The sequence below is a fragment of the Schistocerca gregaria genome, chromosome 11 (assembly GCF_023897955.1).
Source record: "Schistocerca gregaria isolate iqSchGreg1 chromosome 11, iqSchGreg1.2, whole genome shotgun sequence".
Taxonomy (NCBI): Eukaryota; Metazoa; Arthropoda; class Insecta; order Orthoptera; family Acrididae; genus Schistocerca; species Schistocerca gregaria.
The window spans coordinates 101,714,979-101,859,157 of NC_064930.1; the positions used below are offsets into that span (position 1 = coordinate 101,714,979).

Below are 144,179 nucleotides of genomic sequence, written 5' to 3' on the forward strand. Positions count from 1 at the left end.
CTGTACAGTTAAAGGGACTGTGTCTGTGATACAGTCTCCACAGTCAACACCTATTTTCAAGAGTTCTGGGAACCGAGGTGATGCAAAACTTTTTTCGATGTTTGTATTTATACCGCAAGAGTTGCTTCACTCTGTGGTTATAACTGGTAATTTCTGAAACATAAAGAAATGTGACCCAGGATCAGGGTTGACTTGAAAGGGGGTCACTGAATTAAAGAGCAGAGTGTGTGGGCTTTGCTAGCTGCTGTTGCAGAATGTGAGATATCGATATCTTATCGTCTAATGCCACCACTGTCCATAAAGAACAACACTGACACAGCAAAGCACAACTTGCTAGTATGCCAGGCTATGTTTATATTTCTTTATGGGTCACCCAACGAGGAAAGTCGTAGAAAAAGGTCAGAGTCTTTAAATAAAAATCAAGTCTATCATCAACAGAATTTTATTTATTCTTGGGTTCCACAGAATTTAATCAAAAGTTATCAAACAAATAATATCAACTGAACGACTAATGAAGTTAGCAAGAAAGTGAGAGTAACAATATGTGAGGAACACTATGGAACCAGTACCACGCGGCAGCTTTGTTTAAAAAAATATGACAGTATACATGTGATGTGTGAGGACAGTGAAAGGAACCTGTGACCACTGGAGACAGCTCCAGAAGTTCCTCCAAACATCGTAACACAACACACACACACACATATGTCATACTAAGAAACGTAAATTCACCTGACGATGGAGGTTTAAACCTTTGAAACGCGTCTCGGAGATAAATAAACAGTGACTAGTAATATCAACTGAACGACTAATGAAGTTAGCAAGAAAGTGAGAGTAACAATATGTGAGGAACACTATGGAACCAGTACCACACGGCAGCTTTGTTTAAAAAAATATGACAGTATACATGTGATGTGTGAGAACAGTGAAAGGAACCTGTGACCACTGGAGACAGCTCCAGAAGTTCCTCCAAACATCGTAACACAACACACACACACACATATGTCATACTAAGAAACGTAAATTCACCTGACGATGGAGGTTTAAACCTTTGAAACGCGTCTCGGAGATAAATAAACAGTGACTAGTAATAATAATTTGCTTTATTTGATGTCAATAACAGTCACGGTAAAGCCCAACCTATAATGTTCGCAGCGAGATACATTTATCCGCGCAGCTTGCTGATGTAAGATTAAAGAAAGCAAATACGAATTGGGATTAAGTCAACAATTCAGTTTGCACACTATAGCAGGACTTTGAATTTCGCCGCGCTGCACTCGTTCTCTCAGATCTAAATTACACCGTCGCAGCGGTATGAGCGCTCGACGGCAGAGAAAATATTTATATGAAAATAAAGGTACAAAAATTGTAACTCTTTTTGTTTTCTACCCGCTCTTGTCTCTTGAGAGCGGAAGCTTAACTTCACTTATTAGTTAGTCTCGGTATGATTCAGACGTAAAAACTTATTGATGTGCAGACATATTGTATTGTTGAAACTTGTATGAAATTTGGAGGATGGAAGCAGCCGTAAAATACATTGCATTCAATATCAAGATGGTTTTAATTCGTAGACATTAGTAATTCCTGGACGATGAAATTTACTGCAAGATTTGGAGCAGCTACGACTTTTTCGAGCAGAAATAAAGCCGGAGATTGTTGGAGAACAAGACCTGGACGCCGCAAGAGAGAAGACAAATTACCTTCGCAATGAATGAACTCTTACCTACCTCATTTCCCCCTGTTAATCACATTTTGTTGTTCTCTGTTCTCATTCAAATACACTCCTGGAAATTGAAATAAGAACGCCGTGAATTGATTGTCCCAGGAAGGGGAAACTTTATTGACACATTCCTGGGGTCAGATACATCACATGATCACACTGACAGAACCACAGGCACATAGACACTGGCAACAGAGCATGCACAATGTCGGCACTAGTACAGTGTATATCCACCTTTCGCAGCAATGCAGGCTGCTATTCTCCCATGGAGACGATCGTAGAGATGCTGGATGTAGTCCTGTGGAACGGCTTGCCATGCCATTTCCACCTGGCGCCTCAGTTGGACCAGCGTTAGTGCTGGATGTGCAGACCGCGTGAGACGACGCTTCATCCAGTCCCAAACATGCTCAATGGGGGACAGATCCGGAGATCTTGCTGGCCAGGGTAGTTGACTTACATCTTCTAGAGCACGTTGGGTGGCACGGGATACATGCGGACGTGCATTGTCCTGTTGGAACAGCAAGTTCCCTTGCCGGTCTAGGAATGGTAGAACGATGGGTTCGATGACGGTTTGGATGTACCATGCACTATTCAGTGTCCCCTCGACGATCACCAGAGGTGTACGGCCAGTTTAGGAGATCGCTCCCCACACCATGATGCCAGGTGTTGGCCCTGTGTGCCTCGGTCGTATGCAGTCCTGATTGTGGCGCTCACCTGCACGGCGCCAAACACGTATACGACCATCATTGGCACCAAGGCAGAAGCGACTCTCATCGCTGAAGACGACACGTCTCCATTCGTCCCTCCATTCACGCCTGTCGCGACACCACTGGAGGCGGGCTGCACGATGTTGGGGCGTGAGCGGAAGACGGCCTAACGGCGTGCGGGACCGTAGCCCAGTTTCATGGAGACGGTTGCGAATGGTCCTCGCCGATACCCCAGGAGCAACAGTGTCCCTAATTTGCTGGGAAGTGGCGGTGCGGTCCCCTACGGCACTGCATAGGATCCTACGGTCTTGGCGTGCATCCGTGCGTCGCTGCGGTCCGGTACCAGGTCGACGGGCACGTGCACCTTCCGCCGGCCACTGGCGACAACATCGATGTACTGTGGAGACCTCACGCCCCACGTGTTGAGCAATTCGGCGGTACGTCCACCCGGCCTCCCGCATGCCCACTATACGCCCTCGCTCAAAGTCCGTCAACTGCACATACGGTTCACGTCCACGCTGTCGCGGCATGCTACCAGTGTTAAAGACTGCGATGGAGCTCCGTATGCCACGGCAAACTGGCTGACACTGACGGCGGCGGTGCACAAATGCTGCGCAGCTAGCGCCATTCGACGGCCAACACCGCGGTTCCGGGTGTGTCCGCTGTGCCGTGTGTGTGATCATTGCTTGTACAGCCCTCTCGCAGTGTCCGGAGCAAGTATGGTGGGTCTGACACACCGGTGTCAATGTGTTCTTTTTTCCATTTCCAGGAGTGTAATTTTTGTAGTGGAAATGGGTTTGACTTTTGTACAGAAATACCACAAGGACCACCCCAATAGCTTTTGCGAATCACGAAGTCCGATAGCTTTTCTGTAACATGAAGTCCGACTTGCATTTCATTCTTCCCCTTTTATACGGTCGTTAACGATTTTAAATCCCCTTTTTATTCACCATCTCTTCCCTCATTTTCAACCTTTTGTTTTCTTCTCTTTTTCTTTTTTATTAACCACTACAACACTCAAAAAGTATGAGTAGTGAAGTACTCAGACTATGGTTTGCACTACTGCGGACTGTGAATACTTTCCTCTGTTCAAAGTTCGAAGAGGGCAGCGAAAGCGACAGATGGCCATCCATCAGCTCTCACCTCCTCCAGCTGCACCTCCGCCAAATCTCCAATCCAAAATGACTTCCTTCTTCCCAGCTTCTAACCTTTCGAAACCTCAGGGTGGACTAGATGACTCCATTCATGACAGACGAGAAACATCATAAAATTTATGGATAGCCAGATAAAGGACAGCAAACTTTCCCCTCTTTGTATACAGGGCGTTACAAAAAGGTACGGCCAAACTTTCAGGAAACATTCCTCACACACAGAGAAAGAAAATATGTTATGTGGACATGTGTCCGGAAACGCTTAATTTCTAAGTTAGAGCTCTGTTTATTACTTCAAATCACATTAATCATGGTATGGAAACACACAGCAACAGAACGTACCAGCGTGACTTCAAACACTTTGTTAGCGGAAATGTTCAAAATGTCCTCCGTTAGCGAGGACATTTTGCGCAATAGGCGGCGTGATGCGCAACTTCACTCCCGACGTCCACGGCGAGGTCCATTTTTGCAACCACGACACCGTGCAGCGCGGTACAGATGGGCCCAACAACATTCCGAATGGACTGCTCAGGACTGGCATCACGATCTCTTCATCGATGAGTGTCATACGCCTTCAACCAGACAATCGTCGGAGACGTGTTTGGTGGCAACCCGGTCAGGCTGAACGCCTTAAAAAATGGTTCAAATGGCTCTGAGCACTATGGGACTTAACATCTTAGGTCATCAGTCCCCTAGAACTTAGAACTACTTAAATCTAACTAACCCAGCCATCAAGAGGCAGAGGAAATCCCTGACCCCGCCGGGAATCGAACCCGGGGACCCGAACGTGGGAAGCGAGAACGCTACCGCACGAGCACGAGATGCGGGCTGCTGAACGCCTTACACACACTGTCCAGCGAGTGCAGCAAGGTGGAGGTTCCCTGCTGTTTTGGGGTAGCATTATGTGGGGCTGAGGTAGCCGCTGGTGGTCATGGAAGGCGCCGTAACGGCTGTATGATACGTGAGTGCCATTCTCCGACCGATACTGCAGCCATATCGGCAGCATGTTGGCGAGGCATTCGTCTTCGTGGACGACAACACGCGCCCCCATCGTGCACCTATTGTGAATGACTTCCTTCAGGATAATAACATCACTCAACTAGTGTGGCCAGCAAGTTCTCCAGACATGAGCCCTATCGAGCATGCCTGGAACAGATTAAAAAGTCCTGTTTATGGATGATGTGACCCACCAACCACTCTGAGGGATATACGCCTAATCGCCATTGAGGAGTGGGACAATCTGGACCATCAGTGCCTTGATGAACTTGTGGATAGTGTGCCACGAAGAATACAGGCATGCATCAATGCAAGAGGACGTGCTGCTGGATATTAGAGGTACCGGTGTGTAGAGCAGACTGGACCACCACGTCTGAAGGTCTCGCTGTATGGTGGTACAACATGCAATGTGTGGTTTTCATGGGCAATAAAAGGGTGGAAATAATGTTTATATTGATCTCTATTATAATTTTCTGTACAGGTTCCGAATTTCTCGAAACTGAGGTGATGCAAAACTTTTTTTGATGTCTGTATTTCTTACTAGTGGTGACGAAATTTTTTGGACATTGTTATCAGTCGATGCTCGTGGAGCTTCTCCCAAATCAAATTTGTTCAACACTACTAGTACTTTACTTTTCATTTGTAAATTTGCTCGGACGAACAATTTTAAGAAAAGTTTTGAATCACAGAAAGTTAACCAACCGACTCTCTTTCCACCTGCCTCTATTTCCTGAGACGCTGAGTTCTGTCTCTGAAGTAACATGGAATCGATTCTGAGCATCAACAGATGGTTGCTTCTCGACTTTTCGCCTTTTCTCAATAGTTCAAAAAGGTTCAAATAGCTCTGAGCACTATGGGACCGGCCGTACGTTTCTAGGCGCTTCAGTCTGGAATAGCGCGACCGCTACAGTCGCAGGTTCGAATCCTGCCTCGGGCATGGATGTCTGTGATGTCCTTAGGTTAGTTAGGTTTAACTAGTTCTAAGTTCTAGGGGACTGATGACCACAGATGTTAAGTCCCATAGTGCTCAGAGCCATTTGAACCACTATGACACCTAACTCCTGAGTTCATCAGTTCCCTAGAACTTATAACTACTTAAACCTAACTAACCTAAGGACATCACACACATCCATGCCCGAGGCAGGATTCGAACCTGGGACCGTAGCGGTCGCGCGGTTCGAGACTGTAGCGCCTAGAACCGCTCGGTCACTCCGGCCGGCTTCTCAATAGTAATGATATGTGAAGCATTAGCATATGCTGTGTAAAACGTTTCCTTAATTTGTGAACAAAATTTGTATTATTTTTGCTTGTGAAAGTTCGACAACTTTTTGTGCATTTGCCTCAGTTATTGATACAACTCTTGTCATCTTTGCTGTTCAATCTCTCAGCTCGTATGTAAGAACCCGTACTCTTTCTCAATGTATCACCATCACTTCCCATGCAGTTGGTCTGGCACTTTGCTGGAATGTTTATATACACGCCTGCAAATTGTCAAAGAAGAATGTTTAACAATTGTTGGAGATGTGGCAGTGTGCTTCCAATTATTTCATGAAAGTAATACCTGACTAAATAATTTTTTTTCTCTAAACGAATAGAACTGGAAGACGAGGTCGTTGTTGAGACTGTTGCCTTCCCACGAAACTGAGGGACTGCTGAAGTGGTCTGAATTTGGGGGTACAAACGAACAGCAGGGTTCGGTTCGCTCAGCTCTCTCTACGCACCTGTCGTGTCACTTCAGCCAGCGCAGCCCGTGACATGAGAACGCATTCAGTCAAACATGATATAGCAAACATATCTGCTTACAGTGGATAATTAATGAATTTGCTACGAAGAACATTTTGTGAAATCGATGGTTTTATTTTTATGGATTTTCCCATTTGGAACCTGTTCTGTTTATTCTACAAAGCCGAAATTTCATAAACGTCATTTCTACACCGAAAGGATCCTGATTGGGAAATAACCAATGAAGAAATTTTGGATCTTCAAAAGGACGTGAAACAGGAGCCACCGTAATGTGTAAATACACAATAGAAATCGTACTCTAGGAAGGAATGCAAGAGGTAGTGGCCGACACAAACTGTTGTGTACATAGTTCCGCATAGTCAGCGTGTACACAACTTTCCCACTAGAGCACGCCCCGATAAGCACAACAGCACAGGCTCAGCTCTCGTCCATCTCCGCACTACGAGATGGCGCTGCCTTAGAGACGGACCAAATTCTGCTTCTGCCGATCCGCGTATTAATATGTAACGCAGCCAATGAGATTGCTGTTAATGTAGAACCTTTTCTCCTCACGGATCACACACGCGCAGTGATACCTGAATGCTCGAGGTATTATAACGAGTGTACAGACCTCCGATTGGTCAGTCCACATTAGTCTGCATTTGTCTATAGTCAAGTTTCAGTCTGCGCCTAATAACGTTACCATATTCCTGTACATAGCCATGAAGATAAATGAATAGGCACTTTATCAAGTATCAGAGATGTGTGAGAATAAGATTAACGTACCAAGACCAAAGGAACTTCAGATTGTCAATTGTAAACAGCATCCAGAATCTAGTTACGTAATATCTATACTTTTTATTATTTTAATAAATGTGTGTGAAAATTAATCAAGTTCTGTTTAAAGTTGGTCACCGTCAATCTGCTACTCTAAGCGTGCAAGTGGCATTTCTATCATCTGACACAACGTCAGAAGATAAACACGCGACGATAAGACCACGAGACATATTGCTGACACTCGCCTACTTCGTTACAGCGACAAGTCAAATAATCTGATGGTGTGTGTACCAAAGGTCTTACAGTACGCACACCACACAAACGCAAGTAATTCTTTACAGTGTTTTCACAGGTGTAGCAAAGTGAATTTGTCGGTGGACTTACAGTCGGCATCCAGACCCCAGCCGCTGACCAGAGCTCGTTGTCCCTCGAAGGTGTTGTGTAGGTCAGAAAAAGAAGGTAACTCCACCAGACTGATGTAACCTTGAGAACAAAATGTTACAAATCACACTAGTGATTCTCTAAATGATGAAAGTGGTATCTAACTAATGATACAGAAGGAATAATACTTACTACGCCTTTATAATTTGCATTTCGTCTTGACAAGATGTCCTAACCAGTAATACAATGAGGTAGTAATGCGAGGTTGATTATATAAATCTGGTAAAAAAGCAAGAAAAAATGTTTCCTAAACAACTCACCTTAATTGAAACTTCCTGCCAGATTGAAACTATGTGCCTGACAGAGACTCGAACTCGGGACCTTTGCCTTTCGCGGGCAAGTGCTCTACCATCTGAGCTACCGAAGCACGACTCACGGCCAGTACTCACAGCTTTACTTCTGCCAGTATCCTGTCTCCTACCTTCCAAACTTTACAGAAGCTCTCCTGCGAACCATGCGCAGTTTTAATCTGCCAGGAAGTTTCATATCAGCGCACACTCCGCTGCAGGGTGAAAATCTCATTCTGGAAACATCCCCCGGGCTGTGGCTAAGCCATGTCTCCGCAATATCCTTTCTTTCAGGAGTGCTAGTTCTGCATGGTTCGCAGGAGAGCTTCTGTCAAGTTTGGTAGGTAGGATACAAGATACTGGCAGAAGTAAAGCTGTGAGTACCGAGCGTGGATGATGCTTCGGTAGCTCAGATGGTAGAGCACTTGCCCGCGAAAGGCAAAGGTCCCAGTTCGAGTCTCGGTCCGGCACACAGTTTTAATCTGCCAGGAAGTTTCATATCAGCGCACACTCCGCTGCAGAGTGACAATCTCATTCTGGAACTAACCTTAATTCTAGATGTGGTCTCCTTTGAGGGATATACGCTTGATCTAGGGATGCTTCAGCTTATTCATCCCAGCGGAAAAATAGGTTCTGTTAAACGCCGTAAAATACTCGTTGCCTTTCTCATTTGTTGAAAATTTCTTCCCACCAAGCCAGCGTTTCAAGTTACGGACCAGGAAGAAGTCACTTGGAGCTGGTGGATAGTGTGGATGATGAACCATTTCAAAGGTCAATTCATGCACTTTCGCCATAGTTATAGCTTATGTGTGGGATGGTGCATTATCCTGCTGGAAGATGGCTTTTTTGTGTGCAAACCTTGGGCTGTTTTCGCCGGCCGGTGTGGCCGAGCGGTTCTAGGCGCTTCAGTCTGGAACCACGTGATCGCTACGGTCGCAGGTTCGAATCCTGCCTCGGGCATGGATGTGTGTGATGTCCTTAGGTTATTTAGGTGTAAGTAGTTCTAAGTTCTAGTGGACTGATGACCTCAGATGTTAAGTCCCATAGTGCTCAGAGCCATTTGAACCATTTTTGGTCCGTTTTAGGCAGCTCAAGATTCAAACGATCCAACAATGAAGCACAACAGGGCCCAGTTATGGTTCTGCCTTTTTTCAATTAAACATTATTCCTCAAGAATCCCAAAAATCAGTGGACATCATCTTACCAGCTGACAAAATGGTCTTTGCCTTATTCGGTGCTCTATCACCAGCCCTCTTACATTGTTTTAGCTACCATTTTGAGTCTGGTGTGTAACAAGGATCCAGTTTTCATCAACAGTCACAAATCGGCACTAAACATCTTGTGCATTGCGATATCACCTGACATTGTGTTGAAATGATGTGCCTTTGGTCGACTGTAAGGAAACGTGGCACCCATCTCGCACAAACCTTCGTAGCAGGATGTTATGCACTTGCTCACTTGACATGCCTTCAGTCTCAGTAATCTCATGAATTTCTATTGGGCGCTCCTGCATTACCATACAATGGATTTTGTCAGTGGTTTCCCTTGTGGTGACCCTAAATGGGCAGCCAGAGCTTGTTTCGTTTTCGCTGTTTGACCGACTGCATTTAAATTCATTAGTCCAAAACTAATGGTTTACTTTGTCCCGAAACCTGGCATAAAATCCAAAGAGATTCTGGTCGTATGTGAGGCATATTAGCGGCAAGAAACCATCAATGCCTTCTCTGTGCGCTAGCAGTGGAGATACTATCGAAGACAGTGCTGGCAAATCAGAGTTACTAAACACAGTCTTCCGAAATGCCTTCACAAAAGAAGACGAAGTAAATACTCCAGAATTCGGATGAAGAACAGCTGCCAAGATGAGTAAGGTAGAGCTAAATATCCTCGGAGAGGTGAAGAACTCAAATCACTTAATAAAAGCAAATCTTCTGGTCCAGACTGCATACCAATTAGGTTCCTTTCGGAGTATGCTGATGTATTAGCTCCATACTTAACATTCATATATAACCGTTCGGTCGACGAGAGATCCGTACGCAAAGACTGGAAAGTTGCACAGTTCACACCAATATTCAAGAAAGGTAATAGGAGTAATACACTAAATAACAGGCGCTTATCGTTAACGTCGATGTGCAGCAGGATTTTAGAACATATATTGTGTTCGAACATTATGAATTACGTCGAAGAAAACGGTCTATTGACACGCAGTCAACATGGATTTAGAAAACATCGTGCCTGTGAAATACAACTAGCTCTTTATTCACAGGAAGTGTTGAGCGCTACTGACAAGGGATTTCAGATCGATTCCGTATTTCTGGATTTCCGGAAGACTTTTGACACTATACCACACAAGCGCCTCGTAGTGAAATTCCATGATTATGGAATATCGACTCAGTATGTGACTGGATTTGTGATTTCCTGTCAGAGAGGTCAAAGTTGGTAGTAATTAACTGAATGTCATCAAGTAAAACAGAAGTGATTTCTGGCGTTCCCCAAGGTAGTGTAATAGGCTCTTTGCTGTTCCTTATCAATATACAGGGTGTCACAAAAAGGTACGGCTAAACTTTCAGGAAACATTCCTCACACACAAAGAAAGAAAAGATGTTATGTAGATATGTGTCCGGAAACGCTTAATTTCCATGTTAGAGCTCATTTTAGTTTCGTCAGTATGTACTGTACTTCCTCGATTCACCGCCAGTTGGCCCAATTGAAGGAAGGTAATGTTGACTTCGGTGCTTGTGTTGACATGCGACTCATTGCTCTACAGTATTAGCATCAAGCACATGAGTACGTAGCATCAACAGGTTAGTGTTCATCACGAACGTGGTTTTGCAGTCAGTGCAATGTTTACAAATGCAGAGTTGGCAGATGCCCATTTGATGTACGGATTAGCACGGGGCAATAGCCGTGGCGCGGTACGTTTGTATCGAGACAGATTTCCAGAACGGAAGTGTCCCGACAGGAAGACGTTCGAAACAATTCATCGACGTCCTAGGGAGCACGGAACATACCAGCCTATGACTCTCGACTGGGGAAGACCTAGAACGACGAGGACACCTGCAATGGACGAGGCAATTCTTCGTGTAGTTGACGATAGCCCTAATGTCAGCGTAAGAGAAGTTGCTGCTGTACGAGGTAACGTTGACCACGTCACTGTATGGAGAGTGCTACGGGAGAACCAGTTGTTTCCGTACCGTGTACAGCGTGTGCAGGCACTATCAGCAGCTGATTGGCCTCCACGGGTACACTTCTGCGAATGGTTCATCCGACAATGTGTCAATCCTCATTTCAGTGCAAATGTACTCTTTACAGATGAGGCTTCATTCGGACGTGATCAGATTGTAAATTTTCACAATCAACATGTGTGGGCTGACGAGAATCCGCACGCAATTGTGCAATCACGTCATCGACACAGATTTTCTGTGAACGTTTGGGCAGGCATTGTTCGTGATATCTCGATTGGGCCCCATGTTCTTCCACCTACGCTCAATGGAGCACGTTATCATGATTTCATACGGGATACTCTACGTGTGCTGCTAGAACATGTGCCTTTACTAGTACGACACAACATGTCGTTCATGCACGATGGAGCTCCTGCACATTTCAGTCGAAGTGTTCGTACGCTTCTCAGCAACAGATTCGGTGACCGATGGATTGGCAGAGGCGAACCAATTCCGTGGCCTCCACGCTCGCCTGACCTCAACCCTCTTGACTTTCATTTATGGGGGCATTTGAAAGCTCTTGGCTACGCAACCCCGGTACCAAATGCAGAGACTCTTAATGCTCGTATTGTGGACGACTGTGATACAATACGGCATTCTCCAGGGCTGCATCAGCGCATCAGGGATTCCATGCGACGGAGGGTGGATGCGTCTATCCTCGCTAACGGAGGACATTTTGAACATTTCCTGTAACAAAGTGTTTGAAGTCACGCTGGTACGTTCTGTTGCTGTGTGTTTACATTCCATGATTAATGTGATTTGAACAGAAGTGATCAAAGGAGCTCTAACATGGAAAGTAAGCGTTTCCGGACACATGTCCACATAACATATTTTCTTTCTTTGTGTGTGAGAAATGATTCCTGAAAGTTTGGCCGTATGTTTTTGTAACACCCTGTAAACGATTTGGGAGACAATCTGAGCAGCCGTCTTAGGTTGTTTGCAGATAACGCTGTCGTTTATCAACTAACAAAGGCATCAGAAGATCAAAATAATCTGCAAAACGATCTAGAAGAGATATCTTAATGATGCGAAAATTGGGAGTTGACCCTAAATAAAGAAAAGTGTGAGGTCACTCACATGAGTGCTATAAGGAATTCATTTAACTTCTGTTACACGATAAATGAATCTAATCTAAAAGGCAAAAATTCAACTAAATACCTAGGTATTACAGTTAAGAACAACTTAAATTGGAAGGAGCACATAGAAAATGTTGTGGGGAAGGCTAACCAAAGACTTCGTTTTATTGGCAGGAAAATGTAACAGACATTAGAAAATGTAACAGACCTACTAAGGAGACTGCCTACACTACGCTTGTCCGTCCTCTTTTAGAATACTGGTGCGCGGTGTGGGATCATTACCAGATAGGGCTGACGGAGTAAATCGAAAAAGTTCAAAGAAAGAGGAGCACTTTTCGTATTATCGCGAAATATGGGCGAGAGTGTCACAGAAATGATACAGGATGTAGGATGGACATCATTAAAAGAAAGGCGTTTCTCGTTGCGACGGAATTTTCTCACAAAGTTCCATCATCAACTTTCTGCTCCGAATGCGAAAATATTTTGTTGACATCGACCTACATAGGGTGAAACGATCACCTCGATAAAATAAGGGAAATCAGAGCTCGTACAGAAACATATAGGTGTTTATTTTTTCCGTTCGCTATACGAGATTGTAATAATAGAGAATTGTGAAGGTGGTTCGATGAACCCTCTGCCACGCAATTAAATGTGATTTGCAGAGTATCCGTGTCGATGTAGATGTAGATGAATAGCTATCAGTGATGTTGCGGAATCAGTGTGAACTTTATCAACTTCTATTATAACTGGAGTGGCAGTCCAATCCATCAAATGCAAATGTTTAATACCAGCACAAAACTCAGTGTTCTCCATCAATCGAAGTCGTGTCACTAATTCAGATGGCTGTTAACAATGAACTGTAAGCTGTCCATTGTTGAAATTCTTTATACGATCCTTGGAATAACCTAGCTCATCAACCACGAATGTGAAACAAAACGTTTCATTCATTCATGGAAACTTACCAGGCTTATCGAACCACCATTGTACAGATGATTATGACACTCACCCTTGTACAGATGGTTGCGACATTAACAGTAAAACTTGACCTTACATGACTTATGTTGCAGGTGACTTGGTGAGGGCTTCGTATCAACGTGCCATCACCTTTGATACACGAGACGAGAATTGCTGAAAAGCAAGAAATGGCAGACGCTTACAGGTAGGCGCCGACTATTCTGCAAAAGAAAACTCACGAAGTTTCACGGTGTGTTATTATTGAATGAGGAAGCTAGGCACGTGCTCCTACTCCGTATGTATCACTGTCGTAGGGCCGAGAGCATCAAGTTAGACAAAGTATCGACTGAGGAGCTGTTCAACCAGTCATTCATCCCGCACACTCCATGAGAGAATGGAACGGGGAGAAACCAGTATACATGACTCTAGGGGAACTGACCAGCCCTGGATGTACGATATTTCCGAACCGGGCCAAAAACCTTGGCAGTGATTTCTCGCTCTCCCCCCCCCCCCCTTTCCCCTCAAGCATTTGAGATACGATATCAAAAATTTAAAAAAAAAATGTCAATTTTCCAAAAATATGTTCATTTTGTAGCGCACACCTTCCTGAAGAGTTTGATACATAAAACGAATACGTTCGAGGAAATGTAAGCCATGTTATTTGGTCACAAGTGTGTCGAAGTACCGAACCACGCCTCTTCACACAGTATTCTTCTATCGCACATCACTGTATTTCGCTCTCTGGAATTCAAACGTGTGTATTTTGTAATGTAAGCCACCAAACCTATTTTCAGGTCAGTGGAAATGGAAATTAAAATGTCCCGTGATGCCTCTACTGCTCCCAGTCGGCCAGTGTGCCATCCTACCCCTTTCTCTTGAAAAAAAAAAAAAAAAAAAGAAACTATTAGCTTATAACTTCCCCTTTTGCGTGGAATACAATTAAGCATAGGAGACATAAGAGCAGTAAAGACAAGAGACAAGCAAGGTAATACACAATGCTTGAAACCTTAGCTCCCAGAATTCTTTGTTTCTCTCTGAACTTGCTACAGCTTTACACAGCGTGCTTTCATTTCTGTTGCCTCATGAAAGTTCGTCAAACGTTTTGCCACATGAAAAATCAAAATATCGTTGTCTGATACTGAAGAATCAGGTGTGGTTACGTCTATTTTTCACCGTCTGGTAGACGAAACGTAGTAGGCCTTTCTAAATTGGCAGCATTTGTAACATGCGCAAAATATGCGAGACTGAAACTTCCTGGCAGATTAAAACTGTGTGCCCGACCGAGACTCGAACTCGGGGCCTTTGCCTTTCGCTGGCAAGTGCCCTACCATCTGAGCTACCGAAGCACGACTCACGCCCGGTACTCACAGCTTTACTTCTGCCAGTATCCGTCTCCTACCTTCCAAACTTTACAGAAGCTCTTCTGCGAACCTTGCAGAACTAGCACTCCTGAAAGAAAGGATACTGCAGAGTGAAAATCTCATTCTGGAAACATCCCCCAGGCTGTGGCTAAGCCATGTCTCCGCAGTATCCTTTCTTTCAGGAGTGCTAGTTCTGCAAGGTTCGCAGAAGAGCTTCTGTAAAGTTTGGAAGGTAGGAGACGGATACTGGCAGAAGTAAAGCTGTGAGTACCGGGCCAGAGTCGTGCTTCGGTAGCTCAGATGGTAGAGCACTTGCCCGCGAAAGGCAAAGGCCCCGAGTTCGAGTCTCGGTCCGGCACACAGTTTTAATCTGCCAGGAAGTTTCATATCAGCGCACACTCCGCTGCAGAGTGAAAATCTCATTCTATGCGAGACTGTTTTGGCACAAATTGTCATTTTTATGTACCTCATTTATACAAATGACACGACAGAATGTAATCCACAAAGCACCTAAGTTTCACATTTCATTCATTTGCTCCAATTTCTCAATCACGAGATAGAAAAATAGTAGTAGTACGAATTTTTTAAGCAAATTTGGAATTTTCATTTTCTTCCATATAATGTACGTGATGTCGCCGTTCCTTGTGCTTCTTCGTTCTAACAAACATCCTTGTCATCACTAATTCTATAACTATTCCAGATATTGTAAAAACTTATTCTCTGATTAACTTCATTAACTCTGCCGGAATGACCAGTTTAGTTATGCCCCGTTTACTCTCCGGTCAGGAGTTATTACGTGTTCGTACAACGCGTTTTCCGCGCAGTTCCGAGATTAGAACTTAAGTGGCTGTTACCCGAGAACTGACCCTTAGTAGTCTAGCGATGTGGCAAACATTTTCTGTCAAAATTTCATTTTCTTAGACGCGGCGGTTACAACTATAAAGCCGGCCGGTGTGACCGTGCGGTTCTAGACGCTTCAGTCTGGAACCGCGCGACTGCTACGGTCGCAGGTTCGAATCCTGCCTCGGGCATGGATGTGTGTGATGTCCTTAGGTTAGTTAGGTTTAAGTAGTTCTAAGTTCTAGGGGACTGATGGCCACATATATTAATTCCCGTAGTGCTCAGAGACATTTGATCCATTGTTTTTGGAACTTTAATAGTGGTAATATTTATGTACAGCTCTTACAAAATACATACGTATTTCAAAGTTTTGCTGACCTTCAGAGCGGTCACCAGCACTGTGTATAACCCGTTTCCAGCGATGTGGAAGTAGTGGGATACTCTTAGCAGTGGCAGTTGTGTTGACAGTTCGAGCGGCAGGATCTATTGCCCGACGAATTTGTAGTAGTTCTGAAGCGAACGCCGTGAAGTGTTTCCTTGAGATGAACTCACAAGGGCTTAAGTCAGGGGAGTGCAGTAGGTGGTATAGCACTTGGCTGCCCCATCAGTAAAACAAACCAGTAACAGCCTGCACTGTACGTGCTTGAGCATTGTCGTACAAAATGATGGTCAGGTCCGTCAGAAAGTGTCACCACTTCTGTCTCTACGCTGTTAATTTTTGGAACACAACCTACGACCAGCTTAGAGACAGGTGTGATGACACTTTCTGCAGGACCTGACCATCATTCTGCAGGACAATGCTCAAGCACGTACAGTGCAAGCTGTTAAAAAAAAATGGATCAAAAGGCTCTGAGCGCTATGGGACTTAACATCTGAGGTCATCAGTCCCCTAGAACTTATTAAACCGAACTAACCTAATGACATCACACACATCCAAGCCCGAGGCAGGATTCGAAGCTGCGACCGTAGCGGTCGGGCGGTTCGAGACTGTAGCGCCTAGAACCACTCGGTCACTCTGGCCGGCGCGAGCTGTTACTGATTTGCTTGACTGATGGGGCTGCTAAGTGCTGTACCACTTACTGCACTCCCCTGACGTAAGCCTGCGTGAGTTCAACTCAAGGAAACACTTCACGGCATTCGCTTCAGAACTACTACAAAATTCCTCGGGCAATAGACCGCGCCAGTCGAACTGTCAACACAACTGGCCCTGCTAAGAGTATCCTACGACTTCCACATCGCTGGCAACGGGCTATACACAATGCTGGTGACCACTTTGAAAGTCAGTAAGACTTTGAAACACGTATCTATTTTGTACGAGCTGTAAATAAACAGTTGCCACCATTGAAGTTCCAAACCTCGTACATCGAGAAGATAATACGTAATCTTCCTTCCCTGTTATTCCTGTTAGTTGTTTATTTTCAGACTGGTAGTCTGAAATTATAGATTTTGCCAATAATTGTAACAAAGCTTATCATTCACACTCCCAATCGACCACATAAGCAAACAGCGATTGGCATTGGCCGGGTTTACTCGGCTCAGCTCGTATAGCCTCGTTGCCTTTTTTCTGCGGGAGAGTTCCTTATTTCTAGATGCGACGGGGATTCCTCTGTCAGAGACATCACGTACACTGTGCAAGCATTCAAAAATCAACTTTGGATTCGTTCAGGAATCAGCTTAGAATGTGTTCAAATACCAACAGGGGGAGCAGTTCAGATCATATGAGAAATCGACAGACCAACGTGCGCTGGATGCTAGACGCTTTGTGAAACAAAGTTCTTTCTTTAAGAATATGAATTTTTCGCCCCCTGAAATTGCCGCCCGGGACAGATACAACAGTTTGGCTTCCCCCCCTCCTCCCCCCTCCCCTCTCCCCCCCCTTCCCCCTCCCCCCCCCAAATCCAGACCTCTGACCAGCACGTCACGTGGTTTCTGGAGGACAGATGCTGATACCTCTGCTGTCTACCTTCGACTTCGTTATCATCTTCATTGGCATCAACATGTTCATCTCCAACATTTCCATTGTCGTATTCATGGTACCGTTTGTGGCATCATCTTTGTCACTGTCATCATTGCGGATATCGTCATTGTCATTGACATCATCATTTAAGAAGTAGGCTAAATATCCATTTTGTGTAATTTGCTTGGGTTTCATGGCTCTATACTACTGGCATTTTGCTACTTCAAGCAAGTTAAGCATTGTCAGTCGGTTCGATAGTCACTCCGGCAATGCTGTGTCATATGCTACACTGCATGTACCTCTTTTGTTTTTTTGCCTGTTATCGTTCCTTACCCTCCCTGAAACGTCCCAAAACATGAACGATTCTCATTTCAGAGGTAAAATGACCGTGAATAAAACCTCAAACAGCTGTTAATTTATGATTTACTCCCACGTCCTGTTTCAGTGTGTTAACGCAGCATAGCCCGGCGGTTCTACACAGATAGGAAAACATCCTTGTGGTCCACATATTCAAGACAGCTAATGAAAGTGACACTAAATGAAAGTACTTGCAGTAGCGTCACACAGATTAGCACACGGAGACGCCCCTAGCGTTCTTAGTTGGAAGTGCTTTCATCACTTTTTACTCTTATTGGCTGCCCTTAATTAATTTCTTAATACATAAATTACAAGGATGCTTTCCTTTCTATGTTGCACCACATGAAGATGCTGCTTTCATGTAGTGAAACCGCTCGGGAATAAATCATCAATTCAGAGCTGTTTACGGTTGTATTCAAGTTCAATTTGCCATGGATTTCAGAGGCTGTGGATGCCGATATTATAGAGTTGCATCGTTTCAGTAGACTACAATCATAAAACTTCTGTACGTCCATAGTTGTGCGGAACAGTTTACTTGTTTCCGCACTTTTTTAGTTATCAAGGAGTTTCGGTATTTTTCTACACCTCTGACAGAAGGCAGAAGGAAGACTACGGTTTTACACATTAATTTCCTGTGGAGTCGAACACACACAATAAGCAATGAGTGGAGTACGCATTCCTGTAGATGAAAAATGGAACAGAAAGAGTTTTGTGACTACATAAATGAAAGAATAGTAATTGCTAGGTTTAGAATTGATAGAGGATATTTATACGTCATTAGAGTATATGCGCCTGAAGAAAGAAAACGAGAAGATTCTGAAATATTTTATGACGAGCTGCAAAAACAAGTAAATAAACATAATGAACCGTTCATTTAGGTGACATAAATGCAATAATTGGAATAGCACCAGTAGCAGATGACGTAGGCACATTTGGTAAGATAATTTTAAATGAAAATGGGAACAGATTTTGCTACATTTAATGAGCTAATAATTACAAATGCCTTCTTTACAAATAAACACACAAATAAACACGCCTGAAACGCAAGAGGTTCAATGATTAGCTATGTAATAGCTAATAAAAAAATCTCTCAAATAGGAGATATTGATGTGTTTAGAGGTAATGACATCGGCTCTTATTACTTGCTAGTCACTTCAAATATTGGAATATGGGCAAGCTGAGGAAACAAAGAAATTTTAAGAAAATATAGCTATATAGTTCATCTTCTGCAGAAAGAAAGCGTAAGCATTTTTTTATTAAGAAAGACACATACGAATCGCAAATGGTTGAAACAGCAAGATATTATTTCACACACAGAGAGTGACACACAGGTATCTAATGAGAGAAAAATTGGTAATAGTTTAAGCATTTCATGTAGATGAAATAGGTGAAAGACTTTCTATTCGTGTTGAAGAGCAAGTGGCCTTTGATGATATCTGTCCTGAATGAAATTTTCACTCTGCAGCGGAGTGTGCGCTGATATGAAACTTCCTGGCAGATTAAAACTGTGTGCCGGACCGAGACTCAAACTCGGGACCTTTGCCTTTCGCCTGCAAGTGCTCTACCAACTGAGCTACCGAAGCACGACACACCGCCCCGTCCTCAAAGCTTTACTTCTGCCAGTACCTCGTCTGCTACCTTCCAAACTTTACAGAAGCTCTCCTGCGAATCTTTGATATCTGTCCTGATTGGCTCAGTAAAGAGGAGGATGAGTTCTAGCGGAAAAATCATGTTGCACAGTGCAGATTTGTATCAGTTGTTACCACAGAGGAAGGTTATCTGAGAAGATTAAAATGGCAAGGAAATTATACGCACTAAAAGAATTTCAGCCGGAATTTCTAACATATTTTACGGTGATAGTGGTGCTGAATCTCCGAACGACATTATAATTAACAGTATATGGATTGATAACTTTAAGGATATTGAGCGCGACTTACTGGCAGAGATGGAGCTGAAGAAAGAATAAGTAAAAGAGTTTCTATCATTAACGATGCGGCTGCGAGCTTTTTGGTGGACACCGGAAGCGACGTGAGTTGTGTTTCGCAATCATTTTTTAATCATTTAAATAGTGTAGATGTTGTTTATCCTAGCAGCAGTGTTGAAAATCAAGACAGCTACTTGCAGTCACAGGAGGCCGATTAAAAATGAAGCCACGTTTAAGGTAAATGTGAATGGAGTCACTTACACTGTGTGATCAAAAGTATCCGGACACCCCCGTAAAACATACGTTTTTCGTATTAGGTGCATTGTGCTGCCACCTACTGCCAGGTACTCCATATCAGCGACCTCAGTAGTCATTAGACATCGTCAGAGAGCAGAATGGGGCGCTCCTTCGAACTCACGGACTTCGAACGTGGTCAAGTGATTGTGTGTCACTTGTGTCATACGTCTGCGCGCGAGATTTCCACACTCTTAAACATCCCTACGTCCATTGTCTCCGGTTTGATAGTGAAGTGGAGCGCTGACGGGACATGTACAGCACAAAAGCGTACAGGCCGACCTCGTCTGTTGACTGACAGAGACCGCCGACAGTTAAAAGAGGTTCGTAATGTGTAATAGGCATACATCTATCCAGACCATCACACAGGAATTCCAAACTGCATCAGGATCCACTGCAATTACTATGGCAGTTAGGCGGGAGGTGAGAAAACTCGGATGCCAAATGACGCCTCGTTTGGTGTAAGGAGCGTAAACATTGGACGACTGAACAGTGGAAGAACGTTGTGTGGAGTGACAAATCACGATACAGTATGTGGCTCTCCGATGGCAGGATGTGGGTATGGCGAATGCCCGGTGAACGTCATGTGCCAGCCTGTGTAGTGCCAGCAGTAAAATTCGGAGGCGCTGGTGTTATGGTGTGGTCGTGATTTTCACGGAGGGGGCTTGCATCCCTTGTTGTTTTGCGTGACACTATCACAGCACAGGCCTGCATTGATTTTTTTAAGCACCTTCTCGCTTCCCACTGCTGAAGAGCAATTCGGGGATGCCGAATGCATCTTTCAACACGATCGAGCACCTGTTCGTAATGCACGGCCTGTGGCGGAGTGGTTACATGACAGTAACATCCCTGTTAAGGACTGGCCTACTCAGACTCCTGACCTGAATCCTATAGAACAGCTTTCGGATGTTTTGGAACGCCGACTTCGTGCCAGGCCTCACCGACCGACATCGATACCTCTCCTCAGTGCAGCACTCCGTGAAGAATGGGCTGCCATTCTCCAAGAAACCTTAGAGCAGCTGACTGAACGTATGCCTCCTAGAGCGAGGGGGGAGGGGGGTAGGGTGTTGGTGTTTAACGTCCCGTCGACAGCGGGGTCATTAGAGACGGAGCGCAAGCTCGGGTTAGGGAAGAATAGGGAAGGAAATCGACCGTGCCCTTTCAAAGGAACCATCCCGGCATTTGCCTGAAACGATTTAGGGAAATCACGTAAACCTAAATGAGGATAGCTGGAGACGGTATTGAACCGTCATCCTCCAGAATGCGAGTCCAGTGTGCTAACCACTGCGCCACCTCGCTCGGTCCTCCGAGAGTGGAAGCTCTCATCAAGGCTAAGGGTGGGCCAACACGGTATTGAATTCCATCATTACCGATGGAGGGCGCCAACACTTTTAAGTCATTTTCAGCCAGGTGTCCGGATACTTTTGATCACGTAGTGTACGTGCATAGAATTTTTGTGGTACAAAATCTGTGTATCAATACTGTTCTAGGCACAGACTTTCTGGCCAAGTATGGTAGTAACATTAGTTACTGGGACATACATATTGTGTTGGACGCTGGCAATAATTGGAAGCCGGCCGGTGTGGCCGTGCGGTTAAAGGCGCTTCAGTCTGGAACCGCGTGACCGCTACGGTCGCAGGTTCGAATCCTGCCTCGGGCATGGATGTGTGTGATGTCCTTAGGTTAGTTAGGTTTAATTAGTTCTAAGTTCTAGGCGACTGATGACCTCAGAAGTTAAGTCGCATAGTGCTCAGAGCCATTTGAACCAATAATTGGAAGTGCATTCCTTTCAAAGGTTCACTTCCTGATGAAAAGTTGGTAGTAAGTTTGTTTAGAGATAGAGGTTAAGTTTTTGTTTTATTTTATTTTCTATGTATGTTTATTGTGGCCGTAAATTGTATTCAAATTAATCCTGTGGATCCATTTTTGAAGTGTGGAGGTGGCAATGGATTTAATGGTTTTTGGTGGATTTGACGGTGTTCGATAAAGTGCTTATCGATTGTTTTTTTTGTGTCATGTTCAAATTTGGTTTGGAGACAGCTGATGCGTAAGCTTATTTGCTTGGTTGATTTTACTTTGACTGAGGCAAAGATGTCATTCTCTGACGTGTGCAGTGCTGTGGCCGGTATTCTTTCCGTGTGACGACACTGATTGCTGCGTCAGGGGTGAAAAACTGCAACCACGTGTCTCGTTCTCGGTACCTGTTGCTGCCCTTGTGTCAGTATTTGTCCTAACGAATCTTCCGTTGTGTGTGTTCGGTCAGCCAGGGTTGGGACTTTCGTAGCCTCACCCAGAAGGCGCATTTGTATTAAAGGATCAAATAGGTAGTGGGTCGTGTTTGCTTCTTCGGTCGGATATGGGCTGACTGACAAGTTGCAAGGGGCATCAAGGAAATGCTGGCTCCACCGAGTTCCGTGTCGCCGCACAAAGTTTGTCCCTGCAAGTGCTACGCTGAGTTAGTGTGATGTGTAGCTTCAACTACGAATTCAGTTTAATCGACTAACTGAGAACAAATTGCACAATACCACAAATGACATCAGACTGAATGAAAGGCTCACGTAATGCCAGATGACTCTTTTGTAAAACTGTTATTTTTGATCAGCTCAAACAGGAGCACAAACACTTAGGTATCAAATCTGATGCAGTGACATGATATTTAAAGGATTTTGATTTGCATACAGTGACTATTATACACACAGTATATTTATTTACTATGTTCTTTTATTGTAAAATATACTGTTTCGTCTAGGTTTAAGATGTTACTTTGACAAACTGATACATTTTTTTTATAAAGATGACAAATACGCACCATCCACACTGACCTCGACAATTCTCAAATGTGTTGTTGTTGTTGTTGTCTTCAGTTCTGAGACTGGTTTGATGCAGCTCTCCATGCTAATCTATCCTGTGCAAGCCTCTTCATCTCCCAGTGACTACTGCAACCTGCATCCTTCTGAATCTGCTTAGTGTATTCATCTCTACGATTTTTACCCTCCACGCTGCCCTCCAATACTAAATTGGTGATTCCTTGATGACTCAGAACATGTCCTACCAACCGATCCCTTCTTCTAGTCAAGTTGTGCCACAAACTCCTCTTCACCCCAGTTCTATTCAATACCTCCTCATTAGTTATGTTATCTACCCATCTAATCTTCAGCATTCTTCTGTAGCACCACATTTCGAAAGCTTCTATTCTCTTCTTGCCTAAGCTATTTATCGTCAATGTTTCACTTCCATACATGGCTACACTCCATGCAAATACTTTCAGAAACGACTTCCTGACACTCAAATCTATACTCGAAGTTAAAAAATTTCTCTTCTTCAGAAACGCTTTCATTGCCATTGCCAGTCTACATTTTATATCCTCTCTACTTCGACCATCATCAGTTATTTTGCTCCCCAAATAGCAAAACTCCTTTACTACTTTAAGTGTCTCATTTCCTAATCTAATTCCCACAGAATCACCCGACTTAATTCGACTACATTCCATTAACCTTGTTTTGCTTTTGTTGATCTTCGTCTTATACCTTCCTTTCAAGATACTGTCAATTCCATTCAACTGATCTTCCAGGTCCTTTGTTGTCACTGACAGCATTACAATGTCGTCGGAAAACCTGAAAGTCTCTGTTTCTTCTGCATGCATTTTAATTCTTACTCCAAACTTTTCTGTTGTTTCCTTCACTGCTTGCTCAATATACAGATTGAATAACATCGGGGATAGGCTACAACCCTGTCTCACTCCCTTCCCAACCACTGCTTCCCTTTCATGCCCCTCGACTCTTATAACTGTCATCTGGTTTCTGTACAATTTCTAAATAGCCTTTCGTTCCCTGTATTTTACCCCTGCCACCTTCAAAACTTGAAAGAGAGTATGCTACTCAACATTGCCAAAAGATTTCTCTGAGTCTACAAACGTTAGAAACGTAGGTTTGCCTTTCCTTAATCTATCTTCTAAGATAAGTCGAAGGGTCATTATTGCCTCACCTGTTCCTATATTTCTACGGAATCCAAACTGATCTTCCCTGAGGTTAGCTTCTACCAGTTTTGCCATTCGTCTGTATAGAATTCGTGTTAGTATTTTGCAGCCGTGACTTATTAAACTGATAGTTCGGTAATTTTCACATCGTCAATACCTGCTTTCTTTGGGATTGGGATTATTATATTCCTCTTGTAGTCTGGGGGTATTTCGCCTGTGTCATATATCTTGCTCACCAGATGGTAGAGTTTTGTCAGGGCTGGCTCTCCCAAGGCCGTCAATAGTTCTAATGGAATGTTGTCTGCTCCTGGGGCCTTGTTTCGACTCACATCTTTCAGTGCTCTGTCAAACTCTTCACGCAGTATCATACCTCCCATTTCATCTTCATCTACATCCTCTCCCATTTCCATAATATTGTCATCAAGTACATCGCCCTTGTATAGACCCTCTATATACTCCTTCCACCTTTCTGCTTTCCCTTCTTTGCTTACAACTGGGTTTCCATCAGAGCTCATGATATTCATACAAGTGGTTCTCGTTTCTCCAAAGGTCTCTTTAATTTTCCTGTAGGCAGCATCTATCGTATCCCTAGTAGTAATATATGCCTCTACATCCCTAACTTTGTCCTCCAGCCATCCCTGGTTAGCCATTTTGCACTTCCTGTCGATGGTTATTCTGTAATAAATTGTTATAAGCAGGGCAAGACTTTGTGCTCACCCTGTATATCTATTAAACAGTGCTATTAGTGAGTATGTAACTCATATACAGCACAGTGTATCTTCAAGTTTTAGCGGCGCAAAGACTGCTCCATTAAGTTTCGGGAATGCAGCCGCATGAATTCTGCTTCTTCTTCTAATATTTCGGCTGTATACCTTTCAGCCATCTTCAGAGAGAGCCGGACGTCTGACGCTCCAGCGCTCGCTCCATCCTTTTAAATTCGTGGACCGCGCCAATGCGCATGCAGCCACAAATAAACAAGGCGCCAGTGATGTTGATCGGCGGCAAAGACGTACAACATATGCATGAGTTACGTCTGTGGCTGCGCATTCGATCCATGCTGGGACGTCGATGTATTACTGGGAGCTGAACCGTAGCGACGTCTTTGTAAGTTCAATATTGAAAGTGCCGGATTCCATGATTTATCTAATGTGAAACCGCTGTCTCTATTAATTAAATTCTTCGTCAAGCGGATTTCAATGGCCTCTTTTACTACGGAGTCCCAGAAAGATGAAACAGAAGTCAGAATTTCGACATTTTCATATACCATAGAGTGACCAGAATCAATACAATGGTCTGCCACAGCCGATTTACTGGGTTGTAAGAGCCGAGTGTACCTGCGATGTTCCGTACACCTCTCTTGGACTGTACGATTCGTTTGTCCGATATATGAAAGGCCACATTCACATGGTATCTTGTAAACTCTAGGCTTGCGGAGTAGTAAGTCATTTTTAACGGAACCCAGGAGTGCAGCCGTCTTCGCCGGTGGGCGAAAAATCACTTTCACTTTGTGTTTAGTGAGGATCCTTCCTATTTTGGATGAAAGGTTTCCCACATACGGCAGGAAAGCCATGGATTTAAATGTTTCTCGTCATCTTCTGCATTCCTTACGGACACCTTAGGTTTTATTTGTAGTTCCTTACGTATCTGTTGTAGAGAATACCCGTTGTCCTCAAAAACTCTCTTCAGATGTAAAAGTTCGTCTTTTAAACTACTTTCATCAGAAATGACACCTGCTCGGTGTACCAAAGTTCTTAGAACACTACTCGTCTGCGAAGGATGGTGACAGCTATTTGCATGTAAATATAAGTCCGTATGAGTCGGTTTCCGATATACTGCATGACCCAAAGTGCCATCTTCTTTGCGCCGTACCAAGACATCCAAAAATGGAAGACGTCCCTCCTTTTCCACTTCCATTGTAAACTGAAGGCCTGGAGTCTGCTATTTTGAAGCCTACAGTTTTTTGGAGGTACGTTGATGACACCTTTGTAGTGTGGCCCCATGGCGAGGACAAATTGCAGGACTTCTTAAACCATCTGAATTCCATCCATGGACAAATTCAGTGGCGCGGTCCGCGAGTTTAAAAGGATGGAGCGAGCGCTGGAGCGTCAGACGTGCGGCTCTCTCTGAAGATGGCTGAAAGGTATACAGCCGAAATGTTAGAAGAAGAAGCAGAATTCATGCGGCTGCATTCCCGAAACTTAATGGAGCATATACAGCAATGTACTATGAAGTACAGATGTTATTTGGAAATTCGCCTTAGCAAACATATGTGTGCAACCAAGTACACCTACTCTGTGATGTACTATTCATAGAATGACTGGTCTGAGAGCACTATGTCAGCGGTGTCACCTTGCTGCTGATCACAAATACCGCTGCAGCTCCACAGTAAAATTGTTTACAGCCCATGAAAACTGGATGACAGATGGCCAATGACGATTGTCTCGTTTGTATGACAGTTTACAGTCACACAATGGTAGCAGGTTCATACACTGTATTCAAGTACCCAGTCTGGTAATTCGCCTCCTATATTTGTATGTTGTGACTTCATCAGTTCTGTTAGCATTGGGTCGGAAGCGCTTGGATTGCGATGGTTCAGACAACACTGTGTTGCAGCGTGATAGGGCTGACTGCTGAGTGGCGCTGCACTGAGCCAGCTGCTTCCGTTTGATGTCAGTTAACGAATAACTTACAGAACAGCCACTGTGTGGTGTGCTACAGTGTTTCTGCTTTTTGTCTATTGCCTTGCAGGTAGATTGTTAGCTATATCATATCTCCATAAGGTTAGAATAATCTACTCGGATTCCAACAAGAGTGCTGGGGTGGCCGAGCGGTTCTAGGCGCTACAATCTGGAGTTGAGCGACCGCTACGGTCGCAGGTTCGAATCCTGCCTCGGGCATGGATGTGTGTGATCTCCTTAGGTTAGTTAGGTTTAATTAGTTCTTAGTTCTAGGCGTCTAATGACCTCAGCAGTTAAGTCACATAGTACTCAGAGCCATTTGATTCACCATCAGCGGTGCAATTTGCCTATCACTGTTTGATACTCCTTCGCACACAACTCATGGTATTTATCTTTAAATTATCCTGTTGCATTATTATTCGCCGCCGTTTTTTTTGCAAAATATGCTATGACATTATTAATTCATACATGCAACATGTGGGATTCACATACTATTCTCGCAAAACTACACTTTAACTCTAAATTTTACAGAACAACCCTACTTTGGTGTTGTAGGTCCCTAGGTGGAGGGCAATGTTCGATTGGAGATGACATCTCACACATACAGCAACACCTATGGTTGTACTAAGGGAGAGTCTGATAAAACAGGGTAGTCTGATGAAACAGGGTATCGCACTTTTCTCGTCTGATATGTGCTGCCCATCTCCTGCTAAACATAGTAATCTCTTTCCCACTAGATGACCTTCATTCTTAGAGTAGCTGCAGTCCATTGAAAGGAACCGTGAGTTCTCTCGGTGGAAAAATATATTTTTTACAGTGTTGTGTTGTAATATTCGACTGGGAATTGTGCCTTTATATTAGCAAGACACTATTTTGAAGACTGTAAACTAAGTATGATATAAGTTAAACGTTGTCTGCACTAGAGATAGTTGAGTGTTTCAAAGTGTTTGTCCCGCTTAAGGGACATGGTGTTGTCGGACAAAACAGGGTGCCGCTAACATTGATAAAACAGGGTAGTGCCCAGTTTCTTTATTTAGTTTGTTCGATTAGAAAATTTATTATTATTATTCACAGGTTCTAACTTAAATTATGCCATAAATACGGCGCCTTATAAATTGAAAACTGACAGACAGTCCATGGAGTCATGAGACAATGAAAGAAGCTGTAGCGGCAGTGTTGGCCCAAACAATGGGCTATTTGAATGCGTCAAAGTCCTTCGGGGTTCCTCACAGTATTCTGGAAGCACGTGTAAAAAAGGCCAGGAGTGGAATGTGTTTAGGGGATGCTATAAAGAAAGGTAGCGCTATTTACTATTTTAGAAGAAATTAATTAAATTGTTGCAGTTATTATTATTATTATTATTATTATTATTATTATTATTATTATTGTTGTTGTTTTAGGGCCAGGCCGTTACACACCTGTATTTAATCAGGAGCAAGAAAATGAACTGGCTGAATATATCCTGTTAATGGAAAGCAGATTGATTGGATTGACCATTGATGAGATGCGGACTCTTGCTTTCGAACTGGCAGAGAAAAATAACTTCCCCCATAATTTCAACAAGACTAAGAAGATGGCAGGTAAATGCTGGTGGCAGGGGTAAGATACAGGGAGCGAAAGGCTATTTACAATTTGTACAGAAACCAGATGGCAGTTATAAGAGTTGAGGGATATGAAAGGGAAGCTGCGGTTGGGAAGGGAGTGAGACAGGGTTGTAGCCTGTCCCCGATGTTATTCAATCTGTATATTGAGCAAGCAGTAAAGGAAACAAAAGAAAAGTTCGGAGTAGGTATTGGAATCCATGGAGAAGATATAAAAACTTTGAGGTTCGCCGATGACATTGTAATTCAGTCAGAGACAGCAAAGGACTTGGAAGAGCAGTTGAACGGAATGGACAGTGTCTTGAAAGGAGGATATAAGATGAACATTAACAAAAGCAAAACGAGGATAATGGAATGTAGTCGAATTAAGTCGGGTGATGCTGAGGGAATTAGATTAGGAAATGGGACTTTTAAAGTAGTAAAGGAGTTTTGCTATTAGGGGAGCAAAATAACTGATGATGGTCGAAGTAGAGAGGATATAAAATGTAGACTGGCAATGGCAAGGAAAGAGTTTCTGAAGAAGAGAAATTTGTTAACATCGACTATAGATTTAAGTGTCAGGAAGTCATTTCTGAAAGTATTTGTATGGAGTGTAGCCATGTATGGAAGTGAAACATGGACGATAAATAGTTTGGACAAGAAGAGAATAGACGCTTTCGAAATGTGGTGCTACAGGAGAATGCTGAAGATTAGGTGGGTAGATCACATAACTAATGGGGAAGTATTTAATAGGATTAGGGAGAAGAGAAGTTTGTGGCACAACTTGACCAGAAGAAGGGATCGGTTGGTAGGACATATTCTGAGGCATCAAGGGATCACCAATTTAGCATTGGAGGGCAGCGTAGAGGGTAAAAATCGTAGAGGGAGACCAAGAGATGAATACAGTAAGCAGATTCAGAAGACTGTAGGTACTTGAAGAAGCTTGCACAGGATAGAGTAGCATGGAGAGCTGCATCAAACCAGTCTCAGGACTGAAGACCACAACAACAACATTCGTTTCTGAAGAGGAATCCGGAAATAAGCCTGCGTTCTGCCGAGGCAACATCTCGAGCCAGAGCAATGGGCTTTAACCTTGCAATGCTGAAGCAGTTCTTTGGTTTGCTGTTAGAACTTTATAATAGGTATAACTTCACAGCCGATAGAGTCTATGATGTGGATGAGACAGCTATAACAACACTCCCTAATAAGCAATCAAAGGTGCTTGCCTTGAGGGGAAAATGTCAAGTTGGCGGTTTGGGTTTTGAGGAGAGAGCCATCTTAGTGACTGAGTGCTTCTGGAATTTATATGCCCACAATGTTTGTGTTCCATAGACAAAGAGACAAGCCTGAGCTGCTGGATAATGCTCCGCCTGGATCTGCTGTGGAGTATCACGCTAGCGTATGGATGCAGAAAGAAATTTTCCTGAAGTGGTTTCAACGATTTGTTGAATTTTCTAAACCAACTGCAGAGAAACCCGTTCTTCTGCTCTTAGATGGTCACTCAACACACACAAAGAGTATTCAACTTACTGATATGGCTAGAGAAAACCATGTTCATCTCTTATGCTTTCCCCCACACTGCACCCACGGAATGCAGCCACTGGATGTTGCATTCATGGCCCCACTGAGTAATTATTGCTCTCAAGAGGCTCTAAAGTGGCTTGAGTGTCATCGTGGACGAGTGATAACATTCAATCAAGTTGCAGGGCTGTATGGGACAGCATTCATGAAGGCTGCTTCTGTCGATACTTCTATAAATGCATTCCGTAAAATTGGAATCTTCCCACTGGATGCAGATATTTTCCACGATTGGATGTATCAGCCGCTGAAACAACAGACACTGACACACCGTTGGAGAAAGCTGATGTCCCGCCTTCGGAACCTACTTCAGAGTTATTAAACAGAGAAACATCTTTTCAAACCACACCAGGGTATTCCCAGTCGGATAGGCCTAAGCCTTCAACATCAGCTTTCCACGTCCCTCCGAAAGACACAAAAGCATTGCCGATAGCTGAAAGAAAGGAACAAAAATGTGATAGATAAGAGGAAAGACCGCTGTTCTTACAAGTTCACCTTATGAGGAAGAATTAATTCTTCTATCAAAATGGGGAAGACTCCCTAAAGGAAACTTCAAATGCGGCCACATTCTAACAGTTCTAGGCCTACTGAAGTCAGAAATGTCGGACAGAAGAAAGCGAAGAAGCCGGCCGGGGTGGCCGAGCGGTTCTAGGCGCTTCAGTCTGGAACCGCGCGACCGCTACGGTCGCAGGTTCGAATCCTGCCTCGGGCATGGATGTGTGTGATGTCATTAGGTTAGTTAGGTTCAATTAGTTCTAAGTTCTAGGGGACTTATGACCTCAGATGTTAAGTCCCATAGTGCTCAGAGACATTTGAACCAAAGCAAAGAAAGACGGAAATGTACGGGAATATAGCACATCACCAGAAGAGGAAGGAGAAGATAATAATACATTTTGCATTTATTGTAGTGAACTTTTCTCCAATTCTAAGTCAGAAGAAGGCTGGGTGAAGTGTTATAAGTGTAGTGAATGGGCTCATGAACAGTTCGCCAGCATTAATGATGATGATGATCAACCATATAAATATGATTTTTGTACATGAAGTGATTGTCAGTTTTTTTTGTAATTTTCGTTATTATGTAGTACCCTGTTTTATCCAAGCAGGCTGATAAAATGGGGTGGTTGACAGAAGTGTAAAAAATTCTGTTCTGTGATGAGGCATTTTTTTAAATGTATGTTTTTCATGCCCAATTGTAAGTAGACAGACTCCACAATTAGTCATTAAAAACTCAGTTTATTAAGTACCCTGTCTTAACCGACTCTCCCCCTATGACAAAATAGTTGGGGTTGACTACTGAAAGTGGATGACCTCCAATTGTAGAGTAAAATCTATGATATATATTTATATGCCAAATCACAAAGCCATGCATCATCAATGTTGGTGATTATCAGCTCATAAGATTTTAAATTGCCCAGACATGGCCCTGTGGGAAAGTTTACGTCATCCTTGGCTAAAGAACATGGTATAACCGCTACAGAATGGTTCGTATCTTTGATCCAGTTCAAGAAAGTTCAGGTCTGAACGCAATTATTTGTGCCTTTCTTTTCAACTCCTCTGTTATGGAATATAGTTGTGTTACTATGACCATTATTGGTATTTCATCGCTGCTGTTACTGCTGCAACCACATTATTTCGTCTCTGTCTTCTATGACATCATTATCATAGTCTCTGCAAACTGCCTGTGCCACTCTGTACCTCTGCAGTGTTTACAATGCCATACGTCGTAATATTATTGGAAGTCCAAACATGAGCGATGTCAAGGGGTACCTAACATTAGGTGTATATTTCAGCTGAAGCAGCCCCAGGGATCTGCAGAAACTCTAACTTCATTTCCGGTTGTGACCCACTAAACACATACCACAGCTGGTCCGACTTCTACACCTATATATCTACGCGTTATAGAGAAGACACCCATTTAATACATGTCGCGGAACTTGTTTAGCATTTATAGCAATGAAGGGTAGTCATACAATGTCTTACATTAGCTGTCAGGCGTGTTTTGGTGGCTCATTGTGTTTGAAAGGCACACGAAATCGAATTTTCGTGCCAATTTTGTTTGTATCACGATAAACATGTATTTAAATGAGGCACACTGACTATTCAGATGCGGCAATATTTAACCCTTGCTTGTAAATTGCAAGAGTGCTCATAATATATCGTAAGTAGTTTCATTTATTTTCCGAGATACCTACTCTGTATTTGTCTGTCTTTGGAATGTCACATATCTCACTGTTGCCGTCTTTGTGTGTCTATTCGTAAGTAGTCCATATACTTCTGCAGTATAAGTGATATTTGGTAATAGAAGCACCTTACTCTTTGCTCCCCTATAAGACAGTTATCTTGTGCATGTGTTTGTGATGTTGTGGTTGGTTACAGGTTTTGTTTCCGTGAGCCACAGTCTCCAGAAATGTGACTGCACGGACTGACTAAAAATTCCACGTATTCACATGCCGCTGCAATGTGAACATCATTCTGTTTTGCCTTGCTGACATATACTTACAATATTGTGCGCAATAATACAAAAAAACACGGTCTATGTAGCTTTCAGGCAGCCTTTTGACTGTAAACTGATGTTATTTACATAGCCTCCAGCACCACTGTGTTATTTGTAACAGCAGCAGTAACTCTGAAGCAAAATCGATTACATTTTTCCTAGTGTATATCATGATACATTATCTTTGTCCGTCCTAAACTGGTGCCCAAGAACATTTTAATGGGAAAATGTTTATTTTGAGGGTGTATTGTGACTCACATCAACAGCAGACCCACTTAGTTACGCTCAGAGTGTAAATTTGTCTGCTTAACATAATAGTTTAGCCATCACGTGTTTGTCTGTACTTATAATTCTAGTCTGGTTAGTTTTACGACATAGAATTATTAGGGCTTCATTCTCAAACGTGAACTGTTACTAGGTGTGGAAATCCAGCACTGGGGTATATACCTAAGCATTTTGGACACTAATTTAGGCACTGTGTGTATATATGGAAATTAACTCGTACCTTCTTCGAAACTGCCGACACATTTTTCCAATATAGTGTCATAATGTTAATTGATTTGAGTCTTAAAGCGTTTTTTCATGTATTAACCTCGACCAAGTTGTGGATACTCAGTGTTAACGACGCAGGTTTTGCACTGCTTATGTATTTTACAGACATTTTAGTATTTTTCAACATCTCAGATGTGGAAAATAATTAATTTACGGCTTTGTTGTGTTTTTTAACCGTGCAGCAATCTACTGGTGGCAGTAAGGCGCTGTGGTACAGAGATCGAACATTATTCGATTTTACACTGCAGCCATCTGCTGGTGGCAGAAAGCATTCTCTTCTACAATTTAGCCATCTGACGGATCAAGGAGTTAGCGGGATATGAAACAATACTTGCTTTTATTTCGCGTTTTCATCGTTTGAGGGATGGTATTTAAGGTTTCAGCAAATACGAATTCCTAGTTTGTTGTTTATATTTTATAAGCACTGCTTTTAGAGAAATAAAGTGAGATGCAGATGTAGTAGTCAAGGAGGACTGGAAAGCAGTTGTAGGGAAGGTGTAGAAGAAAGAGTTACGGGAGCATATGGGCTTGGTAGTGGGAAAGAGAGAAGAGAAAGATTAATTGAGTTCTGCAATAAATTTCAGCTAGTAATAAGGAATATTTTATACAAGAATTACAAGACGAGGAGGTATACTTGGAAAAGACCGGGTGATATGGGAAGATTTCAATTAGATTACATCATGATCAAATAGAGATTCTGGAATCAGATACTGGACTATAAGACACGCCCAGGAGCAGATAGACTCAGATCACAATTTAGTAATGATGCAGAGTAGGTGGCAGTTTAAGATGAACATGCAAAGAAGTGGGATAAGGAAATAATTAGGAATGAAGAGAGATGCTTGAACTTTTCTGAGGCTATAGATACAGCAATAAGGATTAGCTCAGGAGGCAGCTCAGTTAAAGGAAGGTAAGTGGGAAGAAACAATGGGTAACAGAAGAAATACTTTCCTTGCCATTGCCAGTCTACATTTTATATCCTCTGTACTTCGACCATCATCAGTTATTTTGCTCCCCAAATAGCAAAACTCCTTTACAACTTTAATTGTCTCATTTCCTAATCTAATTCCCTCAGCATCACCCGACTTAATTCGACTACATTCCATTGTCCTCGTTTTGCTTTTGTTGATGTTCATCTTATATCCTCCATTCAAGACACTAACCATTCCGTTCAACTGCTCTTCCAAGTCCTTTGCTGTCTCTGACAGAATTACGATGTCATCGGCGAACCTCAACATTTTTATTTCTTCTCCATGGATTTTAATACCTACACCGAATTTTTCTTTTGTTTCCTTCACTGCTTGCTCAATATACAGATTGAATAACATCGGGGAGAGACTGCAACCCTGTCTCACTCCCTTCCCAAGCACTGCTTCCCTTTCATGTCCCTCGACTCTTATAACTGCAATCTGGTTTCTGTACAAACCGTAAATAGCCTTTCGCTCCATGTATTTTACCCCTGCTACATTCAGAATTTGAAAGAGAGTATTCCAATCAACATTGTCAAAAGCATTTCTCTAAGTCTACAAATGCTAGAAACGTAGGTTTGCCCTTCCTTAATCTAGCTTCCAAGAGAAGTTGTTGGGACAGTATTGTCTCACGTGTTCCAACATTTCTACGGAATCCAAACTGATCTTCCCCTAGGTCGACTTCTACTAGTTTTTCCATTCGTCTGTAAAGAATTCGCGTTAGTATTTTGCAGCAGTGACTTATAAAACTGATAGTTCGGTAATTTTCACATCTGTCAACACCTGCTTTCTTTGGGATTGGAATTATTATATTCTTCTTGAAGTCTGAGGCTATTGATGGTAGAGTTTTGTCAGGACTGGCTCTCCCAAGGCCGTCAGTAGTTCCAATGGAATGTTGTCTACTCCGGGGGCCTTGTTTCGACTTAGGTCTTTCAGTGCTCTGTCAAACCCTTGACACAGTATCGTATCTCCCATTTCCTCTTCATCTACATCCTCTTCCATTTCACTATGCTGTTTGTAGTAGCTTATCCGCATTACTATTTTCCTATTCATATTAAACCTACTCCTGCATTACCCCTATTTGATTTTGTGTTTATAACCCTGTAGTCACCTGAGCAAAAGTCTTGTTCCTTCTGCCACCGCACTTCACTAATTCTATATCTAATTTTAACCTATCCATTTCCCTTTTTAAATTTTCTAACCTACCTGCCCGGTTAAGGGATCTGACATTTCACGCTCCGATCCGTAGAACGCCAGTTTTCTTTCTCCTGCTAACGACATCCTCTTGAGTAGTCCCTGCCCGGAGATCCGAATGGGGGACTATTTTACCTCCGGAATATTTTACCCAAGAGGATGCCATCATCATTTAATCATACAGTAAAGCTGCATGCCCTCGGGAAAGATTACGGCCGTAGTTTCCCCTTGCTTTCAGCCGTTCGCAGTACCAGCACAGCAAGGCTGTTTTGGTTAGTGTTACAAGGCCAGATCAGTCAATCATCCAGACTGTTGCCCCTGCAACTACTGAAAAGGCTGCTGCCCCTCTTCAGGAACCACACGTTTGTCTGGCCTCTCAACAGATAACCCTCCGTTGTGGTTGCACCTACGGTACGGCTATCTGTATCGCTGAGGCACGCAAGCCTCCCCACCAACGGCAAGGTCCATGGTTCATGGGGGGGGGGGAATGAAAGTATATCAGTGATAAGATTGCCTGATGGCATTCCCATCCTCAGTGATAGTGAAGAAGAATTACACGATCTGTCGAAAGACGTAGGTCCTAATTTGAGGAAGAAATTTCTGAGAATGTACGTTTGGAGCACAGCACTGTATGGTAGTGGAACATGGTCTGTGGAAAAACCGGAACAGAAGGGAATCGAAGCATTTTAGATGTGGTGCTACAGAAGAATATTGAAAATTAGGTGGGCTGATAAGGTAAGAAGTGAAGAGGTTCTCCAGAGAAGTGGTGAGGAAAGGAATATATGGAAAACACTGACAAGAAGAAGGGACAGTATGATAGGACATCAAGTAATAACTTCTATGGTACTAGAGCGAGCTGTAGATGATAAAAACTGAGGGGAAAACAGAGACTGGAATACCATCCAGCAAATATTTGAGAACTTGGGTTGCAGGTGTTACTCTGAGATGAAAAGACTGTCACAGAAGAGGAATTCATGGAGGGCCACATCAAGCAGTCAGAAGACTGATGACTCAAAGAAAGAGAGAGAGAAATATGCTACCCACTCGTTCCAATATTGCACGGTGAATGATATGTAGCTTTGAATGAAATTTACCATTGCGTCTGGTGATCCAGTCCTAAAACGAATTTCTGGGAGTCAGTAATGCAACATAGCCGCCAATTTTTTTCGGAAATACTGATACTTTACCACATTTGGCTACCTAGTGGGGGCGCTTGATGTTGGGGAGGGAGGGGGGGGGGGGGGCGTGAATGAGCTAGTGATCCGTCGTTCCTCCTTGGACTTGGCACATTGCCAAATGTCTTGGAAACAAGAAAGTGCTGAAGCTGAATCAGATTACGACAAATAAGCAACTTCACAACGCCATACCATCAGATAACTTGTGTAGTAAATACCAGAACAATTATGATAAATGAAAAGCACCAGTTTGCTTTTGTTATACAATATTACTTTTATTTTCGTTAACCGGTTTTCGACTTACCTTCATTTTCCTACATTTATTTTTTTCTGTTTATCTTATTGATATTGTGTAAGTTCCTTATGTATCCTGTAGCTTCATTGATAACTGCTTCTTCTTTTAATTAGTTTCAAATGGTTCAAATGGCTCTGAGCACTATGGGACTTAACATCTGAGGTCATCAGTCCCCTAGAACTTACAAGGGAACCTCCCCATCGCTCCCCCCTCAGACATAGTTATAATTTGGCACAGTGGACAGGCCTTGAAAAACTGAACACAGATCGATCGAAAACACAGGAAGAAGTTGTGTGGAACTATGAAAAAAAAAATAAACAAAATATACAAACTGAGTAGTCCATGTGCAAGATAGGCAACTTCAAGGACAGGATGAGCTCAAGAGCGTCGTGGTCCCGTGGTTAGCATGAGCAGCTGTGGAACGAGAGGTCCTTGGTTCAAGTCTTCCCTCGAGTGATGATTTTGCTTTCTTTATTTTCGCAAAGTTATGATATGTCCGTTCGTTCATTGACGTCTCTGTTCACTGTAACAAGTTTAGTGTCTGTGTTTTGCGACCGCACCGCAAAACCGTGCGATTAGTAGACGAAAGGACGTGCCTCTCCAATGGGAACCGAAAACATTTGATCGCAAAGTCATAGGTCAACCGATTCCTCCACAGGAAAACACGTCTGATATATTCGATACGACACTGGTGACGGCATGTGCGTCACATGACAGGAATATGTTGTCGACTCACCTAACTTGTACACTAGGCGAATGGGCAAAAAGATTCTTCCACCTTGCCCGATTTAGGTTTTCTTGTGGATGTGATAATCACTCCCAAAAAAAGTGATCGCATCGGACGGACGGACAGATAATAATTGTCTGAAAATAAGGAATTAAACTTTTCACTCGAGGGAAGACTTTAGCCAAGGACCTTTCATTCCGCAGCTGCTCACGCTGACCACGGGACCAGAGCGTTCCTGAGCTCACACTCTCCTTGATGCTGCCCATCTTGCACATGGACTGCTCAGTTTGTATATTTTATTTATTTTTTTCGTGGTTCCACACAACTTCGTCCTGTTTTCTCGATTGATCAGTGTTCAGTTTTTCAAGGCCTGTCCACCGTGCCACTTATAACTAAATCTGAAGGGGGGGGGGGGGGGGGGTGCGATGGGCAGGTTCCCTTGTTAGAACTACTTAAACCTAACTAACCTAAGGACATCACACACATCCATGCCTGAGGCAGGATTCGAACCTGCGACCGCAGCGGTCGCGCCCTTTGAGACTGTAGCTCCTAGAACTATTCGGCCACCACGGCCGGCTTTTAATTGGTTTGTGTATCAGTCTCCATGTTTTATACCTCCTGATGTAGCCTCGTCAAGTACTAATTTTATTTTATTTTATTAGTCTTTTCATTCATAGAAACTATTATGTAGGCATGATGTTCTCATTTTGTGTTAAAGTTTTTCCTGTCTACTCCATTTTTGTTTATTTGCTGTTCAATTTTTTTTACGTTTTCATTGCATTACCACCACTCTGTCAACGATATTACTTATTGTATGTTTCTGCTTCAGTCTAGACGTGTTACACATCTCTTCCAATGTTGTTTGCAAATATTGTAACTTCTATGGTAACAATACTCAGTAAATGTCTGAAGATGGCCTTCTAAGCCGAAATCCGGTTAACAAATTAAAAGTAGTATCGTAGGACAAAAGGAAACTGGTGCTTCTCACTTATTATAATTTTGTTCTACCAAGAACCGGTGGAAGATTCTGGTAACATAAGAACAGTTCATTAATTGAATCAAGAACGGAAAGAAATGTAAGTGCGGCAACGTTTCATCATATTACTGACATTTAGTAACTGCAAACACCGCCCTCGCCTACACTCTCTCTCTCTCTCTCTCTCTCTCTCTCTCTCTCTCTCTCTCTCTCTCTCTGTTTCTCTTTCTTTCTCCCTCCCACACAGACACTCTCTCTCTCTCTCTCTCTCTCTCTCTCTCTCTCTTTCTTTCTTTCTCCCTCCCACACAGATACTCTCTCTCTCTCTCTCTCTCTCTCTCTCTCTCTCTCTCTCTTTCTTTCTCCCTCACAGACACACAGACACACACACACACACACACACACACACACACACACACACACACACACACATACAGGCGCCAGCTCGCGCCCTATGAAGCAAGAAGGCTGTGTTATTTTGTACTTTGCACCACTCACTGCTCAAAGGAGCATCCTCAGGCAGGAAGATAACAGCCACATCATTGACTGATTTCCCAAACGCGTTGAATTCTGGATGTGCCCTGGCCCAGATGGCTTCGGTGGTCCACATGGTATCATCGTGCTCCATCATGTGGATGGCTCCCAGGCGTATATGGTACTTTTTGAAGCTGCAACAGTACATACAGTATCAGCAGTTTTTAAGCAGAGACTGGCGGTAGAACTGATTGCTACATATGGTTGATCGAAAATCAATACATGAGACATTCAGATGCAGCAGACCAGTCTATAAGTCGCTGCTCAGCTGTAATAGGTGCATGTTTGAAAAGTCTACAGATATATGCAGAAACACTTTTAGAGAGTGTGAGAAACAGAAGCGCAATTAATTTACCAATAAATTCACAATACTGTAATTTCGTCGAATGCATAGAGAACAAAAAAAGCTCTCGCACTTCATCGTAACCATGTGATAACTGTCCGAAACCGCCGGCCTCGGTGGTCTCGCGGTTCTAGGCGCGCAGTCCGGAACCGTGCGACTGCTACGGTCGCAGGTTCGAATCCTGCCTCGGGCATGGATGTGCGTGATGTCCTTAGGTTAGTTAGGTTTAAGTAGTTCTAAGTTCTAGGGGACCAATGACCACAGCAGTTGAGTCTCATAGTGCTCAGAGCCATTTGAACCATTTGTCCGAAACCAACGATAAGAGAGAAATGAGTGCAGCCCATGATAAACTGAGCTGAGATTGCAGCGAAGTGTCTTGGCCGTGCTCAAATAGAGAGGTGCCCTGCCCATCATAGAGCACACGGCTTTTGCATGCAGCAGTCTCGGTGGACACAGGGCAACCCAGTGTGGGCACCAGCTGACTTCAGGGACTCTGGTGGCCAGCTTGTTAGTTTTGTCATCGCTGCCCGCAGGAAATACGAATGTCTGCAAATAACTTACTTCGGTTGGTGTTGTTGACGTGGCAGAATACTGAAGTAAAGGCTGAAAGCCTATCTGCAAGGGACCAGTCTTCCAGCACTTAGCAGTGAAACCGTTGGTTGTTTTCATGGCCGTGGTTGATAATATTGTGGTTTATGCCTTTGGAATGCTATTTCGCGGTGCTGGAGACTCCAGAGGGAAAAACTGGAACGAAGCCCTAGGACATTTGTGGGATAAGGGACTACATATGTCGGCCTGAAGGGTAACCTGTATTTCATCAGAAGCGCTACACTAAAGGACGCACCAAATTCCATGAAATACAGTAATAGGTGAAAGTACTCAAGACCTACGACTGACGAAGGAAAAGGAGTTCTATGAATCACAGAGTTACTGGGACTCATTAAGTAAAGAAAATAACCGCAAAACGCATGAGTAACAGATATTATTTTCTGCAGGCCCCAAGAGTGTACCGTAAAATGGCCTCACTGGGTTCGTAGGGACTAGATCTAAGGTTTTTGTGCTTCAGTGTGTCTGCCGGCCGGGGTGGCCGAGCGGTTCTAGGCGTTACAATCTGGAACCGCGCGACCACTACGGTCGCAGGTTCGAATCCTGCCTCGGGCATGGATGTGTGTGTGATGTCCTTAGGTTAGTTAGGTTTCAGTAGTTCTAAGTTCTAGGGGACTGATGACCTCAGAAGTTAAGTCCCATAGTGCTCAGAGCCATTTGAACCATCAGTTTGTGTGCGTGACAGCATTTCGTTTAAATTACTTTCCTCTGCTCTCTCTGTTTCTGCACATTCGAATGGCTCCTTATACCGCAAATGTATAAGAATAAGATCAATATTGAAACCAGATGGTAGTCAAGGAAAGGCAGGATTCGGTTACGATTGTGGACGGGGCCATAATCAGTTACTATTGGTTGCCGTTTACAGTTACACACATTTATTTTTAAAACAGTAATTCCAGATTCAACAATAAATTAAAAAATACCAGACATTATTAATGAAGGAATAAACAACAGTGTAAATAATAATGTTTTCAGTGCATTACAATATAGCAAATCACCATAAAATACAGATACAGATAATGTTTGAAAAGAACAAGCCACTGTGATCACCGCTGAAGTCCTTACACGCCAAGAATGGCAATAAATTAAGAATGTTTAAGAACTCGCTGCAATTACAACTTAAGAGATACTGAAATATTAAAAAGTAAGTGGCCACAAACACAGCAAAAGGTTCAAATGCTCAAATGGCTCTCAGCACTATGGGACTTAACATCTACGGTCATCAGTTCCCTAGAACTTAGAACTACTTAAACCTAACTAACCTAAGGACAGCACACAACACCCAGCCATCACGAGGCAGAGAAAATCCCTGACCCCGCCGGGAACCGAACCCGGGAACCCGGGCGCGGGAAGCGAGAACGCTACCGCACGACCACGAGATGCGGGGAGCAGAAGGTATCAGACACCAGGAATGGCAGTACATAAGGTTTTAAGGCTTACTGCTAAAATACAAATCTTCATATTTTTAAAAACAAATGACCACAGTCACAGCTGAAGGCCTTATACGTCAGGAATGGCAATTGTATAAAAAAAAATGAGAAACCTGCTGTAAAACAGGATATACAAGCTAAGGTTAATAAAAGAAACAAGCAACTGACCGCCAAATGGGTGAAATAAGATGATGGTAACCCTGTAAAAACAACCCTTACACTGCTAGATTTACTCCAGAGGGCGACAGGAACTATTAACTAGTGTAACATTACAGGACATATTGGGACATATTGAAGTATTCGATACTGTAGACTTTTAGGGGATGTCGATACAGATATGCAAAATGTAAAGGGAAACTTTGGTGATGTTTAAATATTGTACTGTGTCAATATTAGGACATTTTGCACAGAAAGAACAAAAATAGAATTAATGTAAATATATATTAGTGTTAGTAACCTATTTTCATTCAGTTTTGTAATTATATTTCATTTTGTAAAAGAAAGACTCACTGTTTGCTGTAGCTCTGATTAATTGTATAAATTATCAGTTTTGAGCTAAATTATTTCGTATAATATGGACAAGATACTTTTAAAAACGCACCAGCTAAAGAGAAAGTCTCTAAATGAACGTTTAATGCACACTTCTGGAGCTTTCTATGGAGAAATTCTATATTATGATCGCAAAAATACGAAAACTTGTGAAAACTGTTTCATAACCTAATTTCGAAAGACGATTTGTATCAAGAAATATTGCTAAAAAGATTTATTTACGTTTTGAAACACGATTTAAATCATTTTACATATAAATAGTTGTTCTAAATCACTCAAGAAACATCCAGAATCAAATGTCAAGATATTTCTGAAACATCGGTACAAATCTGGTGAAGGTTATCCAGAAGCTGGTAGAAAGATGTTATAAAATCTATTTGGAAATTATGCTTGTAAGAATTTATCTGTACTGATCCTTTTACTTGCTTTAATCTGTGCTAAAGTTCCGTAATGTCTGATTTGGTTTTAAGTCGTGAATTGCTATCGTATTGTGAACAAAGCATTGTCAAAGACTCTCATTGTTTGGAAAGATATTAATACACCTAGGAGTTGTCAGTTGCCAGTGCGGATATGCAGTGCGGTTAGCTCTGAGAGTCAGTTGTTGAGTCTGTCAGTTCTGTTTGTAAATAAACGTCTGTAATGAAGAATTACTTGTTGTCGTCAATATGAACTCAAGACCTTTTTCACGAAGCAGACACCTCCTAATGGAACGTTTTAATTTGGTGTTGAGGAGCTGAAATGTTATACTAGACACACATAACCTTTAATATAGTAAGCGATGCTTCACACAGTGGAGAATGGCAAAACAGAGGCAGCCGGCGACAGAGGCGATGCGAAGCGTGGCACAGATAGCCTTGCTGAGAGTAGCAGACTACCAACAAGCTGACGCAAGGACGCATACAGACCGAGCGCCGAGCGAAGCATTGAGAGTGCTGAGTAACGAGAAGTGAGGCCAGCAGCCTAAGTTACGCTGCAACATACTGCGAGAGTAATAACAGAAAGCTACCACCGAGGGTAAAAAAAAAAAAAAAAAAAAAAAAAACGTCCTCCTGCCGGATATACACTCCTGGAAATTGAAATAAGAACACCGTGAATTCAATGTCCCAGGAAGGGGAAACTTTATTGACACATTCCTGGGGTCAGATACATCACATGATCACACTGACAGAACCACAGGGACATAGACACAGGCAACAGAGCATGCTCAATGTCGGCACTAGTACAGTGTATATCCACCTTTCGCAGTAATGCAGGCTGCTCTTCTCCCATGGAGACGATCGTAGAGATGCTGGATGTAGTCCTGTGGAACGGCTTGCCATGCCATTTCCACCTGGCGCCTCAGTTGGACCAGCGTTCGTGCTGGACGTGCAGACCGCGTGAGATGACGCTTCATCCAGTCCCAAACATGCTCAATGAGGGACAGATCCGGAGATCTTGCTGGCCAGGGTAGTTGACTTACACCTTCTAGAGCACGTTGTGTGGCACGGGATACATGCGGACGTGTATTGTCCTGTTGGAACAGCAAGTTCCCTTGCCGGTCTAGGAATGGTAGAACGATGGGTTCGATGACGGTTTGGAGGTACCGTGCACTATTCAGTGTCCCCTCGACGATGGCCAGAGGTGTACGGCCAGTGTAGGAGATCGCTCCCCACACCATGATGCCGGGTGTTGGCCCTGTGTGCCTCGGTCGTACGCAGTCCTGATTGTGGCGCTCACCTGCACGGCGCCAAACACGCATACTACCATCATTGGCACCAAGGCAGAAGCGACTCTCATCGCTGAAGACGACACGTCTCCATTCGTCCCTCCATTCACGCCTGTCGCGACACCACTGGAGGCGGGCTGCACGATGTTGGGGCGTGAGCGGAAGACGGCCTAACGGTGTGCGGGACCGTAGCCCAGCTTCATGGAGACGGTTGCGAATGGTCCTCGCCGATACCCCAGGAGCAAAAGTGTCCCTAATTTGCTGGGAAGTGGCGGTGCGGTCCCCTACGGCACTGCGTAGGATCCTACGGTCTTGGCGTGCATCCGTGCGTCGCTGCGGTCCGGTCCCAGGTCGACGGGCACGTGCACCTTCCGCCGACCACTGGCGACAACATCGATGTACTGTGGAGACCTCACGCCCCACGTGTTGAGCAATTCGGCGGTACGTCCACCCGGCCTCCCGCATGCCCACTATACGCCGTCGCTCAAAGTCCGTCAACTGCACACACGGTTCACGTCCACGCTGTCGCGGCATGCTACCAGTGTTAAAGACTGCGATGGAGCTCCGTATGCCACGGCAAACTGGCTGACACTGATGGCACCGGTGCACAAATGCTGCGCAGCTAGCGCCAATCGACGGCCAACACCGCGGTTCCTGATGTGTCCGCTGTGCCGTGCGTGTGATCATTGCTTGTACAGCCCTCTCGCAGTGTCCGGAGCAAGTATGGTGGGTGTGACACACCGGTGTCAATGTGTTCTTTTTTCCATTTCCAGGAGTGTAAATAGTGGAGTGCAGGCAGCAACAGACAGAAGCCATTAGGAAGCAGTTCGGATCTGAGGACGGACGTGGTGTCCGAATGTTCAGTCTCCGCAGGTGACGATTCCGGAAGTGTGTTCCAGCTCTCAGGACTCATCCGTTCGCCTCCAGATGCCAACTTCAGCTCTGGAGGCCGGCCCGAGTTCGGTCGGCGCCACGGCTCACTGACTGCGGCGAGAACTTCCGGCAGGACCGGCTTCAGCGCGGTCTCGGTCGCAGGCGCCGCCGGGAACTGACGCCCGGACCTCACGGCAAGCCGGCCCCACGGCGCGTGGTCCGTCCGTGACTGGACCTCGCCGACATCGCGACTGACGGCTTCCCAGCCGCCGGTGCAGCCGGCGTCGGCAGCTGACCTCACGGCGACGCGGCTCTCAGCGGCGGCGAGTTCATCTCAACCATCTACATCTACATGACTACTCTGCAGTTCACATTTAAGTGCTTGGCATAGGGTTCATCGAACCACAATCATACTATCTCTCTACTATTCCACTCCCGAACAGCGAGCGGGAAAAACGAACACCTAAACCTTTCTGTTCGAGCTCTCATTTCTCTTATTTTATTTTGATGATGATTCCTACCTACGTAGGTTGGGCTCAACAAAATATTTTCGCATTCGGAAGAGAAAGTTGGTGACTGAAATTTCGTAAAAAGGTCTCGCCGCCACGAAAAACCTCTTTGCTGTAATGACTTCCATCCCAACTCGTGTATCATATCTGCCACACTCTCTCCCCTATTACGTGACAATACAAAACGAGCTGCCCTTTTTTTTGCACCCTTTCGATGTCCTCCGTCTATCCCACCTGGTAAGGATCCCACACCGCGCAGCAATATTCTAACAGAGGACGAACGAGTGTAGTGTAAGCTGACTCTTTAGTGGACTTGTTGCATCTTCTAAGTTTCCTGCCAATGAAACGCAACCTTTGGCTCGCCTTCCCGACAATATTATCTATGTGGTCCTTCCAACTGAAGTTGTTCGTAATTTTAACACCCAGGTACTTAGATGAATTGACAGCCTTGAGAATTGTACTATTTCTCGAGTAATCGAATTCCAACGGATTTCTTTTGGAACTCATGTGGATCATCTCACACTTTTCGTTATTTAGCGTCAACTGCCACCTGACACACCATACAGCAATCTTTTCTAAATCGCTTTGCAACTGATACTGGTCTTCGGATGACCTTACTAGACGGTAAATTACAGCATCATCTGCGAACAGTCTAAGAGAACTGCTCAGATTGTCACCCAGGTCATTTATATAGATCAGGAACAGCAGAGGTCCCAGGACGCTTCCCTAGGGAACACCTGATATCACTTCAGTTTTACTCGATGATTTGCCGTCTATTACTACGAACTGCGACCTTCCTGACAGGAAATCACGAATCCAGTCGCACAACTGAGACGATACCCCATAGCTCCGCAGCTTGATTAGAAGTCGCTTGTGAGGAACGGTGTCAAAAGCTTTCTGGAAATCTAGAAATACGGAATCAACTTGAGATCCCCTGTCGATAGCGGCCATTACTTCGTGCGAATAAAGAGCTAGCTGCGTTGCACAAGAGCGATGTTTTCTGAAGACATGCTGATTACGTGTCAATAGATCGTTCCCTTCGAGGTGATTCATAATGTTTGAATACAGTATATGCTCCAAAACGCTACTGCAAACCGACGTCAATGATATAGGTCTGTAGTTGGATGGATTACTCCTACTACCCTTCTTAAACACTGGTGTGACCTGCGCAATTTTCCAATCTGTAGGTACAGATCTATCAGTGAGCGAGCGGTTGTATATGAGTGCTAAGTAGGGAGCTATTGTATCAGCGTAAACTGAAAGGAACCTAATCGGTATAGAATCTGGACCTGAAGACCTGCCCGTATCAAGCGATTTGAGTTGCTTCGCAACCCCTAAGGTATCTACTTCTAAGAAACTCATGCTAGCAGATGTTCGTGTTTCAAATTCTGGAATATTCCATTCGTCTTCCCTGGTGAAGGAATTTCGGAAAACTGCGTTCAATAACTCCACTTTAGCGGCACAGTCGTCGGTAACAGTACCATCGGCACTGCGCAGCGAAGGTATTGACTGCGTCTTGCCGCGTATGTACTTTACATACGACCAGAATTTCTTCGGATTTTCTACCAAATTTCGAGACAGGGCATCCTGGCTTCAGCGGAGCACTGGTGGCCCAGTGCGATCGGCAGCGTATTGTCGGAGAATCTACACAGCAGCAGCAGCAGCGCTGGGCAGCGACGACGAGGGAGAAATTGCAAAGAAAGTTCAATAAATTATTGTAAAACTCCACGCCGTCTCAGTCTTTCGCACAGCCACTGTGTCTGCTGTCACCAAGTGCTGCAGAAGTCGCAACAAGTGGCCGTCTGTCGTAACAATAGGCATTACAAGGTATGGTAACAAATGACACAATAACATAACACAAGGGCCAGTCACAGATGGTGCTCCAAGAATCCACCTCTGAGCAGGTCCGGCAACAAACACTTTCATGATGTGATAGGCAGCCGAAAGTTGCATTCACCTCACAAGATGGTAACTCAGTCTGACGAACGACAAATGATAAATTTGCTAAAGCTACCTGACCGAAGGCGGGAATGGAACGATACGCCAAAGCTGGAACCGGTGGGCTGCACTACGCCACCAGAATAGTGTGCTTAGAATGCCTGGAACGAGAAAGAAATCACTACAGCTGGAGTAAAAGAATCACTAGTGGTCTACAGTCAAGAAATCTGTCAAAACCACACGCCTTTCCGCACAGCAGTGGCGAGGCGAGGAAACGTACACTGCCGTTACATACACTAACCCCCCAGGGCAGGTAACTGGGGTGTTAGCGGCCACCAGGCAGGAAAAATACCGCTGGTTGAACTTAACAAATTGCAACATGTTGGACGCAGTAAGTAGTAATAAGAAGTCGAGGAAAGCTAATCAGATCCGCCTTTTCCAAGCATTCCACTCGCTGCTCTTCGCCTCGGTGACACTATGAGCAGCAACACGAACCCGAGTGACTGGAGGATCGCGCGAGATGTGGAGGTTTCTCTACTTGGATTGACTCATCTTAAAGCTTGCAGTATGTGGTTAACGACGAGGCCGTGCACCCTCGTGACCACAGACCTTCGATCCGGCAGTCCATGCGTGCCGCCAGCGGTGCCGGTGTGTTCTCGCACAGCGCGGACCTGGCCCCTCCTGAGTGCCCAACCGAACTGGCCCACTCAACGACCCGGAAAGACGACGACGCCGCTCCAAAGATAGGGCAACAGTTGCTACATATCGATAATCGCCGCTGCTGCCACTAGCGGACAGATAACGCTTGCGAAACCGAGTGGCGCCAGTCAACGCAAGAAGAAGACAATCAACCGCAACCGTGTCAACTAACTGATACTGTCTGGCGTGCAACGGGGACGGAAACCTACAAACAGCACCAACGTGAGCCACAGCACGGCTCAAATATGACACGAATTCGATAGATGCTCGTTGTCGATTTGTTGACATGCCACAATTGATTAGCCATACATGTGATAGCCCAGTTCTAAGCAAAGAAGGGAAAGCAGAAAGGTGGAAGGGGGATATAGAGGGTCTATACAAGGGTGGTGTACTTGAGGACAATATTATGGAAATGGAAGAGGATGTAGATGAAGATCAAATGGGAGATACGATACTGCGTGAAGAGTTTGACGGAGCACTGAAAGACATGAGTCAAAACAAGGCCCCTGGGGTAGACAACATTCCATTGGAACTACTGACGACCTCGGGAGAGCCAGTCTGGACAAAACTCTACCATCTGGTGAGCAACATGTATGAGACAGGCGAAATACCCTCAGACTTCAAGAAGAATATAATAATTCCAATCCCAAAGAAAGCAGGTGTTGACAGATGTGAAAATTACCGAACTATCAGTTTAGTAAGTCACAGCTGCAAAATACTAACGCGAATTCTTTACAGACGAATGGAAAAACTAGTAGAAGCCAACCTCGGGGAAAATCAGTTTGGATTCCGTAGAAATGTTGGAAAACGTGAGAAAATACTGTCCCTACGACTTACCTTAGAAGCTAGAATAAGGCAGGGTAAACCTACGTTTCTAGCATTTATGGACTTGGAGAAGGCTTTTGAGAATGTTGACTGGAATGCTCTCTTTCAAATTCTGAAGGTGGCAGGGGTGAAATACAGGGAGCGAAAGGCTCTTTACGGTTTGTACAGAAACCAGATGGCAGTTATTAGAGTCGAGGGGCATGAAAGGGAGGCAGTGGTTGGGAAGGGAGTGACACAGGGTTGTAGTCTTTCCCCGATGTTATTCAATCTGTATATTGAGCAAGGAGTGAAGGAAACAAAAGAAAAATACGGAGTAGGTATTAAAATCCATGGAGAAGAAATAAAAATGTTGAGGGTCGCTGATGACATCGTAATTCTGTCAGAGACAGCAAAGGACTTGGAAGAGCAGTTGAACAGAATGGTTAGTGTCTTGAATGGAGGATATAAGATGAACATCAACAAAAGCAAAACGATGATAATGGTATGTAGTCGAATTAAGTCGGGTAATGCAGAGGGAATTAGATTAGGAAATGATACACTTAAAGTAGTAAAGGAGTTTTGCTATTAGGGGAGCAAAATAACTGATGATGGTCGAAGTAGAGAGGATATAAAATGTAGACTGGCAATGGCAAGGAAAGCGTTTCTGAAGAAGAGAAATTCGTTAACATCGAGTATAGATTTAACTGTCAGGAAGTCATTTCTGAAAGTATTTGTATGGAGTGTAGCCATATATGGAAGTGAAACATGGACGATAAATAGTTTGGACAAGAAGAGAATAGAAGCTTTCGAAATGTGGTGCTACAGAAGAATGCTGAAGATTAGATGGGTAGATCACATAACTAATGAGGAAGTATTGAATAGGATTGGGGAGAAGAGAAGTTTGTGGCACAACTTGACCAGAAGAAGGGATCGATTGGTAGTACATGTTCTGAGGCATCAAGGGATCAGCAATTTAGTATTGGAGGGCTGCGTGGAGGATAAAAATCGTAGAGGCAGACCAAGAGATGACTACACTAAGCAGATTCAGAAGGATGTAGGTTGCAGTAGGTACTGGGAGATGAAGAAGCTTGCACAGGATAGAGTAGCATGGAGAGCTGCATCAAACCAGTCTCAGGACTGAAGACCACAACAACAACAACATGTGATGAGGTGAGACTATAAGAATTCAATCGATGTTTCGCACCATCAGTCAATTAATGTTATGTGTGTCACAAGATTTTGATTTATTTAGAATTGAGACTTATATAGATGGAGATATTGAATTTAATTGATGAAAGGAGAAATATAAAAATTCAGCAAATGATGCAGGAAAAAAGGAATACAAATGTCTCAGAAATGAGCTCGACAGGAAGTGAAAAATGGGTAAGCGGGAGTGGCTAGAGGACAAATTTAAGGATGTAGAAACATACATCACTAGGGGTAAGATGGATGTCACCTACAGGAAAATTAAAGAGACCTTTGGAGAAAAGAGTTAGAATATCAAGAGCTCAGGTGGCAAACCAGTGCCAAGCACAGAAGGAATAGCAGAATGGTAGAAGAAGTGTATAGAGGGTCTATACAAGAGCAAGGTACTTGAAGGTAATATTATGAAAATGGAAGAGGATGTAGATAAAGGCGTGATGGGTGATATGATACTTCATGAAGAATTTGACAGAGCACTGAAAGATCTAAGTGAAAAAAAAGCCCTGAGAGTAAACAACATTCCGTAACAGCTTTCACACCCTTAGGAGAGTCAGCCATGACAAAACTCTTCCATCTGGTGAGCAAGATGTATGAGATAGACGAAATACCCTCAGGGTAAAGAAGAATATAATAATTGCAAAGACATTAGGTGCTGACAGATGTTAAAATTATCGAACTATCAGCTTAAAAAGTCACGGTTGCTAAATACTAAAACGAATTCGTAATACATGAATGGAAAAACTAGCAGAAGCTGACATTGAGGGAGATCAGTTTGGATTGTGTAGAAATGTAGGAACACGCAAGGCAATACTGACCCTATGACTTATCTTAGAATATAGGAGAAGGAAGGGCAAAACTTCTTTTATAGCATTTGTGGATTTAGAGAAAGCTTTTGACCATGTTCACTGCAATAGTCTCTTTCAAATTCTGATGGTGACAGGAGTAAAATACAGGGAGGAAAAGGCTATTTACAATTTGTACAGAAATCAGGTGGCAGCTATAAGTGTCTAGGAGTACGAAAGGGGAGCAATGGTTGTGAAAGAAGTGAGACAGGTTTGTAGCCTATTCTCAATGCTATTCAATCTGTTTATTTAACAAGCACTAAAGGAAACAAAAGAAAAATTTGAAATAAGAATTAAAATCCAGGGAGAAGTACTGCAAAACCTTGATGATTGCCAATGACATTGCTATTCAGTCAGGACAGCAAAGGGCTTGGAAGAACAGTGTAACACAAGGCCAGTGTCTTGAAAGGAGGATATAAGAAGAACATCAACAAAAGCTAAACGAGGATAGAGGAATATAGTCGAATTAAATCAGGCGATGCTGAGGGAATTAGATTAGGAAACGAGACGCTTAATGTAGTAGATGAGTTTTGCTATCTGGACAACAAAATAACTGATGATGGTTGAAATAGAGAGGATATAAAATGCAGGCTGCCGCTGGCAAGAAAAGCGTTTCTGAAGAAGAGAAATTTGTTATGATCGATTATAGATTTAAGTGTCTGGTAGTCTTTTCTGAAAATATTTGTATGGACTGTAGCCAAGTGAAGTAAAACATGGACGATAAGCAGTTTACACAAGAAGAAAACAGAATTGTGGTGCTACAGAAAAATATTGAACAATAGATATGTAGATCACATAACTAATGAGAAGGTACTGAGTAGAACTGGGGAGGAGAGGAATTTGTGGCACAACTTGACTATAAGAAAGGATCAATTGGCAGGACACATTATGAGACCTTAATGGATCACCAGTTTAGTATTGGAAGGACGTGCAGGGAGTGAAAATCGTAGAGGAGACCAAGAGATGAATATAGTAAGCAAATTCAGAAGTATGTACGTTGCAGTAGTTACTCGGAGATGAAGACACTTGCAGAGGATAGAGTAGCGTGGAGAGCTCCATCAAACCAGTCTCTGGACTGAGAACAACAACAGAGCGAAACAATCAGCAATGAGTTGCAGAACAGAAATTTAATTTCTTAACAGGCTTTGGTACTTAGTGCTCTTCAGAAGCTTATGCCTATCGCATTATTTGCGAGTGTCAACAATAAGATCTATACATCAAAACGCTGTGGTCCATGTGGTTTGTAGTGCCTATATAAAATAAACTATATCACCATGGCATTTTGCTGTATTCAAAAGGAGGGAAAAGGGGTGGTGGTAGCGGTAGGAAAGGGATCCAAACATTCTCTACCCCTAACTCTGCCAAATCCAAACACTGACAAGCTGACCCCTTGGAGACATCGGATAAGGCCAGGATAAAGAAGGAGGAGAAGAAAGAATAGGCTTGAACAGGGCAGACTAGCATGGGTAACTTCATCAAACCAGTCTTCTGATTGAATACCCAACAGAAACATCAGTCACTGAGTATACTTTGTGTATGTCGGTTTTGGCCATACTATTCCCACTACTCTTTGTATTTACCCCTGTGTTGCCCTTCAGTTTATTACCAGAAAGTGACAATGTAGGAGATTTTGCTGTGACTCAAATATTCCTTACATCAAAGCTTAGGTAAATTTTTTATAGTCCTATGTAAGTAACAGCGAGATCAGAAAGAGGTACCCGTATGTGTACATGTGATAGCCATATATGAAGCAGCCAGTAGTGTTACATATGGCTCCTTTGTGCTGTGCGACCGGTACAGTTCTGCGAACCAACTGGGGTTATGTTATCAGTTAGTGTTTAACGTCTTTTCCCTCAAGAATGGAGCCACGAGTCGGAGAGGCAGCTTGTAAAACACCCAACGAGTGACAACGGCAGAAAGCGTGTATGCAGCGCTGTGGCGACCAATCGCAAATAGGGATAAGGCATTCAAAGGAAGGAAGGAAGGAAGGAAGGAAGGAAGGAAGGAATACTGGGTTTAATGTAGAGTGAAGGCTTTCACGACCGGTTGACATGGCTGTTGATATACTTTCCGGGATGTGAAGTCGTGGTCCAAGAACTTTTCTGCTCCTTACGTTTCGTCCAGGACTGCGCTGGACTTCCTCGGAGGCGCTGCTCCACTGAGTCTTGCCGACTGACTGGTCGGGTGTCTGAGAGCGACTTATATATTGTGAGAAAGGGAGGCGTGGTTCAGGAGACACGTGATGAGCAGTGATAATCCATAGCAAAGATAAGGTTGACTATCGATTACCACCTTGTCAAGATAAAAATTGTTAGCAATTTTGTAGAGCCACTGTCCATATATCGCTGAGTTTCATAGCCTCCTCTTTCCTATTAAAATTATCGTGATGTTTATAAATTTCAATAGCTTCTCTGTATAGGCGTGGATAGTAATTTAACGTTGTAGATAAAACTTCGGTATCCGAAAACTTCACTTGGTGGTTTCCTGGTTGAAGAGTATGTTCCGCTACAGCTGATTTTTCCAAGTCGACAAAGTCTTTTATGCTCTTTCAGTCGCGTATTTACGCTTCCTTTGGTAGTACCAATATAAACTTTCCCACAGGTACATGGAATTTTATACACACCACATGTCGACAGAGGAGGGCGTTTATCCTTCACAGATCGTAGCACTTGACTTATTTTCTTTGTTGGTTTAAAGACCGGTGTTGCGTCATGTTTTCGTAAAATCTTACCGATCCGATCTGTTACTTTTTTAATAAAAAGAAAAATTTTGAACCTTTTAACGTCAGAACAGTATAAAAAACTTGCGAGAGATCCTACAGCCAGTGTACTCAGGAAAACTAATAATTTGATTAAGTCATCTACCTCTATTCAAAAATAAGATAAATGAACTTTGTTGAAAAATGAAGCTATGTGTCCCCGATTGTATGGTGTACCTAAAATTCACAAAATAGATTTTCCTTTAAGACCCATAGTCAGTGCCATCAATTCTCCCACTTATGAAATAGCAAGATATTTAACAACTTGTTTACAACCATTTATTTGAAAAACGGACTCATATATAAAAGACTTGAGTCATTTTATTGAAAAACTAGAGGGACTAACTCTGGCCCCTGAAGATATTCTTGTAAGTTTTGACATTGTGTCCTTATTCACAATGATTCCTGTTAACGAAGTTATGATTTTCATAGCGGATATTTTTCCAGAAGATTTGACTGTTCTTTTTAGACATTGTCTCACATCAAGTCAATTCCAGTGGGATAATGAATTTTATGAACAACTTGATGGAGTAGCAATGGGTAATCCATTAGGCCCTGCGATAGCCAATCTTTACATGGAGAGATTTGAACAATCAGCCCTAGACAAAACTAATAACGAACCATCTCCTTGGTATCGATATGTAGATGACACATTTGTGGTTTGGTCCCATGGCAGAAAGGCCTTGGACGATTTCTTTGATTATTTAAATAACATTCACCCAAAAATACAGTTTACCATGGAAATAGAAAAGGATAACAGAATATCTTTCTTAGGTGTCTTAGTTATGAGACGGTCCGATAGAAGCTTGGAATATAAAGTTTTTCGGAAGGCAACACATACGGACAAATATTTACACAAACATTCTAATCATCATCCACAACAAAAAAGGGGTGTCATAAAAAGTCTTGTCGATGGAGCGCAACGGATATGTACACCTGAACATTTGGATGCTGAAGTGAAACATCTGAAGCAGGCTTTCGAAAAAAACGGCTACTCAAGAAAAGAGATAAATAGAATTTTGCGTCCAAGAAACAGAAGACCAAAAGATAAGAATGAACCACAACGACAGAAAAATACAGTAGTTCTCCCTTTTATTAAAAAAGTAACAGATCGGATCGGTAAGATTTTACGAAAACATGACGTAACACCGGTCTTTAAACCAACAAGTACTGCAGTCTGGAACCGCGTGACCGCTACGGTCGCAGGTTCGAATCCTGCCTCGGGCATGGATGTGTGTGACGTCCTTAGATTAGTTTAAGTAGTTCTAAGTTCTAGGGGACTGATGACCCAAGATGTTAAGTCCCATACTGCTCAGAGCCATTTGAACCATTTAAAAGGCATTCGGTCATTCCCTTTCAAAGGAACCACCCCTGGCATTTGCCTGGAGAAATTTAGGGAAATCACAGGAAACGTAAATCTGGATGGCCAGACGTGGGTTTGAACCGTCGTCCTCCCGAATGGGAGATATTCGCTTCACTGTGTGAAATCATGAGGATGTGCTTCAAAAAGCTGTTGAGCATCACTGTATGTTCTGATGTTACGGAGCCAAAATTGTATAAAATGATAAATGTGAATTTTAGAAGAACAATACCAAGGTTACCTGGCACTGGGATAGGTTCTTTTGATTGTGGCCAGCGAGTGACACGAGTTGTTTTGATGAGCGTTCTGTTGTCACTTGCTTTGTAGCACACTGTCTGATGAGGTAGACCCAGGTGGTTTCACGTTTCCTGAAGCTCTGCTAACGAGACTGCAAGTGAGAAGCTGTACTAGAGTGCTGTACTGATATGATTCTTGCGTATGAATCTTTGATCTACCCTGTTGGTACAGTTAGATGGGATGGCGAAGGTTTCATTATTCTGAGTGAAGGACTACTTCTCTTTGATCAGTTGGATGTATGGCATGTTTGGAAATGTTCTCACTCAGAGACACGGTTATGAACTTCTACCAGATACACTGCCTGATCAATTAAAGATACTCTGAGTAAATCACACTCCGTTATATTAGTGTCTTATGTATGTAGTTGTAATTATTCGTTAAAATACGTTTCAGTAGTGTGAAACAAGGTCACTGTTAATTATTTCATAGCACCGTTACCTCTGGGAGTTTGTCAATATTATGTCAGGCAGGGAGCTTTGGAATTTATGGTACAGAGAACTGTCCCAGAGGAGGCTGTGCATATCATCCCACTTTACTGCCTTGGAAATTTACACTGATCCACATCCAATCGCCACAATCGTTCTTAACCCCCAGCCAGATGAGTCGTTTGGCAACCAGCTTACTAGTGATCTTGACGCTGGGTGAGCGAGAAATTGTAGGAAGTTGAGAGCTGACCATCAGAGAGGGGGAGGTACCAATGGTCAGAGAGTACTCCCCCTAAATTTTGCACATGATTAGCCAGCTAGTTGGCGTGGAACATGAGTCAGCGAGCAATTTCTGTTCTTTAACATGTCTGCCAGCTCGATGTCGTCGCTTCGCAGATGGGTCAACTTCTCCATGTCAGTGGGGGACTTGATAACATTCACCACGGACAGATAATTAATTGGCGTCAACATAGTCAGAACTACTTAAGTATCAAATGTCTGTCGAATACTGGCTGATTAGGTCCATGTACCAGGGAAGCACTTCTTTGCTCAGGTTGAAGATGCCATTTGCAAGCAGATGGTGGTCAGTGAGCAGTGCCTGGATGGAGGCAGCATAAGGGAGGTGGTGACAGTAGAACTTCTAGGAATCTTCACAATTGGTTCTGAGCACTGTGGGTCTTAACAGCTGAGGTCATCAGTTCCCTAGGACTTAGAACTACTTAAACCCAACTAACCTAAGGACATCACACACATCCATGCCCAAGGCAGGATTCGAATCTGCGACCATCGCGGTCTCGCGGTTCCAGACTGAAGCGCCTAGAACCGCTCGGCCACACCGGCCGGCCAATCATCACAATTCATGGAAGTCCATTGATAGAGATAGGTTTCAAATAAATTCAATGCAGTGGCTATGGAACAGATGGCAATACCACGAAGCCAATAAAAGCTACACTGTAGCGAGATAGTTGAAACTTCTTGTGGTTAATTTTGTTCCGGAGTGTATCCTGAACTTGTGCCAAATACTGTTGATCTTTGTTGCGGAGGGGGGAAAATCAAGGTGTCATCCAAATGCGCAAATGCTAATTGGAGACTGAAAATTAAAGAATCAGTAAACCGTTGTCAAGTCTGGGCCACATTTTTGGGAGGATGTCGTCGTTGAACAAGGGAATTTGGTGGTGAGCTTTGTGGAAACCAAGTACACTAAACACACGTGCACCATTATGCAGTTGGGTGAAATCCTGAGTGTGTGGGATTGGATAATTTTCTATATTTTCTTCAAAAAAAATTTTATTGTTCCGTGGGACCAAATTAAGGCGAAGTCTCCATGGTCATGGAACGAGTCAATACACGAAATTATAACACGATAGTAGAAACAGATAAAATGAAATATAAGAAACATATTCAGGCGACAACTCGTAAGTTTAAATAAGGAAAATCAACACTAGAATTTGCTTAATTTTTCAGCTCTTCCAGGAGCTCATCGACAGAACAGAAGGAGTGAGCTTGAGGAAACTCTTCAGTTTAGACTTAAAAGTGTTTGGGCTATTGCTAAGATTTTCGAGTTCTTGTGGTAGCTTATTGAAAATGGATGCGGCAGAATACTGCACGCCTTTCTGCACAAGAGTCAAGGAAGTGCATTCCACATGCAGATTTGATTTCTGCCTAGTATTAACTGAGTGAAAGCTGCTAACTCTTGGCAATAGGCTAATATTGCTAATAACAAACGACATTAAAGAAAATATATACTGTGAGGGCAATGTCAGAATTCCCAGACTATTGAATAGGGGTCGAAAAGAGGTTCTCGAACTTACACCACACATAGCTCGAACAGTCCGTTTTTGAGGCAAAATACCCTTTTTCAATCAGAAGAATTACCCCAAAAAATAATACCATACGACATAAGCGAATGAAAATATGCGAAGTAGACTACTTTTCGTGTTGAACAGTCACTTATTTCAGATACTGTTCTAATGGTAAATAAAGCAGCATTTAGTTTCTGAACAAGATCCTGGACATGGGCTTTCCACAACAGCTTACTATCTATCCGACCACTTAGGAACTTGAACTGTTCCATCTTGCTTAGAATATGCCCATTCTGTCTGATCAAAATATCAGTTCTTGTTGAATTTTGAGTTAGAAACTGTAAAAACTGAGTCTTACTGTGATTTAGTATCAAATTATTTTTACAAGCCATGAACTTATTTCATGAACTACATTATTTGATACTGTTTAAATATTACACACAAGATCCTTCACTACCAAGCTGGTGTCATCAGCAAAGAGAAATATTTTTGAATCAGCTGTAATACTAGATATAAATAAAAAACAGCAGTGGCCCCAGCACCGACCCTTGGGGAACGCGCCGCTTAACAGTGCCCCATTGAGACCGGACATCACTACCACTCTCAATATTGCGGAGAATTACCTTCTGCTATCTGTTCTTAAAGTAAGAGGCGAACTAATTCTATAGTAGTGTGTGACCTCAGAACCTTGAAGCCCCTGCACAAATGAAGCACAGTTTTTTGGGATTGAGGCAATGAGCCTTATGCCATACAGGGGATCCCCACATAGCATTGGTATTGTGAAAAGTACTATTATTAATTGTACATAATCATGCATCACGTGAAGATGTAGGAGTAATGTCTTCATTATTCCAAAGTGACGCATTGGGAGGAATCATGGAGAAAAAATGTCTTTGGTGTTGGAGTCCTGTGCAGGAGATGGCGCCAGAGAGGACGTGGGCGTGATTTCCAAAGTGTTGTCGGGGCGTGATGGATACACGATGGACAGCTGATAGTGTCTGGTGAGCTTACACCAATTGTGTGGATGGTGCATTCTTCAGCTGGCGAATCACGGCATTGTGCACCCGCAGATCGTCGAAAACAGAACGCTCGAGTGTAAGCTTGACCAATGATATGGTGAGTTGAGCAATTAGACTGGAGCACTTGGAGAGAGATCTAAGGAGCGGGTCATTATAGGAGGGAGAAAGAGGTAGAGCCAAACAACCCTCGGAGTAGGTCGCTGGAGGCGTGGTGAAGCAATGAGACTGACTGGATACTAGGTGACAACTCAAAATGTTTCAGGAAGTCTATATCCAGTGAAGATTGGGAGTGAGGTGGACCTGAAGCTCTGCAGCACTGTGGATGGTGATGTCAGGCACCAGTAAGCACTGACTACAGCCCATAGCTGGTCCCAGAATTGGGATGGAGTTTGTGAACAAAAGCTTTCTTCGTGGATAATGTGGCGCATTAACTTCGGATGGAGGGCGCGCTAGCCGCTAGGTTGTCGATGATTTGGCAGCTGAGCAATTCTGGAGAGTTGGTGGACCGAAAATGACAGTGTCTTTGTGATCATGTAGGTGGTTTACGAGGCTGATAAAGTATGAGTTCTCATGCATTATGCCACACAGGTCGGAGAGATTTCAGTCACGGAGTACCAGGTTCGAGGGGTGTATTTCAATTCATAGGCAGTTTAGGGGACATGCCAGTGCGAACATTCAGCATTGGAGGATGTCGAATCTGTGCACTCTGAGGCTTTGAAGTAGGTAAAGCACTGAGGGCGATATCTTGACTGAGAGAAGGGTGGTTTACAAGACCAGCATCGCCTGATGTCTTCATGGGGGAGGAAGGGGGGGGGGCGAGAAGGTGAACACACGTAATGCACAACATGGTAGATGTGAGAGAGAGCAGTTGATCAATTTGATCGATACAGCAGGGTCAACTGTGGTCGTCGAATGCATCAGTAGAGGACTTTTGTACGTGGTGAAACCTCGATGTGATATGTCGCCCAAGGCCTCGTTTTGCACATTTTCGAGGAAATATTTGCGTTTAGTTCCACAGCGAGTGTCTGCAAACACATCCTTTGCATGGTGACAGCTTTTGGCAAACAGATGCATGTTGTGGTCAAACTTAATGTCACATTTATTCAAATTGTGATGCAACGTTGTCGTAGAATGTAAATTTTGTTGTGGTAGAATGTAAATTTTTGTGGTTGGTGAGATGCTTTTATAACTGAAGGAGAAATGTGTTACACATTAGACCACAGAGTACGATATACGAGGTGCATTCAAGTTCTAAGGCCTCCGATTGTTTCTCTAATTAACTACTCACCCGAAATCGATGAAACTGGCGTTACTTCTCGACGTAATCGCCCTACAGACGTACACATTTTTCACAACGCTGACGCCACGATTCTGTGGCAGCGGCGAAGGCTTCTTTAGGAGTCTGTTTTGACCATTGGAAAATCGCTGAGGCAATAGCGGCACAGCTGGTGAATGTGTGGCCACGGAGAGTATCTTTCGTTGTTGGAAAAAGCCAAAAGTCACTAGGAGCCAGGTCAGGTGGGTAGGGAGCACGAGGAATCACTTCAAAGTTGTTATTGCGAAGAAACTGTTGCGTAACGTTAGCTCGATGTGCGGGTGCGTTGTCTCGGTGAAACAGCACACGCGCAGCCCTTCCCAGACGTTTTTGTTGCAGTGCAGGAAGGAATTTGTTCTTCAAAACATTTTCGTAGGATGCACCTGTTACCGTAGTGCCCTTTGGAACGCAATGGGTAAGGATTACGCCCTCGCTGTCCCAGAGCATGGACACCATCATTTTTTCAGCACTGGCGGCTACCCCAAATTTTTTCGGTGGCAGTGAGTCTGTGTGCTTCCATTGAGCAGACTGGCGCTTTGTTACTGGATTGAAAAATGGCATCCACGTCTCATCCATTGTCACAACCGACGAAAATAAAGTCCCATTCGTGCTGTCGTTGCACGTCAACATTGCTCAGCAACGTGCCACACGGGCAGCCGTGTGGTTTGTCCGTCAGCGTGCGTGGCACCCACCTGGATGACACTTTTCGCATTTTCAGGTCGTCGTGCAGGATTGTGTGCACAAAACCCACAGAAATGCCAACTCTGGAGGCGATCTGTTCAACAGTCTTTCGGCGATCCCCCAAAACAATTCTCTCCACTTTCTCGATCATGTCGTCAGACCGGCTTGTGCGAGCCCGAGGTTGTTTCAGTTTGTTGTCACACGATGTTCTGCCTTCATTAAACTGTCGCACCCACGAACGCACTTTCGACACATCTCCTTCAACTGTCGATGAATTTCAATTGGTTTCACACCACGCAAATTCAGAAAACGAATGATTGCACGCTGTTCAAGTAAGGAAAACGTCGCCATTTTAAGTATTTAAAACAGTTCTCATTCTCGCCGCTGGCGGTAAAATTCCATCTGCCGTACGGTGCTGCCATCTCTGGGACGTATTGACAATGAACACGGCCTCATTTTAAAACAATGCGCATGTTTCTATCTCTTTCCAGTCCGGAGAAAAAAAAATCGGTGGCCTAGAACTTGAATGAACCTTGTACATAGAGATCTGCTTACACAGTGACTCATAATGCCTTATGGCAAAATTATGGACGTGCAAGGTGGTACCTTTGAGTCCTTTGAACTCCGTGTGAGACAATATCTCCAGCCAATCTCGTCTCTACACTGGTAGCGCCCAAACAGCACCGTTCAAGTGTGTAAAGGTGCTTCTGTACTGCACATGTGCTGTTTAAGAGTTGTTAGAAGAAGGTGCATACGTTTGTCTTTCTTTGACTGTCATCTGGTACTGTAGATGATGAACAACTCGATGACAGGCTTTCGGTGTGACGAGGTATGTTTGCATCTTGGACAGAACTTGTGCATTTGGGAAATGGAAAACCGACTCCAGCACAGTGAGTTACTATATTAAAAAACTAGAAACCCGCCTCGATTGCGAAAAAAGCACCTAGTGTTGCATTTGTAGCTGCAGTTAATGGCGGGTCATGGCCCATCGAACATAGGGCGGTGTAAGGTGGAGCGTACACTATTAAGTTAAGTAGTGGCTTTCACTTTGTACATGTGTACTGTTTGTGTTTTCCTTTTCTTTTTCGTTTATAAATGTATAGTTATGGTGTTCTTTTAATCATTGACAAAGGTCTTCTTAGGCACTTCTGGGTTTTATTGTTCTGAAGAAGGTGTAGTTATCTACGCCGAAACCTAGGTTAACACTAGGTGCTTCTTTCGCAATCGAGGCGGGTTTCTAGTTTTTCAATATATTAACCAACAATTGCTGACGCGTTGCGATGTTGAAGGTTCTTACAGTGAGTTACTTCTGCATTCTCAAACAGTGGTAGTATGTCATGCAGTATCACATTGGCGAGTGATTTACACGTTTGCACTTGCCTCAGTAAAGTTTATGCACTACTAACACATTTGTCAACAATTCATAAACATAGTACATTAACACCAACAAACTAGAAGTGATTTCTGCATGTCACTTCTACGTCATGTACTCCATGACTTTTACAGATGACTATTTTCGTGGGAAATTAATTTTGAAAGGGAAGTAGCACCTACTGTCTTCTGATCTACCCTACCTGATTATTTCTTTGGAGGGTACTTCAAGAATGTTGCTTACAAGTATCACCGTCACACTAGTATCGAACTGTAGAAACAAATTGAAACTGAGGGGATACAGTTAAAAATAAAGACGTATGGAAGAGAATGAACGTGGGCGTCGATGTAATGGATACATTCAAAGCAAAACGGTGGAGACTATATGGGCGTGTCCAGTGTCTGGGTGAGGACAGATGGCCGAAGAAGATGGTATAATGGATTACATTTAATAGAAAGAAAAGAGTACAGTGGAAAACAACATGGAAAGCAGGAGGCAGAAGAGCTATGCCAGAGAGGAATTTGCAGATGGGAGATCGGATAGATGGGGGATTTTCGAAACTGAGAGGAGAGAAACAACTACAATGTTTCATTAAACTGCAATACAAAAACAAACTGAATGACATGTTGCTGAAAATAGTCAATAAATATTACAATACTTTTTTTTTAGGAATGAGCAGTGATATACACTCCTGGAAATGGAAAAAAAAGAACACATTGACACCGGTGTGTCAGACCCACCATACTTGCTCCGGACACTGCGAGAGGGCTGTACAAGCAATGATCACACGCACGTCACAGCGGACACACCAGGAAGCGCGGTGTTGGCCGTCAAATGGCGCTAGCTGCACAGCATTTGTGCACCGCCGCCGTCAGTGTCAGCCACTTTGCCGTGGCATACGGAGCTCTACCGCAGTCTTTAACACTGGTAGCGTGCCGCGACAGCGTGGATGTGAACCGTATGTGCAGTTGACGGACTTTGAGCGAGGGCGTATAGTGGGCATGCGAGAGGCCGGGTGGACGTACCGCCGAATTGCTCAACACGTGGGGCGTGAGGTCTCCACAGTACATCGATGTTGTCGCCAGTGGTCGGCGGAAGGTGCACGTGCCCGTCGACCTGGGACCGGACCGCAGCGACGCACGGATGTTCGTCCAGCACGAACGCTGGTCCAACTGAGGCGCCAGGTGGAAATGGCATGGCAAGCCGTTCCACAGGACTACATCCAGCATCTCTACGATCGTCTCCATGGGAGAAAAGCAGCCTGCATTGCTGCGAAAGGTGGATATACACTGTACTAGTGCCGACATTGTGCATGCTCTGTTGCCTGTGTGTATGTGCCTGTGGTTCTGTCAGTGTGATCATGTGATGTATCTGACCCCAGGAATGTGTCAATAAAGTTTCCCCTTCCTGGGACAATGAATTCACGGTGTTCTTATTTCAATTTCCAGGAGTGTATTTAGTGATGTGTATCGCATTAAGGAGGTCACTTTCAACAATTTTGTATCCGACTGCACATGGACAATCTAATTATATCTCTTTCCTATTTGTGATATGATGCTACATGCTTGCGATGAGTTCATACTGACTATTGCGTTAGTGTAATCCTCTTAATATCAATGGATGTATGTGTTAAGTGCTGAAATGTTGGCACAAATAAACGTACACTCTCACATTATAATGTGTTTACAGGAAGTTATGTTTACTATTTGACAATTTTTTTTTTTCAGATCTTGGCCACATGAAGTAAGGCAGTGAATTCGTAGTGGGTTAATAGGCTGTCGAACAGTGGTATCGACAAGTGCATATTTTTCTCTGTTGTGCAGTCTTGTTTGAAACAGATTCATATTGGATGACAACGATTAGTGATGGAGCAAACCTCTGTTGATCAACAGCACTGTATACTTTGGTTTCACGTATAGCAATTCACAGGCGGGCTGCTACATTTGTTGCTGGTAGGTTTGATCATCACGCGAGCGTTCGGAAATGCTTCAGGAACTCGGGTGGGAGTCTCTAGAGGAAAGGAGGCGTTCTTTTCGTGAACCGCTACTGAGGAAATTTAGAGAATAAGCATTTGGGTCTGACTGCAGTACAATTCTACTGCCGCCAACTTACACCACAAAGATAAGAGAGATTAGGGCTCGTACAGAGGCATATAGGCAGTCATTTTTCCCTCGTTCTATTTGGGAGTGGAACAGGGAGAGAAGATGCTAGTTGTGGTACGAGGTACCCTCCGCCACGCACCGTATGGTGAATTGCGGAGTATGTATGTAGATGTAGATGTAGATGTAGGTCTTTCTAAAAAATCGAGGACAAGTGATTAAAAATTCGGAAATGATATATAGTCTACTAATTGATTTATCTTACATACGAGATGAATAACATTACTGGGCATCAAAATTATACAAGAACAGAAATATTAATCGTTTTGGTAGAAATGCATGAATAGGTCCGCTATAAAAACTTTGAGACCAGGCGTGGCTAAGATTTGCACTCTCAGAACACGCTCTCACTCTGCGACAGCAGTTGAGTTTGCTCGTGTGCTACTGCTTCCCCCACCACTGTGTTATTCCAAGCAGGTGTGTGAGTGAGATGGTTCCACAAGTGCCAAACTTAGGATGATGCATCTGCAATGCAGCACAAAGGTTTCTAAGAGTCGAATATTGGAGCATGCTTCTATAACCAGTGTTTTGTCACTAGTGTTTATTTTCAACTTTTTATTTTTTCTACCAAAGCACTAACTTTGTGCTTCAGATCGCACTAATACAATTAGCAGAACTACATAAATTTTAAGACACTTCGATATAAGATTGCATAATGCAGCTGGAACAATGGTTCTTAACAGTCACACAGATAGAAATACACAGATTAGAATTTGTTAAATGCCAACTTTCGTAGGGCCTTGTCAAATTCATAACAGAGAAAAAGTTCATGTACATATGTTGAATCAAAGACTGGAATAACTTAAGCGTCTTCTCTGGTGATTGGAGGATTGCTCTCGCCGTACATTTTATAAATGTCTTGTAAATTCCTCTGCTGGAAACACAGGTCACTGAGCTTGGTACTTCTGAGCTGGATACTACACTCTACGTCGAGGAGCTCAAGTTGGAAGTAATGAGATACATTAGCAGCCACTAGCGAGAACGATATGGTAAATAAAATGAAATCCGTCTTGAGTAGTGCAGAGTCTTGGAATCTCTTTGAGAACTGACGATGAAATATAATGAGTCACACCTGGTGCACAGATGATCTCGAATTCCAGGAAGTGTTCTGTGTGGATGTCAATAACTTGAAGCTGATTTTTCCCACAGGATTAATTTTTGCATAAATCTTATTATGAGCCATATTTATTACCAAATAATTCTCTCTCTGCAGTAAAAGACTCAATTAATTCAGGTAACTGGTCATGAAAGTTTTTGTCATTGCCATATTTAGCCTTAACTCAATTCCTTCCCTAAGGGTGCCTTCAGCTCAGCCTGCACTCACTCTAAATTGTCACAAGAGAAGTGCATCATACCGTCTTGAGTTTTTCTGGCTCATAATAGTGCGATGGTATATTGAGCACGTTGTATGGTTTTCAAACAACACACATCAAAAAAAGTTTTGCATCACCTCAGTTCCGAGAGTCCGGAATGTGTACAGATAATTGGAATAGAGATCAACATACACATCATTTCCGTCATTTTTATTGCTCATGAAAACCACACATTGCATGTTGTACCACCATGCAACGAGACCTTCAGAGGTAGTGGTCTAGACTGCTGTACAAACTGATACCTCTAATATCCAGCAGCACGTCCTCTTGCATTGATGCATGCCTGTATTCGTCGTGGGATACTATCCACAAGGTCATCAATGCACTGTTGGTCCAGATTGTCCCACACCTCAACGGCGATCTGGCGTAGATCCCTCAGAGTGGTTGGTGGGTGACGTCATCCGATTTCAATCTATTCCGGGCATGTTCGATATGATTCATGTCTGGAAAACATGCTGGCTATTCTAGTGGAGCCATGTCGTTATCCTGTAGGAAGTCACTCACAAGATGTGCACGACAGGGGGGGGGGGCGGGGGGTGCGAATTATCGTCCATGAACAGGAATGCCTCGCCAATATGGTTGCACCATCAGTCGGAGGATGACAGTAATGTATCGTACAGCCGTTACGGCGCCTTCCGTGACCACCAGCGCCGTATGTCGGCCTCACATAATGCCAACCCAAAACAGCAGGGAACCTCCACCTTGCTGCACTCGCTGGACAGTGTGTCTAAGGCGTTCAGCCTGACCGCGTTGTCTCCGACGATTGTCTGGTTGAAGGCAAAGGGGATACTCATCGGTGAAGAGAACCTACTGCCAATCCTGAGCGGTCCATTCGGCATTTTGTTGGGCCCATCTGTACCGCACTGCATGGTGTCCTGGTTTGCAAAGATGAACCTCGCCATTCACGAGAGGAAGAGACTTCGATTTCTAAAATACACTCCTGGAAATGGAAAAAAGAACACATTGACACCGGTGTGTCAGACCCACCATACTTGCTCCGGACACTGCGAGAGGGCTGTACAAGCAATGATCACACGCACGGCACAGCGGACACACCAGGAACCGCGGTGTTGGCCGTCGAATGGCGCTAGCTGCACAGCATTTGTGCACCGCCGCCGTCAGTGTCAGCCAGTTTGCCGTGGCATACGGAGCTCCATCGCAGTATTTAACACTGGTAGCATGCCGCGACACTGAATAGTGCACGGTACATCCAAACCGTCATCGAACCCATCGTTCTACCATTCCTAGACCGGCAAGGGAACTTGCTGTTCCAACAGGACAATGCACGTCCGCATGTATCCCGTGCCACCCAACGTGCTCTAGAAGGTGTAAGTCAACTACCCTGGCCAGCAAGACCTCCGGATCTGTCCCCCATCGAGCATGTTTGGGACTGGATGAAGCGTCATCTCACGCGGTCTGCACGTCCAGCACGAACGCTGGTCCAGCTGAGGCGCCAGGTGGAAATGGCATGGCAAGCCGTTCCACAGGACTACATCCAGCATCTCTACGATCGTCTCCATGGGAGAATAGCAGCCTGCATTGCTGCGAAAGGTGGATATACACTGTACTAGTGCCGACATTGTGCATGCTCTGTTGCCTGTGTCTATGTGCCTGTGGTTCTGTCAGTGTGATCATGTGATGTATCTGACCCCAGGAATGTGTCAATAAAGTTTCCCCTTCCTGGGACAATGAATTCACGGTGTTCTTATTTCAATTTCCAGGAGTGTATATACCGAAGAGTTAGGGGACTTGCATAATCGAGGGTATGATTTTGTTACCGTAATACCAGAACAGCAAGCAGTGAAAACGATATTATACATCCATCGGGCTAAATCGAATGACTGTCAGAAAGAGCCAGAAACACGACGAGAAGTTGACATTCAAAACAGAGTTACTAACCATGAATGACGGCAGCAGTTTTCTCTTAAGTGATGACAGCTTTGGACATAGGATCATGGTTTTTAGCGGAAAAGCAGGAAGAGATGATATAAGGAGTAAACAAGACTTTTTTATGGATGGGACCTTCAAATGCTGTAGCAAGCAATTTTTACAAATATATACCATTCATGCAGACTGCGGAAGTTCAAAGTACGAAACAAACATCTATCCACTGGCTTTTGCATTCTCAACAAACAAAAGAAAAGAAACACATATCCGTCTTTTTCGTAATGTTGTGCACAATCTACCAGAATGGAAACCTAGTAATGTCACCGTTGATTTCGAGCCAGCTGCGATTTCTGCACTGAAAGTTGTGATCCCGTCGGTTCAAGTGCATGTCCGCCATTTCCATATGAAGAAATCTCTCTGGAGGAAAGTGTAAGACTTGGGACTTACTTGCGAAAACAGAGAAAACGAGGAAGTAAAGCTGCTAATTCGCATGTGTGCTGTTCTGGCGTTCCTTCGACCTGAAGATGACTGCGATAGCTGGCTCGTGATACATTCACAAGCACCGGATATCGCCTAGCTTTCACAGATTTTCAACTATTTTGTAGATAGATAATTCAAAAAACCCGATCACTCTTTGGAACTGCCACAGATGGCGCTATCGTAGCACCAATGCAGTAGAAGGTTGGCACAGCAAAATTAATAATCTTCTCGAAAAATCGAATCCTAAAATTAAAGACGTGATCGAGTGTATGAAGACAGAAGCAGAGAACTCTGAATGTGCATTAACGAGGTGACAAATTAAGTATGGAAGGCAAACGAAAGAAAACAACTTATACGAAACTTGATGCAAGGCTGGAAAAATAGTAGGAAAGTATGAAGAGGATAGTGACATCAAGGCTTGTTTGAAAGCAATCTCTTATGTCCAAAAATTTGAATGAAGTCATATGTTAGTTGGACGATATATATGAAAAGAATGGCAGAATGTAAATACTCATTTTTCCACATAATTTTTTTTTTTAAAACAGTAGTGTGCTTGTCAAGTTTTTCATTAAAATCACCAGTGAGTTTTTCATCGAGTTTACTAATTTTCTAAGCAATTGTTTCAACCAAAATTAGTATGTCCATCTTTTATAGAACTCATTAATGCTGCAAACATTTCTTGCATGCTTCCAGATTCTATTTCATGCATTAGTGTTTGCTGTTTACCTTGCTCCACCGGTAGTATACCAAATTTCGTATGCACATTTGATTCAGTAACGCTACCGACGCTGTCATCACGCAGTTGGTTGTTACCGATTTCATGCTTAATGTCAGTTTCAGGATTTACATTACACCCACTTGTTGCATTAGCTGACACCCTTGAAGCAGATTCTCCAACACTGTCCATAAATAGCAAAATATATCGTCAAAACATCGTCTTTTACTTTAACATCTACTCCTTCTTTCTGTGCTCTATCCTGTGCTAGTTTGTGAATCGCTTAGACTGAATTACAGTTTTCCTCGATTACCGTATCTACCAAATCTTCACCACTTTGCTTGTTACTCAGTGTTTCAACACACACACACACACACACACACACACACACACACACACACACACAAATACAGAAAACTTATCTTTCGTTGGATGCTGCAGCATTGGCGTGCTGAAACTGCGAGTCCGACCTCTTCCGTCTGCAGTACCAGTTTCAGAGTCCCCGATTGTCGTGTAAGTTGGCAGCACTGCCCTGCCGTATTGCTGCGCGTTGATGCCGCTATGACGCCGTCTGCTGCTTCGATGCTCCACTTAATTCGACTACATTCCAATATCTTCGTTTTGCTTTTGTTGATGTTCATCTTATATCCTCCTTTCAAGACACTGTCCATTCCATTCAACTGCTCTTCCAAAACCTTTGCTGTGTCTAACAGAATTACAAAGTCATCGGCGAACCTCAAAGTTTTTATTTCTTCTCCATGGATTTTAATACCTACTCTGAATTTTTCTTTTGTTTCCTTTACTGCTTACTCAGTATACAGATTGAATAACATTGGGGAGAGGCTACAACCCTGTCTCACTCCCTTCCCAACCACTGCTTCCCTTTCATGCCCCTCAACTCTTATAACTGCCATCTGCTTTCTGTATAAATTGTAAATAGCCTTTCGTTCCCTGTATTTTACCCCTGCCACCTTCAGAATGTGAAAGAGAGTATTCCAGTCAACATAGTCAAAAGCTTTCTCTAAGTCTACAAATGCTAGAAACGTAGGTTTGCTTTTCCTTAATCTTTCTTCTAAGATAAGTCGTAAGGTCAGTATTGCCTCACGTGTTCCAGTGTTTCTACGGAATCCAAACTCATCTTCCCCGAGGTCGGCTCCTACAAGTTTTTTCATTCGTCTGTAAAGAATTTGTGTTAGTATTTTGCAGCTGTGGCTCTTTAAACTGACTTTTTACTACGGCTTTTTAACTGCTTTCCCGGCACAGATGCACCATGTGCGGCGGCACGGTTTCCTTTCACCCTTTGCCTGCACCTGTCTACGAGACTCAGAGGGCCATATACACGGGTTCCCAGGTAGATGCCGTGTTTCTTGACTTCCGCAAGGCGTTCGATACAGTTCCCCACAGACGTTTAATGAACAAAGTAAGAGTATATGGACTATCAGACCAATTGTGTGATTGTATTGAAGAATTCCTAGATAATAGAACGCAGCATGTCATTCTCAATGGAGAGAAGTCTTCCGAAATAAGAGTAATTTCAGGTGTGCCGCAGGGGAGTGTCGTAGGATCATTGCTACTCACAATATACATAAATGACCTTGTGGACGACATCGGAAGTTCACTGTGGCTTTTGCAGATGATGCTGTGGTGTATCGAGAGGTTGTAACAATGGAAAACTGTACTGAAATGCAGGAGGATCTGCAGCGAATTGACGCATGGTGCACGGAATGCCAATTGAATCTCAATATAGACAAGTATAATGTGTTGCGAATACATAGAAAGATAGATCCCTTATCATTTAGCTACAATAGCAGGTCAGCAACTGGAAGCTGTTAATTCCATAAATTATCTGGGAATACGCGTTAGGAGTGATTTAAAATTGAATGATCATATCCAGTTGATCGTCGGTAAAGCAGATGCCAGACTGAGATTCATTGGAAGAATCCTAAGGAAATGCAATCCGAAAACAAAGGAAGTAGGTTACAGTACGCTTGTTCGCCCACTTCTTGAATACTGCTCAGCAGTGTGGGATCCGTACAAGATAGGGTTGATAGAAGAGACAGAGAAGGTCCAACGGGGAGCAGCGCGCTTCGTTACACAATCATTTAGTAATCGCGAAAGCGTAACGGAGATGATAGATAAACTCCAGTGGAAGACAGTGCAGGAGAGACTCTCAGTAGCTCGGCACGGGCTTTTGTTGAAGTTTCGAGAACATACCTTCACTGAGAAGTCAAGCAGTATATTGCTCCCTCCTACATATATCACGCGAAGAGACCATGAGGATAAAATCGGAGAGATTAGAGCCCACACAGAAGCATACCGACAATCCTCTTTTCCACGAACAATACGAGACTGGAATGGAGGGGAGAACCGATAGAGGTACTCAAGGTACCCTCCGCCACACACCGTCATGTGGCTTGCGGAGTATGGATGTAGATGTAGATGTAGAATTCGCTGCAGCAGGTTGCTCGTAGGAAATTCGAGCAGAAACCTACCTTATTGCAACTCGTACCAGGATGCATACGACGTAAGAATCGGGAAAAGGTTTTAATTTTGCATGAAAGTTGGAAATACTGGCAAAACTTTGGTATATTCATAACATTGATAATACTCACTGCCAAGTCCGTGCTAATCTTAACACAGTCATGCACAAACCCTTTCATTCACGTTAGGTAGTATATGGTAACGTATTTCTGAACAGCTACAAAGCGCAGATTGTTCTTAAATAAAGATTCTGACCGTTCCAAGTTTCCAAATGTTCTCAAACTGTTATTTCGCCAAAAACAGAACGAGGCACCTTTGAAAAATAATAACTTTAACAACCGAACAACAGTGCACGAACAGCTTTGTCAGTACTTAGCTTTAGAACCGCCACAGCTGCTTCTGCACGCCGCAAAATACAGTGCTGGAACTTCGATGAAAGACTAAACACACTGACGAATAACAGGCCACTCGATCAATAACACAAAAATAAAGATTGAGACGAATAAAAATCCACTAATAAATTACTTTTACAGCAAACATTCACACAAATAATATTTAAAATAAGTATCTGAAGTTGCGATGTTATGTGTGCCTCACTGTTTTTTTTTTTTCTTTAACTAATTTGTGCCCGATTTTAATCTGAGAAGCTCAGTAATGTATGTTAATACCGTAAATGTAAATGTGATTCAAAATGTACTTGAAGTGAAGTGAAGCGCAGCTGAACAGCAAGAAACTCTTTAGCGCGCAATCCCCGCAACGACAGTATTAGGGAATCTCTTGAGTATGAACTCTAATATAAAAAAAAAGACAATCGCTTTATATATAAAAAAAGAGGACTGTTAATCTCTATCTTGTGGAAAGAGGACGTGTTGCCACGCCGTCGCTCGGAACGTATTGTTACATTTAATGAAAATTGATATTTTAGTGATAAAACCGAGTGAAGTATGTGTAAGAATTGCCAAACATTTGTGTATACAAATTTTCTGGAAGTGAAGAATAAAAATATCGTGTTTTTGGAAAAAGGAGGTGAACTTCATTGTCGTGGCCTTTCTATCAATGGACAGAATTGTAAGTGTACAAAGTTCACTAAAATACAAGAAAAGAAATGCATTATCTATAGTTTTCATTGAATAAGTAACAATCTCTCATAATTTCTTAATTACAGTAATTGGATTATGCTCTTGTACAATAGTATGGTGCTGAATTCCATTGACCAATTTTGATGTAGCAGGGTGTGTAGTTTGAAGGAAGTTTGTGCGCCAAGCAATGTCCTAATCTCACAAAAAGCAAATTGCTGTTCGATCTTTCGTACTTACAACAGTGGTTCCTTAGGTATGAAAAGCTACGAAAATTTGCGCTCAAAGCTATCCGCAATACGGTCAAGTAACTAACACAGTCGTATTTTAAACCTTAAACAACAATAACTTCCTCCAAATTGCAATACGTCAACAACTCGTGCAGAACAGATCATTCAAGGAGGCAGCAACCAAAATTCAGGTACCATTTACGAATTAAAGTAAAAATCTACACTCCTGGAAATGGAAAAAAGAACACATTGACACCGGTGTGTCAGACCCACCATACTTGCTCCGGACACTGCGAGAGGGCTGTACAAGCAATGATCACACGCACGGCACAGCGGACACACCAGGAACCGCGGTGTTGGCCGTCGAATGGCGCTAGCTGCGCAGCATTTGTGCACCGCCGCCGTCAGTGTCAGCCAGTTTGCCGTGGCATACGGAGCTCCATTGCAGTCTTTAACACTGGTAGCATGCCGCGACAGCGTGGATGTGAACCGTATGTGCAGTTGACGGACTTTGAGCGAGGGCGTATAGTGGGCATGCGGGAGGCCGGGTGGACGTACCGCCGAATTGCTCAACACGTGGGGCGTGAGGTCTCCACAGTACATCGATGTTGTCGCCAGTGGTCGGCGGAAGGTGCACGTGCCCGTCGACCTGGGACCGGACCGCAGCGACGCACGGATGCACGCCAAGACCGTAGGATCCTACGCAGTGCCGTAGGGGACCGCACCGCCACTTCCCAGCAAATTAGGGACACTGTTGCTCCTGGGGTATCGGCGAGGACCATTCGGAACCGTCTCCATGAAGCTGGGCTACGGTCCCGCACACCGTTAGGCCGTCTTCCGCTCACGCCCCAACATCGTGCAGCCCGCCTCCAGTGGTGTCGTGACAGGCGTGAATGGAGGGACGAATGGAGACGTGTCGTCTTCAGCGATGAGAGTCGCTTCTGCCTTGGTGCCAATGATGGTCGTATGCGTGTTTGGCGCAGTGCAGGTGAGCGCCACAATCAGGACTGCATACGACCGAGGCACACAGGGCCAACACCCGGCATCATGGTGTGGGGAGCGATCTCCTACACTAGCCGTACACCTCTGGCCATCGTCGAGGGGACACTGAATAGTGCACGGTACCTCCAAACCGTCATCGAACCCATCGTTCTACCATTCCTAGACCGGCAAGGGAACTTGCTGTTCCAACAGGACAACGCACGTCCGCATGTATCCCGTGCCACCCAACGTGCTCTAGAAGGTGTAAGTCAACTACCCTGGCCAGCAAGATCTCCGTATCTGTCCCCGATTGAGCATGTTTGGGACTGGATGAAGCGTCGTCTCACGCGGTCTGCACGTCCAGCACGAACGCTGGTCCAACTGAGGCGCCAGGTGGAAATGGCATGGCAAGCCGTTCCACAGGACTACATCCAGCATCTCTACGATCGTCTCCATGGGAGAATAGCAGCCTGCATTGCTGCGAAAGGTGGATATACACTGTACTAGTGGCGACATTGTGCATGCTCTGTTGCCTGTGTCTATGGGCCTGTGGTTCTGTCAGTGTGATCATGTGATGTATCTGACCCCAGGAATGTGTCAATAAAGTTTCCCCTTCCTGGGACAATGAATTCACGGTGTTCTTATTTCAATTTCCAGGAGTGTAAATCAAAAATCAATCTCTCTCTCTCTCCTAACACATATATAAATATTGATATTATTATTAAAAAAAAGTCGTTTTACAAAGTCTAAAACTATAAAATATTGGCTAGCGATTTGAACAGCAGGACAGCGCACCAAAATATTTTCACCTTGTCGAAGCTGGTTCTGGTGTAACAGATACTTTCGGTTACAACACAAAATTGACATTATCTTTGTCTTTTCATTCCGGTTATTCACCGCGTCTCAATGCTGCCCGACCAGAGCTACATTTTACACCTCAAATTTTCCAGTCAGTACTCTCAACCTATCCGTGATGATCGGGAAGTGTGGCATTAATATTCACTACACATATTGGCAAACATGGGAAATGTTACAAAAGAAAATGACTGAAACAGTAGCTGCAAGAACTGAAATCAACCGTGTTTTAAGCTGCAACTGTGACATAGTACAGGATGAGTAGAAAGTTTTGACCTGATTATAACAATTTACAACAGAATAACCGTTTGACAAAATAAGTTAAACTTGATGCCGTTACGTAGGTTCGTGTTACTAGTTTTTTTAAGACCACTTACGTTAGTAAACCCCAGCGTGTGCTCCCTTGGTAGCTCGGAGAATGTCGAGGCCATATTCAAGTTCCCCAAAAAATGGTTCAAATGGCTCTGAACACGATGGGACTTAACATCTGAGGTCATCAGTCCCCTAGACCTTAGAACTACTTAAACCTAACTAACCTAAGTACGTCACACACATCCATGCCCGAGGCAGGATTCGAACCTGCGGCCGTAGCAGTCGCGCGATTCCAGACTGAAGCGCCTAGAACCGCTCGGCCACCGCGGCCGGTTTCAAGTTCCCGCCAGGTGTTTCGCAACATGTGTTCTGTCACAGTACCCACAGCAGCTTGTATCGCAGCCTTCATTTCGTCTTCATCAACTGGTGTGACGAAGACTCTGTCCTTGATATAGCCCCAGAAAAAAGCCAAGGGGCGTAATGTCTGAAGAGCGTGGTGGCCGGGGTATTGGACCGTTCCTTCCAATCCACCGATCCGGACATTACTCCCCTCTCCAGACATTACGCCCCTTGACTTTTTTCTGGGGCTATAACATAGATTTCAGTGGTAACCCAGTTCGTACCTTTCCATTGGGCTAACATTGAACTATTGACTATATCTTCTTCCATTGCAAATGTTTTTGACATAGATAGGGCAGCTCTTGAACTTGAAATAATATCATTAAAAATGATTCTTTTCTCGAAAGTGTTGCAGAACCCAAAACCTGTTGGCTTCTAATTTCGCAGGAGAAATACCCTATCTTTGTTAATGTTGCTCTTCGAATAAAGACCTCATTTGCTTCTACCTTGCTATGTGAATTACTGTTTTCAAATATGAACTTTATTAAAAATAAACACAGAACAAGGTTGACTGATGTACATTTGGACTCGTGTATTCGACTAAGTGTAACAAGTTATACAGCAAATATCGAGGAAATTGTTGACAAAACAGCTATTCAGATTTCACATTAAAAGTAAAATAAATCTAAGAATATTACGAAATAAAATTATTATGTTTCGAATAAGTAGTGGAGATTTAAAACTCTTATTTTAAATGGTTGTTTTACAGTACCGGTATCCAAAAATTAAAAATGTAGCAACTGAATTTTTAAAACTTGGTCACTTTGATATGTTGGTACGGAATGGTAGATCGCCAAGGCTTTCTGGTTGCCTACCATTGGGCTATATCAAGGACAGAGTCTTCGTCACACCAGCTGCTGACGTCGACGAACTGAAGGCTAGGATACAAGCTGCTGTGGGTACTGTGACAGAACACAAATGTTACGAGACATCTGGCGCGATCTGGAATACCGCCTCGACATTATTCGAGCTACCAAGGGAACACAAGTTGAGGTTTACTAACGTAAGTGGTCTTAAAAAAAAACTACGCTACTGGCCATTAAAATTGCTACTCCAAGTAGAAATGCAGATGATAAACGGGTATTCATTGGAGAAATATATTATACCAGAACTGACATGTGATTACATTTTCACGCAATTTGCGTGCATAGATCATGAGAAATCAGTACCCAGAATAACCACCTCTGGCCGTAATAACAGCCTTGATACGCCTGGGCATTGAGTCAAACAGAGCTTGGATGGCGTGTACAGGTACAGTTGCCCATGCAGCTCCAACACGATACCACAGTTCGTCAAGAGTAGTGACTGGAGTATTGTGACCTGCCAGTTGCTCGGCCACCATTGACCATACGTTTTCAGTTGGTCAGAGATCTGCAGAATGTGCTGGCCAGGGCAGCAGTCTAACATTTTCTGAATCCAAGAAGGCCCATACAGGAACTGCAACATGAGTTGTGCATTATCCTGCTGAAATGTAGGGTATCGCAGGGATCGAATGAAGGGTAGAGCCGCGGGTCATATCACATCTGAAATGTAACGTCTACTGTTCAAAGTGCCGTCAATGCGAACAAGAGGTGACCAAGACGTGTAACCTATGGCACCCCATACCATCACGACAGGTGATACGTTAGTATGGCGATGACGAATACATGCTTCTAATGTGCGTTCACCGCGATGTCCCAAACACGGATGCGACCAACATGATGCTGTAAACAGAATCTAGATTCATCCGAAAAAATGACGTTTTGCCATTCGTGCACACAGGTTCGTCATTGAGTACACCATCGCAGGCGCTCCTGTCTGTGATGCAGCGTCAAGGGTAACCGCAGCCGCGGTCTCCGAGCTGATAGTCCGTGCTGCTGCAAACGTCGTCGAACTGTTCTTGCAGATGGTTGTCGTCTTGCAAACGTCTCTATCTGTTGACTCAGGGATCGAGACGTGGCTGCACGATCCGTTACAGCCACGCGGATAAGATGCCTGTCATCTCGACTGCTATCGATACGAGGCCGTTGGGATCCAGCACGGCGTTCCGTATTACCCTCCTGAACCCACCGATTCCATATTCTGCTAACAGTCATTGGATCTCGACCAACGCGAGCAGCAATGTCGCGATACAATGAGCCACAGTCGCGATAGGCTACAATCCGACCTTTATCAAAGTCGGAAACGTGATGGTACGCATTTTTCCTCTTTACACGAGGCATCGCAACAACGTTTCACCAGGCAACGCCGGTCGACTGCTGTTTGTGTATGAGAAATCGGTTGGAAACTTTCCTCATGTTAGCACGATCTTGGTGTCACCACCGGCGCCAGCCTTGTGTGAATGCTCTGAAAAGACAATCATTTGCATATCACAGCATTTTCTTCCCGTCGGTTAAACTTCGCGTCCGTAGCACGCCGTGTTCGTGGTGTAGCAATTTTAATGGCCAGTAGTGTAGTAGCGCTAACCTATGTAACGGCACCCAATGTAAATTATTATTGGGGCAAGACTTTGTGTACATCCACTCCACAGAGAAGGCTCAGCTCACGAACTTAGGTTCAAAATGGTCCCAATGGCTCTGAGCACTATGGGACTGAACTGCTGAGGTCATCAGTCCCCTAGAACTTAGAACTACTTAAACCTAAGTAAGCTAAAGACATCACACACATCCATGCCCGAGGCGGGTTTCGGACCAGCGACCGTAGCGGTCGCGCGGTTCCAGGCTGTAGCGCCTAGCAGCGCTCGGCCACTACGGCCGGCACACGAACTTAGGAACTGCCGCTTGAGGCAGCGCTGCTCTTTGGACGCCACGCACAGCTGGCGGCCCGGCTGCTGTCGCCACTCACTTCACGGTGCAGTGTGCGGCGGTGAGGACCGAGTGCTCGGAGACGAGCGAGCCGCCACACAGCACCACTCCGTCCCCCAGGACGAGCGCCTGGTGCGGCAACTGCCCGAGGAATGCGGGCGCCCCGTTCACGATTCTCGCCCCGTCCAATGGGCTCCGCCTGCCTGAAACAATACGACACGTTGTGATACTGTGCTGCCGAGGTCTCCGCTCTCTTCAGATCTGCCTGAGCCGGCTGGTACGTGCGAGCGGTTCTAGGCGCTTCAGTCTGGAGCCGAGCGACCGCTACGGTCCCAGGTTCGAATCCTGCCTCGGGCATGGATGTGTGTGATGTCCTTAGGTTAGTTAGGTTTAAGTAGTTGTAACTCTAGGGGACTGCTGACCTCAGATGTCCCATAGTGCTTAGAGCAATTTCAACCATTTCTGGGGAGTTTGGTGGCCAGCGGAAGTGTTTAAACACGGAGGGTTCCTAGAGCCAATCTGTAGCAACGCGGGATGCCGCATTGTCCTGCTGGAATTGCCCGTCGGAATGCACAATGGACGTGAATGGATGCAGGTAATCAGACAGGATGCTTACAAACGTGTCACCTGTCACAGACGTATCAGGGATCCCATACTACTCCAACTGGACACGCCCCACACCATTACAGAGCCTCCACCAGCTTCATCAGTCCCCTGCTGACATGCAGGGTCCATGAATTCATGATGTTGTCGGCATACCCGTACACGTCCATCCGCTCGATGCAATTTAAAGAGTCATCCGACCAGCCAACATGTTTCCAGTCTACTGTCCAATGTCGGTGTTGACAGGCCCGGAAGAGGCGTAAAAGCTTAGTGTCATATAGTCGTCAAGGGCACACGAGAGGGCCTTCAGCTCCGAAAGCCCATATCGATAATGTTTCGTTAAACGGGTCGCAGGCTGACACTTGGTGACCCGGCCGTGCGCTGACCTAACACCACGTTGAAACTCACTTAAATCTTGACATCCTGCCATTGCAGCAGCAGTAACCGATGTAACAACAGCCCCAGACACTTATTACGAGGGCTGTACATGAAGTACATTACGTTTTGGAATTAAAAATAAATAAAGTATTGGAGCATTTTTTTTATTATATACAGATGAAAGCCACACTTAAATACTACTTTTCTACATAGTTGCCATTTAAATTAAGGCACTCATCGTAGCGATGGACGAGCTCGGAAATTCCTTCGTCGTAAAATTCGGCCGCCTGCGCCTTCCACCACGCGGTTACCTCTTCTCGAAGCTGTGCGTCGTCATCAAAACGCTGCACAGCCAACCATTTCTTCATTGCTGGGAATAAGCGGAAGTCGCTCGGTGCCAGGTCGGGACTGTACGGCGGATGAGGGAACAACTCCCACTTAGAAGATTCGAGAACTTCACGAGTGGCATTTGCCGTGTGGGCCCGGGCGTTGTCGTGAAGCGGCAAGATCTTTGAGCCCAACTTTCCAATGCGCTTGTTTTGTATTGCTCTTCTGAGGTTGTGCAGAGTTTGGCAATACCTTTGAGAGTTTATTGTAGTGCCTCTTTCCAGGAAATCCACAAAAATCACACCTCTTCTGTCCCAAAAGAGGTAACCACGAGCTTGAAGGCGCAGGCGGCCGAATTTTACGACGAAGGAATTTCCGAGCTCGTCCATCGCCACGATAAGTGCCTTAATTTAAATAGCAACTATGTAGAAAAGTAGCATGTAAGTGTGGCTTTCATCTGTATGCAATAAAAAAATTTCCAACACTTTATTTATTTTTAATTCCAAAACGTAATGTACGTTGTGCATAGCCCTCGTATATGGTCGTCTCCTTCAAATGGATGCTGTTTGTCGGTAGTAACCTATTCTAATTATTTCATTTTACACATCTGGTTCCATAGGACCAAATTGAGGACCGAATGCCGAGGTCAGTACATGAAGTTACAACATAAAAGCCGGCCGGAGTGGCCGTGCGGTTCTAGGCGCTTTTTGCTCGCGTATCATGTCATTCCTGGAAACCCAGAATCTACACCGTAGGAATCAACGTGGATTCCGGAAACAGCGATCGTGTGAGACCCAAGTCGCTTTATTTGTTCATGAGACCCAGAAAATATTAGATACAGGCTCCCAGGTAGTTGCAATTTTCCTTGACTTCCGGAAGGCGTTCGATAAAATTCCGCATTGTCGCCTGATAAACAAAGTAACAGCCTACGGAATATCAGACCAGCTGTGTGGCTGGATTGAAGAGTTTTTAGCAAACAGAACACAGAATGTTGTTATCAACGGAGAGACGTCTACAGACGTTAAAGTAACCTCTGGAGTGCCACAGGGGAGTGTTATGGGACCATTGCTTTTTACAATATATATAAATGACCTAGTAGATAGTGTCGGAAGTTCCATGTGGCCGTCGCGGATGATGCTGTAGTATGCAGAGAAGTTGCAGCATCAAAAAATTGCAGCGAAATGCAGGAATATCTGCAGCGGATAGGCACTTGGAGCAGGGAGTGGCAACTGACCATTAACATAGACAAATGTAATGTATTGCGAATACATAGAAAGAAGGATCCTTTATTTTATGATTATATGATAGCGGAACAAACACTGGTAGCAGTTACTTCAGTAAAATATCTGGGAGTGTGCGTGCGGAACGATTTGAAGTTGAATGACCATATAAAGTTAATGGTTGGTAAGGCGGGTGCCAGGTTGAGATTTATTGGGAGAGTCCTTAGACAATGTAGTCCATCAACAAAAGAGGTGGCTTACAAACCACTCGTTCGACCTATACTTGAGTATTGCTCATCAGTGTGGGATCCGTACCAGATCGGGTTGACGGAGGAGATACAGAAGATCCAAAGAAGAGTGGCGCGTTTCGTCACAGGGTTATTTGGAAACCGTGATAGCGTTACGGAGATGTTTAGCAAACTCAAGTGGCAGACTGCAAGAGAGGCGCTCTGCATCGCGGTGTAGCTTGCTCGCCAGGTTTCGAGAGGGTGCGTTCCTGGATGAGGTGTCGAATATATTGCTTCCCCCTACTTATACCTCCCGAGGAGATCACGAATGTAAAATTAGAGAGATTCGAGCGCTCACGGAGGCTTTCACACAGTCGTTCTTCCCGCGAACCATACGCGACTGGAACAGAAGAGGGAGGTAATGACAGTGGCACGTAAAGTGCTCTCCTCCACACCACCATTGGGTGGCTTGCGGACTATAAATGTAGATGTAGATGTAGAACCGAGCGACCGCTGCGGTCGCAGGTTCGAATCCTGCCTCAGGCATGGATGTGTGTGATGTCCTCAGGTTAGTTAGGTTTAATTAGTTGTAAGTTATAGGCGACTCATGACCTGAGACGTTAAGTCGCATAGTGCTCATAACAATTTGAACAACATAAAAGTGATAAGAGATGAAATAAAATGTTTATGAACCCAGGCAAAAGAGAAGCTATAAGTTTATGTAAACGCAATCAGCAATATAACACAGGAGTCAGGTTAATTTTTCAAGGAACTCCTCGGCAAAATAGAAACAGTGACCCTTGAGGAATCTCTTCAGATTCGATTTGAAAGTGCGTGCATTACTGCTAAAATTTCGGAATTCTTGTAGTAGCTTACTGAAAATGCAGCAGTATATTGCACGACTTTCTGCACAAGAGTGAAGGAAGTACGATGCAAATGCCGATTCGATCTCTGTCTAGTATTAACTGAGTAAAATCTGCTAATTTTTGGGAATAAGTTGATGCTGTCGACAAGAGGCGACCGTAAAGAATATATATATATATAGGGTGGTCAGAAAATGTGTGAAATGCTTGTAGGGATGTTACAGGGCATGTTGTACCGAGACATAAATGTTAAGAAAGTAATTCGATACGTTGCTCCGTTACCGAGTTATTTAGCATTGAAGTTAGCCAACCAGATCGTGGCGCGCGTAAATTCAAGTTCCAGCTAAGGAGACAAAGCACTCGTTGGGCAACACCGCCCCTGGCAGGCCGCTTGAATGTGAGCGCGCGACGCCCCTATTGGCTAACTTCAATGCTAAATAACTCGGAAACGGAGCAACGTCTCGAATTTCTTTCTCAACATTTATCTCTCAGCACAACCCGCCCTGTAACATCCCTACAAGCATTTCACACATTTTCTGACCACCCAGCATATATCTCTCAGTACAACCCGCTCTGTAACATCCCCACAAGCATTTCATTTCACACATTTTCTGACCACCCTGTATATATATAAATATATTACGGTCGCTTCTTGTCGACAGTATCAACTTATTCCCAAGAATTATTATATTATTATATATTGAGAGGCCAGTATCAGAAGATACAGACTTCTGAACAGGGGACAACAAGAGATTTCTCGGAATTACACCATTTATTGCCCGAACCGTCCGAGCGAAAAATATCCTTTGAAAATGGGAAGAGTTACCCCAAAATATAATACATACGTCATAAGCGAACGAAAATAAGCAAAGTAAACTACTTCTCGTATATAACTAACACTTACAAATGGTTCAAATGGCTCCAGGCACTACGGGACTCAACATCTGAGGTCATCAGTCCCCTAGACTTAGAATTACTTAAATCTAACTAACCTAAGAACATCACATACATCCATGACCGAGGCAAGATTCGAACCTGCGACCGTAGCAGCAGCGCGGTTCCAGACTGAAGCGCCTAGAACCTCTCGGCCACAGCGGCCACCTTATCACTCACTTCAGATACGTGTGGATAGTGAAAATGGCAGCATTAAGTGTTTGAACGAAATCCTGAGCTCAAGCTTTCCAAGACAGTTTACTATCTGTATGAGCAGCTAGAAATCTGAACTATTCAGTTTCACTAATCATACACCCACTCAGTGAAATTAAAAGTCGGGTTTTGATTGAATTGTGTGTTATACTCTGTAAAAACTGAGTCTTACTGTGATTTAGCGTTAGTTTATTTTCTACAGGCCACGAACTTACGTCGTGCACTGCAGTATTTGAAACAGTGCCAGCTTTGCACATAACACCCTTTACTACCAAGCTAGTGTCATCAGCAAACAGAAATATTTTAGAATTATCTGCAATACTAGAGGGCATATCATTTACATAAACAAGGAACACTAGTGGCCCCAACACTGATCCCCGGGGGCACACCCATTTAACTGTAACCCACTCATATCCCACATCACAGCCTTTCTCGACACTGTAAATATTGACCTTTTGCTCTCTGTTGCTAAAGTAAGAGGTAAACCAATTGTGAGCCACTCCTCATTTTCCACAATAGTCCAACTTCTGGAGTAAAATTTTGTGATCAACAAAAATCAAACACCTTATTTAAATAAAAAAATGCCTAGTGTTCAAAACCTTTTGTTCAATCCATCCAGTACCTCACAGAGAAAAGAGAATATAGCATTTTCAGTTGTTAAACTACTCTTCAAACCGTTCATTTCATAACAAATTATATGAAATAAAATGATCAATTATCCTTAATGTACAGATTTTTCAGTAACTTTAGCAAATACCGATTGCACAGAAATTGGTCTAAAATTAACTGTGTAATCCATTTCTCCCTTTTTGTAATGTAGCTTCACTGCTGAGTACTTAAATCGTTCTGGGAACTCGTCTTTCTTACAGGAAAAATTACAGATACGGCTAAGTACAGGACTAACATGTGTGGAACAGTACTTTAATACTCTGCTAGACACCCCATCATACCCATGAGAGTCCATAGTCTTCAGTGATTTAATTATTGACTCAATCTCCCCATTGTCACTATCACAGAGTAGCATTCAGACATCAGTCACGGCAAGGCATTTTCATAAGTGTTACATGAGTCCCTGTAGAGACCAAGTTTTTATTTAATTCACTGACAATGTTCACAAACTTTTTGCACCGTGGTTGTAAGAAGAGGAAGTGGGGAAAGTAGAGGACTTGACAGAGAGGAGCACGAGGTGACTTAAAACTGCTCAGCAGAATGGTATAGCGTCATAGTTTTATAACTATTTATCCAATTCTCAGATAGCAGTTACCATGGGTTTAAAAAGAGGAAGTGGGGAAAGTAGAGGACTTGGTAGAGAGGGGCATGAGATGACTTACAAACTGCTCAGCAGAATGGTACAGAGTCATAGTTTTATAACTATTTATCCCATTCTCAGATAGCAGTTACCGTGGGTGTAAGAAGAGGTCGTGGGGAAAGTGGAGGACTTGGTAGAGAGGGGCACGAGGTGACTTAAAACTGCACAGCAGAATGGTACAGCGTCATAGTTTTATAACTATTTAGCCCATTGTCAGATAGCAATAACCGTGGGTGTAACAAGAGAAAGTGGGGAAAGTAAAGGACTTGGTAGAGAGGGGCACGAGATGACTTAAAACTGCACAGCAGAATGGTACAGCGTCATGGTTTTACAACTATTTATCCCAGTCTCAGATAGCAGTTACTGTGGGTTTAAAAAGAGGAAGTGGGGAAAGTAGAGGACTTGGTAGAGATGGGAACGAGATGGCTTAAACCTGCACAGCAGAATGGTACAGCGTCATAGTTTTATAACTAGTTATCCCATTCTCAGATAGCAGTTACCGTGGGTGTAAGAAGAGGTCGTGGGGAAAGTGGAGGACTTGGTAGAGAGGGGCACGAGGTGACTTAAAACTGCACAGCAGAATGGTACAGCGTCATAGTTTTATAACTATTTAGCCCATTGTCAGATAGCAATAACCGTGGGTGTAACAAGAGAAAGTGGGGAAAGTAAAGGACTTGGTAGAGAGGGGCACGAGATGACTTAAAACTGCACAGCAGAATGGTACAGCGTCATGGTTTTACAACTATTTATCCCAGTCTCAGATAGCAGTTACTGTGGGTTTAAAAAGAGGAAGTGGGGAAAGTAGAGGACTTGGTAGAGAGGAGCACGAGATAACTTAAAACTGCTCAGCAGAATGTTACAGCGTCATAGTTTTATAACTATTTATCCCATTCTCAGATAGCAGTTACCGTGGGTGTAAGAAGAGGTCGTGGGGAAAGTGGAGGACTTGGTAGAGAGGGGCACGAGGTGACTTAAAACTGCACAGCAGAATGGTACAGCGTCATAGTTTTATAACTATTTAGCCCATTGTCAGATAGCAATAACCGTGGGTGTAACAAGAGAAAGTGGGGAAAGTAAAGGACTTGGTAGAGAGGGGCACGAGATGACTTAAAACTGCACAGCAGAATGGTACAGCGTCATGGTTTTACAACTATTTATCCCAGTCTCAGATAGCAGTTACTGTGGGTTTAAAAAGAGGAAGTGGGGAAAGTAGAGGACTTGGTAGAGATGGGAACGAGATGGCTTAAACCTGCACAGCAGAATGGTACAGCGTCATAGTTTTATAACTAGTTATCCCATTCTCAGATAGCAGTTACCGTGGGTGTAAAAAGAGGAAGTGGGGAAATTAGAGGACTTCGTAGAGAGGAGCACGAGATAACTTAAAACTGCTCAGCAGAATGTTACAGCGTCATAGTTTTATAACTATTTATCCCATTCTCAGATAGCAGTTACCGTGGATGTAAAAAGAGGAAGTGGGGAAATTAGAGGACTTCGTAGAGAGGAGCACGAGATAACTTAAAACTGCTCAGCAGAATGTTACAGCGTCATAGTTTTATAACTATTTATCCCATTCTCAGATAGCAGTTACCGTGGGTGCAAAAAGAGGAAGTGGGGAAAGTAGAGGACTTGGTAGAGAGTGGCACGAGATGACTTAAAACTGCTCAGCAGAATGTTACAGCGTCATAGTTTTATAACTATTTATCCCATTCTCAGATAGCAGTTACATTGGGTGTAAAAAGAGGAAGTGGGGAAAGTAGAGGACTTGGTAGAGAGGAGCACGAGGTGACTTAAAACTGCATAGTAGAATTATACAGCGTCATAGTTTTATAACTATTTATCCCATTCTCAGATAGCAGTTACATTTGGTGTAAAAAGAGGAAGTGGGGAAAGTAGAGGACTTGATAGAGAGGAGCACGAAGTGACTTAAAACTGTATAGCAGAATGGTACAGCGTAATAGTTTTATAACAACTTATCCCATTCTCAGATGGCAGTTACCGTGGTTGTAAGAAGAGGAAGTGGGGAAAGTAGAGGACTTGACAGAAAGGAGCACGAGGTGACTTAAACCTGCACAGCAGAATGGTACAGCGTCATAGTTTTATAACTATATATCCAATTCTCAGATAGCAGTTACCATGGGTTTAAAAAGAGGAAGTGGGGAAAGTAGAGGACTTGGTAGAGAGGGGCATGAGATGACTTACAAACTGCTCAGCAGAATGGTACAGAGTCATTGTTTTATAACTATTTATCCCATTCTCAGATAGCAGTTACCGTGGGTGTAAGAAGAGGACGTGGGGAAAGTGGAGGACTTGGTAGAGAGGGGCACGAGGTGACTTAAAACTGCACAGGAGAATGGTACAGCGTCATAGTTTTATAACTATTTAGCCCATTGTCAGATAGCAATAACCGTGGGTGTAACAAGAGAATGTGGGGAAAGTAAAGGACATGGTAGAGAGGGGCACGAGATGACTTAAAACTGCACAGCAGAATGGTACAGCGTCATGGTTTTACAACTATTTATCCCAGTCTCAGATAGCTGTTACTGTGGGTTTAAAAAGAGGAAGTGGGGAAATTAGAGGAATCGGTAGAGAGGGGCACAAGATAACTTAAAACTCCTCAGCAGAATGTTACAGCGTCATAGTTTTATAACTATTTATCCCATTCTCAGAAGGCAGTTACCGTGGGTGTAAAAAGAGGAAGTGGGGAAAGTAGAGGACTTGGTAGAGAGGGGCACGAGATGACTTAAAACTGCTCAGCAGAATGTTACAGCGTCATAGTTTTATAACCATTTATCCCATTCTCAGATGGCAGTTACCGTGGGTGTAAAAAGAGGAAGTGGGGAAAGTAAAGGACTTGGTAGAAAGGGGCGCGAGGAGACTTAAAACTGCACAGCAGAATGGTACAGCGTCATAGTTTTATATATATTTATCCCATTCTCAGATAGCAATTACCGTGGGTGTAAAAAGAGGAAGTGGGGAAAGTAGAGGACTTGGTAGAGAGGAGTACGAGGTGACTTAAAACTGCATAGCAGAATGTTACAGCGTCATAGTTTTATAACTATTTATCCCATTCTCAGATAGCAGTTACATTGGGTGTAAAAAGAGGAAGTGGGGAAAGTAGAGGACTTGATAGAGAGGAGCATGAGGTGATTGAAAACTTCATAGCAGAATAGTACAGCGTCATAGTTTTATAACTAATTATCCCATTCTCAGATGGCAGTTACCGTGGTTGTAAGAAGAGGAAGTGGGGAAAGTAGAGGACTTGACAGAGAGGAGCACGAGGTGACTTAAAACTGCTCAGCAGAATGGTACAGCGTCATAGTTTTATAACTATTTATCCAATTCTCAGATAGCAGTTACCATGGGTTTAAAAAGAGGAAGTGGGGAAAGTAGAGGACTTGATAGAGAGGGGCATGAGATGACTTACAAACTGCTCAGCAGAATGGTACAGCGTCATAGTTTTATTACTATTTAGCCCATTGTCAGATAGGAATAACCGTGGGTGTAACAAGAGAAAGTGGGGAAAGTAAAGGACTTGGTAGAGAGGGGCACGAGATGACTTAAAACTGCACAGCAGAATGGTACAACGTCATGGTTTTACAACTATTTATCCCAGTCTTAGATAGCAGTTACTGTGGCTTTAAAAAGAGGAAGTGGGGAAATTAGAGGACTTGGTAGAGAGGAGCACGAGATAACTTAATACTGCTCAGCAGAATGTTACTGCGTCATAGTTTTATAACTATTTATCCCATTCTCAGATAGCAGTTGCCGTGGGTGTAAAAAGAGGAAGTGGGGAAAGTAGAGAACTTGGTAGAGAGGAGCACGTGGTGACTTAAAACTGCACAGCAGATTGATACAGCGTCAAATTTTTATAACTAGATAACCCATTCTCAGATAGCAGTTACCGTGGGTGTATGAAGAGGAAGTGGGGAAATTAGAGGACTTGGTAGAGAGGGGCACGAGATGACTTAAAGGTGCTCAGCAGAATGTTACAGCGTCATAGTTTTATAACTATGTATCCCATTCGCAGATTGCAGTTACATTGGGTGTAAAAAGAGGAAGTGGGGAAAGTAGAGGACTTGATAGAGAGGAGCACGAAGTGACTTAAAACTGCATAGGAGGATGTTACAGCGTAATAGTTTTATAACTACTTATCCCATTCTCAGATGACAGTTACCGTGGTTGTAAGAAGAGGAAGTGGGGAAAGTAGAGGACTTGACAGAAAGGAGCACGAGGTGACTTAAAACTGCTCAGCAGAATGGTACAGCGTCATAGTTTTATAACTATTTATTAATTCTTAGATAGCAGTTACCGTGGGTGTAAAAAGAGGAAGTGGTAAAATTAGAGGACTTGGTAGAGATGGGTATGAGATGACTTAAAACTGCACAGCAGAATGGTACAGCATCATAGCTTTATAACTATTTATCCCATTCTCAGATAGCAGTTACCGTGGGTGTAAAAACAGGAAGTGGGGAAAGTAGAGGACTTGGTAGAGAGGGGCACGAGATGACTTAAAACTGCTCAGCAGAATGTTACAGCGTCATAGTTTTATAACTATTTATCACATTATCAGATAGCAGTTACCGTGGGTGTAAAAAGAGGAAGTGGGGAAATTAGAGGACTTGGTGGAGAGGAGCACGAGATAACTTAAAACTGCTCAGCAGAATGTAACAGCGTCATGGTTTTACAACTATTTAACCCCGTCTCAGATAGCAGTTACTGTGGGTTTAAAAAGAGGAAGTGGGGAAAGTAGAGGACTTGGTAGAGAGGGGCATGAGATGACTTAAAACTGCACAGCAGAATGGTACAGCGTCATGGTTTTATAACTATTTATCCCATTCGCAGATAGCAGTTACCGTGGGTGCAAAAAGAGGAAGTGGGGAAAGTAGAGGACTTGGTAGAGAGGGGCATGAGATGACTTAAAACTGCTCAGCAGAATGGTACAGCGTCATGGTTTTATAACTATTTATCCAATTCTCAGATAGCAGTTACCATGGGTTTAAAAAGAGAAAGTGGGGAAAGTAGAGGACTTGGTAGAGAGGGGCATGAGATGACTTACAAACTGCTCATCAGAATGGTACAGCGTCATAGTTTTATAACTATTTATCCCATTCTCAGATAGCAGTTACCGTGGGTGTAAGAAGAGGACGTGGGGAAAGTAGAGGACTTGGTAGAGAGGGGCATGAGATGACTTAAAACTGCACAGCAGAATGGTACAGCGTCATGGGTTTATAACTATTTATCCAATTCTCAGATAGCTGTTACCATGGGTTTAAAAAGAGGAAGTGGGGAAAGTAGAGGACTTGGTAGAGAGGGGCATGAGATGACTTAAAACTGCTCAGCAGAATGGTACAGCATCATGGTTTTATAACTATTTATCCAATTCTCAGATAGCAGTTGCCGTGGGTGTAAAAAGAGGAAGTGGGGAAAGTAGAGGACTTGGTAGAGAGGGGCATGAGATGACTTAAAACTGCTCAGCAGAATGGTACAGCGTAATGGTTTTATAACTATTTATCCAATTCTCAGATAGCAGTTACCATGGGTTTAAAATGGGGGAGTGGAGAAAGTAGAGGACTTGGTAGAGAGGGGCATGAGATGACTTACAAACTGCTCAGCAGAATGGTACAGCGTCATAGTTTTATAACTATTTATCCCATTCTCAGATAGCAGTTACCGTGGGTGTAAGAAGAGGACGTGGGGAAAGTGGAGGACTTGGAAGAGAGGGGCACGAGGTGACTTAAAACTGCACAGCAGAATGGTACAGCGTCATAGTTTTGTAACTATTTAGCCCATTGTCAGATATCAATAACCGTGGGTGTAACAAGAGAAAGTGGGGAAAGTAAAGGACTTGGTAGGGAGGGGCACGAGATGACTTAAAACTGCACAGCAGAATGGTACAGCGTCATGGTTTTACAACTATTTATCCCAGTCTCAGATAGCAGTTACCGTGGGTGTAGAAAGAGGAAGTGGGGAAATTAGAGGAATTGGTAGAGAGGGGCACGAGATAACTTAAAACTCCTCAGCAGAATGGTACAGCGTCATAGTTTTATAACTATTTATCCTATTCTCAGATAGCAGTTACCGTGGGTGTAAAAAGAAAATGTGGGGAAAGTAGAAGACTTGGTAGAGAGGGGCATGAGGTGACTTAAAACTGCACAGCAGAATGGTACAGCGTCATAGTTTTATAACTAGATAACCCATTCTCAGATAGCAGCTACCATGGGTGTAAGAAGAGGAAGTGGGGAAAGTAGAGGACTTGGTAGAGAGGGGCACGAGGTGACTTAAAACTGCATAGCAGAAGTGTACAGCGTCGTAGTTTTATAACTATTTATCCCATTCTCAGATGGCAGTTACCGTGGTTGTAAGAAGAGGAAGTGGGGAAAGTAGAGGACTTGACAGAGAGCAGCACGAGGTGACTTAAAACTGCATAGCAGAATGGTACAGCGTCATAGTTTTATAACTATTTATCCCATTCTCAGATAGCAGTTACCGTGGGTGTATAAAGAGGAAGTGGGGAAATTAGTGGAGTTGGTAGAGAGAGGCACGAGATGACTTAAAAGTGCTCTGCAGAATGTTACAGCGTCATAGTTTTATAACTATTTATCCCATTCTCAGATAGCAGTTACCGTGGGTGTATAAAGAGGAAGTGTGGAAATTAGAGGAGTTGGTAGAGAGGAGCACGAGGTGACTTAAAACTGCATAGCATAATGGTACAGCGTCATAGTTTTATAACTATTTATCCCATTCTCAGATAGCAGTTACATTGGGTGTAAAAAGAGAAAGTGGGGAAAGTAGAGGACTTGGTAGAGAGAGGCACGAGATGACTTAAAACTGCATAGCAGAATGGTACAGCGTCATAGTTTTATAACTATTTATCCAATTCTCAGATAGCAGTTACCATGGGTTTAAAAAGAGGAAGTGGGGAAAGTAGAGGCCTTGATAGAGAGGGGCATGAGATGACTTACAAACTGCTCAGCAGAATGGTACAGAGTCATAGTTTTATAACTATTTATCCCATTCTCAGATAGCAGTTACCGTGGGTGTAAGAAGAGGTCGTGGGGAAAGTGGAGGACTTGGTAGAGAGGGGCACGAGATGACTTAAAACTGCACAGCAGAATGGTACAACGTCATGGTTTTACAACTATTTATGCCAGTCTCAGATAGCAGTTACTGTGGGTTTAAAAAGAGGATGTGGGGAAATTAGAGGACTTGGTAGAGAGGAGCACGAGATAACTTAAAATTGCTCAGCAGAATGTTACTGCGTCATAGTTTTATAACTATTTATCCCATTCTCAGATAGCAGTTGCCGTGTGTGTAAAAAGAGGAAGTGGGGAAAGTAGAGAACTTGGTAGAGAGGAGCACGTAGTGACATAAAACTGCACAGCAGAATGGTACAGCGTCATAGTTTTATAACTAGATAACCCATTCTCAGATAGCAGTTACCTTGGGTGTAAAAAGAGGAAGTGGGGAAAGTAGAGGACTTGGTAAAGATGGGAACGAGATGGCTTAAACCTGCACAGCAGAATGGTACAGCGTCATAGTTTTATAACCAGTTATCCCATTCTCAGTTAGCAGTTATCGTGGATGTAAAAAGAGGAAGTGGGGAAAGTACAAAACTTGGTAGAGAGGGGCACGTGGTGACTTAAAACTGCACAGCAGATTGATACAGCGTCATAGTTTTATAACTAGATAACCCATTCTCAGATAGCAGTTACCGTGGGTGTAAGAAGAGGAAGTGGAGAAATTAGAGGACTTGGTAGAGAGGGGCACGAGATGACTTAAAAGTGCTCAGCAGAATGTTACAGCGTCATAGTTTTATAACTATATATCCAATTCTCAGATAGCAGTTACCATGGGTTTAAAAAGAGGAAGTGGGGAAAGTAGAGGACTTGGTAGAGAGGGGCATGAGATGACTTACAAACTGCTCAGCAGAATGGTACAGCGTAATAGTTTTATAACTACTTATCCCATTCTCAGATGGCAGTTACCGTGGTTGTAAGAAGAGGAAGTGGGGAAAGTAGAGGACTTGACAGAAAGGAGCACGAGGTGACTTAAAACTGCACAGCAGAATGGTACAGCGTCATAGTTTTATAACTAGATAACCCATTCTCAGATAGCAGTTACCTTGGGTGTAAAAAGAGGAAGTGGGGAAAGTAGAGGACTTGGTAAAGATGGGAACGAGATGGCTTAAACCTGCACAGCAGAATGGTACAGCGTCATAGTTTTATAACTAGTTATCCCATTCTCAGTTAGCAGTTATCGTGGATGTAAAAAGAGGAAGTGGGGAAAGTACAAAACTTGGTAGAGATGGGCATGAGGTGACTTAAAACTGCACAGCAGAGTGGTACAGCGTCATATTTTTATAACTAGATAACCCATTCTCAGATAGCAGTTACCTTGGGTGTAAAAAGAGGAAGTGGGGAAAGTAGAGGACTTGGTAGAGATGGGAACGAGATGGCTTAAACCTGCACAGCAGAATGGTACAGCGTCATAGTTTTATAACTAGTTATCCCATTCTCAGTTAGCAGTTATCGTGGATGTAAAAAGAGGAAGTGGGGAAAGTACAAAACTTGGTAGAGATGGGCATGAGGTGACTTAAAACTGCACAGCAGAGTGGTACAGCGTCATAGTTTTATAACTATTTATCCCATTCTCAGATAGCAGTTACCGTGGGTGTATAAAGAGGAAGTGTGGAAATTAGAGGAGTTGGGAAAGAGGAGCACGAGGTGACTTAAAACTGCATAGCAGAATGGTACAGCGTCGTAGTTTTATAACTATTTATCCCATTCTCAGATAGCAGTTACATTGGGTGTAAAATGAGAAAGTGGGGAAAGTAGAGGACTTGGTAGAGAGAGGCACGAGATGACTTAATACTGCATAGCAGAATGGTACAGCGTCATAGTTTTATAACTATTTATCCAATTCTCAGATAGCAGTTACCATGGGTTTAAAAAGAGGAAGTGGGGAAAGTAGAGGACTTGATAGAGAGTGGCACGAGATGACTTAAAACTGCACAGCAGAATGGTACAGCGTCATAGTTTTATAACTATTTATCCCATTCTCAGATAGCAGTTACCATGGGTTTAAAAAGAGGAAGTGGGGAAAGTAGAGGACTTGATAGAGAGGGGCACGAGATGACTTAAAACTGCACAGCAGAATGGTACAACGTCATGGTTTTACAACTATTTATCCCAGTCTCAGATAGCAGTTACTGGGGGTTTAAAAAGAGGATGTGGGGAAATTAGAGGACTTGGTAGAGAGGAGCACGAGATAACTTAAAATTGCTCAGCAGAATGTTACTGCCTCATAGTTTTATAACTATTTATCCCATTCTCAGATAGCAGTTGCCGTGGGTGTAAAAAGAGGAAGTGGGGAAAGTAGAGAACTTGGTAGAGAGGAGCACGTAGTGACTTAAAACTGCACAGCAGAATGGTACAGCGTCATATTTTTATAACTAGATAACCCATTCTCAGATAGCAGTTACCTTGGGTGTAAAAAGAGGAAGTGGGGAAAGTAGAGGACTTGGTAGAGATGGGAACGAGATGGCTTAAACCTGCACAGCAGAATGGTACAGCGTCATAGTTTTATAACTAGTTATCCCATTCTCAGATAGCTGTTATCGTGGATGTAAAAAGAGGAAGTGGGGAAAGTACAAAACTTGGTAGAGAGGGGCACGTGGTGACTTAAAACTGCACAGCAGATTGATACTGCGTCATAGTTTTATAACTAGATAACCCATTCTCAGATAGCAGTTACCGTGGGTGTAAGAAGAGGAAGTGGGGAAATTAGAGGACTTGGTAGAGAGGGGCACGAGATGACATAAAAGTGCTCAGCAGAATGTTACAGCGTCATAGTTTTATAACTATTTATCCCATTCACAGATAGCAGTTACCGTGGGTGTAAGAAGAGGAAGTGGGGAAATTAGAGGACTTGGTAGAGAGGGGCATGAGATGACTTAAAACTGCACAGCAGAATGGTACAGCGTCATAGTTTTATAACTAGTAATCCCATTCTCAGATAGCAGTTACCGTGGGTGGAAAAAGAGAAAGTGGGGAAAGTAGAGGACTTGGTAGAGAGGGGCGCGAGATGACATAAAATTGCGCAGAAGAATGGTACAGCGTCATAGTTTTATAACTATTTATTAATTCTTAGATAGCAGTTACCGTGGGTGTAAAAATAGGAAGAGGTAAAATTAGAGGACTTGGTAGAGATGGGTATGAGATGACTTAAGTCTGCAGAGCAGAATGGTACAGTGTCATAGCTTTATAACTATTTATCCCATTCTCAGATAGCAGTTACCGTGGGTGTAAAAAGAGGAAGTGGGGAAAGTAGAGGTCTTGGTAGAGAGGGGCACGAGATGACTTAAAAGTGCTCAGCAGAATGTTACAGCGTCATAGTTTTATAACTATTTATCCCATTATCAGATAGCAGTTACCGTGGGTGTAAAAAGAGGAAGTGGGGAAATTAGAGGACTTGGTAGAGAGGAGCACGAGATAACTTAAAACTGCTAAGCAGAATGTAACAGCGTCATAGTTTTATAACTATTTATCCCATTCTCAGATAGCAGTTACCGTGGGTGCAAAAAGAGGAAGTGGGGAAAGTAAAGGACTTGGTAGAGAGGGGCACGAGATGACTTAAAAGTGCTCAGCAGAATGTTACAGCGTCATAGTTTTATAACCATTTATCCCACTCTCAGATAGCAGTTACCGTGGGTGTAGAAAGAGGAAGTGGGGAAAGTAGAGGACTTGGTAGAGAGGAGCACGAGGTGACTTAAAACTGCATAGCAGAATGGTACAGCGTCATAGTTTCATAACTATTTATCCCATTCTCAGATAGCAGTTACATTGGGTGTAAATAGAGGAAGTGGGGAAAGTAGAGGACTTGATAGAGAGGAGCATGAGGTGACTTAAAACTTCATAGCAGAATGGTACAGCGTCATAGTTCTATAACTACTTATCCCATTCTCAGATGGCAGTTACCGTGGTTGTAAGAAGAGGAAGTGTGGAAAGTAGAGGACTTGACAGAGAGGAGCACGAGGTGACTTAAAATTGCTCAGCAGAATGGTACAGCGTCATAGTTTTATAACTATTTATCCAATTTTCAGATAGCAGTTACCGCGGGTGTAAAAAGATGAAGCGGGGAAAGTAGAGGACTTGGTAGAGAGGGGAACGAGATGACTTAAACCTGCACAGCAGAATGGTACAGCGTCATAGTTTTATAACTATTTATTAATTCTTAGATAGCAGTTACCGTGGGTGTAAAAAGAGGAAGTGGTAAAATTAGAGGACTTGGTAGAGATGGGCATGAGGTTACTTAAAACTGCACAGCAGAATGGTACAGCGCCATAGTTTAATAACTATTTATCCCATTCTCAGATAGCAGTTACATTGGGTGTAAAAAGAGGAAGTGGGGAAAGTAGAGGACTTGATAGAGAGGAGCATGAGGTGACTGAAAACTTCATAGCAGAATGGTACAGCGTCATAGTTTTATAACTACTTATCCCATTCTCAGATGGCAGTTACCGTGGTTGTAAGAAGAGGAAGTGGGGAATGTAGAGGACTTGACAGAGAGGAGCACGAGGTGACTTAAAACTGCTCAGCAGAATGGTACAGCGTCATAGTTTTATAACTATTTATCGAATTCTCAGATAGCAGTTACCATGGGTTTAAAAAGAGGAAGTGGGGAAAGTAGAGGACTTGATAGAGAGGGGCAGAGATGACTTACAAACTACTCAGCAGAATGGTACAGAGTCATAGTTTTATAACTATTTATCCCAGTCTCAGATAGCAGTTACCGTGGGTGTAGGAAGAGGTCGTGGGGAAAGTGGAGGACTTGGTAGAGAGGGGCACGAGGTGACTTAAAACTGCACAGCAGAATGGTACAGCGTCATAGTTTTATAACTATTTAGCCCATTGTCAGATAGCAGTAACCGTGGGTGTAACAAGAGAAAGTGGGGAAAGTAAAGGACTTGGTAGAGAGGGGCACGAGATGACTTAAAACTGCACAGCAGAATGGTACAACGTCATGGTTTTACAACTATTTATCCCAGTCTCAGATAGCAGTTACTGTGGGTTTAAAAAGAGGATGTGGGGAAATTAGAGGACTTGGTAGAGAGGAGCACGAGATAACTTAAAATTGCTCAGCAGAATGTTACTGCGTCATAGTTTTATAACTATTTATCCCATTCTCAGATAGCATTTGCCGTGGGTGTAAAAAGAGGAAGTGGGGAAAGTAGAGAACTTGGTAGAGAGGAGCACGTAGTGACTTAAAACTGCACAGCAGAATCGTACAGCGTCATAGTTTTATAACTAGATAACCCATTCTCAGATAGCAGTTACCTTGGGTGTAAAAAGAGGAAGTGGGGAAAGTAGAGGACTTGGTAGAGATGGGAACGAGATGGCTTAAACCTGCACAGCAGAATGGTACAGCGTCATAGTTTTATAACCAGTTATCCCATTCTCAGATAGCAGTTATCGTGGATGTAAAAAGAGGAAGTGGGGAAAGTACAAAACTTGGTAGAGAGGGGCACGTGGTGACTTAAAACTGCACAGCAGATTGATACTGCGTCATAGTTTTATAACTAGATAACCCATTCTCAGATAGCAGTTACCGTGGGTGTAAGAAGAGGAAGTGGGGAAATTAGAGGACTTGGTAGAGAGGGGCACGAGATGACTTAAAAGTGCTCAGCAGAATGTTACAGCGTCATAGTTTTATAACTATTTATCCCATTCGTAGATAGCAGTTACCGTGGGTGTAAGAAGAGGCAGTGGGGAAATTAGAGGACTTGGTAGAGAGGGGCATGAGATGACTTAAAACTGCACAGCAGAATGGTACAGCGTCATAGTTTTATAACTAGTAATCCCATTCTCAGACAGCAGTTACCGTGGGTGGAAAAAGAGAAAGTGGGGAAAGTAGAGGACTTGGTAGAGAGGGGCACGAGATGACATAAAATTGCGCAGAAGAATGGTACAGCGTCATAATTTTATAACTATTTATTAATTCTTAGATAGCAGTTACCGTGGGTGTAAAAAGAGGAAGTGGTAAAATTAGAGGACTTGGTAGAGATGGGTATGAGATGACTTAAGACTGCAGGGCAGAATGGTACAGTGTCATAGCTTTATAACTATTTATCCCATTCTCAGATAGCAGTTACCGTGGGTGCAAAAAGAGGAAGTGGGGAAAGTAAAGGACTTGGTAGAGAGGGGCACGAGATGACTTAAAAGTGCTCAGCAGAATGTTACAGCGTCATAGTTTTATAACCATTTATCCCATTCTCAGATAGCAGTTACCGTGGGTGTAGAAAGAGGAAGTGGGGAAAGTAGAGGTCTTGGTAGAGAGGAGCACGAGGTGACTTAAAACTGCATAGCAGAATGGTACAGCGTCATAGTTTTATAACTATTTATCCCATTCTCAGATAGCAGTTACATTGGGTGTAAATAGAGGAAGTGGGGAAAGTAGAGGACTTGATAGAGTGGAGCATGAGGTGACTTAAAACTTCATAGCAGAATGGTACAGCGTCATAGTTTTATAACTACTTATCCCATTCTCAGATGGCAGTTACCGTGGTTGTAAGAAAAGGAAGTGGGGAAAGTAGAGGACTTGACAGAGAGGATTACAAGGTGACTTAAAATTGCTCAGCAGAATGGTACAGCGTCATAGTTTTATAACTATTTATCCAATTTTCAGATAGCAGTTACCGCGGGTGTAAAAAGATGAAGCGGGGAAAGTAGAGGACTTGGTAGAGAGGGGAACGAGATGACTTAAACCTGCACAGCAGAATGGTACAGCGTCATAGTTTTATAACTATTTATTAATTCTTAGATAGCAGTTACCGTGGGTGTAAAAAGAGGAAGTGGTAAAATTAGAGGACTTGGTAGAGATGGGCATGAGGTGACTTAAAACTGCACAGCAGAATGGTACAGCGTCATAGTTTTATAACTATTTATCCCATTCTCAGATAGCAGTTACCGTGGGTGTATAAAGAGGAAGTGTGGAAATTAGAGGAGTTGGTAGAGAGGAGCACGAGGTGACTTAAAACTGCATAGCAGAATGGTACATCGTCATAGTTTTATAACTATTTATCCCATTCTCAGATAGCAGTTACATTGGGTGTAAAAAGAGGAAGTGGGGAAAGTAGAGGACTTGGTAGAGATGGGAACGAGATGGCTTAAACCTGCACAGCAGAATGGTACAGCGTCATAGTTTTATAACTAGTTATCCCATTCTCAGATAGCTGTTATCGTGGATGTAAAAAGAGGAAGTGGGGAAAGTACAAAACTTGGTAGAGAGGGGCACGAGATGACATAAAAGTGCTCAGCAGAATGTTACAGCGTCATAGTTTTATAACTATTTATCCCATTCGCAGATTGCAGTTACCGTGGGTGTAAGAAGAGGAAGTGGGGAAATTAGAGGACTTGGTAGAGAGGGGCATGAGATGACTTATAACTGCACAGCAGAATGGTACAGCGTCATAGTTTTATAACTAGTAATCCCATTCTCAGATAGCAGTTACCGTGGGTGGAAAAAGAGAAAGTGGGGAAAGTAGAGGACTTGGTAGAGAGGGGCACGAGATGACATAAAATTGCGCAGAAGAATGGTACAGCGTCATAGTTTTATAACTATTTATTAATTCTTAGATAGCAGTTACTGTGGGTGTAAAAAGAGGAAGTGGTAAAATTAGAGGACTTGGTAGAGATGGGTATGAGATGACTTAAGACTGCAGAGCAGAATGGTACAGTGTCATAGCTTTATAACTATTTATCCCATTCTCAGATAGCAGTTACCGTGGGTGAAAAAAGAGGAAGTGGGGAAAGTAGAGGACTTGGTAGAGAGGGGCACGAGATGACTTAAAAGTGCTCAGCAGAATGTTACAGCGTCATAGTTTTATAACTATTTATCCCATTATCAGATAGCAGTTACCGTGGGTGTAAAAAGAGGAAGTGGGGAAATTAGAGGACTTGGTAGAGAGGAGCACGAGATAACTTAAAACTGCTCAGCAGAATGTAACAGCGTCATAGTTTTATAACTATTTATCCCATTCTCAGATAGCAGTTACCGTGGGTGCAAAAAGAGGAAGTGGGGAAAGTAAAGGACTTGGTAGAGAGGGGCATGAGATGACTTAAAAGTGCTCAGCAGAATGTTACAGCGTCATAGTTTTATAACCATTTATCCCATTCTCAGATAGCAGTTACCGTGGGTGTAGAAAGAGGAAGTGGGGAAAGTAGAGGACTTGGTAGAGAGGAGCACGAGGTGACTTAAAACTGCATAGCAGAATGGTACAGCGTCATAGTTTTATAACTATTTATCCCATTCTCAGATAGCAGTTACATTGGGTGTAAATAGAGAAAGTGGGGAAAGTAGAGGACTTGATAGAGAGGAGCATGAGGTGACTTAAAACTTCATAGCAGAATGGTACAGCGTCATAGTTTTATAACTACTTATCCCATTCTCAGATGGCAGTTACCGTGGTTGTAAGAAGAGGAAGTGGGGAAAGTAGAGGACTTGACAGAGAGGAGCACGAGGTGACTTAAAATTGCTCAGCAGAATGGTACAGCGTCATAGTTTTATAACTATTTATCCAATTCTCAGATAGCAGTTACCGCGGGTGTAAAAAGATGAAGCGGGGAAAGTAGAGGACTTGGTAGAGAGGGGAACGAGATGACTTAAACCTGCACAGCAGAATGGTACAGCGTCATAATTTTATAACTATTTATTAATTCTTAGATAGCAGTTACCGTGGGTGTAAAAAGAGGAAGTGGTAAAATTAGAGGACTTGGTAGAGATGGGCATGAGGTGACTTAAAACTGCACAGCAGAATGGTACAGCGTCATAGTTTTATAACTATTTATCCCATTCTCAGATAGCAGTTACCGTGGGTGTATAAAGAGGAAGTGTGGAAATTAGAGGAGTTGGTAGAGAGGAGCACTAGGTGACTTAAAACTGCATAGCAGAATGGTACATCGTCATAGTTTTATAACTATTTATCCCATTCTCAGATAGCAGTTACATTGGGTGTAAAAAGGAGAAAGTGGGGAAAGTAGAGGACTTGGTAGAGAGAGGCACGAGATGACTTAAAACTGCATAGCAGAATGGTACAGCGTCATAGTTTTATTACTATTTATCCCAGTCTCAGATAGCAGTTACCGTGGGTGTAAGAAGAGGTTGTGGGGAAAGTGGAGGACTTGGTAGAGAGGGGCACGAGGTGACTTAAAACTGCACAGCAGAATGGTACAGCGTCATAGTTTTATAACTATTTAGCCCATTGTCAGATAGCAGTAACCGTGGGTTTAACAAGAGAAAGTGGGGAAAGTAAAGGACTTGGTAGAGAGGGGCACGAGATGACTTAAAACTGCACAGCAGAATGGTACAACGTCATGGTTTTACAACTATTTATCCCAGTCTCAGATAGCAGTTACTGTGGGTTTAAAAAGAGGATGTGGGGAAATTAGAGGACTTGGTAGATAGGAGCACGAGATAACTTAAAATTGCTCAGCAGAATGTTACTGCGTCATAGTTTTATAACTATTTATCCCATTCTCAGATAGCAGTTGCCGTGGGTGTAAAAAGAGGAAGTGGGGAAAGTAGAGAACTTGGTAGAGAGGAGCACGTAGTGACTTAAAACTGCACAGCAGAATGGTACAGCGTCATAGTTTTATAACTAGATAACCCATTCTCAGATAGCAGTTACCTTGGGTGTAAAAAGAGGAAGTGGGGAAAGTAGAGGACTTGGTAGAGATGGGAACGAGATGGCTTACACCTGCACAGCAGAATGGTACAGCGTCATAGTTTTATAACTAGTTATCCCATTCTCAGATAGCAGTTACATTGGGTGTAAAAAGAGGAAGTGGGCAAAGTAGAGGACTTGGTAGAGATGGGTATGAGATGACTTAAGACTGCAGAGCAGAATGGTACAGTGTCATAGCTTTATAACTATTTATCCCATTCTCAGATAGCAGTTACCGTGGGTGGAAAAAGAGGAAGTGGGGAAAGTAGAGGACTTGGTAGAGAGGGGCACGAGATGACTTAAAAGTGCTCAGCAGAATGTTACAGCGTCATAGTTTTATAACCATTTATCCCATTCTCAGATAGCAGTTAAGGTGGGTGTAGAAAGAGGAAGTGGGGAAAGTAGAGGACTTGGTAGAGAGGAGCACGAGATAACTTAAAACTGCTCAGCAGAATGTAACAGCGTCATAGTTTTATAACTATTTATCCCATTCTCAGATAGCAGCTACCGTGGGTGCAAAAAGAGGAAGTGGGGAAAGTAGAGGACTTGGTACAGAGGGGCACGAGATGACTTAAAAGTGCTCAGCAGAATGTTACAGCGTCATAGTTTTATAACCATTTATCCCATTCTCAGATAGCAGTTGCCGTGGGTGTAGAAAGAGGAAGTAGGGAAAGTAGAGGACTTGGTAGAAAGTGGCGCGAGGAGACTTAAAACTGCACAGCAGAATGGTACAGCGTCATAGTTTTATATATATTTATCCCATTCTCAGATAGCAGTTACCGTGGGTGTAAAAAGAGGAAGTGGGGAAAGTAGAGGACTTGGTAGAGAGGAGCACGAGGTTACTTAAAACTGCATAGCAGAATGGTACAGCGTCATAGTTTTATAACTATTTATCCCATTCTCAGATAGCAGTTACATTGGGTGTAAAAAGAGGAAGTGGGGAAAGTAGAGGACTTGATAGAGAGGAGCATGAGGTCACTTAAAACTTCATAGCAGAATGGTACAGCGTCATAGTTTTATAACTACTTATCCCATTCTCAGATGGCAGTTACCGTGGTTGTAAGAAGAGGAAGTGGGGAAAGTAGAGGACTTGACAGAGAGGAGCACGAGGTGACTTAAAATTGCTCAGCAGAATGGTACAGCGTCATAGTTTTATAACTATTTATCCAATTCTCAGATAGCAGTTACCATGGGTTTAAAAAGAGGAAGTGGGGAAAGTAGAGGACTTGATAGAGAGGGGCATGAGATGACTTACAAACTGCTCAGCAAAATGGTACAGAGTCATAGTTTTATAACTATTTATTAATTCTTAGATAGCAGTTACCGTGGGTGTAAAAAGAGGAAATGGCAAAATTAGAGGACTTGGTAGAGATGGGTATGAGATGACTTAAGACTGCACAGCAGAATGGTACAGCGTCATAGCTTTATAACTATTTATCCCATTCTCAGATAGCAGTTACCGTGGGTGTAAAAAGAGGAAGTGGGGAAAGTAGAGGACTTGGTAGAGAGGGGCACGAGATGACTTAAGACTGCACAGCAGAATGGTACAGCGTCATAGTTTTATAACTATTTATCCCATTATCAGATAGCAGTTACCGTGGGTGTAAAAAGAGGAAGTGGGGAAATTAGAGGACTTGGTAGAGAGGAGCACGAGATAACTTAAAACTGCTCAGCAGAATGTAACAGCGTCATAGTTTTATAACTATTTATCCCATTCTCAGATAGCAGCTACCGTGGGTGCAAAAAGAGGAAGTGGGGAAAGTAGAGGACTTGGTAGAGAGGGGCACGAGATGACTTAAAAGTGCTCAGCAGAATGTTACAGCGTCATAGTTTTATAACTATTTATCCCATTATCAGATAGCAGTTACCGTGGGTGTAAAAAGAGGAAGTGGGGAAATTAGAGGACTTGGTAGAGAGGAGCACGAGGTTACTTAAAACTGCTCAGCAGAATGTAACAGCGTCATAGTTTTATAACCATTTATCCCATTCTCAGATAGCAGTTGCCGTGGGTGTAGAAAGAGGAAGTAGGGAAAGTAGAGGACTTGGTAGAAAGTGGCGCGAGGAGACTTAAAACTGCACAGCAGAATGGTACAGCGTCATAGTTTTATATATATTTATCCCATTCTCAGATAGCAGCTACCGTGGGTGCAAAAAGAGGAAGTGGGGAAAGTAGAGGACTTGGTAGAGAGGAGCACGAGGTTACTTAAAACTGCATAGCAGAATGGTACAGCGTCATAGTTTTATAACTATTTATCCCATTCTCAGATAGCAGTTACATTGGGTGTAAAAAGAGGAAGTGGGGAAAGTAGAGGACTTGATAGAGAGGAGCATGAGGTGACTTAAAACTTCATAGCAGAATGGTACAGCGTCATAGTTTTATAACTACTTATCCCATTCTCAGATGGCAGTTACCGTGGTTGTAAGAAGAGGAAGTGGGGAAAGTAGAGGACTTGACAGAGAGGAGCACGAGGTGACTTAAAATTGCTCAGCAGAATGGTACAGCGTCATAGATTTATAACTATTTATCCAATTCTCAGATAGCAGTTACCATGGGTTTAAAAAGAGGAAGTGGGGAAAGTAGAGGACTTGGTAGAGAGGGGCATGAGATGACTTACAAACTGCTCAGCAGAATGGTACAGAGTCATAGTTTTATAACTATTTATCCCATTCTCAGATAGCAGTTACCGTGGGTGTAAGAAGAGGTCGTGGGGAAAGTGGAGGACTTGGTAGAGAGGGGCACGAGGTGACTTAAAACTGCACAGCAGAATGGTACAGCGTCATAGTTTTATAAGTATTTAGGCTATTGTCAGATAGCAATAACCGTGGATGTAACAAGAGAAAGTGGGTTAAGTAAAGGACTTGGTAGAGAGGGGCACGAGATGACTTAAAACTGCACAGCAGAATGGTACAGCGTCATGGTTTTATAACTATTTATCCCATTCTCAGATAGCAGTTACCGTGGGTGTAAAAAGAGGAAGTGGGGAGAATAGAGGACTTGGTAGAGAGGGGCATGAGATGACTTAAAACTGCACAGCAGAATGGTACAGCGTCATAGACTTATAACTATTTATCCAATTCTCAGATAGCAGTTACCGTGGGTGCAAAAAGAGGAAGTGGGGAAAGTAAAGGACTTGGTAGAGAGGGGCACGAGATGACTTAAAAGTGCTCAGCAGAATGTTACAGCGTCATAGTTTTATAACCATTTATCCCATTCTCAGATAGCAGTTAAGGTGGGTGTAGAAAGAGGAAGTGGGGAAAGTAGAGGACTTGGTAGAGAGGAGCACGAGGTGACTTAAAACTGCATAGCAGAATGGTACAGCGTCATAGTTTTATAACTATTTATCCCATTCTCAGATAGCAGTTACATTGGGTGTAAATAGAGGAAGTGGGGAAAGTAGAGGACTTGATAGAGAGGAGCATGAGTGGACGTAAAACTTCATAGCAGAATGGTACAGCGTCATAGTTTTATAACTACTTATCCCATTCTCAGATGGCAGTTACCGTGGTTGTAAGAAGAGGAAGTGGGGAAAGTAGAGGACATGACAGAGAGGAGTACGAGGTGACTTAAAATTGCTCAGCAGAAAGGTACAGCGTCATAGTTTTATAACTATTTATCCAATTCTCAGATAGCAGTTACCGCGGGTGTAAAAAGATGAAGCGGGGAAAGTAGAGGACTTGGTAGGGAGGGGAACGAGATGACTTAAACCTGCACAGCAGAATGGTACAGCGTCATAGTTTTATAACTAGTAATCCCATTCTCAGATAGCAGTTACCATGGGTTTAAAAAGAGGAAGTGGGGAAAGTAGAGGACTTGGTAGAGAGGGGCATGAGATAACTTAAAACTGCTCAGCAGAATGTTACAGCGTCATAGTTTTATAACTATTTATCCCATTCTCAGATAGCAGTTACCGTGGGTGTAAAAAGAGGAAGTGGGGAGAATAGAGGACTTGGTAGAGAGGGGCATGAGATGACTTAAAACTGCTCAGCAGAATGTTACAGCGTCATAGTTTTATAACTATTTATCCCATTCTCAGATAGCAGTTGCCGTGGGTGTAAAAAGAGGAAGTGGGGAAAGTAGAGAACTTGGTAGAGAGGAGCACGTAGTGACTTAAAACTGCACAGCAGAATGGTACAGCGTCATAGTTTTATAACTAGATAACCCATTCTCAGATAGCAGTTACCTTGGGTGTAAAAAGAGGAAGTGGGGAAAGTAGAGGACTTGGTAGAGATGGGAACGAGATGGCTTACACCTGCACAGCAGAATGGTACAGCGTCATAGTTTTATAACTAGTTATCCCATTCTCAGATAGCAGTTACATTGGGTGTAAAAAGAGGAAGTGGGCAAAGTAGAGGACTTGGTAGAGATGGGTATGAGATGACTTAAGACTGCAGAGCAGAATGGTACAGTGTCATAGCTTTATAACTATTTATCCCATTCTCAGATAGCAGTTACCGTGGGTGGAAAAAGAGGAAGTGGGGAAAGTAGAGGACTTGGTAGAGAGGGGCACGAGATGACTTAAAAGTGCTCAGCAGAATGTTACAGCGTCATAGTTTTATAACCATTTATCCCATTCTCAGATAGCAGTTAAGGTGGGTGTAGAAAGAGGAAGTGGGGAAAGTAGAGGACTTGGTAGAGAGGAGCACGAGATAACTTAAAACTGCTCAGCAGAATGTAACAGCGTCATAGTTTTATAACTATTTATCCCATTCTCAGATAGCAGCTACCGTGGGTGCAAAAAGAGGAAGTGGGGAAAGTAGAGGACTTGGTACAGAGGGGCACGAGATGACTTAAAAGTGCTCAGCAGAATGTTACAGCGTCATAGTTTTATAACCATTTATCCCATTCTCAGATAGCAGTTGCCGTGGGTGTAGAAAGAGGAAGTAGGGAAAGTAGAGGACTTGGTAGAAAGTGGCGCGAGGAGACTTAAAACTGCACAGCAGAATGGTACAGCGTCATAGTTTTATATATATTTATCCCATTCTCAGATAGCAGTTACCGTGGGTGTAAAAAGAGGAAGTGGGGAAAGTAGAGGACTTGGTAGAGAGGAGCACGAGGTTACTTAAAACTGCATAGCAGAATGGTACAGCGTCATAGTTTTATAACTATTTATCCCATTCTCAGATAGCAGTTACATTGGGTGTAAAAAGAGGAAGTGGGGAAAGTAGAGGACTTGATAGAGAGGAGCATGAGGTCACTTAAAACTTCATAGCAGAATGGTACAGCGTCATAGTTTTATAACTACTTATCCCATTCTCAGATGGCAGTTACCGTGGTTGTAAGAAGAGGAAGTGGGGAAAGTAGAGGACTTGACAGAGAGGAGCACGAGGTGACTTAAAATTGCTCAGCAGAATGGTACAGCGTCATAGTTTTATAACTATTTATCCAATTCTCAGATAGCAGTTACCATGGGTTTAAAAAGAGGAAGTGGGGAAAGTAGAGGACTTGATAGAGAGGGGCATGAGATGACTTACAAACTGCTCAGCAAAATGGTACAGAGTCATAGTTTTATAACTATTTATTAATTCTTAGATAGCAGTTACCGTGGGTGTAAAAAGAGGAAATGGCAAAATTAGAGGACTTGGTAGAGATGGGTATGAGATGACTTAAGACTGCACAGCAGAATGGTACAGCGTCATAGCTTTATAACTATTTATCCCATTCTCAGATAGCAGTTACCGTGGGTGTAAAAAGAGGAAGTGGGGAAAGTAGAGGACTTGGTAGAGAGGGGCACGAGATGACTTAAGACTGCACAGCAGAATGGTACAGCGTCATAGTTTTATAACTATTTATCCCATTATCAGATAGCAGTTACCGTGGGTGTAAAAAGAGGAAGTGGGGAAATTAGAGGACTTGGTAGAGAGGAGCACGAGATAACTTAAAACTGCTCAGCAGAATGTAACAGCGTCATAGTTTTATAACTATTTATCCCATTCTCAGATAGCAGCTACCGTGGGTGCAAAAAGAGGAAGTGGGGAAAGTAGAGGACTTGGTAGAGAGGGGCACGAGATGACTTAAAAGTGCTCAGCAGAATGTTACAGCGTCATAGTTTTATAACTATTTATCCCATTATCAGATAGCAGTTACCGTGGGTGTAAAAAGAGGAAGTGGGGAAATTAGAGGACTTGGTAGAGAGGAGCACGAGGTTACTTAAAACTGCTCAGCAGAATGTAACAGCGTCATAGTTTTATAACCATTTATCCCATTCTCAGATAGCAGTTGCCGTGGGTGTAGAAAGAGGAAGTAGGGAAAGTAGAGGACTTGGTAGAAAGTGGCGCGAGGAGACTTAAAACTGCACAGCAGAATGGTACAGCGTCATAGTTTTATATATATTTATCCCATTCTCAGATAGCAGCTACCGTGGGTGCAAAAAGAGGAAGTGGGGAAAGTAGAGGACTTGGTAGAGAGGAGCACGAGGTTACTTAAAACTGCATAGCAGAATGGTACAGCGTCATAGTTTTATAACTATTTATCCCATTCTCAGATAGCAGTTACATTGGGTGTAAAAAGAGGAAGTGGGGAAAGTAGAGGACTTGATAGAGAGGAGCATGAGGTGACTTAAAACTTCATAGCAGAATGGTACAGCGTCATAGTTTTATAACTACTTATCCCATTCTCAGATGGCAGTTACCGTGGTTGTAAGAAGAGGAAGTGGGGAAAGTAGAGGACTTGACAGAGAGGAGCACGAGGTGACTTAAAATTGCTCAGCAGAATGGTACAGCGTCATAGATTTATAACTATTTATCCAATTCTCAGATAGCAGTTACCATGGGTTTAAAAAGAGGAAGTGGGGAAAGTAGAGGACTTGGTAGAGAGGGGCATGAGATGACTTACAAACTGCTCAGCAGAATGGTACAGAGTCATAGTTTTATAACTATTTATCCCATTCTCAGATAGCAGTTACCGTGGGTGTAAGAAGAGGTCGTGGGGAAAGTGGAGGACTTGGTAGAGAGGGGCACGAGGTGACTTAAAACTGCACAGCAGAATGGTACAGCGTCATAGTTTTATAAGTATTTAGGCTATTGTCAGATAGCAATAACCGTGGATGTAACAAGAGAAAGTGGGTTAAGTAAAGGACTTGGTAGAGAGGGGCACGAGATGACTTAAAACTGCACAGCAGAATGGTACAGCGTCATGGTTTTATAACTATTTATCCCATTCTCAGATAGCAGTTACCGTGGGTGTAAAAAGAGGAAGTGGGGAGAATAGAGGACTTGGTAGAGAGGGGCATGAGATGACTTAAAACTGCACAGCAGAATGGTACAGCGTCATAGACTTATAACTATTTATCCAATTCTCAGATAGCAGTTACCGTGGGTGCAAAAAGAGGAAGTGGGGAAAGTAAAGGACTTGGTAGAGAGGGGCACGAGATGACTTAAAAGTGCTCAGCAGAATGTTACAGCGTCATAGTTTTATAACCATTTATCCCATTCTCAGATAGCAGTTAAGGTGGGTGTAGAAAGAGGAAGTGGGGAAAGTAGAGGACTTGGTAGAGAGGAGCACGAGGTGACTTAAAACTGCATAGCAGAATGGTACAGCGTCATAGTTTTATAACTATTTATCCCATTCTCAGATAGCAGTTACATTGGGTGTAAATAGAGGAAGTGGGGAAAGTAGAGGACTTGATAGAGAGGAGCATGAGTGGACGTAAAACTTCATAGCAGAATGGTACAGCGTCATAGTTTTATAACTACTTATCCCATTCTCAGATGGCAGTTACCGTGGTTGTAAGAAGAGGAAGTGGGGAAAGTAGAGGACATGACAGAGAGGAGTACGAGGTGACTTAAAATTGCTCAGCAGAAAGGTACAGCGTCATAGTTTTATAACTATTTATCCAATTCTCAGATAGCAGTTACCGCGGGTGTAAAAAGATGAAGCGGGGAAAGTAGAGGACTTGGTAGGGAGGGGAACGAGATGACTTAAACCTGCACAGCAGAATGGTACAGCGTCATAGTTTTATAACTAGTAATCCCATTCTCAGATAGCAGTTACCATGGGTTTAAAAAGAGGAAGTGGGGAAAGTAGAGGACTTGGTAGAGAGGGGCATGAGATAACTTAAAACTGCTCAGCAGAATGTTACAGCGTCATAGTTTTATAACTATTTATCCCATTCTCAGATAGCAGTTACCGTGGGTGTAAAAAGAGGAAGTGGGGAGAATAGAGGACTTGGTAGAGAGGGGCATGAGATGACTTAAAACTGCTCAGCAGAATGTTACAGCGTCATAGTTTTATAACTATTTATCCCATTATCAGATAGCAGTTACCGTGGGTGTAAAAAGAGGAAGTGGGGAGAATAGAGGACTTGGTAGAGAGGGGCATGAGATGACTTAAAACTGCACAGCAGAATGGTACAGCGTCATAGACTTATAACTATTTATCCCATTCTCAAATAGCAGTTACCGCGGGTGTAAAAAGATGAAGCGGGGAAAGTAGAGGACTTGGTAGAGAGGGGAACGAGATGACTTAAACCTGCACAGCAGAATGGTACAGCGTCATAGTTTTATAACTATTTATCCCATTCTCAGATAGCAGTTACTGTGGGTTTAAAAAGAGGAAGTGGGGAAAGTAGAGGACTTGGTAGAGATGGGCATGAGGTGACTTAAAACTGCACAGCAGAATGGTACAGCGTCATAGACTTATAACTATTTATCCCATTCTCAGATAGCAATTACCTACCACGAGATCAGAACTGACAGATGGTCATAGGAATCCCTGATTCCTTTTGCTGCGGTGAGACTCGCAATCGAATTGCCTTATGCACCGGGATTAGTCTCTCCACACATTTCAAATAAGGAAAAAGAAAAAAAAAAGCAATCTACAACACAAAGCAAACTGGAGTACACGAAGCATTTGGTAGTAGCTACAGTGAATTTTTTGCTGCGGTTGGCAGAAGTAGTTCAACGCGACCCCTACAGGAATCTTACACATTCATAGTTCAAAACACTCTCCACCTAAAACTGGTGACGTATAGTGTCAGCATAATATATGTTTTTGTTTGTGCAGGAAATTAAAAGTAAAAACAACATTCCAACAAATTTTTAATTTCTTATTTAAACCTTAGTGTGTTTTCTGACATGCAATGAAGGATGTACGTGTGTGTGTGTGTGTGTGTGTGTGTGTGTGTGTGTGTGTGTGTGTGTGTGTGTCCAGGGGAATTACATATTTGGGTAGGTGTATACTAACGGTGGCTCTATTTGTGTATATAGAGAGTTAATCCATAGTGAGAGTTGAGGATGTAGATTATTTTTGAGAGATATCGACATTAATACTGGCAAGATATCGTTACTGGGAATGTTTTAAGTTTGAAGTCAGATAACAAAATTCAAAATAAAATTTTGTGGGTGATATAATTAAAAATTAACAATTTTATGATTTTTCTCCTTTACTTGCTCTTTGAAACCTTGGTTCTTGCCAAATTTAATGATTTTACGTCAACGGGATGTATCTATAGGCCTCAATGAGTGAGTTTGCGAATATCAAAATATGTCACGTAAATGACACTGTCTTTTCATGGCATTGACTTAGAAGCGTAACTTCTTACAGCTCCAAGAGGCGGTAGACCGTAGTACACGACAGAAATTTCAGCTTTAATTACAAATTCTCAATTTTCCAATTTTTTCCTTTACTGTTACTGCGAAATTCATAATTCTAGGCTAAGGGGTAGTACGTTACATGTTTTTATGAGTCAGTTTCTGAGTGTCAAAGTATGTGACATAAACGGCGGTATATCTTTTGCTTCTTTTGTGTCAGAGGCTAGCATTTGTCACAACGCTAAGGGACTATGTACCTTAATATGTGACATACACTACTGGCCATTAAAATTGCTACACCACGAAGATGAAGGGCTACAGACGCGAAAGTTAACCGACAGGAATAAGATACTGTGATATCCAAGTCATTAGCTTTTCAGAGCATTCACACAAGGTTGGCGCATGTGGCGACACTTACAACGTGCTGGCATGAGGAAACTTTCCAACCGATTTCTCATACACAGACAGCAGTTGACCAGCGTTGCCTGGTGAAACGTTGTTATGATGCCTGGTGTAAGGAGGAGAAATGCGTACCATCACGTTTCGGACTTTGATAAAGGTCGGATTGTAGCCTATCGTGATAGCAGTTTATCGTGTCGCGACATTGCTGTTCACGTTGGTCGAGATCCAATGACTGTTAGCAGAATACGGAATCGGTGGGTGCAGGAGGGTAATACGGAATGCTGTGCTGGATCCCAACGGCCTCGTATCACTAGCAGTCGAGATGACAGGCATCTTATCCGCATGGCTGTAACGGATTGTGTAGCCACGTCTCGATCCCTCAGTCTACAGATGGCGACATTTGCAAGACAACAACCATCTGCACGAACAGTTCGACGACGTTTGCAGCAGCATGGACTATCAGTTCGGAGGACATGGCTGCAGTTACCCTTGACGCTGCATCACAGACAGGAGCGCCTGCGATGGTGTACTCAACGACGAACCTGGGTCACTAATGTCAAAACGTCATTTTTTGGGTGAATCCAGGTTCTGTTTACAGCATCACAATGGTCGCATCTGTGTTTGGCGACATCGTGGTGAACGCACATTGGAAGCGTGTATTCGTCATCGCCATACTGGCGTATCACTCGGCGTGACAGTATGGCATGCCATCGGTTACACGTCTCGATCACCTCTTGTTCGCATTGACGGCACTTTGAACAGTGGACGTTACATTTCAGTCGTGTTACGAGCCGTGGTTCTACCCATCATTCGATCCCTGTGAAACCCAACATTTCAGCAGGATAATGCACGACCGCATGTTGCAGGTCCTGTATGGGCCTTTCTGGATACAGAAAATGTTCGACTGCTGCCCTGGCCAGCACATTCTGCAGATCTCTCACCAACTGAAAACGTCTTGTCAATGGTGGCCGAGCATCTGGCTGGTCACAATACTCCAGTCACTACTCTGGATGAACTGTGGTATCGTGTTGGAGCTGCATGGGCAGCTGTACCTGTACACGCCATCCAAGCTCTGTTCGACTCAATGCTCAGGCATATCAAGGCCGTTATTGCGGCCAGAGGTGGTTGTTCTGGGTACTGATTTCTCAGGATCTATGCACCCAAATTACGTGAAAATGTAATCACATGTCAGTTCTAGTATATTTGTCGAATGAATACCCTTTTATGATCTGCATTTCGTCTTGGTGTAGCAATTCTAATGGCTTGCAGTATAAATTTCTTCCTGATACGCCTACCCCTTCCTGAGCAAAACAGATGGATGGAGAGTGGGTTAGTAAATAATAATAAAAATTTTTTTTCGCACCATATAATTTCAATTTGTTGGGCCTACCCATTCCTGAGAAAAATGGTTTTTAACGGTCGAACAGAGAGACAGGCGGGCAGCAAAGCGATCCTATGAGCGATCCGTTTTTATCAAATGAGGCACAGAACCATAAAAATGGATGATTGCGCGTAACTGAAGACTGCCGTTAAAATCTAAACGCAAAGGTAATAAGAAACGGCAAGAAATGATGCATGGATTAACGCTTTGCAGTGATAACAAAAGCTAATTAAATTTTTAACCGTACTATTGGTCTGGCCGTTTCAGACGTTTCATCCACGGGGTATAACTTTTACTGCGACGTAGACTCACCTTGTTTCGGAACACCTGCCGTCGCCATGACAACCAGCAAGGCTGCCAACAGTGGACGCAGCGAGCGCACAGCCATCGTCGTCGCCGCAGATGGCGCTGGCCCACTGCGTTCCCTAGCCGCCACGTCTCCTTATATACCGCCGCCACCGCCTCCTATGTGTTGCGCAGCGGACCGCCATCTGCGTCGTTTTTTAGTCACAAACTCGGAGCTGCTATGTGTATTGAGTTTCCGTACTTCCTGCTCCTCGAAAATAAAGTATTTTCAAGAACCCTATAATTATCTAATCAGTAACATGCTGACGTGACAAAGTCATGGGATGGCGATCTGTATATATATATATATATATATATATATATATATATATATATATATATAACCTGATCAGATTAGGGCATGGGACCAGTGTTTCACACATGCAGCATTTCACACATCAGAGTTACATCATGACAATACTTTAAATAAGAAAGTTAGATTACTCTAGTCACAATATGAATAAAGAATAATGAGTAAGACCTAATAAAGTAAGTACTGGCAGTATTTTTACAACAGGTGCTATACATACAAATTATGATAAAAGTAATAATAGTAACAGTAAAAAAATTAAATAATAATGATAAACATGAGAAAAATGGGCGATAGTAATGAAGATTTGTGCAGATGTACATTAATATCTTGGTGCGTAAAGTAGATGTTTACTAGTATAGCGAATTTTGGGGGTGGGAGGCTTAAGGAGGGGGAAAGAGGGAAGTAATGAGGTGAAGTGCATTCTACATCTACATCTACATCCGTACTCCGCAAGCCACCTGACGGTGTGTGGCGGAGGGTACCCTGAGTACCTCTATCGGTTCTCCCTTCTATTCCAGTCTCGTATTGTACGTGGAAAGAAGGATTGTCGGTATGCTTCTGTGTGGGCTCTAATCTCTCTGATTTTATCCTCATGGTCTCTTCGCGAGATATACGTAGGAGGGAGCAATATACTGCTTGACTCTTCGGTGAAGGTATGTTCTCGAAACTTTAACAAAAGCCCATACCGAGCTACTGAGCGTCTCTCCTGCAGAGTCTTCCGCTGGAGTTTATCTATCATCTCCGTAACGCTTTCGCAATTACTAAATGATCCTGTAACGAAGCGCGCTGCTCTCCGTTGGATCTTCTCTATCTCTTCTATCAATCCTACCTGGTGCGGATCCCACACTGCTGAGCAGTATTCAAGCATTGGGCGAACAAGCGTACTGTAACCTACTTCCTTTGTTGTCGGATTGCATTTCCTTAGGATTCTTCCAATGAATCTCAGTCTGGCATCTGCTTTACCGACGATCAACTTTATATGATCATTCCATTTTAAATCACTCCTAATGCGTACTCCCAGATAATTTATGGAATTAACTGCTTCCAGTTGCTGACCTGCTATTTTGTAGCTAAATGATAAGGGACCTATCTTTCTATGTATTCGCATCACATTACACTTCGCTGCATTGAGATTCAATTGCCATTCCGTGCACCATGCGTCAATTCGCTGCAGATCCTCCTGCATTTCAGTACAATTTTCCATTGTTGCAACCTCTCGATACACCACAGCATCATCTGCAAAAAGCCTCAGTGAACTTCCGATGTCATCCATTCGTGTACAAAGGAAAGCATTACTGTCGCTTAAGTAGATACGTCATTGACTGTTTTTTTAAGCTGGACATGTTTTTAAGTTCTCTAACATACCGAGGGAGGCTATTCCAGAGTCGGGTTCCCGCTACTGTAAAGGACTTGGAGAGGGTGACTGAGCGATGCAGTGGAACAGAGAGGATTTTATTATGATGGGAACGTGTGTTTCTGTCGTGTTGTTCAGACATAGGCGTTAAGGACGAGGAGAGATATGAGGGACAGTGTACATTAATAAGGCAGTAAATGAGACAGAGTGTATGGAAATCTCTGCGTTTCTCTGCACGCAGCCAGGACAATTTCGCATATGCTGGTGAAATGTGATCAAAAAGTCGAACGTCACAGATATATCGGACGCAGGCACTCATGACCAGTTCTAGACGTCGGGAATTTTCCTGGGAGATGCCTTGTAGGATAATATCGCTGTAATCAATGATTGGGAGTATAAGCGTTTGTACTAATTTCTTATTCAGATCGAAAGGGAAGAGTTTTTTATATTTTTGTAGGACACGAAGGGATGCTGACGCTTTTTTGCACACTGCAGTTACGTGCTCTGTCCAATTTGTATTTTCACCTATTATTACTCCCAAACTCTTTGCTGAGGGAGAGAAATTAATATTTGTTCCATTTAGGATAAGAGATGGTACGGATTCCCGATGTTTTGTGCTAGGGGCGTTTGAAAAGTCCGTGCGAAAATAAAAACTACTTATGTGTTTGGGGCAAACCTTTTTTTATTTTTCGACATAGTCTCCTGTTAGACTTACACGCTTCGTCCAACGTTGTTCTAATTTGTTGATCCCTTCTGAATAATAGGTATTTTGCAAGTCTGCAAAATAGCTATTAGTTGCTGCAATCACCTCTTCGTTTGAATAAAATCTTTGTCCCGCCAGCCATTCCTTCAAATTGGGGAACAAATAGAAGTCCAAGGGAGCCAAGTCTGGAGAATAGGGGGAATATGGACCGAGTTGGAATCCTGTTACCATTAATTTTGCGGCCGCAACTGCTGAGGTGTGTACTGGTGCATTGTGATGGAAAAGGACTTTTTAGCGGTCTAATCGCCGGCTTTTTTCTTGCGACTCGGTTTTCAAACGGTCCAATAATGATGAATAATGTGCAACTGTAATAGTTTTACCCTTTTCCAGTTACTCGATGAGGATTATCCCTTGCGAATCGCAAAAGACAGTCGCCATAACCTTTCCGGCCGAAGGAATGGTCTTCGCCTTTTTTGGGCAGATTCTCCCTTGGTAAGCCATTGTTTAGATTGTTGTTTGGTCTCAGGAGTATAGTAATATATCCATGTTTCATCCACAGTGACTAAACGACGCTTTAAGTCCTGTGGATTCTTCCTGAACAGCTGAAAACAATCCGTGCAACACTTCACACGATTCAGTTTTCGCTCAAGCGTGAGCTATCGCGGAACCCATCTTGCGGATAGCTTTCTCAAGTCCAAATGTTTGTGCAAAATAGTGTGTTCCCGTTCATTAGAGATGCCCACAGCACTAGCAATCTCACGCACCTTGTCTTCTGTCATCCATCACCATATGATGGATTTTATCAATGATTTCTGGAGTCGTAACCTCCACAGGGCGTCCAGAACGTTCGGCATCACTTGTGCCCATATGGCCACTCCGAAAATTTTGAAACCATTTATAAACCGTTCAAATCGGAGGTGCAGAGTCACCGTAACATTTATCAAGCTTCTCTTTAGTCTCCTGAGGCGTTTTGCCGTTCATAAAGTAATGGTTCAAATGGCTCTGAGCACTATGGAACTTAACTTCTGAGGCCATCAGTCCCCTAGAACTTAGAACTACTTAAACCTAACTAACCTAAGGACATCACACACATCCATGCCCGAGGCAGGATTCGAACCTGCGACCGTGGCGGTCGCGCGGTTCCAGACTGTAGCGCCTAGAACCGCTCGGCCACCACGGCCGGCCATAAAGTAACGTTTTACCACCACACGAAATTCTTTTTCGTCCATTTTTTGGAAATCACTCGACTTCCTTGATTCACACGAATGCCAAACACAAATAAATAGACCAATATGGCTGAAACTTGGTGTGCGTTCTTTCCAAAGATGCCACTAACTACACACGATATGCGCCGGTGGTGCCATCTCTCGGACTTTGTACGGGCTTCTCAAACGCCCCTCGTAGCTGTCATTTGCAATGAGGTGACTCACCTGGAAACGCTTCCGACGTGATTATGGCCGCACGACGGAAATTAACAGACTTTGAACGCAGAATGATAGTTGGGGCGTCCAGCATGGGACATTCAATTCTGGAAATATTTAGGGAATTAAATATTCCGAGATTCACAGTTCCAAGAGTGTGCTGACAATACATTTCAGGCAATTCCTGTCACCACGGACTACACAGCGGACGAAGGCCTTCCCTTAACGACCGAGAGCACAACGTTTTCGTAGAGTCGTCGGTGCTAACAGACAAGCAATACTGCGTCAAATAACAGCATAAATCCATGAGGGACATACGACCGATGTATCCACTAGGAGAGTGCAGCGAGATTTGGCGTTACTGGGCTATGGCAGCAGACGACTGAAGGGAGTGCTTTTGCCAACAGCACAACATGAACTGTAGCTCGTCTCATGAGCTTGGGACCATTTGGACCCTAGATGACTGGACAACCGTGGCCTGCCAGATAAGTCCTGATTTCAGTTGGTAAGAGTTGATTGACGGGATCGAGTGTGGCGCAGAGCCCATAAAGCCACGGACTCAAGTTGTTAACAAGGCGCTACGCAAGCTGGTGGTGACTCCATAGTAGTGTGGACTGGCTTTATAAGGAATGGGCTGGATCCTGGTTATGTTTAGCTACTTGGAGACCATTCTCAGGCATTCGTGGACTTATTATTGACAAACAACCATGGAAAGTTTATGCATGACAATGTGCCATGTCACCAGCCCACACTTGTTCGTGATTGGTTTGAAGAACATCTGGACAACTCCAGCGAATGATTCGGCCATCCAAATCGCCCAACATGAGACCGATCGAACATTTATGGGACGTAATCGAGATGTCAATTCGTGCACAAAATCCTACTCCGGCAAAAACCACTGCCATTGTGGATGGCTGTAGAGGCAGAATGGCCAAATATTTCTGCAGCGGACTTCCGCCAGCTTGTTGAGTCCACACTACTTTGGGTTGCTGTACTACGCCGGCAAAAGGAGGTCCAGCACGCTATTAGGGGATATCCTCTGACTTTTGTCACAGTGTATACCTCTGTTGTTCCTGTGGTCTTCAGTCCTGAGACTGGTCTGATGCAGCTGTCCATGCTACTCTATCCTGTGCAAGCTGCTTCATCTCCCAATACCTACTCCAACTTACATCGTTGTGAATCTGCTTTGTGTATTCATCTCTAGGTCTCCCTCTACAATTTCTACCCTCCACGCTGCCCTCCAATACTAAATTGGTGATCCCTTGATGCCTCAGAACATGTCCTACCAACCGATCCCTTCTTCTAGTCAAGTTGTGCCACAAACTCCTCTTCTCCCCAATTCTACTCAGCACCTCCTCATTAGTTATGTGCTCTACCCATCTAATCTCCAGCATTCTTCTGTAGCACCACATTTCGAAAGCTTCTATTCTCTTCTTGTCCAAACTGCTTATCGTCCATGTTTCACTTCCATACATGGCTACACTCCATACAAATACTTTCAGAAATGACTTCCTGACACTTAAATCTATACTCGATGTTAACAAATTTCTCTTCTTCAGAAAACCTTTCCTTCCCAATGCCAGTGTTCATTTTATATCTTCTCTACTTCGACCATCATCAGTTATTTTGCTCCCCAAATAGCAAAACTCCTTTACTACTTTAAGTGTCTCATTTCCTAATCTAATGCCCTCAGCACCACCCAACTTAATTCGACTACATTCCATTATCCTCGTTTTGCTTTGGTTGATGTTCATCTTACACCCTCCTTTCAAGTCAGTGTCCATTCCGTTCAACTGCTCTTGCAAGTCCTTTGCTGTCTCTGTCAGAATTACAATGTCATCAACGAACCTCAAAGTTTTTATTTCTGTCCATGGATTTTAATACCTACTCCAAATTTTCCTTTTGTTTCCTTTACTGCTTGCTCAATGCACAGATTGAATTGTATACATCTATGAGCTACAAATACATCTATCCATTTCTTTTACAGCAGTATACATTACGCAACACGTTCGCATCCTAACAGTGAGGGTAAACGCAGTTTAGTAGACTCCTGACTTTCTTGTCTTTCATTCAGTAACATTGTATGGATTTTGTTTAAGTTTGCATAACAGCACATTGTTATATCTGTGCATGGAGTAAGGTTAATATGTCGAGAGCATTTGTCCACGACTGTCTTGCAGAGACCATTTACCTGAAATAAGATTCAGCTTTAACAGAAAAAAGCTACACTGGAAAATCTACAACTTATTTTACCTCACTTAAAACTATAACAGTTCTTAGAACATGTATATTAGAATGAGGTTATATAATTGGCATATTTGATAAAGCTCAATCTGTTCACGAAATTTGGGTTCGAAAATGCTGTTCAGTACTGCACCCTAGCTTTACCCTTCTGTTGATTTCTTTTCCACTCTTTCCACTGGTTGTTGTTGACTGTCCTAAATGCAAAAGCTCATCATCAATTGATTCTGCTACTTCGTCATTAATTTGTACTACGACGGTTAAGTCAATTATTACCCGCAATTCAGTTATATTTTTGCTTATTTTGTTAGTACTGTCGTTTTACGTTGATGACGCATGCTTTATTTATTTGTTGTTATATTTTTACAATTATCGCCACGCGGGATTAGCCGAGCGGTCAAAGGCGCTGCAGTCATGGACTGCGCGGCTGGTCCCGGGGGAGGTTCGAGTCCTCCCTCGGGCATGTGAGTGTGTTTGTCCTTAGGATAATTTAGGTTAAGTAGTGTGTAAGCTTAGGAACTGATGACCCTCGCAGTTAAGTCCCATAGGATTTCAGATACTTTTTTTATATATTTGCAGTTATCAAGCTGCCGCGCTGTTAATCATGGCTACTCCGCGCTGTCTATTTGCATCAAAGAAGAGCAACGTTCAGTGATCCGATTTTTGTTGTCGAAATTCATCGAAGTACGGGAACAGTGTTTTACCACAACGGTGTGTCTACGAATGGATTAAAAAATTCCAAAATGGTCGCACAAGTGTTACGCACGATGAAGGAACCGGACGACCGTTTACCGCCACAACTGAAGAAACCATTTAGAGTCCACGTGAAATGATTCTCTTAGACAGACGATTAACTATTGACTAAGTGGCACATCGTCTGCAAATTAGTCACGGTTCTGCCTACGAACTCATCCACACCAGACTTGGGTTTCATAAAGTTCGAGCAAGATGGGTCCCAAGACAACTCACACAGTTGCATAAACAAACGCGCTTGGACATGTGCAAAAAAAAAACATTTAGATCGTTATGGTAACGAAGGGAACAACTTCTTGGACAGGATCATTACTGGTGACGAAATATGAATCCATCATTACGAGCCGGAGAGTAAACGGCAGAGTATGGAATGGAAATATCCAAATTCGCCGTGCAAGAAAATGTTCAAGACCCAACCGTCCGCAGGAAAACTGATGCTTACGGTTTTTGGGAAGCACACGGTCCAGTACTGGAACAGTATAGCGAAAGTGGCACAAGAATAAACAGTGTACGTTACAGTGAGATGCTTACTGCCAGGCTAAAGCCTGCAGTTCGAAGCAAACGCCGAGGATTGATGTAAAAGGTGTGTTGTTGCACGACAATGCCCGTCGGCATACTGCCGCCCACACTGCTGAAACGCTCCAGAAACTCAAATTTGAAGTACTGGCTCATCCTCCCAATCTTGCCCCTTCTGACTGTCACTTGTTTGGTCCACTCAAACAGGCATTAAGGAGCCGTCGATTTGCCTCGGACGAAGCAGTGGAAGAAGCGGTGCATTCCTGGCTCGCAGCTCAGCCGAGAACCTTCTTTTATGAGAGCATCAGGAAACTTATACGAATCTGGACAAAAAGTGTGTTGAAACGCAATGAGACTATCGAAAAATGATGTTCTTGTAAGTTACCTATTGGATTACAATAAGATTTTATAAATACTTTGCCGGCCGGTGTGGCCGAGCGGTTCTAGGCGCTACAGTCTGAAACGCACAACCGCTACGGTCACAGGTTCGAATCCTGCCTCGAGCATGGATGAGTGTGATGTCCTTAGGTTAGTTAGGTTTAAGTAGTTCTAAGTTCTAGGGGACTGATGACCTCAGATGTTAAGTCCCATAGTGCTCAGAGCCATTTGAACCATTTATAAGTACTTTGTGGATAATAACTGACTTACCCTCGTATATCCTGTGTGTCCCAGTATTTGTATGTTTCAGTATAAATATGAGATAAATAGGACTTCTTTTCGAGAAATCCAAACTCCATCAAAACTGCATTGTAGACGAGTCAATAAGTTAATGGTACCAAAGCGAAATTATTTTGCTTAGCAATATAACTACCGAAAGTTAATTTTGTATTTTGTACGTTATCTTGAAAATTTCATTATGGGCAACTTTTATCAAACCTCCAGCACGAGGTCTACGTTAAACAACTTCGCAAGTAAAATTATTGACAGAAGCAGCTTGCAGCGTTCGTGTCTGCAGTAAATGTTCCATGTCATTGAAATGTCCATGATGTCAGTCAACAAAGCATACATCACACGCTACAAAGGTTACCTCTTCCTGTTGCTGTTGCTAAATGGACATTAGATTTATAGCTCTGCCGTATCTTACAATTACGAATGTAATAATCCCCGCTTACAAATACGATATCGCATCCAACAAATTTTGTGGCCAGGAGGGAATGAGCGCTCGTTGGTGCCGTATGTAATAGAAGCTTCTCATAAAAAGGAAATGAGCTCGTATTTCTCTGGTGTATCAGACAGACACACAAGATAACGGTCTGCCCAACCGGAATAGACGATAGAGCACCGTGTTCTCACGAGATCACTCATATACACGGCGCCATCACAGGTGTGGCGTCATTCGTTGAATGGAGCCGACTTTGCTTGAAATCATTTAAGGACTTGCAACCATGGGCATACTGTTCTAGCGATCCTGCCACTGCGTGGTTGTCCTTCTTATTCGCTGACACTCTGAACATTAATGATGATGGCGAGCTAGGTGCGGTGGATAACAAAAGCCTCTTACTGCTCATTCTAATGTATCTCATGAGACGGCAGAGGTTAAAAGAAGAGCGACAAGAATAAATTGCCTGCACACAGGGTGGAGGTTAAACTATGATTATATGATAGTGAAACAAACACTGGTAGCAGTTACTTCAGTAAAATATCAGGGAGTATGCGTGCGGAACGATTTGAAGTGGAATGATCATCTAAATTAATAGTTGGTAAGGCGGGTACCAGGTTGAGATTCACTGGGAGAGTCCTTAGAAAATGTAGTCCATCAACAAAGGAGGTGGCTTACAAAACACTCGTTCGACCTATACTTGAGTATTGCTCATCAGTGTGGGATCCGTACCAGATCGGGTTGACGGAGGAGATAGAGTAGATCCAAAGAAGAGCGGCGCGTTTCGTCACAGGGTTATTTGGTAACCGTGACAGCGTTACGGAGATGTTTAGCAAACTCAAGTTGCAGACTCTGCAAGAGAGGCGCTCTGCATTGCGGTGTAGCTTGCTCGCCAGGTTTCGAGAGGGTGCGTTTCTGGATGAGGCATCGAGTATATTGCTTCCTCCTACTTATACCTCCCGAGGAGATCACGAATGTAAAATCAGATAGATTCGAGCGCGCACGGAGGCTTTCCGGCAGTCGTACTTCCCGCGAACCATACGCGACTGGAACAGAAAAGGGAGGTAATGACAGTGGCACTTAAAGTGCCCTCCGCCACACACCGTTGGGTGGCTTGCGGAGTATAAATGTAGATGTAGATTTATAGCATCACAGCAAGGGTTGATTGCGGTCCTCTGGTGTGTAGCAGAGTGAAATCTCTACACCACAGCCTCAGACGCCTCTGTGACGCTATCGGATGCGAATTTCTCGACCGCCGCTATCGAGTGCACAGCTGTAGAAGTCCCCTTAACAATTCAGGCATTCATTACAAGCAGGAAGCGGCTAATGGTGTAGCGGAGTGTATGGCATGTGCATGGGGGATTTTAGGTTAGACCAATCCGCCACACCCCCCTCCCTCCTCTCCACCGAGATCAGAGATGAATTGCCGTCCAAAATCGAAGTTATATCAGCAACAATATTTTCGTGCATGCTCGTCCCAACATATGGGATATACAGAGTGTAACAAAAAGGTACGGCCAAACTTTCAGGAAACTTTCCTCACCCACAAATAAAGAAAAGATCTTATGTGGACATGTGTCCGGAAACGCTTAGTTTCCATGTTAGAGCTCATTTTAGTTTGTTCTTCCACCTACACTTAATGGAGCACGTTATCATGATTTAATACGGGATATTCTACCTGTGCTGCTAGAACATGTGCCTTTACAAGTACGACACAACATGTGGTTCATACACGATGGAGCTCCTACAAATTTCAGTCGAAGTGTTCGTACAATTCACAAGAACAGATTCGATGACTGATGGATTGGTAGAGGCGGACCATTTCCGTGGCCTCCACGCTCTCCTAACCTCAACCCTCTCGACTTCCATTTATGGGGGCATTTGAAAGCTCTTGTCTATGCAACCCCCGTACCAAACGTAGAGACTCTTCGTGCTCGTATTGTGGATGGCTGTGATACAATACGCCATTCTCCAGGGCTGCATCAGCGATTCCATGCGACGGAGGATGGATGAACGTATCCTCGCTAACAGAGGACATTTTAAACATTTCCTGTAACAAAATGTTTGAAGACACGCTGGTACGTTCTGTTGCTGTGTGTTTCCATTCCATGATTAATGTGATTTGAAGAGAAGTAATAAAATGAGCTCTAACATGGAAAGTAAGAGTTTCCGGACACATGTCCACAGAACATATTTTCTTTTTTTGTGTGTGAGGAATGTTTCCTGAAAGTTTGGCCGTACCTTTTTGTAACACCCTGTAGAAAAGGTTAACATGATGTCAGTAAACTGCAGCTGTATCCAAGGAAAGCTCCATGAATTAATATCGCTTCTTTAAGGATATGATACTCAGAAATTATTAGGAACAGAACATTAGTTGAAACTTTATCTGAATATCACGAAATCTCAAGTTCAGGAATTGAATGTTTACAGTAAGGATAGGTTAGTCCGCCAGTGGTAGTGGCGTATTTCCTTCAGTAGAGAACTCGGTAATATCCAGCGAGATTATTACGGATTCTGAGTTTCAATTAATCTGGGTCGAACTGTCCGCCCCCAGTAGCTGAGTGGTCAGCGCGACAGAATGTCAATCTTAAGGGCCCGGTTCGATTCCTCACTGGGTCGGAGATTTTCTCCGATCAGGGACTGGATGTTGAGTTGTCCTAATCATCATCATCATTTCATCCCCATCGAGGCGCAAGTTGCCGAAGTGGCGTCCAATCGAAAGACTTGCACCTGGCGAACGGTCTACCCGACAGGAGGCCATAGCCACATGACCACACCATGGGGTGAAGTTAAGCATCACATCTCGGTCAAACAAGGTGTTTGGATGTTTTTAAAGCCCGCCTGGGTCAGGAAGTGTAGTGGTACAGCACTTCAGAGAGCTTGCGCAATATCGTTAGTAATTTTCCTGGTTGTAAAGGGTGGTGATTTCAGCTTGCCAGACATAGATCTGGAGAGTCGTGCTATCGAAACTGGTATCAGAGACAGGGATTTGTGTGACATTATGCAGAATGTCGTATCAGAAAATTACTTCAAGCGGATAGCGAAATAACGCGTGGTGGTGGCGTCTCAAAGCTCCTAGCAACAAACGTATCTGAAATTATCGACTCAGTTAACATAAGAGGTTGGTATCTGTGATCATAATGCTCTCATAGCAACCATGATTATGGGTTTTACATGTAATGTCAAGAAGGGTAGGAAGACATCTTTACTTAGCAAGAGTGACAGGATACAAATTGCAGGGTATAATGAGGATGAAGATGAAGATGTTGTTGTTGTTGTTGTTGTTGTTGTTGTTGTGGTATTCAGTCCTGAGACTGGTTTGATGCAGCTCTCCATGCTACTCTATCCCGTGCAAGCTTCTTCATCTCCCAGTACCTACTGCAACCTACATCCTTCTGAATCTGCTTAGTGTATTCATCTCTTGGTCTCCCTCTACGGTTTTTACCCTCCACACTGCCCTCCAATACTAAATTGGTGATCCCTTGATGCCTCAGAACATGTCCTACCAACCGATACCTTCTTCTGGTCAAGTTGTGCCACAAACTTCTCTTCTCCCCAATCCTATCCAATACTTCCTCATTAGTTATGTGATCTACCCATCTAATCTTCAGCATTCTTCTCTAGCACCACATTTAGAAAGCTTCTATTCTCTTGTTGTCCAAACTATTTATCGACCACGTTTCACTTCCAAACATGGCTACACTCCGTATAAATACTTTCAGAAACAACTTCCTGACACTTAAAGCTATACTCGATGTTAACTCTTTTTCAGAAACGCTTTCCTTGCCATTGCCAGTCTACATTTTATATCCTCTCTACTTAGACCATCATCAGTTATTTTGCTCCCCAAATAGCAAAACTCCTTTACTACTTTAAGTGTCTCATTTCCTAATCTAATCCCCTCAGCATCAACCAACTTAATTTGACTACATTCCATTATCCTCATTTTGCTTTTGTTGATGTTCATCTTCTACCCTCCTTTCAAGACACTGTCCATTCCATTAATCTTCCAAGTCCTTTGCTGTCTCTGACACAATCACAATGTCATTGGTAAACCTCAAAGTTTTTATTTCTTCTCCAAAGATTTTAATACCTACTCCAAATCTTCTTTTGTTTCCCTTACTGCTTGCTCAATATACAGATTGAATAACTTCGGGGAGAGGCTACAACCCTGTCTCACTCCCTTCCCAACCACTGCTTCCCTTTCATGCCCCTCGACTCTTATAACTGCCATCTGGTTTCTGTACAAATTGTAAATAGCCTTTCGCTCCATGTATTTTACCCCTGCTACCATCAGAATTTGAAAGAGAGTATTCCAGTCAACTTCGTCAAAAGCTTCGTCCAAGTCAACAAATGCTAGAAATGTAGGTTTGACTTTTCTTAATCTTTCTTCTAAGATAAGTCGTAAGGTCAGTACTGCCTCACGTGTTCCAACATTTCTACGGAATCCAAACTGAACCTCCCCGAGGTCCGCATCTACCAGTTTTTCCATTCGTCTGTAAAGAATTCGCGTTAGTATTTTGCAGCTGTGACTTATTAAACTGATAGTTCGATAATTTTCACACATGTCAACACCTGCTTTCTTTGGGATTGGAATTAATATATTCTTCTTGAAGTCAGAGGGTATATCGCCTGTCTCATACATCTTGCTCACCAGCTGGTAGAGTTTTGTCATGACTGGCTCTCCCAATATATTGTCATCAAGTATATCGCCCGTGTATAGACCCTCTATATACTCCTTCCACCTTTCTGCTTTCCCTTCTTTGCTTAAAACTGGGTTGCCATCTGAGCTCTTGATATTCATACAAGTGGTTCTCTTCTCTCCAAAAGTCTCTTTAATTTTCCTGTAGGCAATATCTATCTTACCCCTAGTGAGACAAGCTTCTACATCCTTACATTTATCCTCTAGCCATCCCTGCTTAGCCATTTTGCACTTTCTGTCGATCTCATTTTTGCCTGCTTCATTTACTACATTTTTATATTTTCTCCTTCCATCAATTAAATTCAATATTTGTTCTGTTACCCAAGGATTTCTAGCAGCCCTCGTCTTTTTACCTACTTTATCCTCTGCTGCCTTCACTACTTCATCCTTCAGAGCTACCCATTCTTCTTCTACTGTGTTTCTTTCCCCCATTCCTGTCAACTGTTCCCTTATGCTCTCCTTGAAACTCTGTACAACCTCTGGTTCTTTCAGCTTATCCAGATCCCATGTCCTTAAATTCCTACCTTTTTCCAGATTCTTCAGTTTTAATCTACAGGTCATAACCAATAGATTGTGGTCGGAGTCCACATCTGCCCCTGGAAATGTCTTACAATTTAAAACCTGGTTCCTAAATCTCTGTCTTACCATTATATGATCTATCTGATACCTTTTACTATCTCCAGGATTCTTCCATGTATACAACCTTCTTTTATGATTCTTGAACCAAGTGTTAGCTATGATTAAGTTATGCTCTGTGCAAAATTCTATCAGATGGCTTCCTCTTTCATTTCGTAGCCCCAATCCATATTCACCCACTATGTTTCCTTCTCTCCCTTTTCCTACACTCGAATTCCAGTCGCCCATGACTATTAAATTTTCGTCTCCCTTCACTACCTGAATAATTTCTTTTATCTCATCATATATTTCATCAATTTCGTCGTCATCTGCAGAGCTAGTTGGCATATAAACTTGTACTACTGTAGTAGGCATGGGCTTTGTGTCTATCTTGGCCACAATAATGCGTTCACTATGCTGTTTGTAGTAGCTTATCTGCACTCTTATTTGTTTGTTCATTATAAAACTACTCCTGCATTACCCCTATTTGATTTTGTATTTATAACCCTGTAGTCACCTGACCAGAAGTCTTGTTCCTCCTGCCACCGAACTTCACTAATCCCCACTATATCTAACTTTAACCTATCCATTTCCCTTATTAAATTTTCTAACCTACCTGCCCGATTAAGGAATCTGACATTCCACGCTCCGATCCGTAGAACGCCAGTTTTCTTTCTCCTGATAACGACATTCTCTTGAGTAGTCCCCACCCGGAGATCCGAATGGGGGACTATTTTACCTCCGGAATATTTTACCCAAGAGGACGCCATCATCATTTAATCATACAGTAAAGCTGCATGTCCTCGGGAAAAATTACGGCTGTAGTTTCCCCTTGCTTTCAGCCGTTCGCAGTACCAGCACAGCAAGGCCGTTTTGGTTAATGTTGCAAGGCCAGATCAATCAATCATCCAGATTGTTGCCCTTTCAACTACTGAAAAGGCTGCTGCCCCTCTTCAGGAACCACACGTTTGTCTGCCCTCTCAACAGATACCCCTCCGTTGTGGTTGCACCTACGGTACGGCCATCTGTATCGCTGAGGCACGCAAGCCTCCCCACCGATGGCAAGGTCCATGGTTCTGGGGGGGGGGGGGGGGGGTGGGGGTTAACAGAGATAAGGCAGAAATATTGAACCCATCCTTTCGAAATTGTTTCACCGCGGAAGATCGTAACCCACGGTTCCGCCTTTCAATAATCATGCGAACGTGGAAATGGCAGAACTGAGATGACGGATCGCTGAACAGAAAAACATCTTCAGTCGCTTAGTAGTGGAAAGTCATCAGTATAAGACACCTGTGAGATTCTACAAAGACTATGCGAAAGAACTTTCTGCCCTTTTAGCAGGATTTTATCGTTGATCGCTGGAGCCACGGAGGTTACTTAGCGACTGAAAAATATTGCAGGTCATTCCCGTTTTAAACAAAGGTCATAGGGCAGATGGAAGTAATTACGGGCCTATATCGTATTGTATCGTTCGTTGGATAGTTATGGAACATATTTTACGCTCAAGAATCTATAACCTCCTAGAATTAAAAATGAAAAACAGTAACAACAAACACACTTTTGAAACGTGTAAAGAAAGAACGATGATCTATATGAAACAAAATTTCAGTGCCATCGGGGAGCGGGGAGAGGGATATAGACTCGATTGTGCACTATATGTTTGGTGAACACAAGTTCCTGAGCTAATGTGTCATACTGTTAGAAAACTTTCTATTTCTTTACGACTTTTATTCTCTAACTAATCTACATATCTTTCAAGTTATCTCCTATTATCATGCTATCCTCCTCCTGTGCGTGCTAGGTGTAGATATACTAGATATTATCAACTGCAGTTTCACAACAGTGTTATTAAAAGGATTGTCTATTAATTGCCAAAGAGTTAAAAAAAGTATCATACGCTTCCGAAATGAAATTTTTCATATTGATTCTGCGGAAGTCTGTAATATGATTATATTTAAGGTACTTTACCCTGTTCAGATAGAAAAAATTATTTATATTTATGCTCATGTAGTGACTAATTTTTCTTGTATTTTAAAAAGGAATAATTTGGTTGAGTTTGAAGAAAAAAGATATTTTTGCATTTTCTGAGATTAAGTATAATTTGGATTTCTGTTCTATCTGTTTTATAGAAATCAAAAAAACAAACGGGAAAGCGCCGGTAGATAGGCACAATAAATAAAAAAACAAACACACACACACACACACACACACACACACACACACACACACACACACAGAATTTCTATCTTTCGCAACCGACGGTTGCTTCTTCAGGAAAGAGGGAAGGAGAGGGAAAGACGAAAGGATGTGGGTTTTAAGGGAGAGGGTAAGAAGTCATTCCAATCCCTGGAGTGGAAAGACTTCCCTTAGGGGGAAAAAAGAACAGGTGTACACTCGCGCGCACACACACACATATCCATCCGCACATACACAGACACAAGCAGACATGTTTTTAATATATGAACTGAATTAATGTTTGATATACGTTGGAAAAGAGGTTGAAAGTATTGAACATGTGCAGGATGATTATAATTTGTAAATCAATGCACTGTAGTCAGAATATTTTACCATGTGAAAGCAGTGAATTGAGGAACTATGTTGTCATATTGGGTGTGAATGTGAATATTACAATGTTCAGGTTGGTTTATGTATGCTGTGATGATGGAATGTAGGTATTTTCTTCATGTTTTGCTGAGACATTCATTAAGTATGATATGTATTTGACTGCTTTGGTGATTATTATTATGAAGTTATTTCTCTTAGGGAATTTTATTCTCTACTGCAACGTGTTTCTGCCTGGGAATAAGATGAAGGTTTGTCATGTGTTTACTATGAGTCTAATGGCTATATAAAGAAATATATGAATTAAACCAGATGGGTCTGAGATGGAACATGTGTTTGGATCATTAAGATAGAAGAACAGTTAATAATGGAAAAGTTTGGAATAAACTTATACCAACTGAGTGTTTCCTATAACAAGTCTAGACTCTTTAAGAGAATTATGCACAAAGAAAATCTGGGGGTTTCTCAAGCAGAAATGAAGCTGGAGAGTTATTTGTGATGTAGAAAAGGAGTAGATAGATTGTTGTCTCTGATGCTATACTAGACTTCGAGTTTTACTGTAATCAGATAATTTTGTGAAAAGATAAATTCAATGGACCATTCATGTCTAGAAGCACATTCCATCATAGATGTTTGAAACTGCTGTGGCATTATACATAGAATGTTGCACCATTAGTTGTAAGACTTGAAAATTACTTGTCAAGATATTTTTCAAATTTTAATTATCTTAGAACAAAGATTAAGGAAAGGTAAACCTACGTTTCTAGCATTTGTAGACATAGAGAAAGCTTTTGACAATGTTGACTGGAATACTCTCTTTCAAATTCTGAAGGTGGCAGGGGTAAAATACAGGGAGCGAAAGGCTATTTACAATTTGTACAGAAAGCAGATAGCAGGTTATAAGAGTCGAGGGACATGAAAGGGAAGCAGTGGTTGGGAAGGGAGTGAGACAGGATTGTAGCCTCTCCCTGATGCCATTCAATCTGTATATTGAGCAAGCAGTAAAGGAAACAAAAGAAAAGTTCGGAGTAGATATTAAAATCCATGGAGAAGAAATAAAAACTTTGAGGTTCGCCGATGACATTGTAATCCTGTCGAAGACAGCAAAGAACTTGGAAGAGCAGTTGAACGGAATGGATAGTGTCTTGAAAGGAGGGTATAAGATGAACACCAACAGAAGCAAAATGAGGATAATGGAATGTAGTCGAATTAAGATGGGTGATGCTGCAGGAATTAGATTAGGAAATTAGACACTTAAAGTAGTAAAGGAGTTTTGCTATTTGGGGAGCAAAATAACTGATGATGGTTGAAGTAGAGAGGATATAAAATGACTGGCAATAGTAAGGAAAGCATTTCTGAAGAAGAGAAATTTGTTAACATCGAGTATAGATTTAAGTGTCAGGAAGTCATTTCTGAAAGTATTTGTATGGAGTGTAGCCATGTACGGAAGTGAATCGTGGAAGATAAATAGTTTGTACAAGAAGAGAATAGAAGCTTTCGAAATGTGGTGCTACAGACGAATGCTGAAGATTAGATGGGTAGATCACATAACTAATGAGAAAGTATTGAATAGGATTGGGGAGAAGAGAAGTTTGTGGTACAACTTGACCAAAAGAAGGGATCGGTTGGTAGGACATGTTCTGAGGCATCAATGGATGACCAATTTAGTATTGGAGGGCAGCATGGAGGGTAAAAATCGTAGAGGGAGACCAAGAGATGAATACACTAAGCAGATTCAGAAGTATGTAGGCTGCGGTAGGTACTGGGAGATGAAGAAGCTTGCACAGGATAGAGTAGCATGGAGAGCTGCATCAAACCAGTCTCAGGACTGAAGACCACAACAACAACAATTAGAAAATATTTACTGAAGAACAATTCTCATGTTGTTGCAATTACAGTTTGTCGTATATGAAGTACATATACAGTTGAGTACTTGCATGTACTGAAGTGTTATGGAATCACGGAACATCTATTTGTTAACACCAGCATTTCACATTCAGCATTTCTTCATTCATTATTTATATGAGTGTGGATTAATTATCATTTGGGATATGCGGAAGCAGCTTGTACAACCTGACTGGTATTATTTAAGATGTATGGTTTTCTAATGGTTGCTTCTGTATGAAAGACTGGATGCACATAATGTCATGTCTAAATGTTGGTCAAATACTTCAAGTAACATGCTGGGATGACCTATACTTATGTGAAAGCACTTTTTAATACAATGAACCAACTGAATTTGATGGAAACTGTTTATACTGTTTGTCAATTATTATATGAGATGCATAATAATTATTGCCACAGTAACCAAATTCAGCCATTTCTAATACATACATTATGCCAGAACACTGATGTATACTATGTTGAGTGAAAGATGAAGAGATGACTGAACTACGAAGGAACACTCCAAACTTTGACTCATTTACTACTGGAATATACTGAAGTAAGAGGAAACTTGTTGTTGTTGTTAAGGATCAAGATTTATAATTTCTATCAAAGACTGTAAATACTAATGTGATACCTATTTGCCAATTTACTAGCTTTTGCTATTCAGTGTCTGAAGTTCAGAGAAGGACATGAAGATAATTTGTATCACTGTGTAACTTGTAACCTAAGCTGAGGAAACCTGTTCTAAAGATTCCTTCTGTATCAGTACATAGCATAGTAGATGAACAAACAGAGATAAATGGATCTTATGTAATATCTTCACAAGATCATATAAAACACTAAAATACTACTTGTGCTGTCACATTGCTTCTGTCTACACTGTAAACACTACTCAGCGATTTTACAAAATTGGCATAATGAAATGGCGTAATTGTGTATATTTACCAAGTTTTCACGACAGCGAGAATTAACCTCTGTATATCCGTCTAACCCACATACAGAATAAACATAGAAAACGAGCCCTCAACCATAATGAATAGATAACATAAGTGAATCTGAATATAAATGATTTAACTTTAGTTGTAATTAGAAGAAAATTTAATTAATACTTTTATTTTGTAACCTTGACTCATATATACCACATGCATCCTTGCTGCTAGAATGTATTGCACTTATAAATAGCATTATGACTATTGTGTAAATTTCAATCAGCACAGAGAAATATTGTACCGAATATGTCATCAGCATTTTTTTGCATGTAAGAAACCACAGTTATTGATACATATTGAAGTCTGGTTAAATAAGTAGTAAGTGTATCACATAATAAACAATCAAAAACATGCTAGGAACTTGCATATTTATGAGTACATAATATTATAGTAATTAACACTTTTGTGCAAAGAATTATTGGGACAAATAAGATCTTATATTTACAAAAGTTAGCATGTGTAATTTTATTAAACTATTGTCAGATATGAAAGTTCATAAAGAAATGCACCTGCATTAACTAATTAGCTATCCAGGATTGTAGAATCTTACTGTAATTTGTACAAATAGTAATGTATGCATGAAATTCTAATAACTGCAAAATTATAGGAAAATCATGGTGGTATGAGACACAGTGTTGCAAATTTTGTCATGTGAAGAATTTTTAAATGTTGCTAGAAATTTGTAATAAATGTGTTTAAACTTACAGCCTGCATTTTAAGGAAATCATTTCCTAGGTACTGTATTGAAATTCACCTGACAATGCAAGGAAAAGAAGTGCACACAACATTTTCAATGGAGAAACTACTGAGTTTACAGAATCGTATCATCCTTTAATTTTCATTGGAATTGAAGGTAAGTACAGAAGTGTGCCAATTTAAGCTGGTAAAATTCCAAGCTCCAGTCCATTTTGCAGTTTCGAAAACCTATTCTACCTATGCTACTGAGTGTTACTTTACTTAATTTCTGTTATGAAACACCAAGTTCTCACTTTCAGTGATGAAATTGTTAAACCAGAAAAATTAGGAGGCAAAATTTAATCTTCACAGTTGAAAGTACTGTTGTAACAACACAAATGAAGTGTGCAAAACCCCATATGTGTGGCTGACTTTAACTGAAAAAGAAGTAGTCATGATACATAACACTCTTGAGATTTAATGCTGCAATAAATGTGTGTAACAGATCACTTAACACTACGAAAGGTCATGGCCCTAACAGTGAATCTTTAGATGGGAAATTTGCATATTATCATTGAAAAATGCTAAATGTGGTATGGGGCGTGACAGCTACTCGAATCAAAGACATGATTTAATTGGACTCTTCAGTTTATTTCAGAAAGCATTAGAATAGACAAGCATGGTAAGTAAATCACAAAATGATGAGAATTACAAGACTAGAATATTAACTATGAGAATCAGCAAAGTGAACTATTCGATGGCAAAGTTAGCTGGTGGAGGGTCAACATTAGTTAATAAGCCCATATCTCACTTTCTGAAATTTATCTCATCCTACTACACATCAGTTACCATGATTGATTTTCTACGCAGAGAATTGAAGAAGCCCAATGCAAACGAAAATGCTCTGACAAACATGGGAATGTGAAACAGGTTGTGAAATTTAACTTCTAGTTCATGAAGATCCCACTAACCATGTTCACTATTGGCGTCAGTGCAGTATGAGCACAATGCGACACCATGGCTGGCTGCCATCCAGTACGATGTTACAATAGCAGGGGCGAGTACTCTAACACTGGACCCCACTCTGCTGTTTCAGTTGAGAGTGCGGCCTGCAATGTATTTATGTGTTTAGTGCCAAGTTCAGAGGCGACAACCCTTCTTTCTAGTCAGCAAAGAACACCTGCACCCTTATATCCACCAAGAATCTTGGCAACTAATCTTCTCTGAAGTTATATCATTCCATAAATGATACAACAGTTTTCTTAACAAAATCTCCTGTCAAGAAGAGATGAAACACTAGAAAAAAATAATAATCTCGATATCCTTCTAACTTTTCTAAAAAAAATTTGCACCATGTTTTAAGTCATCCTATTAGCAGATAGCCTCACGTAACGGACACTGGTAAGGTCAAAAAACTGTGCTTGACGCTTGCCACCAACTCTCCAATGTCTTTTGAGCCTGTAGTATGTCAGAGTTGTTTCTCATTGCACTTTCCTCTATACGAGGGCTAGGTCTCACTGGTTCTATAGAAGTGACAATCTGTCAGGAGAGTCATCCCCTTTGTGCAAAAGGTTTTGTAAAACAAACTAAGGTACAGCGTTTTACTTCTGTAGTTGTCATTCACCTCTCATCCCCATTGCTTGTAATTGGTACCTAAATTTCGAGGGGGGAAACGTTCAGTTGGGCAGAAGACTCCCTCTCACTTTGGCCAACCTTCTGTATTCCCTGCACCATCCACTCCTGCCACTAGACCCCTTGTAAACTCCACCCTCGGTATGTGATATGAATATTTTGGGTTATTACAGGTATGACACAATATGAATTTGGTAGAAAATAAGAAACGCCATAACAACTTAAAAGTTAGGAGTAGAATCCGACACTTACATAACAATAAATATTATGAAACAAAATCAGAGATTTCAGAAAACAACATGTTTATTCACAGCAAGCGAGAAAAACACAGGCTATGAAATTGTATTTAGAGTATAAGAAAGGAGACAGTTACAAAGAAAACACTTGTGATAGATTTCCTAAGTACCATGAATTTGAATTAAATTCTGGTTCTGAATAATCACACTGGCCACTCTCTCAGGTGTTGTCCAAATGAAATTATAGTTTAAAGGTAGATGCTGCTGATGCTTAACTTGTTATCTCTATGTAGACGTTGCCCAGTACTAAACAGTGCACAAAAAATTAAATTCATTTATGTATTAATCTCTTTCACTCCAAATCGCATGCTGTACTTTTCAATACAAATAAACATTTCACTTGCAATACAGTTTCCAAATAGACTGTAGTGTATTGGTGTAGAGGGCAACCACAGATGGAAAATTTGTTGTACTATATATTTTATGAATTGACTTTTGTGTGAAGGTACAGTGACAAGCCAAAACATTCTGACCACCGCCCACTGGAGGAAGGAATGACGCCGGGTAGCACTGCAGGCATCTGATGTTCTGTACAGAAATCAGATAAGGAGAGCGGAGACCACTGCAGGCTCATCCTAGTGACAATACAGGCCACAAATGGAGAAATGAGCTGACATTCGTGACTTTGTCAAAGTGTAAATTTTTGTGGCCCTGCACCTGGGAACAAGCATGTCAGAAATGGCAACGCTGGTTGGCTGCTCAAGTGCTGCTGTCGTGAGCATCTATGGAAAGTTACTAAAGGATAGTGAAACTGTGAGTAGGCGATCTGATGTTGGATGTCCAAGTGTGAGGGATCCAAGGTGCCTCACTCAGCGATAACTACACACTGCTGTTTGGAAAAAGTGAAACACAAAGACTGAGAGGTGTGGTTATAACGAAATTCATTTTTCATGATGATACTACAGAAATGATTAGTATTACAGTCCTGTACATGCATTGTGACTGTGGAAATTCAGTACAGAGTAGTATCATGCCACTCTGTATTCAGAGCTGTTAGACATCATGACATGGAATCAAAGAGCTTGAATACGCTGTTGGGGAATACTCTGCCACTTATTTTGTAGGCTAGTCCACAAAGCATCAACTGTGGCAACAGGAGGAACGAACAAGCACGTTGCTGACTGACCATATCTCAGACAGGTTTTATGGACGACATATCATGTGAACAGGCCATCCAGTGAACAAATGCTACCCGCTCTCTTCAGAGAAGGCTCACACATTTCTGACAACATGAATGTGTGTTGTCATGCTGAAATGTGGTACGAGGAATGACCTGCAGGATGTGCAGTGCCGAAGGCTGTAAAACCTCCCTGATTTAGCAGTAACTGTTGAGATTGCCCTCAAGTTGTAGGAGCAAGGATTGTGTGTTCCAGGCAATGGCACGCCAAATCATCACACGTGGCATTTGTCTGCTATGTCACTCAACAATACAGTCTGCACAGCCCTGTTCACCACAGTGGCATCGAATGTACATGCGACAATCACTGTAGGATACGCTGAAGTAGGGCTCATCTGGGAAAAAAAACTACATTTTGCCACTCAGCAAACCAGTGTCGGCATTATGTGCCTATGGCAGCCTGCGACATTGGTGGATTCTGGTCAATGGAAGCTGATGCAATGGTATGTGTGTGCCACCAGTCCACCCGCAGAAGGTATGTCCATAAGCGTTTCAGTGTTCCAAAATATCACCAAGACTGTGGGCGAAACTCTTCTGTCTGTTATGCCAAGCAGACAAGTGACAGTCATCAGTGTACAGTCCTCTGCTTTCCACTGGTTCCATATACACCTCATTGTTTCATGTCATATGATGCTTCCACACTGACTGAGCATTATGTAATAGTGACCTGTAAGGTCACACAAAAGAGGGCGCTATTGAGCCTATGGGCACACCACCTCTCTGCCATTTAAATCACTATTATGGTTCCACTATTCTACATGTCCTCTTAGCGATGCTCCTCATGGCCGTGGGTTGACCGTCAGTAAGCCAAAGGAATTATACTGAGTACTGACAGATAATTTTTAGCAAATGATGATTAAAATTATGGAGTGCCAATATTGTGTGTTCATATCTACTGTGTGAGCCTATGGATTGCAGTAATGATAATGTGTGCAGAATACTATAATGAGGATTGATGATATTTCCATATACTGTACCTCAGCTGAGATTAGTCATGAAGATATGTGTGACAAATGTAGTGACTGTATCCTATGGTGTTTGATGATAACACAGGGTGTATCAAAAAGATTCATCCAATTAGGCTTGTCTATATTTCTGAAACTAATGAACATATACAATGAATTTTTTTGGTGAATGAGAAACTCAAAAAGTTTCTTTCATACCTCTTCATAGGTGTTCTATATGCTACCTTGAAATATATGGCATATGTCAATGCAGTATTCAAATTCTTCCCACACTGCAGCGAGCATGTCTTGAGTTGCACCTTCCACAACTGCTGTTATTCCACAACTCAGTTCATTCATGAAATGTTGATTAAATCAAGACCCTATGCTGCCGGCAGGCATTGATATACATCAGTGGGGACAGTTGAAAATGTATGCCCCGACTGGGACTGGAACCTGGGATCTCCTGCTTACATGGCAGACGCTCTATCCATCTGATCCCTAGGATAATGCGATTGCAGGGACCCATCCCTTGCACGCTCCCCGTCAGACCCACATTCCCAACCTAATGTCCACACACTACATTCTTAGTGCCCCTGCCCATTACACTCATTACTCATGGCAGACAATCTTACTGAGTTCCGTAAGAGTTCAGGCAATAAGTGTGCATCTGCACAGAAGGAGGATGTCAATGGCCGGTTAGCCTTAACTATATGAAGATGGCAGGGGCACTATGAATGTAGTGTGTGGACATTAGGTTGGGAATGTGGGTCTCACGGGGAGCGTGCAAGGGATAAGTCCCTACAGTCGCACTATCCTCTCTGCCCTCGGTGGCTCAGCTGGATAGTGTGTCTGCCATGTAAGCAGGAGATCCCGGGTTAGAGTCCCGGTTAAGGGACACATTTTCAGCTGTCCCTGTTGACGTACACTCCTGGAAATTGAAATAAGAACACCGTGAATTCATTGTCCCAGGAAGGGGAAACTTTATTGACTCATTCCTGGGGTCAGATACATCACATGATCACACTGACAGAACCACAGGCACATAGACACAGGCAACAGAGCATGCACAATGTCGGCACTAGTACAGTGTAGATCCACCTTTCGCAGCAATGCACGCTGCTATTCTCCCATGGAGACGATCGTAGAGATGCTGGATGTAGTCCTGTGGAACGGCTGGCCATGCCATTTCCACCTGGCGCCTCAGTTGGACCAGCATTCGTGCTGGACGTGCAGACCGCGTGAGACGACGCTTCATCCAGTCCTAAACATGCTCAATGGGGGACAGATCCGGAGATCTTGCTGGCCAGGGTAGTTGACTTACACCTTCTAGAGCACGTTGGGTGGCACGGGATACATGCGGACATGCATTGTTCTGTTGGAACAGCAAGTTCCCTTGCCGGTCTAGGAATGGTAGAATGATGGGTTCGATGACGGTTTGGATGTACCGTGCACTATTCAGTGTCCCCTCGACGATCACCAGAGGTGTACGGCCAGTGTAGGAGATCGCTCCCCACACCATGATGCCGAGTGTTGGCCCTGTGTGCCTCGGTCGTATGCAGTCCTGATTGTGGCGCTCACCTGCACGGCGCCAAACACGCATACGACCGTCATTAGCACCAAGGCAGAAGTGACTCTCATCTCTGAAGACGACACGTCTCCATTCGTCCCTCCATTCACGCCTGTCGCGACACCACTGGAGGCGGGCTGCACGATGTTGGGGCGTGAGCGGAAGACGGCCTAACGGTGTGCGGGACCGTAGCCCAGCTTCATGGAGACGGTTGCGAATGGTCCTCGCCGATACCCCAGGAGCAACAGTGTCCCTAATTTGCTGGGAAGTGGCGGTGCGGTCCCCTACGGCACTGCGTAGGATCCTACGGTCTTGGCGTGCATCCGTACGTCGCTGCGGTCCGGTCCCAGGTCGACGGGCACGTGCACCTTCCGCCGACCACTGGCGACAACATCGATGTACTGTGGAGACCTCACGCCCCACGTGTTGAGCAATTCGGTGGTACGTCCATCCGGCTTCCCGCATGCCCACTATACGCCCTCGCTCAAAGTCCGTCAACTGCACATACGGTTCACGTCCACGCTGTCGCGGCATACTACCAGTGTTAAAGACTGCGATGGAGCTCCGTATGCCACGGCAAACTGGCTGACACTGACGGCGGCGGTGCACAAATGCTGCGCCATTCGACGTCCAACACCGCGGTTCCTGGTGTGTCTGCTGTGCCGTGCATGTGATCATTGCTTGTACAGCCCTCTCGCAGTGTCCGGATCAAGTATGGTGGGTCTGACACACCGGTGTCAATGTGTTCTTTTTTCCATTTCCAGGAGTGTATATCCATGCCTGTTGGCAGCGTAGGGTCTTGATTCAATTATTGTTTCATTTTAGAGCACTGCATGGTCACCGATGGTATCTGTTCTTTCAGACATGTCTGAAAGAACAGATACCATATTCATACAGTTCATTCTTTGTTGTTGGTAATGGAGGCACATAAACAGAGCCTTTTATTAACTCCCATAAGAAATAATCACATACAGTCAGGCCTGGTGACCTTGGAGGTCAGTAGTGTATAAGGCTGAATCATTTGGTCCAGTGCGACTTATCCATAGTTCAGTAATCCCTTGATTTAAAAATTAGAGCGCTTGCAGTTACCAATGTGGCTGTACCCCATTTTTAACGTCCTGTTGGTAAAGGAACTCCTTCGAATCAGTCTCCAACTGTGGGAAAAGAAAGTTCTCAAGCTTATTGAGATGTGTGTTTCTTGTAACAGTGTTCTCGGTAAAGAAAGATGTATCATACATCTTTTCCCTTGAAGCCGCACAAAATACATTACATTTTGGAGAGAGTCTCTCATGCTGTGCAACTTCATATTGTTGTTCAGTATACCATATTCTCACTTATGACAGCTAACCTTCCCATTTAAATGGAAGGTTGCCTCGTCACTAAATACTAAGCATGGAAGAAAATTGTCATCCTCCATCTTGTAAAGAATGAAATTACTGAACATCCAAACATTGTTATTTGTCACCTTCATGAAGAGCTTGCAGTAGCCAAATTTTGTATGGTTTCATGTGCAAACGTCAATGCAACACACAATAGATGGACACTGAGGACATGTTGAGCTGCACGGTGAATGGATTTCTGTGGACTCTTTGTGAAACTATGGCAGATGTGTCTGACATCTGTGTCAGACACTCGGGGACAGCTCGGCAATTTGTTACACAAACAACCTGTTTCTCTCAACTGTTCACGTCGTCATTTAATGCTCTGTGCTGTAGGAGAATCCACATCACACGTAGTGTGAAGGTGAAACTGAGCAGTTTTTACTGACCCACACTGTGCAAAACGTGGAACACAAAACCCTTTCTGTTGTCCAGACACCATTTTTACTAGAACTGAAGTGGGCACACACTGCTGCTTCCTAGTGGGAGTTTGCGCTTTCCAACAGTAAATTGTTCATGCACATATCTCAAATTACAATGTAGTTATGATTTTTTTAAAATATGATGATTTTTTGTTCCACCCAGCATATTATCTTACTCATTGCAAACTTTTTCGACCTTGATTACTGCAAAACCGCTTTTACTTGACCGTAATGTTATTGAGCTGCCAAAATCTGACTGAAACAACTCGTACAGTGGTTAAAGCCGATCAGCTCTTATCCATTAGGTAACAGTCATTAACATAAAAGGTTAGGCTGCTACATTGTTTGATCGCCAACGACAGCAAATTTAATTAAAGGCAAAGGTCTCGACAGTCTCGGTCGGGCACACAGTTTTAATCTGCCAGAAAGTGTTTTCTGTTGACAGTGTGCAGGCGAGAAACACTCAGGAAGCACCTACAGATCGCAAAAACTGAGTTACTACCTGCAGGGGCACAATGCCCTTTCTTCTGCCAGTGATTATCTTCTGAGTGCTGCACAGGTAGTGTCTTCAGAGCACACAGTCTGCATCTACATACCTACTGCACAAGCCACCATTTGGAGCGTAGTGGAGGGTACCCTGGACCACTAATATTAATTGCCTTTCCTGTTCCACTTGCAAATCGAATCAGGGAAAAATGACTGTCTATATGCCTCCATACAAGCCCTAATTTCTCATATGTTCTCTATACAGGGTGGACCATGATACTGACCAGGCCAAAAATCTCGCGAAATAAGCATCAAACGAAAAAACTACAAAGAACGAAACTTGTCTAGCTTGAAGGAGGAAACCAGATGGCACTATGGTTGGCCCACTAGATGGCGCTGCCATAGGCCAAACGGATATCAACAGTTTTTTTTAAATAGGAACCCCCATTTTTTATTTCATATTCATGTAGTACGTAAAGAAATATGAATGTTTTAGTTGGACCACTTTTTTCGTTTTGTGATAGATGGCACTGGAATAGTCACAAATGTACAAGCACATGGTATCATGTAACACTGCGCCAGTGTGGACGGTATTTGCTTCGTGATACATTACCCGTGTTAAAATGGACCGTCTACCAGTTGCGGAATAGGTCGATATCGTGTTGATGTATGGCTATTGTGATCAAAACGCCCAATAGGCATGTGCTATGTATGCTGCTCAGTAACCTGGACAACATCATTCAAGTGTCCGGACCGTTCGCCGGATAGGTACGTTATTTAAGGAAACAGGAAGCGTTCAGCCACATGTGAAACGTCAACCATGACCTGCAACAAATGATGACGCCCAAGTAGGTGTTCTAGCTGCTGTCGCAGCTAATCCGCACATCAGTAGCAGACAAATTGCGTGAGAATTGGGAATCTCAGAAATGTCTGTGTTGAGAATGCTACATCAAGATTGATTGCACCCATACCATATTTCTATGCACCAGGAATTGCATGGCAATGACATTGAATGCCGTGTACAGTTCTGCCATTGGACACGAGAAATTACATGACGATGGCAGATCTTTTGCACGCGTTTTATTTAGCAACGAAGCGTCATTCACCAACAGCAGTAACATAAACCAGCATAATATGCACTACTGTGCAACTGAAAATCCATGATGGCTGCGACAAGTGGAACATCAGCAACCTTGGCGGGTTAATGTATGGTGCGGCATTGTGGGAGGAAGAATAACTGCCCCCATTTTATCGATGGCAATCTAAACGGTGCAATGTATGCTGATTTCCTACATAATGTTCTACCAATGTCACTACAAGAAGTTTCACTACACAACAGAATGTTGATGTACTACCAACCTAATTGATGTCCGGCATATAGTTCGCATGCAGTTGAAGCGTTATATTTCATGGCGGGTGGGTTGGTCATCAAAGCACCATTCCATGGCCCCCACGTTAACTGGATCTGACGTCCCTGGATTTCTTTCTGTGGGGAAAGTTGAAGGATATTTGCTATCATGATCCACTGATAATGCCTGACAACATGCGTCAACCCATGTGTGAACATTATGGAAGGCGAACTACTCGCTGTTGAGAGGAATGTCTTCACACGTATTGCCAAACGCATTGAGGTTGACGGACATCATTTTGAGCATTTATTGTATTAATGTGCTATGCACAGGTAATCACACTGTAACAGCATGCGTTCTCAGAAATGATAAGTTCACAAAGGTACATGTATCACATTGGAACAACCGAAATAAAATGTTCAAACATACCTACGTTCTGTATTTTAATTTAAAAAACCTACCTGTTACCAATTGTCTGTCTAAAATTGTGAGCTTTATGTTTGTGACTATAACAGCGCCATCTATCACAAAGCGAAAAAAGTGGCTCAACTAAAACATTCATATTTCTTTACGTAAGCATGAATATGTAATAAAAAGTGGGGGTTCCTATTTTTAGAAAACACCGTTGGTTTCCGTTTGTCCTATGGCAGTGCCAACTAGTGTGCCAACCATAGCGCCATCTGGTTTCCCCCTTCAAGCTCAAGTTTCGTTCTTTGTAGTTTTTTCGTTTGACGCTTATTTCGTGTGATACTTGGCCTGATCACAATCAATGGACCACCCTGTATAGTCCTTACGCAAAATGTATGCTGGCAGCAATAGAATCATTCCGCATTCAGCTTCAAATGGCAGTTCTCTAAATTTTATCAATAGTGTTCCCCAAAGAGAATGCCGCCTTCCCTTCAGGAATCCCCATTTGACTCCTTTAAGCATCTCCATAATACCTGTGTGTTTGTCAGATCTACCAGTAACAATCACGTCAGCCCTCTCCCGAATTGCTTCAATGTCCTCCTTTAATATGACCTGGTAGGGATCCCAAACACACTAGCAGTACTCCAGAATAGGTCATACTAGTGTTCTATGTGATGTCTCCTTTACAGATAAAGCACATTTTCCTAGAATTCTCCTACATCTCTTGTAATAAACCAAAGTAAAACCATTAACTTGCTGCAAAGAGGGTGCATCACTTACTTAGTGAAAGGGAACAGTGGACAGGTTATGAAACTTCCTGTGGATCTAGTATATTACGAGGACAAGAGAGACACGCTTGCAAGAATCTTCACCACAGATGAATTTTGGGCCAGGGTCTACAACCCACAACTGACATACCAATCCATGGAATGGCATCATCCAGGTTCACAGAGCAGCCAGAAATTTCATTGCAATCCCTCTCCCGTAAAGTTAATAGTCATCGCAGCCTATGATATTAGAGGTGTGATTTTGTGCCATTGGACATGGACAAACTGTCGTCGTCGTCGTCGTCGTCGTCGTCGTCGTCGTCGTCGTCGTCGTCGTCGTCTTCAGTCCTGAGACTGTTTTGATGCAGCTCTCCATGCTACTCTATCCTGTGCAAGTTTCATCATCTCCCAGTACCTACTGCAACCTACATCCTTCTGAAGCTGCTTAGTGTATTCATCTCTTGGCCTCCCTCTACGATTTTTACCCTCCACACTGCCCTCCAATACTAAATTGGTGATCCCTTGATGCCTCAGAACATGTCCTACTAACCGATCCCTTCTTCTGGTTAAGTTGTGCCACAAACTTCTTTTCTCCCCAACCCGATCCAATACTTCCTCATTAGTTATGTGATCTACCCATCTAATCTTCAGCATTCTTCTGTAGCACCACATTTCGAAAGCTTCTATTCTCTTCTTGTCAAACTATTTGTCGTCCATGTTTCACTTCCATACATGGCTACATTCCATACGAATACTTTCATAAATGACTTCCTGGCACTTAAATCTATACTCTATGTTAACAAATTTATGCTTTCCTTGCCATTGCCAGTCTACATTTTATATCCTCTCTACTTCGGCCATCGTCAGTTATTTTGCTCCCCAAATAGCAAAACTCCTTTACTACTTTAAGTGTCTCATTTCCTAATCTAATTCCCTCAGCATCACCTGATTTAATTCGACTGCATTCCATTATCCTCGTTTTGCTTATGTCGATGTTCATCTTATATCCTCCTTTCAAGACACTGTCCATTCCATTCAACTGCTCTTCCAAGTCCTATGCTGTGTCTGACAAAATTACAATGTCATCAGCGAACCTCAAAGTTTTTATTCCTTCTCCGTGGATTTTAATACCTACTCTGAATTTTTCTTTTGTTTCCTTCACTGCTTGCTCAATATACAGATTGAATAACATCGGGGAAAGGCTACAACCCTGTCTCACTCCCTTCCCAACCACTGATCCCTTTCATGCCCCTCGACTCTTACAACTGCCATCTGGTTTCTGTACAAATTGTAAATAGCCTTTCGCTCCCTTTGCTCCTTCAGAATTTGAAAGAGAGTATTCCAGTCAACATTGTCAAAAGATACTTCTAAGTCTACAAATGCTAGAAACGTAGGTTTGCCCTTCCTTAATCTAGCTTCTAAGATAAGAGGTAGGGTCAGTATTGCCTCACGTGTTCCAACCTTTCTACGGAATCCAAACAGATCTTCACCGAGGTCGGCTTCTATCAGTTTTTCCAGTCATCTGTAAAGAATTCGCGTTAATATTTTGCAGCTGTGACTTATTAAACTGATAATTTGGTAATTTTCACATCTGTCAACACCTCCTTTCTTTGGGATTAGAATTATTATATTCTTCTTGAAGTCTGACGGTATTTCGCCTGTCTCATACATCTTGCTCACCAGATGGTAGAGTTTTGTCAGCACTGGCTATCTCAAGGCCGTCAGTAGTTCCAATGGAATGTTGTCTACTCCGGGGGCCTTGTTTCGACTCAGGTCTTTCAGTGCTCTGTCAAACTCTTCACGCAGTATCGTATCTCCCATTTCATCTTCATCTACATCCTCTTCCATTTCCATAATATTGTCATCAAGTACATCGCCCTTGTATAGACCCTCTATATACTCCTTCCACCTTTCTGCTTTCCCTTCTTTGCTTACAACTGGGTTTCCATCAGAGCTCTTGATATTCATACAAGTGGTTATCTTTTTTCCAAAGGTCACTAATTTTCCTGCAGGCAGTATCTATCTTACCCCTAGTGAGATAAGCCTCTACATCGTTACATTTGTCCTCTAACCATGCCTGCTTAGCCATTTTGCACTTCCTGTCGATCTCATTTTTGAGACGTCTGTATTCCTTTTTGCCTGCTTCATTTACTGCATTTTTGTATTTTCTCCTTTCATCAATTAAATTCATTATTTCTTCTCTTACCCAAGGATTTCTACTAGCCCTCGTCCTTTTACCTACTTGATCCTCTGCTGCCTTCACTACTTCATCCCTCTTCTACTGTATTTCTTTCGCCCATTCCTGTCAATTGGTCCCTTATGCTCTCCCTCAAACTCTGTATAACCTCTGGTTCTTTTAGTTTATCCAAGTCCCATCTCCTTAACTTCTCACCTTTTTGCAGTTTCTTTAGTTTTAATCTACAGGTCATAACCAATAGATTGTGGTCAGAGTCCACATCTGCCCCTGGAAATGTCTTACAATTTAAAACCTGGTTCCTAAATCTCTATCTTACCATTATATAATCTATCTGATACCTTTTACTATCTCCAGGATTCTTCCATGTATACAACCTTCTTTTATGATTCTTGAACCAAGTGTTAGCTATGATTAAGTTGTGCTCTGTGCAAAATTCTACCAGGCGGCTTCCTCTTTTATTTCTTTGCCCCAGTCCATATTCACCTACTACGTTTCCTTCTCTCCCT

The 144,179-nt window shown here is 43.0% G+C and overlaps 1 protein-coding gene across 1 annotated transcript; it reads right to left on the reverse strand.

The window, feature by feature from the left end:
- Positions 1 to 7,416: 7,416 nt before the first annotated feature.
- On the reverse strand, positions 7,417 to 111,260 carry LOC126295048 (chymotrypsin-like). The gene is made up of 4 exons (XM_049987297.1): positions 111,184 to 111,260; positions 76,808 to 76,970; positions 38,471 to 38,640; positions 7,417 to 7,553 (listed from the first exon to the last, which is right to left on the reverse strand). Exons 1-4 carry the CDS (start codon positions 111,257 to 111,259, stop codon positions 7,417 to 7,419), a joined length of 546 nt encoding a protein of 181 aa, XP_049843254.1. The 5' UTR covers position 111,260.
- Positions 111,261 to 144,179: the final 32,919 nt, after the last annotated feature.

Bases quoted from the DNA above. Each gene is read 5' to 3' on its own strand.
- LOC126295048 (XM_049987297.1), bottom strand. From the start codon at position 111,259: ATGGCTGTGCGCTCGCTGCGTCCACTGTTGGCAGCCTTGCTGGTTGTC. The intron at 76,971-111,183 runs GTGAGTCTACGT...GTATTGTTTCAG, and splicing joins GGCAGGTGTTCCGAAACAAG to GCAGGCGGAGCCCATTGGAC. The intron at 38,641-76,807 runs GTGAGTGGCGAC...GTACTGTTGCAG, and splicing joins GCCGCACACTGCACCGTGAA to CTTCAAAAAGTACCATATAC.